The sequence below is a fragment of the Acipenser ruthenus genome, chromosome 1, assembly GCF_902713425.1.
Source record: "Acipenser ruthenus chromosome 1, fAciRut3.2 maternal haplotype, whole genome shotgun sequence".
NCBI classification, from domain to species: domain Eukaryota; kingdom Metazoa; phylum Chordata; class Actinopteri; order Acipenseriformes; family Acipenseridae; genus Acipenser; species Acipenser ruthenus.
This window is the reverse complement of record NC_081189.1, coordinates 81567389-81711567: the sequence shown is the minus strand read 5'-3', so window position 1 is coordinate 81711567 and position 144179 is coordinate 81567389. Positions and strand designations below refer to the sequence as shown.

The following is a 144179-nucleotide window of genomic DNA, read 5'->3' as shown; positions in this document are numbered from 1 at the left end:
CCAATAGGAATCAATCATGGGACTCATGCCAGCAGGCATGCACAGTTCATTATTACATAATGGACATTTTAGTATGACTGTCCTGGAGCTGCAAATTGCTGAGAATTATTTAGACGTCCCACAATTTTTTTTTTTTTTTTAAGTGACTTTATTCAGACTAATGTAATACAATTCTGAATTGTGTCTGCTGATAAATAGTGTAGTCTATTTAAAAACAGAGACAGATTTAAACATCGATTAAATTAAATTATTATCCTCTGCTGAATATGGAGACAAAGATAAAGTGGAGACTGACATATAAGGATGTAAGGATGCACTATGTGAGCTACACTGGGCAATTATGATTCAATTTAATTATTCAAAACATCATTCTAATACCATGAATACAGTTAAGTCAGTTGTGTTTTTGTTTGGAGATGCCATGGCTGAGTTCCTAAAGTCATCAAGGCTGGATATCATCGATCCAACAAACTGTTCCTAAACTTCTGTTGAAACTCTGTTGTATAAGATTCTGTTGACATCCAGAACTAAATTTGGGATGTAGCCCATTACCACAGGATATGAATTGAGTTATTGGTGTGTCTTGGTTTGAGTCAAGGAATACATACACCATTACCAGTCAGGTTCCAACAATTCTTTTAGGGTTTGCACTTCAGTCTCGTTACTTTGTGAATGTCGATTTATATGTATTACTTGTAATGCATTTGCAAGCCTTAAACAAACAATTCAACCCTTCATGGTGTAACAGGTTTACATTCTTTGCTATAACGCTGGTACTGACATAAGGATTACATTCCAATGCTGTAATTACAATTAACCCTTTAATAAGTTCACTGGCTTGTTGCCAATCCATCTGCAATCCCCTCTGCTAAACATGCTCTTAAAACTAAGTACTTAAGTCTACAAAGTAGGACTGGACCATGGAACTGAATGTATGCCATATGATTTGTTAGATTCAGCTTTTTTGTTGTTTGTTTGTTGATGTTGTATATAGCACTTTTGTGAAGGGATAGCGCTGTGGGTCCAGATGTTAGTTGGCAGGAAAGAGACTCAGAGACAAGGAAGCTACAGTTTAAGCACTAGAGTGCACATTTAATAAACAAAACAACTAGTAAACAGGAACAAATAAACTGGCACGAGGGCCAAAATAAAGGTTCAAATAAAAGACTAAACAGCTGTAGGCTGGGTCATCGCCTTCACTACATGTAGTCAAAATAATACACCAAAAAATCCAGCTCCAAAACACTCACTTAACTCCATCCACCAAACAAAGGCTTTCTCCGTCCTTATATACATGTGGCTACTCCCCAATTAGGTAATGGCCACGTCCCTGGCCATAACTCCATCCCTGCCAACCTTACATTCCCACACACACTACTTACAGCAGCAGGGCTTCTGTCCTGCCACAACTTTAAATCAACAATTATTAAGATTATATTAAAATGTGTAGGAAAAATAACAACTGTGCTGTCTGTGGTGGATCACCTGTATTGACATTTTCATCGTTCAGAAAACAGAAAGGCACATTCCTGAGCCAATGACAAAGGCAAACATTTTTTCTAAAAAATCTTTTATCCTGACTACTCCAGTAGGTGTCACTATTTGTCAGGCATATTACAAGCCGGAAAAATACTGACAGAAACTGGGGGTAGAAATAATGCACCTGAAAATACTGAAAAAAAAATGAGAGTGAAACTGAGACACTCACTACACTAAGGTTCTAGAACAGGGATTCCCAACCTTGGAAATCCCTGTTCTAGAATCCCTGTTGGGAACCCCATGTGTCTTCTGGTTTTCATTCCAACTGAGCTCTCAATTATTAACTTAATTGAACTAATAATTTTCTTAATTAGGCCTTTTTACTAGTTTTCAGCGCTTAAACAGTTGCAGATTTTAAGTTATTTATAGCATTTTATAAGTAACTTGAACTCTGCAACTTTTTAGGAGCTGAGAACAATTAAAAATGTCTAATTAAGCAAATTATTAGTTCAATTAAGGGTCTAGTTAATTAATAGATAACTCAGTTGTAATGAAAACCAGAAGACACATGGGGTCCCCAGGACCAGGGTTGGGAAGCCCTGTTCTATAACCATAAATGCAATCAGTCTGACAGGAATAATGCATCAGCAGGACTGAATCACACATTTATAGGCACAACAGCAACAAAAATGCTTGCTGTCATATCTAAGACCAGTATTGAACACCTTAGCCAAGATGTGGTTTCAGGGGTGTGTATGTAAGCATTGCTGCCAGGATCCTGATTACCTCTGATGCACTGTCAGTCATTGTGAACTCTCAGAAACTCCTGGAGAGAAATCAAGTTGCCAGTCATGAGGAACACAGATTCTGTATATGAGGACTGCTGCTAATGGCTTTGCATTCATCCACATCTCCTGCCTCTATTCACTCTTGAGAATCATGCTTTTATTAGATTCAGATTTCCACAGGATAATGTAATGCTTGTCTAAATAGCAGATAGCACCACAAACCATCTATGCGAAAGCAAAGCTCTTAATTTACTGTATAGTATGTAGTTTACAATAACACTATAACTCATTTTAATATCAGCTTATTATAATTATAAACACAGGCTTGTTAATTTAAATCAGGTGTCCACTGTGTGAGGTTTTTTTCTTTCTTCTTTCTCCAGTAATGGTACCGATCCTCTCCTGTATCACTTGATATTGCTGTTTGTTTGCTACAAAACATTTCTGGTCTTATCCTGCTGTTACGAACTAGGCCACTCTGGACTGCCATCATCAGGGCACTCATTATATGTTTATATTCAGGATGAGTTAACAACAGCATTTATAGCCACAGGCATTTATAATGTACTGTTATCAGGCTCTTTTGTTTAGCCTTTATTAGTCTTTACTTAAAATGGATCCAGTAAGTCTGGATCAGGTTTATGACTCCTTTTATAAATAATGCACAAAATTGGCAGCATTAGCATATTATAATAGCAACTAGATTATGGTGAAATAAAATTGAAATCTTTGCATTATCAACACAATTTTTGCTGTCTCCATTGACAACCTCATTTCGGTGAGAAATCTGTCCTTTCCAACTCCTACCTTTGATATGAGTGACTTACAACATCACCAGAGGACGAAACAGTTAAAAGTAGCTGAAGTAATTAAAAGAAAATGGTGATGAATCTTTGTGTTTGTATGTCTTGATATTATCTGATGGACCGTATCAGCTGGAAACACCTGTTGCCATTAATCTTACTGTTGCATTTTACACGAGATAGGATAATAAGAGCCACTCACCATTAAGAAAAGTAAAGCTTCAAATTGAGGCAGCTTTACTGCATTTCCTAGGTTACCGACTAGTGTCACTTTGCAAACAATCATATTTTCAAACCACTACACCCGAAGGACTGGAAAGGTAATACTAAATACACTCAGAGCTTCCTCGAAAGGAATACATATATTTAAATCCCTAAATACAATGTACAGTATTCCGTAGCGTATCCGATTGTGGTGGGACCAGAGTAAGGTGGATAAATGAATCCTGTTTTAAATACTATTATACACAGTTAGGGGTGTAGACCTGATGCATGTGTGAGTGATATCACAGAGCACTAAAACCTTTCTGGGGATATACAGTGCCCTGAAAAAGTATTTCCCCCCTGTCTGATTTTCTGCATTTTTGCATATTTTTGACACTGAATGTTCTCAGATCTTCAACCAAAACCTAATATTAGATAAAAGGGACCCTGAGTGAACAAATAACACAAAAATTTGATACATATGTCATTTATTTATTAAAGAAAGTTATGCAACACCCAATGCCCCCGTGTGAAAAAGTAATCGCCCCTTGGACTCAATAACTGTTTACACCACCTTTAGCAGCAATAACTGCAACCAAACGCTTCCTGTAGTTATTGATTAGTATCTCACAGCACCGTGGAGGAATTTTGGCCCAATCCTCCATACAGAACTGCTTCAACTCAGTGACATTTGTGGGTTTTCGAGCATGAACTGCTCGTTTCAGGTCCTGCCACAATATCTCAATGGGGTTTAGGTCTGGACTTTGACTAGGCCATTTCAAAACTTTAAATTTCTTGTTCTTCAACCATTCTGATGTAGACTTGCTTGCGTGTTTCGGATCATTGTCTTGCTGCAAGACCCAGCTGTGCTTCAGCTTCAGCTCACGGACGGATGGCCTGATTCTCCTGTAGAATTCTCTGACACAGAGCAAAATTCATGGTTCCTTCAATGATGGCAAGGCGTCCAGGTCCTGATGCAGCAAAGCGTCCCCAAACCATGACACTACCACCACCATGCTTGACCGTTGGTATGAGGTTCTTACTGTGGAATGCAGTGTTTGGTTTTCGCCAGACATAACGGGGCCCATGTCGGCCAAAATGTTCCACTTTTGACTCATCTGTCCATAGAACATTGTTCCAGAACTCTTGAGGATCATCCAGATGCTTTTTGGCAAACTTAGTGAGCAATGGTTTCCGCCTTGCTACTCTGACATGAATCCCATTTTTGCCCAGTGTCTTTCTGATGGTGGAGTCATGAAAACTGACCTTAGCCGAGGCGAGAGAGGCCTGCAGATCCCTGGATGTTGTTCTAGGGTTCTTTGTGACTTCCTGGATGATTTTACGCCTTGCTCTTGGAGAGATTTTGGCAGGACGGCCACTCCTGGGAAGATTCACTACTGTCCCAAACTTTCTCCATTTGGACAATATGGCTCCGACTGTGGTTCGGTGGATCCCCAGAGCCTTAGAAATGGCTTTGTAACCCTTTCCAGACTAATAGGCATCAACAACTTTTTTCCAGAGGTCTTCAGGAATTTCTTTTGTTTGTGGCATGATGTGCCTCTAGAACCTGTGTGTTGACAACTTCACTCTGATGGTAAGGGCCAAAGTTAGTCAGATTTATATTGGGCAGGGCTCGTCCAAATCAGGCCTAGTTGTTAACCAAAGTACTCAAACAGCTGACCCTAATTATCCCTTTAATTGGGTTGAGTTAACTAGGGGGGGGGCAATAACTTTTTCACACTTGATTGCATGTTTGATTACCTTGCACACCAAACAAATGAAAGAAGCACCAAACTTTGGTGTCATTTTTCCTCTCAAACTCCCTCTATATACTACTACAACCCACAAAAGAATCTGACCAAATACAATGTGAAAAATGTGCAAAAATGCAGAAAATCAGACAGGGGGCAAATACTTTTTCACGGCACTGTAGATACCTAATGTAAATACTACTATGTTTGATTCACGCACTTAGATGAAGAAAACTGCAGAACAGAGTATATAGTAAGCAAAACAACAGAATGGAAATACATGACAGATCTGTAACTGATTTATAGTGACAAGTCCACTCAATCATAAAAGCTTGTATTCTAGCAACAAGTTGAAAACAAGATAATATTATTGCATTATGTCACAGATTTATTTATTTTTTATCTCTAATTACACAGACCTATTTTAGAAGAGTAATTGGCTCCCACAGATAAGACTATGTACAATTTTATGTGTGATATAATGTGTTTAATTTAATGGTACTGTAGTTTACTAATTCAACAATTTACTATGGTAGCTGAGAAGTGCAAAGAGGTAGCACATCTACACAGACGTTGCTGTAACCAGGGGACTGAAACGGGGTGGGAACATCTAAATGAAGGCCTCATCCAAAAATAAGACAGGCGCATAGTTTAGAAAGTGTCTGCCGATAGTTACATTTTATGCCAGAAATGACATTCCGGTGAATGTCGCTATATATTTACATGTCAGCGACACTTCATTGCCAGAAAAATAGGCAGAAGGGCATTTGTTTCTGTTTTATATTGCAGCATTATTCAAACTCCTTTATTATTTAATTAAACAGATTGCTGGTTTAGTATATTCGCTGCAGAATCCATTTCCGGGATATAAATAGATAAATACTAAGATCAAACAAAAATATTGCTGTACTGATAATATTGTAAGTGTAGCTATAAAATGAAGGAAGAAAACACAGAAGAGTCTACAGAAAGTGCAAAGCAACAGAATACTAAGACCCTTTGGATCATTTTTATGTTGGCTTTAAATAAAACGTTTATCATTGTTTGTTATTATTATTATATTTATCTTGAGGTTAATATTTTTGTTGTAAACATTTTAAATGGCACACATAATTATTCTGAGATGGGAAGTAAACGGTAACATAAACATTTACAGTGCAGACTATTTTGGATTATTTATGATAACTTTGCCAAACAGAAAGCGAATATGTGTGTTTCCAAAGAGAATGTGCAGCCAAAGGCTTATAATTAAAAGTTTTAAAATTACTGTTTGGTATTCTGTTCTAAACCAGCAGTTTGTCAGTCCCAAACTGTTGTGACATAAATTATATATTAAATAAACGGGAACAAAATGTAATCTGTTAATCAGATTATTTTGCCTTTTATTGCGACTGTGGTACCATTAAGTACTGCGAAAATTGTCAAGAGGTACTTGAGGTGAAACTTCCAGACAGAAGTGGTACAGTTTTAAAAAATGGTTGAAAACCACTGTCATTGTCCACCCCATGGCTTTCAGCTTGTTTTAGTTTCTCAGTTTAGCTAGATATTTCTTTATTTAGAGAAGGAAGAACAGTATTTATACTGTTCTTGTCCAAGACTTTATTTGGTAAAGCGTATAACAAAAACTTAGGAGGTCAATTAAATAATTCAAGGTCTGGTTGGAACAAAATCCGGCAGTGGAATGGATTGGAAGAGCCAAGGTTGCCTACCTCTGATTTAAAGGGATAAATTGGTCATACTTTAGTGTTTCCATAGATTAACAAAAACACTGTTTAATACAATATAAACCACACCAAAGATCCATTTAAGCTTAAAATTTAAAATTTCTATAAGAGCACTAATTTCATGCTGTGCTACACTCAAATGTTGCCATGACAAATCACTTTCAGCTGAGCAAATGTTCTCATATAACAGTTAATTTGTACCGGCAAAGACAACATTTTACTGTCGATACAACCTGCCTAGGTTAGCAATTGCCACTAGTTTATCAAATTGAGTGCTGCAATACTTTATTAGATAGAAAAATACACCTTCTCTGTTTTTTTCTCTGTTTAGATTATGTTTGTAGTTTTTACACACCATTATTAGGCATCGACCATCTTCTAAGTGGCATCAGATTGCAGGAGGCTAGGGTAGGGATCTATTTATCATGGTTGATGTGCTATCACCCAGTACCAGACACAAATTTTCCTGACTATTTTTGTTATACTTTACAAAAATGTGTTGGCCGTAAAAAAAAAAGGTTACAATAAATAAAAAATAGCTTTTTTTCCGCTTTGAAATACAATTGAAGTACAATTAGCTTCACAGTCGTGCATGCACACTGAATGAAGTACTAGCCTTGAAAAAGACAAATTAAATTAAATTAAATTAAACATGGCTGCTGGCGCCAGAATGTAATGTTGCTGGCGCTATATGAGGTACCCTGAGGCTAGAATCTAGCGCCATAAAGCCAAATTTAACGCAGAATGAGACTTACTTCCACTGATTTAATGTATTTTTTACATAGAAAATAAATTGTTCTGAATGTTTTTTACCTATGTATTATTTGTACTCAGGAAAATGTACTTATTTGTTGCGAGTACTCATTTGTACTTGTTAATCGGTACAGCCTCTAAAATAAAAGACCATACAATTCCCCCTCTAAATAACTTTCTGTTAGTAAACTATATATATATATATATATATATATATATATATATAAAGTAAAAAAAATACAGTAAGGGTCCCTGAGTGTCTCACCTAGTAAATCAGGGGTTCTCAAGCTCGGTCCTGGGAACCCCCTGTGTCTTCTGGTTTACATTCCAACTGAACTGTCAATCACTTACCTAAACCCTAAATTGAACTAATAATTTGTTTAATTAGACCTTTTTTTATTGTTTTCAGCTCATAAACAGTAGCAGAGTTCAAGTTACTTATAAAATGTTAAAGCTAACTTGAAATCTGCAACGGTTAAGAGCTAAAAACAAGTAAAACAGTCTAATTAAGCAAATGGTCAGTTCATTAATGGTATAGTTAAATGATTGAGAGCTCGGTTGGAATGAAAACCAGCAGACACAGGGGGTCCCCATGACTGAGTTTGAAAAGCCCTGTAGTAAATGCATGGCTGTGTCTTGTGTAGGATGAGTCACTAGAAAATAATAATAAAAATAAAAAATATTCTTAACAGCTGTGTACTTACATTTGCTATATAGATCTCAAATGTACCGTTTATCATAGATGATATATAGTATTATACTGTATAAACTAAATCCCTCTACTTTTTCAAGTAGTCTTGCATTTCCTTAGTCATTTGATCTTTACAATGAAATTGGTCCCATTCTCATCACCTTCTTTTCTATCATTAACCAACCAGTTTCTTTCCCTATTTACTGACAGGCTTTGTCCCCAAATACACTAATGACATGAAATGACTGTATTAAAACATTTACAGACTATCTGAAAGTAAGCCGAGAAAACTGACCATTTATAGAACTGGAAAAACATTTTTGTTTTTTTCAGAACTGGACACGTGAGACCTATAAAGAAAATTGAACTGTATGACAGATAGAAGTTTCATAACCATTTTAAGTGAAGAAAAACCAACTGTTTATAGCATATATTAACAGATTCTTGTGAGATCTGGATAAACATAAATCCAGTCCAGGTTTGGCCACTGCAACAAAAAATAAATGTGTGCACTGGCCAAAACTGGACCAGATAAATGTTAATGTATACAGAGGTTGGCAGTCTTACAAGAACACTAACACCAGTTGACACAGCTAAAAGTAAATGTCTTTTATGAGACAATCTGTGTGTTATCTCTGCAGCAGTGCATTACTAATGCCTAGTAAAATTATAAATGCTATCAGGTAGGTGACGTGACTGAAAGTAAATTATATATTTCTCAAAAGTTGAACTCTAGGTTGTAAATGAATAAAACCTTTGAAGTATGTAACATCATATACAGTGCTGTGAAAAAGTATTTGCCCCCTGTCTGATTTTCTGCATTTTTGCATATTTTTGACACTGAATGTTATCAGATCTTCAGCCAAAACCCAATATTAGATAAAAGGGACCCTGAGTGAACAAATAACACAAAAATGTGATACATATTTCATTTATTTATTAAAGAAAGTTATGCAACACCCAATGCCCCCGTGTGAAAAAGTAATCGCCCCCTTAGACTCAATAACTGTTTACGCCACCTTTAGCAGCAATAACTACAACCAAACTCTTCCTGTAGTTATTGATTAGTCTCTCACAGCGCCGTGGAGGAATTTTGTCCCACTCCTCCATGCAGAACTGCTTCAGCTCAGTGACAGTTGTGGGTTTTCGAGCATGAACTGCTCATTTCAGGTCCTGCCACAACATCTCAATGGGGTTTAGGTCTGGACTTTGACTAGGCCATTTCAAAACTTTAAATTTCTTGTTCTTCAACCATTCTGATGTAGACTTGCTTGCGTGTTTCGGATCATTGTCTTGCTGCAAGACCCAGCTGTGCTTCAGCTTCAGCTCACAGACGGATGGCCTGATTCTCCTGTAGAATTCTCTGATACAGAGCAGAATTCATGGTTCCTTCAATGATGGCAAGGCATCCAGGTCCTGATGCTTGACCTGATGCTGTGGAATGCAGTGTTTGGTTTTCGCCAGACATAACGGGGCCCATGTCGGCCAAAAAGTTCCACTTTTGACTCATCTGTCCATAGAACATTGTTCCAGAACTCTTGAGGATCATTCAGGTGCTTTTTGGCAAACTTGAGACAAGCATTCATGTTCTTCTTAGTGAGCAATGGCTTCCGCCTTGCTACTCTGCCATGAATCCCATTTTTGCCCAGTGTCTTTCTGATGGTGGAGTAATGAACACTGACCTTAGCCGAGGCGAGAGAGGCCTGCAGATCCCTGGATGTTGTTCTAGGGTTCTTTGTGACTTCCTGGACGATTTTACGCCTTGCTCTTGGAGAGATTTTGGCAGGATGGCCACTCCTGGGAAGATTCACTACTGTCCCAAACTTTCTCCATTTGGACAATATGGCTCCGACTGTGGTTCGGTGGAGCCCCAGAGCCTCAGAAATGGCTTTGTAACCCTTTCCAGACTGATAGGCATCAACAACTTTTTTTCTGGAGGTCTTCAGGAATTTCTTTTGTTTGTGGCATTATGTGCCTCTAGAACCTGTGTGCTGACAACTTCACTCTGATGGTAAGGGCCAAAGTTAGTCAGATTTATATTGGGCAGGGCTGGCCCAAATCAAGCCTGGTTGTTAACCAAAGTACCCAAACAGCTGACCCTAATTATCCCTTTAATTGGGTTGAGTTAACTAGGGTGGACAGTAACTTTTTCACACCTGAAGATTGCATGTTTGATTACCTTGCACACCAAACAAATGAAAGAAGCAACAAACTTTGGTGTAATTTTGTTCCCTCAGACTCCCTCTATATACTACTACAACCCACAAAAAAATCTGACCAAATACAATGTGAAAAATGTGCAAAAATGCAGAAAATCAGACAGGGGGCAAATACTTTTTCAAGGCACAGTATATATATATACTTAGCTCAATCCAGACGGTTGTCATGGTGATGCGCTGGGGAGGCCGCACTTTGGTTGATCCCCGGAGCCAGCATCGCAGCCGTTGTGTGTGCTGATGCGCCAGGGAGGCAAAATAAGCTGATCCCTGGAGCCAGCATTACACTTCAGCCATTAACACCAGACAGAAGGATATCTACATCATCATATGGAAGGAAACGTAAATGGATGGAGACACATATGGATCGCATTAGTTTACTGTAAAGCTACGTCTTAGTTGGTGCTTATCTTGGCGAGAGCCGAGTTCAAATCAGCATGAAGTTTTAACATCTACTCTTGTGTAATGGAAATCATTATATATATATATATATATATATATATATATATATATATATTAGGGCTGTCAAGCAATTAACAAAATTAGTCACGATTAATCTCGCGATTAAAAAAAATTAATCTTAGCTCGTTTTCTTCTCGTTTTTAATTGCATATTAAATTGATACAATTACTACATCCATCTAATTTAAATTTATTTTATTACTGATGCTATTATTATTATTATTATTATTATTATTATTATTATTATTATAAGTGTGGGTATTTATTAAGGACTCCGATGCAGACTTGAATCAGTGAAATGGGTTTTGTTTAACCAGAAATAGGCTTTTTATTCTTGTACAATTACAGTCTCTTGCAACAGTTCAACTTTCTCTCACATCGCCATCTTAAATCTCTCCGAACAACAATACAGGAAAAAGGAAGTAACATCCTGTCAATGTAATGCTGTAAACTAAACAACTCTACTTTTAGAGTGAGTCCCCCTAGCGAAACCCATAAGGTTCATATTACAAAAATAAAAATGACTGATTCTCTTATATAAAATATATGAATAAAACAAAATAAATGCAGTTCACCTAATAACAAACACATTGCTGCTACACATTGCTCAGCATTACATTTCTGCTTTACATTATTATTATTATTATTATTATTATTATTATTATTATTATTATTATTATTATTATTATTATTATTGTAAATAAAATCGTTTAAAATGTATTTATTGATGTATTTATTTAACCAGGAAATATACCCATTGAGACCACCACCAAAATGTACTAGGGGCAATAATTTAGAAATTACAAATACAACCAACACAATAAAACATGCGGTTCAAGATTGAAAACAGAATACATACCATATCTATTTTTAATGTGATAATAAATACGTAGCTACAGTAAGCACTTCTAGGAAATGAACTGTTCATTGTGAAGAGAATATAAAAAAACTTTGTCATCATATGCAAGAAACTGCAAACTAACAAAAAAATTGGTAGGCTTTACATACTACGCACAAAACAAAACCCCAGCAACGTAGCCTCTTTAAAAAAAAAAGAGCTTAGCTTGATTCGTGGCCTTGCAGCGATCCTGAATTTCTATCGAAACTGGTGGGTTTAATTTTTTGTTTTTATTTTCTGTAGCAGAAGAGCTGCTAGTGTATTTTGAGAGATGAAGGCGTGTTCATCAGCACGCAGCAGACTAGATGTACTCGTGTGTGATACTGTCAGCATGATTTTCAAAAGGGGCAAAATAAGAACTAGGTTGCAAAATTATTTTTAAAGTCTGATTAGTGGAACCACGTCGCTTGATTTATATTGTTACAAAATGAATGTGTTAATCGCATAAGAACTGTGATTAATTGACAGCCCTAAAATATATATATATATATATATATATATATATATATATATATATATATAGATATATATATATATATATATATATAGTGAAGAAGTGTTGCTTGTAATAATCAAACTAAACCGAAATGAATGAACTGAAAACGCCATAGCGTGTATTTATTTACAACCAAAATAAGATAAACAAAACTAACTCCTAATTCCTTTATGGGGATGTAACTAAACACATTTTCCTCTCTCTAGCAACAGGGCAAGCTAAGATTGTTCCCCTGTAAAAAACAAATAACCGTAACCAAATCGCAAATCCAAACTCTTTGTCAATAACACATTGACACAGGGTCAGATTACCGGAATACCTTTGTTTTTATTGAATTGCTTTCCTAGCACATGCTTTACACACAGTTCTCCCCTCACTCTCCTTCCCCTGTTCACCCAAAATGGCCAGCTTTTAAACGCTTTCTTAATTAATCCAACTGACCCCAATCAACCAATCAATTGTGCAATTACGGCCACTTTTCCCTGATGGAGTACCTGTTCCTAACCCCTGGTCCTATAGCCTCCACATTACAGTTTGGAATGTATATCACATAACATATCCTCCCCCTCTGCATGATCCTGTGGGGTCGGGCATACAAAATTTCTACACTCTGTAGAAACCTAGAAAAAAAGTCAGCATTTATATGCTCTTTTCCCTTTCTGTGCTCACCATTAAATCAATATGGTTTTAATGCCAAGAACCACCTAGTTATTCCGGTGTTCTTGTCTTTCTGCCTATACATCCATTTTAATGGGACATGGTCCGTAATTAAAGTACATTTTCTGCCTCACAGATAATACCTGAGTGATTCTATTGCCCACTTTACCGCTAAGCACTCCTTTTCCCCTGTCACATAATTTTTCTCTCTGGGCAGTAGTTTTCTACTTAAAAACAATACGGGATGTTCTTCCCCATCAATAACCTGCGAGAGGACTGCTGCCAACTCCGGTAGTTGCTCTCCTCCCATGTTTCCTTTACCACATCCAAAATTCCTCTTGGCTGCCTCCCGTAAAGTAATTCAAAGGGAGAAAAGCCTGGGGAACCTCCCTAATAGCAAACATAAGGTAGGGCAGATATGTATCCCAGTCCTTCCCATCATTCTTCAGCATTTGTTTTAAAGTTTCTACCAGGTCAACTTTTCGGGGGTGATATACTGAAGTTAGAATTGTATTTATTTTACACAACTGACAGTTTTTTTCAGAATCGTGGAGACAATAAGTGTTCCCTGATCCGTGACCATTTCTTTTGAAGCCCATCTTGCGCAAACACTTGTACTTTTGCTTGTGCACTTTTTGATCCTTGGGATTCCTTAAAGGAATAGCCTCAGGATATCGTGTGGCATAATCAACTATGACCAATATATACTGGAAACCATTTTCAGATATAACAAATAATTTTTTACCATGAAATGTGTAACTGTTACCGTGCCCCTATTTGGCCAATAATCCTCGTCAACCTCAGTCGCCTGGTTGAACACATACTGTAAATTACCATCCTCTACTTGTTCTTTTTTTAAAAAAGATACTTTTACACATTTCCTCACCTGTGCCTTCTGTTTCTATCTGAGTTTCCAAAACATCACTAGATTGTGAACAACTAAGTTGGGAAACCATACCCTTTCCAGTACACTTTCCCCAGGGAAGCCTCTGTGGTTTAGCCTGGAATTTTCTCTTTTGGCTGCATGTTTTCCTGGTTTTCCCAGGGCCCCCATAACCTCATACTCAAAAGGAAATACCTCTAACAGCCTGTTCTTGGTCCCTAGAGTGCTCTGGTTGCTCTTCGTCAGAAATGAAAACACTTCTGATCTGTATTAAATGATCGAATTTTCCACAGTTGAGATCCACAATTAAAGAGTAGGGCAACCGGCAGCCCTTTTTGAGTCTAAAAACTTGTGAACCTATTTTCATCTGAACCAGGGTAGCCGGGTATGTTTTTATATCGCTATAGATACAATTTATTTGTATTTCTTACTTATTCTCTGAACCATATTTACCAAGCAAGTTGGCTGATATTAAGCTTTGACCGCACCTGGAGTCTAGCAAAGCTACATACCTTTTATCCTCTACCTCTACAGGAATCAAGTATTCAAACTTAGGTAACTCTGAGGTGAACAAGTTATATACTGTGGTTACTAATTTACAATCTATAAATTCTGATTATTTTGGTTTGTTATAGAACCATGCAATATGTCCCCAACCATTGCATTTAAAACACTGTACTTGACAAGGGCTGAACCCTTTAGCCCCTTGTGGTTCATAACCTGTGATATTTTCCCCACCCAAGGTCCCTTCACGGTCTCAGACTGCTCTTCAGCACCCCCTTTCCCATACAAAGTCTTACCTGTTGTGCCACCAGTCCGGTGCTTTAGGCTCAGGGTTCACCATGTACTCCTTGTCGGTGGGTGCTAAGCAGACCGGGCAGTGAGCTGTCTCTCCACTAGGCCAATGAGTTTATCTGCTGAGCTAGGGTCACCCTGGGCCACCCATTTCCAGTAAGCCCTTCAGAAAATGGTCCATGACCAACTCCAATGAGGTCAAACAACTGTCACCGGGCAGGTTTTCCGTCTTCATATCTCCAGGTATGAAAACGTTGTGCTCTCACAGCAGAAGTGACTCCAGCTCTAGCCAAGATTTGACTGTGGGAAAAAAATACTTTTAAACAGCGTGTCTAAAATTAACTGCGCATGTGAAAATAAATTGGACCTGACGCGCCTGACACGCACTTAATAAATGGACTGCAAAGGGTTAAGTGTCAATTGAAAGAAGAAAAAAAAACTTTATAAACCTGGTCTTTAGAGAGTTGAGGAGAGAGCATGTTGGAGAGAAAGCAGGTTGGAGAGAGAGCGAGGCTGTGAGAGGAAGAGAAGGGCGAGCGAGCGAGCGAGAGATGCTGAGGGTGACGGGAGACGCAAAGCAGCATGGCAGCATGTTGCGAGATGGAAGCTACTGACAGGCCGGATAGAGATGCAACTGTGGAGCTAAGATGGTGATGTGCTTTGGTGTATTGCACTGTGTGAGCTGTAGGATATAAAGCTATTGTCTACTTTATTTAGATTGTGTTGGAGAACAAATAAAGCAGATTCGTAAATGCATAATCAATTGACATTTGGGACTGCTTTGATTAGGTCATATATTTCCTTTGTTTACTGAACTGCTGCTGCTTATAAATAACATTGCAGGAAAGTGATAAACTGATGAACTGCCATGTATTGAACTTTGATAAAGGACTAATAGATGTGTTGTCCTATTGCTGCTGCTGTATTTGTGCATTTATTTGCATTGGACTGTGCTGAAAAAGACCATAGTTAAACTGTTGTAATGTGGAACTGTTTGCTGTATAGCTCGCTAGCTCGCTTTTGGTCGTGTACTTATGCCCTGTTCATTGGATATGAATTTTGAAGCTAGGCTTGTGCATGAATACTTGGTTGTCTTAGAGTTGTATATACTGTATATATATATATATATTTCTATTGATACTAGCTTATATAATCTATTGAATAATACTCTACTGTGTATTGAGTACTATATATGATTTATTAAGTGCTATCTTATAGAACATATTTCTATTGATACTAGCCTATATAATCTATTGAATAATACTATACTGTGTATTGAATACTGTATATAATATTGGGTACTATATTGAACTGTATTGAATAATACTATGTATATATATATATATATATATATATATATATATATATATATAATATTATTGAAATGAGAATCTAATACATTACAGGCATAAGAATACTATCGTATGCTATAGTGTGCTTTCTTTTTTAAAGTGTTTTTTGTTTTGAATCTAAGTAAGCCAATCAAATATTGAAAAAATATTGGTCAAATGTCTTGTCTCTTTTCTATACTTTGAGAATTATAAATACTTAATGGGTGCTGTTTAAATAATAAAGGTACGTAAGTTTAATTCCATGTTACCCTGGTTTGGAATTGCTTGTGAGAGGGGTTTGGGCCTGTCGATTGGACTGAGTCCTAGTAGCGAGTTGCATTTCATATTTTTCCTTTTATTTTTTGGTAGTCATAATTGTCATAATTTGATAGTCAAAATAACAACCGTTACAAGACTAAGCTCCAGAGGGCACACTTCAGACATGGGGGTATCATCTGCAGGCCACAATTTCGGGTAGTCTTTCACTGCAGCATTCACAGCACGCCTCTGTGCTATTGCATCTTCGAAATGTGCTTGTTTACACTGCTGCAGCTCTGCTTTTCTGTGTTAAATCAGGATATTTCAGCTGAATGTCAATCCAAAAACATGCATTGTGCACGTCAGTCTGAGTTCTGCCAATGCATAGTCTTGGATTAAAGTAGTGCACATACTCTCACCATCTATTGTATGAAAGTACACAGGCTTGTATTTTATTACGTTCATCAACATACTCTTTGTATAGCTTATTCCACGTCAATGAACCATCTTCTATGTATTCAATAGGTTTTCTGTGAGCGCAAGGAAATCCAGGTTCAGTTTTCCAATAATGTAACTGATCACAAATGGCTTGCTTATCGGCACTAGAAGCTGCATGCCATTGTGGACTCTAGGGGACTTTGCAAGCCAGGCAACCCTCAATCCTACCCCAAGAGTGCCACAACTTCAATCTGTGAGAGACCCTGAGCAAATAATGCTAAAATCATACCATCTGCCTTTTTCTTGCTAGCTTTGTCTTTCATTATATTGATTTTATTAAACTATACTTCAAGATTTCTTGCTTCATCTTTACCTAACTTCCTCTGCTCTCTCCAGTACTTTTTCTAGTGCTTGTCGACATGTCTGATGAGTAGTATTTAGTTTATGTTTTAACTGTGACTGTCTACCTGCACACATAGCCATTTTTATTTAGCAGGAACCAGAAATATTCTTATGACGTAATATGAACGAGACCAGGGTACAAAGGTACATATGTATATATATATATATATATATATATATATATATATATATATATATATATATATATATATATATATATATATTGTAATAAATTCGCAACTCACACGGTTCGTTGCCCCTTTAAAAATAGACCCAATACACAGAAATTGATTTTTTAAGTGCGGATGCACAAAATTTTTAATGAACACAAACATAAACAAAATACAAAACAAAATAAACACCTAGCTCTTTACGAGCACTAACTAAACAAACAGGAACCTAAACTATAACTCAGGACAGCTAAGCTGTTTACCTGGAACACAAAACAAAATCTTCTCCACGAAACAACCCACACAGGTTTACACTACCTTTCTTCCCCCGACTGCTCGGAAGCAGAGTACCTATCCTGCTTCCTTCTCTCTCAGCAGCCACAAGCAGAAAATCTGACTCCCTTAAATACCCTGCACCTGGTACTAATTTAACAATGGCTACCAGGTGCAGGGGATAATTAATACTACAACAATTAACAAAATTCAATTAAACAATAAAGCAAAACAATCAAACAAAACAAACCCACACATTTTACTGCGGGGATGACTCCAATCCCATCCCCACTGTGTTACATATCCTCCCCCCCAAGTGTGCAACACTGACTGGCCATTCCAAGGCCACCCCCTCCCCTAAAGCATAACCACCCACCCTCGAGTCCACAAAGTTCCACCTTCTCCCGATCCTTCGGGTGGGCTTGAGGCTGGGTGGAGTCCTCCGGCGCTTCAGGGTAGGGACCATGATCCGGCGAGGAGGGACCCAAACGGCTTGCTAGGGCCGACCGACGCGTAGGCCGGTACCCTGGACGGTGCAGCAACAGGCAGAGGTGTGAGCCACGGGACCGGCGCAACGACCTCTGAGACTCCAGGGGGAACACAGCGGGAGGAAGGGGGAACGCCAGTGACGTCACACGACCGCGTCGTGACGTCTGAGGTTTCAGGGGGAGCGGAGCAAGGGACCAGGTGAGCAACTGTGCCTGGTGGTGCCCCGACCTGGGCACTAGGTCGAGCACAGGGAGGTCCATGCATTCCGGCATGGTGTCCACGAGCACGGAGCAAGGGACCATACCCACCAGCGCCGGACTGCTTTGCTGGGTTGGAGGTCGGGGTTGTGGTGGTGCTGGGCACTTTAGCTCCTCTTCCTCATTCAGCTGCAGCTCCTGCTGCAGCTCAGGCAGCTCCTCCCCCTCTGGCTCGGGCGGCGGCAGCTCCTCCCCTCTGGGCTCTGGAAGCGGCGGCTCCTCCCCTCTGGGCTCTGGAAGCGGCGGCTCCTCCCCTCTGGGCTCTGGAAGCGGCGGCTCCACCTTCTCTGGCTCAGGAGACAGCAACAGTTCCTCCTTGTCCTGCTCAGGAGCCAGCGGTGCTTCCGGCACACCAGGTTCCCGTGCACTTTCCACCCATCTCTGGAACATGAGCTCTATCTCTGTAGGCTCCGGATCCGGGAGCCCCCTCTCTGCTCTCCACTTCCTGTTGCTCTCTTGCATAGCAGCAGTATTCCTATTGATCTGTTCGATCAATGCCTTTAAATCATTATCCATTTCTGGGTCTCTAGGGGCGCCCACACACGCTGCCACCACATGTAATAAATTCGCAACTCACACGGTTCGTTGCCCCTTTAAAAATAGACCCAATACACAGAAATGGATTTTTTAAGTGCGGATGCACAAAATTTTTAATGAACACAAACATAAACAAAATACAAAACAAAATAAACACCTAGCTCTTTACGAGCACTAACTAAACAAACAGGAACCTAAACTATAACTCAGGACAGCTAAGCTGTTTACCTGGAACACAAAACAAAATCTTCTCCACGAAACAACCCACACAGGTTTACACTACCTTTCTTCCCCCGACTGCTCGGAAGCAGAGCACCTATCCTGCTTCCTTCTCTCTCAGCAGCCACAAGCAGAAAATCTGACTCCCTTAAATACCCTGCACCTGGTACTAATTTAACAATGGCTACCAGGTGCAGGGGATAATTAATACTACAACAATTAACAAAATTCAATTAAACAATAAAGCAAAACAATCAAACAAAACAAACCCACACATTTTACTGCGGGGATGACTCCAATCCCATCCCCACTGTGTTACAATATATATATATATATATATATATATATATATATATATATATATATATATATACATACATACACACACATACACACACATACATATATACAGACGTGCTCAAATTTGTTGGTACCCTTACAGCTTATTGAAATAATGCTTCATTCCTCCTGAAAAGTGATGAAATTAAAAGCTATTTTATCATGTATACTTGCATGCCTTTGGTATGTCATAGAATAAAGCAAAGAAGCTGTGAAAAGAGATGAATTATTGCTTATTCTACAAAGATATTCTAAAATGGCCTGGACACATTTGTTGATACCCCTTAGAAAAGATAATAAATAATTGGATTATAGTGATATTTCAAACTAATTAGTTTCTTTAATTAGTATCACACATGTCTCCAATCTTGTAATCAGTCATTCAGCCTATTTAAATGGAGAAAAGTAGTCACTGTGCTGTTTGGTATCATTGTGTGCACCACACTGAACATGGACCAGAGAAAGCAAAGGAGAGAGTTGTCTGAGGAGATCAAAAAGAAAATAATAGACAAGCATGGTAAAGGTAAAGGTTACAAGACCATCTCCAAGCAGCTTGATGTTCCTGTGACAACAGTTGCAAATATTATTAAGAAGTTTAAGGTCCATGGAACTGTAGCCAACCTCCCTGGGCGCGGCCGCAAGAGGAAAATCGACCCCAGATTGAACAGAAGGATAGTGCGAATGGTAGAAAAAGAACCAAGGATAACTGCCAAAGAGATACAAGCTGAACTCCAAGGTGAAGGTTCCTGATCACACCATCCATCGCTTTTTGAGCAAAAGTGGGCTCCATGGAAGAAGACCCAGGAGGACTCCACTTTTGACATAAACATAAAACATAAAAAAGCCAGACTGGAATTTGCTAAAATGCATATTGACAAGCCACAATCCTTCTGGGAGAATGTCCTTTGGACAGATGAGTCAAAACTGGAGCTTTTTGGCAAGTCACATCAGCTCTATGTTCACAGACGAATAAATGAAGATTTCAAAGAAAAGAACACCATACCTACAGTGAAACATGGAGGAGGCTCGGTTATGTTTTGGGGCTGCTTTGCTGCGCCTGGCACAGGGTGCCTTGAATCTGTGCAGGGCACGATGAAATCTCAAGACTATCAAGGCATTCTGGAGCGAAACGTACTGCCCAGTGTCAGAAAGCTCTGTCTCAGTCGCAGGTCATGGGTCCTCCAACAGGATAATGACCCAAAACACACAGCTAAAAGCACCCAAGAATGGATAAGAACAAAACATTGGACTATTCTGAAGTGGCCTTCTATGAGTCCTGATCTGAATCCTATCGAACATCTATGGAAAGAGCTGAAACTTGCAGTCTGGAGAAGGCACCCATCAAACCTGAAACAGCTGGAGCAGAAATCATTTGAGCTCTTTAAAAAAACCTGAATCAGACACCGAGCCATTTGGTGTTTCCAGTTCTAGTGAGTTGCTTCACAATTCTGTTAAATAATTTTTCGTGTGTCTTGAATACTGCTACTGTACATGTATTCATAATTAATCAGTTGCTGCTGCATTTTTTTTTACATATAGGGGTGCTGTGTTAATTTAGTTTGACAGTCAGTTTGTTAATGTTTGAATGTTAGTTTGTCTGTTACTTTATTATTATAGTTTATTAACAAACACTAGCCTATTGCTTTTGTCTTACGTGCATCATGACAAGTGATACATATTTATTTATTCTTTTATTTATTGATTCATATTGTGTCAGTGGTCCACTCCACCTTAGAGAACACTTCAGCTAAGAGAACACTTTGTTTGCTTCCTGAGGGGTGTTCTCTTAGCCGGAGACTACATACATGTATATATATTAAAAGGTGATATTACCTGATTATATTGATTCTGTTTTTGGTTAACATAATGTATAACGATACATGGATTGTTCTTTTTACTTCTACTTCAAGATTTACATTATACACAGAAAAAATAGCCCTGTCCTAAAAACAAACTTGCTTTAATGAACTGAAACAGGACAATTTACAGGCAAACTAAACAATGAAAAAAAAAAAAAATTGAACTGAATGACAACACTGCTTGCTATTTACCTACAGAGCAACAACTAAATGATTGATAGTTCTTGCTTGAAATATTTTGTCATGGTTGTTTGGCAGTATTTGTGGACTTTATTCCAAAGAGATTATCCAACCGTATAATTACATACAAAAATATTTCCTCCTGTAAAAAAAGTGCTGAAAAAACAGCTGGACAAATATATACTTCATACTAGTGTGTGGTCCAGTGGTTAAATAAAAGGGCTTGTAACCAGGAGGTCCCCGGTTCAAATCCCACTTCAGCCACTGACTCGTTGTGTGACCCTGAGCAAGTCACTTAACCTCCTTGTGCTCTGTCTTTCGGGTGAGACGTAGTTGTAAGTGGCTCTACAGCTGATGCATAGTTCACACACCCTAGTCTCTGTAAGTCGCCTTGGATAAAGGCGTCTGCTACATAAATAAATAATAATGTTGTCTGTGCTGCTAGTTCCATGAGATGTGAAAATGTCACAGAAATAGGACCACATATACTTAAATACAAAAGGCAATTTCATGAAGGACATTCATTTTTTCCTTTGGGAATGTACAACTGTAATAAACATGTACTTCTTCCTTTATTTTTGTTTATATGAGGTCAGTAAGTGACCCTTCAATGCATAGCACTTCAGGGAATGTATTTGCACAGCTATTCCTCAGTCAAGATTTATTTTCCTGAACTCTCTTTGAGATCAGGCTTTCCTCCAACCAGATTCCCTAGTCATTAATGACAGTACAGTAAGTTTACTCTTGGCAGACACTCATAAGGATGACACTAGGGCCAATCGTTTTTCCTAATATGTCTTTGTTTTCGCTTTTGCCGCTTTTAAAAATGTAGTTAGATATGTCTTGTGAAAGCTGGTGCTAAAACACGGACTGGATTATCACCCAGTGTTGCCAGTAGTCATACAAATATGAACAATCATGTGCAATGCTATCTGTAGCTAGCACCAAGGTAAGTACGAAATTAATAATGTAATAAGAAAAAACAACAACCATATAAAGATTACTATTGTGTTTTAATTGGAATGTCCAATTAGCAGTCATATGGACATTACCATGAATTTAAGTAACATTTAATTACTGTAGTTTAGTTTTAAGAAAGTACAGTATGTCTGTGTAAATTCAGTATGAAACAACAGCTGAGCGCTTAACCATGGTTAAGCATCTACATACAAAACACTTGTTACTGAGAGTAATGCTAATCAAGACCACCTGTGGCACATGCAGTGGAAAGGTGTCATAAGGAGAGAGGAATGGTGTGTAGTAGCAATGGTGAAATGTGCTGTTGTGGTTTGGTTTAGCTTCTGTTGCCATGTATGTTGACTAATTCCAACAAAGGAAACATGATTACACAACGCTATTGTGGTCTTTTGGATAAGGATGCTTTACCAGCAAGCAACTGGTTCCATATCAATAATGTCAATCGTCTACTGTAGCCAACCTAAAGCACTAACCAAAATCTTGTGTAGCCACTGTGGGGTGGATTAAAATGATATATCAGACTCTGATCTCCAGCCCTTCAGTGCTCTTCTTGAGGAATGGAGGGGAATACCACCTACAACCTACAAAAACATTGTGTTAGGTGTGTCCAGAGAAATAAAATAAAAATGCTGACTAACCCTGTTCTAATATTGTTTTTTTTTAAATTCCTGTTTGCTGGTTACTGCAAACACATGATGTCCCTAAACAGTACTTAGTGTAGGATAATGTACGTTATTTTAACACAACGGGGACATTTTAAAAGATAATTTGTTGGCCTCCTGAAAACTTCATCTTTTGAAAAGATCAGTAAAAGTAGTTTACCGTATGGCGCAAATCTCTTGTGTAAATCATTTCCACACATTGACTGAATAGGCCTCTTGTAAAATAAGATAATTGTCTTCATCCCAATTTGTAGGCAAATTATTACCTAACACCAAAGGCTTCTGGGAAACCTAGTTACAGACCATAACATGATCACCCAGTGGAAAACGTTAGTGTTTTACCCGTACTGTTTTAAAACTGGGAACAGTGATTTCTTTAGACTTAGGCTAACATATTTTCCCTCAGTCACTTCACCACACATCCCTCCCCTCAGCTCAAACTTACAGTTTGCAGTGGACTCTGCCGAGAGGTGTGGACCCTAGACAACCCACCTGCATTGCCATTCTTTGCGCCACTGTGATGTCCAATATTAAAATGAAATGGTTGCAAAGATAAAAAACCATCTAGTGATTGGTATTTTTTTCTTTTAAAATTTTCATCCACTTTATTCTACCTAAAAGATAATTCTACCAACTGTATAAATATTACTCATTTATACAGTTGGGTTTTTACTGGAGTAAAACCTTGCTCAAGGGTACAGCAGCAGTGTCACCCACCTGGGATTGAACCAACGACCCTCCGGTCAAGAGTCTAGAGCCCTAACCACCACTCCACACTACTGCCTCAGTTCTGCTTTACCTAATTTCTCAATAAGTTTGTCTACCCGAGGCATCGGGTACGTGTCAAATATGGAAACTTAATTTAATTTTCTGAAGTCATTGCAGAAGCACCAAGTACCGTTGGGCTTTGGCACCATCACTATGGGACTAGTCCAATCACTAGTTGACTCCTCTATGACTGCTTGCTGTAACATTCAATCCACTTTACTTTTACCCCAGGGTGCCATAACTATATCATGGTATATTAACATTGTTTTCCCTGGTTGTAAAAACTATATCTTGGTATATTACCATTGTTTTCCCTAGTTGTAAAAATATCAGTATTTCAATTAATCATTTCCCTTACTGCTTTACACTGTTCTTCCCCCAGATCAGGGCCGATATACTGTCGTGACTAGCATGGCTTATATCACCTCATATGACCGCTGCCACCATGCAAACAACTTACTTTCCTGGGTGGAAACCAACAACAATATTCGGTCCTCTGGATTAAACTGCCTAACCTGTGCCTGCTGTTTATAGTTAGTCTTCTGGGTCGCCTCTACCTTCTCCATGTGTTCCCTGATTATAGAGGTGACTCTTTTAATTCTGTCCCTCATCTCCATGACATGTTCGATTATATTTTTGCTTGAATTTGCCTGGTCATCCCATATTTCTTTTGTCCAGAATGCCCTGTGACTGTCTGCCGTACAACAACTCAAACGGGGAAAACCTGGTGGACGACTGGGGAACTTCATGGACTGCAAACATGAGAAATGGGAGGATCATATTCCAGTTTTTCCTGTCCTTGTCAATGACTTTCTTTAACATATGTTTTAAAGTTCTATTAAATCTCTTGACCAAACCGTTGCTCTGGGGGTGATAAACTGAGGTTCAAATGGGTTTAATTTTTAAAAGGTCACACAGCTCTTTCATTAGTCTCAATACAAACGGGGTCCCTTGATCAGTTAAGATCTCATTGGGTATACCTAGTAGAGTAAACATTTGGATTAGTTCTTAGCTATTGATTTAGATGCCATATTCCTCAAGGGAATGGCTTCAGGATATCGGGTAGCATAATCAACAACCACAAGTATATATGCATGTCCCCGTGCAGACTGTGTTAAGGGCCTGACCAGGTCCATGTCAATTCTCTCGAATAATGGAAAGGGGAACTAGAGGAGCCGTGAACCGTGTAGGGGGACTAGTTTTCTGACAATCCAGGCAAGATGTACAACACTTCTTCACTGCCTTATATATACCAGGCCAATAAAACCTTCTCAAAATGCGTTGAGTTGTTTTTTCTACTCCTGGACCGAACGAATGGTTGTGAGCAAGTCGCAACACTGAACCTGAGGCACCAGTAGCCGATACAATAAATCATTTTTTACGATATAGTAAACAGTACCCTTAGTTTTCCCTTCATCAGGAACTTCATTTATTTCCACAACTGCACTTTTTAAATTAAAAAAGGTGTGGTCACTGGCTTGTTCGCTCCCAAACTGAGTACTCTGTACCGCCCACTGGTCCAATAGTTCCTCATCTTCCCCCTCATTTATGTTTACCTCCTGTTCACCAGTTTCAATAACAATATCTCGGGTGGTGCATTGGGTGTTTACTCCTTTCCCCCTCATTTCTCGGTGGCCCCTACTAACGTTTCACCGTTTAGATGGATAGGTCACCCCTTGTGTTTTCACCCCTTCTCTCGCTACAAGTTTTCCTGGTCTATGTTTTTTTTACAAATAAACCAGGTTCTGTAAACAGGAATGTGTCCCAAGCTCTCTTCTGGGTTAATCTCTCCATTTCAATTTTTACAATGGAGTTAGCCGATTCCCCTTGTATTTTACCCCTTTGCGGTCCTATGTTGGACGAGGTCCGACATTACAATTTTCCCTTTCCGATCTGATGTCGGACCCTGTCCGACATCATCAAAAAGACGTAAAACACAGGTCTCTAGTCGTTTTTCTCTGGATAAAGACGAGAAAACCATTCAATGGCCGAGTGAGATCGATAGGAGCCGAGAGAAACCGGAAAAAAAGGGCAGATCTGAGCAATACACATAGCCCCGGCACCACAGAGATAACACGGACATAAACAAACAAGATAACTGCTTCTGCATCCAGCGCTCAAAGAATATCACAGACATTTGCAGAGCTGAGATGTTATAGTAATAAAATAATGACTTGAATCACATAATTGAGGAGTTTGGTTATAAAACGAGTGATCAGGAGATGATTTATCAGTATGCACGACTATGAAGAGGTGAAAATAAATACTTTTAAACAGCGCGTCTAAAATAAACCTTGCGTGTGAAAATAAGTTGGACCCGACGCGCCTGAGACGCGCTGAATAAATGGACCGCAAAGGGTTAACCAAGGCTGGATAATTAAACCCTGGGTAATCTCATCCCAGTGTTACTGTGTGCAGCAGCTTCAGGACCACTCCAACCCATAACATATACATTTCCCCACGAAAATCCATTTTTACGCTTGTAGTGGGATAGAAATTCACGTGCACACAACTAATCCCAGTTTTAAGATTATGGTCTAATTCCCGAAGTTTAAAAAAAATGGGCGAAACCAATGTAATTGCACTGTCTGAATCAGTGAGAGCTTGGGCATCCTTCCCATTTACTTGAACTTTTATCAGGAACAGGTGTCCTCCTACAGCAACATTTACCATGCTTATTACACCACACAAGAATTATTTTAGTCCCCACATTGCATTGCATCAGTTCCGGTTCATTAGGACACTGAGCCAATATGACCAAATTCATTGCACCTAAAACATCTATATGTTTTTTATACCGACCCACTGACCTTTCAGAATCACTCCTCGTTTTCAACCCTTTATCCCCAAGTCCCTTCACGGTTGAAAACTGCTCTTCACTGCCCCCTTTACCCCTTTCAGTCTTATCAGAGTTTCAGGTTCTCCAGGTCTGAGGGGTCACCAGTTGCTCCATTGTTCAGTGATGGGCAGACAAGATAGTTCCTCAGTGGCCAACTGCCGCTGAACCAGGGCCACAAAGTCATCCAGGGTTTTGGGATTGCCTTATCTGAGCAAAGAGGGCATTGCTCGCAAAAAGTGATCCATGACCAGGATCTCAATGACCCCCTCAAGAGCCACACAAACAAACTTCCTCTTATACAGGTGTCAATTATCTAACAGCCTTTTAAAGACAACAAGGTTAAATCAACACATGATCAGGACCCATTAGCACCTTAACCACCGTTATCAGTTACACAAGTACCTTTCAAACATACGCAGATCTATGGAAAACAGTAGCTAGTGGGCAAAACCAAAGATTACATAAACCCTGGAAATAAAGCTCTCTTTATTCTCTGGCTCACATAATGATTTTTAATCACTTCGCCTCAGTATGTTTAGACTTTGCTCTGTGTTTTTAATTGCTTCTGAATTCCAGACTTTTTTTTCCCAAAATCCAGCCAAAAGTGAATGCAAGGTTATGTAAATGAAAAAAAAATCACCAGAATGAAAACCTTTGAAAAATGTAAGATTCCTATTCAAAACAGATTTTAGACTGAACCTTTTTTATGTTAACTAATGGTCTAGAAATACATTAATTGATAGCTTTTCTTGATTAGTGTCTGTGAGACTAAGCATTTACTCTCAGTATGTGAGTGGAGTGACCTCTCAATCAAATGGCAGTTGCTTGGCAGGACAATCTCTCCAGAAGTGTGTTTTGACGTGATTGCACCTTCCACATCCTCTTGACTGTGGGTTGCTCTTTTTGTTGTGGTGTTTGTATTCAGGCTTCTTTTGTCTATGAGCTTTTTGACCTCTCTGTGCTGGTCTGGGCTTTGAACCTAGAGCATCAATGTTATCTGTAGACAGGGCCAGCCTTAGGCTGTGCGGGGCCCTAGGCGGGATGATTAAGCGCAGGGTCCAGAACATCAAATTAATGCTACAGTAGCAACCATATCATGTAATCATATGCACCTACATATACTAACGTTAAGATATGGTAAATAATATTAATTATATTAACATGTTAGTGAATACTTGTTTGAGTTTGTTTGTTAGACTTTATCATTTTATATAATTCACAACTTCAAAGCACTCAGAATTCCAGTCTACTTCAAACATGTCAGGTATTAACTTTTTCTAAAATGACCATGCCCTAATAGGCCTATTGAAAAATACTGTAATGCCCAAATATAAGTGGGTTCTGACAGGCTGGCAGCGAGAATAACCAGGCAGAAATAAATACATAAATAAATAAATAATAATCACAAAAAAACCCTTTTTGACACTCTGTGTGCAATGCCATTTTGCCCTCCCCACTTCAATTAGTTTTTAGTGTTTTGTGTTACAGTAAATATTTATAGTTGTTATAGTTGTAATGTTTTGTAAAAATGAAATTCTGCCACATCTCTCTTATCCATGGCAAGACTCATAGCAGCCTGTAATATATATATATATTTTTTCTTAGAAGAAAAATAATTCGTAAACAAACATGTACTTAAAAAGAGGATTTTTTCTTTTAGATTTACATTTAGATTAGATTTACATTAGCCACAACAACTGTTTTGGTTTTAACATAAATCCATGATTATATGCATCTAACCAAAGCATGAGTATTCTTTAATCAAGAAAATGTGTTTATTAACTAGCAAAGCTTAACTTTTGCAGTAAAATGAAGAGGCTTGCGAACACAAAACATTGTTTTACAATGTATTGTTACCTGTTAAGTCTACTAATTCATCACATACCTTTTTGACTTGCTCAACAAAGATGTAATTGATAACTGTGTAAAAGTGCGCTGCGACATGTTTACTACCACTTTCCCACACGACACGAACCTTCTCTCCTGGGTATGTAGAGGAGTGTGGGTGGGTCATGTGAATAGTCCAGACCCAATGAGAAACCATCATCATCTATGGTTGTTAACACTAGAACTACCAGGCTTACATACATACCTAGAACTACCACAGTGGTCTTTTTTAAGTTATATTAAAATGCATATAGATCTACTACAGCGTCGCACACTACGAAACTGTTCTGTGTTAAATGTAGTCAAAACAGCGAAACTGTTTAAAACACAGATTTTTCAACTGTTCAAAAGATAGAAAGGTAAAACAGTTAAAAAATTTGCATTGTTCAAATGTGAAAAAATGGAAAGTGCAACTGTTAAAAAATGGAAACTTATAACTGTTGAAAATGTGGAATGTAAAAAAAAAAGTACTTTGTGGATTGTACTTTGTGCAATCAACACAGACATGATGTTGCTGTACAGACTGCCTTATTGCACACGACACAGCTGTCTTGCGTCTTGTTCCTGTTGCACTTTGCAACCTGTTGCTGGCGTTTTACAGGGCAATCACCAGCTTCTGCTGTAGGGTCTGCTACACACTTTGCAATTTGTACTATTCTAACATGTGCCAGCTGACGTTCCTCTGCAAGCTGCAATATGTAGTTTCTCCTACTGATCCACTTGTCTGTGGTTTCCTTGTAAAGGATCCAGGAATTGATGGCTGCTAAATCCAGGATGTTGTAGAATACATGAACAGGCCACCTGTGAGATCCAGCTTTCAGAGAGTACTGAGCTATCTGGTCTATTATATCAACTCCAAACTTTGTGGAATAAAACTGTTCAGTCTCTGGGATCTTCTTTGCATCATTCCCGGTGGCAAAGGAAGGATGAAGTGTGCTCATCAAAATCACGTTTTTTCTTGGCTTGCACTTGTAGACTGTTAGAGTGCAGCCAGCGTCTTCATCATGACAAATTTGCCTTGGCATCGGAGATATGGAACCGGTTTATTCTCTGCTACAAACCGGGAGAGAACATCAGTTGACAAGCAACTTTTCCTTTGCCTCGCACGCTGAATTGCTTTTGCTAAAATGAGTTCTGCGTCCAGCTGCAAGCACTCTGACAGCTTTGTGTCTCATGTGCCCACTACAATTCTGTCCCTTATTAACTCCTCCCAGAGTGCAAAAAATTGCAGTGTTCTGCCAGTGTGTGAACTGCGGTGATAAACACTTTAATATTTTCTCCTGGTTCTTGTTTCCTCATATTGAACCTGGCTCTTTCATAGATCACATTGTGTTTACTTACACAGTGGTGTTCAAAAGCTCTCTTGACTGCATTATAGCTTTTCTTATCCTCTTCACTGAGTGGAAGGATACACTAAATATTGTCAGCCTCATCTCCCATTGCATACAATAAATAATGTACCTGTTACTCTTCCTCTTTTCCATCAAGTCCAGATGCAATACGAAAACGCTCAATACGAAATACGAAAACGCTGTATCCACTTTGGCCATTCGCTTGCACTGCTGAAATCAAACCTCTCTGGAGAGAATAGTTTTCTACCTGCAGTCTTTTCAACGGTCCTGTCTGCAGCCACTTGAATTCCGCATATTCTGGCAACAGGCTTCTCGCTCACACTGTAGCACTGTTGCGGCCATCAGATTTTCTTTTCGGTTTCTCTGTAACTCACTGAGATTCGGATTAACTATACTGGAAGTTGGTCTTCTCCTTTTTACTTTCGCTGAAGTATTTTTTTCATTAACTTCTGACACCATGTTACTTCAAGGAATGCAATGAGACAGACAAGGCTGGTCTGAAACAGAATCATGTTTATTATAAACTCACTTAATAATCCTATTTCACAAGATGGCTGGCCTTCGCTTCCGGTTCCCCTGAGACATATGCTAAAGCCTGGAAATTAACCCTTTCCAGGACAGGTATCACAGGACCCTTGAGTACTGCGTTCAGTTCTGGTCACCACAGCACCAAAGAGACATTGTGGCCAAAAAAGCAACCAGATTAATCCTAAGGTTTAAAGGAATCAGCTGTGATGATAGGCTGAATTAACTGAATATATTTATCCTGGAACAAAGAATATTGAAGAATATGTCATGAGTGAAGTCTACAATCTTAAAAATAATTGACATAGTTAACCCTAACCAATGCTTTAGGCGCAGCACAAAAAACAGGATGCAGATGGAAATTAAGTGGAGATAGACAGGACAGAGGAAAGGAGACACTTCTTCTCACAGAGAGTGGATAACTAGTCACATTGTTGAGGCTGAATCCTGACCCAACTTGTGAGTTTTGTAGATCAATACTACTAGTAGGAACCGGATAAGCTTAGATGGGCCGAATTACCTCCTCTCTGTTACTTTATTTCATAACCAAATAGTAAAATAGTAGTAATATGACTAGTGCTTATACGGTAAGAGGTACTGCATGGACTAAAAACCTTGGTTAACCTTTAATACTCTAAAATACAAATTGCTAATATTTTATTCTAATACAGTAAAAAAAAAAAAAAAAAAAAAAAAACACTTAAAAATCACTAGTTAATAGAATCAACACATATTGTTATTAAAATGTGCATTCCCTTTGCAGTACAAATCAACCGTTTTATTTGATCAAAACGAGGGTATAGAAACAAGATCACATTGGAGGTTTTCACTGTAGCACCAATATGATGTATGAGTGCTGATTTTGAAGAGGGGTGTTTAATCACTTACAGTCTATTAAATATATAAATACTGTCCAACTGTTACGTCTAATGGAGAATGCGTGCTGTTTCCCCTAAGGTACCGGCATGTGTGAAATGTATCCTGGTTGTGGTTTGCCTGGTTTTCCTAGATCAGATCCCTTCTATTTACAAAGCTCCGTGTTTTCCTTTTCACCGCGTATGTTGAAGCTGTCACACTAGTACAGCTAGTGGTGCTGGAGCGACCTCGGGGCTGCACTGCAAGTAGACGATGTAGATTGGAGTTAACACACGTCTGGTTCTATCAGTCATTTCTATTATTAAAAAAAAGACAAACTCACAGGGGAAAAATATATATATATATCGGAAACTTACATTAAAAAAGACTTCAATAATTTCGTCTGCACCATGGACAGTTGTAACCCTTCAGAAAAAGAACGTATGGAGGCTTGGCTGGATGATCACTTGGACTTTGCTCATTCTTACTTTGTAAGGAAAGCTACAAGGTAAGGGGTTGTCAATACAAACTAACAATACAAACTCTCAAATTATTTTGTTTTTGTTTTTGTTACAGTTAACACACACTGGGCTGTTTTGTTTTTAAGTACGAGTGAGCCATAGAACAGTGAACAGGCAATACGTAGTCTACATTCTGCTACAGTAGGCTACTCGGCAGTTGAGAAAGATGGTATTATTGCATAAATACATTAATTGATTATATGATTACAGTGCAGTGTTTTATTTCGTAAAATATGTGCATTATGTGTGCAAGAAGATAGTTTTAATAACTGTTATTTATCAGTTTTCTAAACACAACATGACGTTTAAATAAAGTACAGTACCTATAAAGTTATATCATGTAGGCGTACTATATTTGCTTAGCATTTACTTTGTTGTAAATCATGGAATGCTGTCCAGTTACAAATATCACAGATCCATAACACAGAATTGGCCTAGTAATACTACATGGATATACATAATTCATTTACCTTGCAGTAACATATCAATAATCTGTCCAATAAAGTAAATGAAGAAAATAAATAAACAAACTGTTTCACAAAAATCCTAAAATCAGTATATTTGCATTTATACACATACTGTATACGTTGTAGGAATTTTTTTACGAATTCAAACCCGTTTGCATTTAATTCGAAGTTGAAATGTATTTCTGTATTTCATAATCGCAAACCTTTGAGTGTACGTACTTTTTTTTTTTTTAGTTAGCTTATAACAAAATATAAAAGCCAATATCCATATTTCTCTTCGATAGTTCTCATCGAGCAGTAATTTACTACTTACTAATAATGATGCTTATCACTGAATTAAGTACAGTAGAGGCTGCTACTTCAACATACTCAGTTCCTTATGTACTAATACAGGCTAAACTGAAAATGCAAGTGGTCGTAATGATTAAGATTACTGCCATGGCATCTCCCATTTTCTTTGAACTGAAATGTTTAAGGCGGCACATTAATATTAGATGAATGAAATGGGAACAATTACCAAACCCACCTGCATTAATTCTGATGATCGATTTATAGATATATATATATATATATATATATATATATATATATATATATATATATATATATATATTGTAACGGGCACGGCTGGACTGACTCGCCGTTGCCACCTGTCGGCGAATAAGACGCTGTGCCCGGAGCCAGTCCCCTACATTTGGTTAATGTGCAGCAGAGGATGCTGGGAGTACGAACTATGGTAGGGGAGAAACTGAATTATTGTTGTTGTGTTTAATTGTTGTCCCTGTAAAAGTTCCCGTATTATTTCATGCATTTTCCTGTAATCGTTATTACCCTTCCTGTGTTATGTGTTAAATATGTGAATGTCACCCTGAGAGGCAGAGTAGTGCTCTGGGGTGGGGAAGGGCTGTGTGTGTGTGTTCGAGGAGGGCGCTGACGTGCTGTTAGCTGCTTATTAAACTGCATTACCTAAAAGAGCTATTGTGTGCGTGTCTCTGTTAATCCCTGTGCTCGCTACATTGGTGTCAGAAGTGGGATGGATGACACGCACTTGATCTGCAGCTGGAAGATGGACGAAGAGATCCAGAGGATGGAGCAGCAGATTGCCCAGCTGACGGGACAGATGCAGAACACCCAGCGGCGAAGCGGAGAAGCAAGACTCGCGTTTCAGAAGACCCACGGCGGCGAACTCTTGCTGCAGCAAAAAGAAGCTGGCAGCCAAGACCGCCACCTCCGGAGAGACGCCGAAGACGGCAACCAGGCGGGATGCCTCGGGAGCAGCAGCCTAGACGGGGCTAGCCGAGCGGGCTACTCCAGGAGAGGCTACGAGCACGCCGGTGGCGGGAAAGAGGACGGCCGAGAACGGAACCAAAGTGGCGTGAACCCTTATCAGCCTGGGCGGCCCCAGCCCCCTGCCTCGGTGGAAACAGCGCAACCTGCCAACAAGAGTACTGTGAAGGCAGGCCGCTATGACGGGACTGCGCCCTGGGAAGCCTACCAAGCAAAGTTCCGCCTCGCAGCCTTGGCAAACAACTGGAGAATAGAAGAACAGGCGGGGCAGCTGGCGGCGGCACTGGAAGGGAAGGCGATGCAAGCATTGCTCGATTTAGACCCAGACGAGCCGTGTGACTTCCATACCCTATCCACGGCTCTCCAGCGCCGCTTTGGACAAGTGGAGTCAGCCGTCAGCCTGCGCGATCGCCTCGCCACGCGCAAGAGAGCCAGTGGCGAGAAACTCGGGATCCTGGCCGCGGACACTAAATACTTGGCACGGAGGGGGTATCCTGGTTTACCCCCGGCTGTACAAGAAGACCTGGCGACGGAGGCGTTCATCCGTGGCCTGAACCCCACCGCGCTCAGACAACAGGTTCGGCTCGTTGCCCCAACCTCCCTAGAGCAGGCTTTAACCCATGCCCTAAGGATTGAGGCCGTGCTCGAGGAGGGTGAGCGAGTCCGGATCCCCAAAGTCCGCGCGGTCAGAGAAAAGGAAGATAGCGATGGAGACGAGGATACCGCCACTGTCAGGCAGGCCACGCCTGTAAGACGCTGCTGGAACTGCGGAAGCCCGGGTCACCTGCATGCACAATGCCGCCGCCGCCGTAACCCAGTACCGGCTGAACAAGAGACGTCGTCGGCGGGAAACGAAAATGGAGCGGCGTAAACGGGGGCCCGCCGCTCCTTCACCTTCCTTCCCCCACCCATCGAGACAATGAGAACGACGCTGTGGCAATGGTGGGCCGTGTTGGCCAGGGCAACAGTCTGCATGCACCCTGACTCTTAAATGGGGTGCAGTGCAAGGCCTTGGTCGACACGGGCTCCACCATCTCCATCCTGCGGCCCGGGGTCCTCCCCAGAGAAGGTGACGGATGGCTGGGAGGCTGGACGCCCACCGAGATTTGCCTCCGCACTGTCACCGGCCAGGTCGCGTCCATGCTGGGACGACGGCGTCTGGAGATCCAGCTCGGAGACTGCACGATCCAACACGAGTTCTGGCTGGCGGAGATACAGGATCGCTGCATTCTGGGTTTGGACCTCCTGAACAAAGTAGGAGCCACCATCGACTTGGCTGAGGGAACCCTGTGCCTTGGCCGGAGCCAACTGCGCCTGATTCCGGGTCGGGAGAAGGAAGGGGAGCAACGCCGCACCAGATCCACCGTACGGCATATTCCGACCAAGGAGTTTCGTCGGACGCGGAGGGGCAGGACCCGGCCTCTCCCAGAAGCAGAGTTTGCAAGGGTTTCAACTGTCTCCGCCCCCTCCCCTGCAGAACGTTCATCGCCCCCCGCAACCACAACTGGTGGAACTCAGGACTGCAGGATAACTGATGCGGTGAAAGCGCTGTGGCAGAGGAGTAAGGAGGGTCTATCTCAGGGCCAGCAGGACCAGTTATGGGAACTATTAAGGGGGTACTTGGACATTTTTGCTGCAAACATAGAGGACTGTGGGCGGACTGGATTAGTTCAGCACAGCATTAACACGGGAGACGCTGCTCCGATCCGGGAGCGACCACGGCGGCTACCCTTGGCAAAGCGGGAGGCGGCCGAGGGCATGATTCTGGAAATGGCCGCTGCCGGGGTAATTAGCCCCTGGGCCGCGCCAGCCCTACTAGTAAAAAAAAAGACGGGTCACTGCGGTTCTGTGTGGATTATCGCAAACTGAATGCAGTGACCCACAAGGACTCGTACCCCCTTCCCAGAATCGATGAAGCTCTGGACTACATCGCAGGCTCCCGCTGGTTCAGCTCCCTCGACCTGCGCAGCGGATACTGGCAGGTCGAGCTGGCCCCTGAGGCACGACAGAAAACTGCATTCTCCATTGGCCAGGGTCTGTGGCAGTTTTCAGTGATGCCCTTTGGACTGTGCAATGCCCCAGCAACGTTCGAGCGCCTGATGGAGCGGGTGCTCACCGGAGTTCCACGGACCCATTGTGTTGTATACCTGGATGACTTACTGGTGCACGCCGCCACCTTTTCGGCGGCACTGCAGAACTTGCAGACTGTGTTCGAGCGCATCCGTGGAGCTGGCTTGAAACTTCACCCTGGGAAGTGCAACCTGCTGAGAAGAGAAACACACTTCCTCGAACATGTTGTCGGGGCAGACGGCATTGCCACAGACCCTGCTAAAGTGACTGCTGTAAAGGACTGGCCGGTCCCCAGGACTGTGACGGAGGCGCGTAGCTTTCTGGGAGACTTTGCTCAGATCGCCAGGCCCCTGCACCGCCTGACCGAGAAGGGGGGCCGGTTCAGCTGGGACGCTGACTGCGCAGCTGCCTTTGGGGAATTGCGAGAGGCTCTTGTGAAGGCCCCAGTCTTGGTGTTCCCTGACCCCCAAAAACCGTTCATCCTGGACACGGACGCGAGCGATGTAGGGATTGGAGCAGTACTAGCCCAGGAAGGCCCGGACGGGGAACAAGTGGTCGCGTACTACAGCCAGGCTCTTAGTAAAACAGAGCGGAACTATTGTGTGACTCGCCGGGAACTGTTGGCTGTAGTACGGGCCGTGCACCACTTTCGTCCCTATCTCTACGGGCGAAGATTCAAGCTGCGCACGGATCATGCCTCCCTGCGGTGGCTGCTCAACTTCCGCGAGCCCGAAGGACAGGTGGCTCGCTGGATAGAGACACTGCAAGGGTATGACTACTCCGTCCAGCACCGGGCTGGCCGCCTACACAATAATGCAGATGCCCTGTCCCGTCGCCTCTGCTTCTCTGAGGACTGTAAGCACTGCCATCGGATGGAGGAGCGAGAGGCGCAGCGATACGTGGAGGAGCGAGTAAGTGCTGCCACTGTAGCTGTGGAGACCCCCCTCGAGTTGCCAGCGGGGGAGATCCAGCGTCAGCAGGGTCTGGACGCTGAGCTGGCACCGCTGATCCGCGGGTCAGCGCCCAGCCAGACGTGCGGTGTCAGCCCTCTCCCCGGAGGTAAAAGCGCTGTTGGCGCAATGGGAATGTTTGAGCCTCCGGGAAAGTGTGCTGTACCGTGCCTGGACAGACCCTGCGACAGGGCGCAAGCAGCTACAAGTGGTGGTTCCTCAAGCTCTCCGAGAGACCGTCCTGCGAGCCGTGCATGGCGGACCAGCCACTGGACACTTCGGCGTTGCCAAGACCCTGGGTCGGCTCCGGGAGCGGTTCTACTGGGGGCGGTGCCGACGTGATGTGGAGACTTATGTGCGACGCTGTGACCAGTGCACCGCCCGGAAGGGCCCCTTGGGCCGCTCTCATGCCCCGCTCCAGCAGTACCAGGTGGGGGCACCATTAGAGCGCGTCGGTGTGGACATCTTAGGGCCGTTCCCACGGACGGAGGGGGCAACCGGTACGTCCTGGTGGCCATGGATTACTTTACTAAATGGCCCGAGGCGTACGCAGTCCCCGATCAGAGCGCAACTACCTGCGCGGAGGCACTGCTGGAAGGCATGTTCTGTCGGTTTGGGGTTCCCGAGGAGCTACACAGTGACCAGGGGCGTAACTTTGAAGCGCAGGTGTTCGGGGAGGTGTGCAGGCGGCTGGGTATTAAGAAAACCAGGACGACCCCACTCCACCCGCAGAGCGATGGATTGGTGGAGCGGTTCAACCGCACCCTTGCCACCCAGCTGACCATGTGGACCTCCCAGCACCAGCGTGACTGGGATCAATGCTTGCCCTTGGTCCTAATGGACTACCGGACTGCAGTGCAGGAATCTACCGGGTGCACGCCAGCGGCTCTTATGTTTGGGAGAGAGCTCCGCACCCCAGTGGACCTTGTGTTTGGCCGGCCACCTCAGCTCCACACTCCGGAACCTGCCGGCCCGGAATACCTCCAGCAGCTACAGAACCGATTGGACACTGCCCATGCTTATGCTCGGAAGCACCTCACCTCGGCTGGCCAGCGTCAGAAACGGGCATACGATACTCACTGCAAGGGCAGGGGATTTCAAGCTGGGGAGCAGGTCTGGGTTCATTGCCCCCGGCGAAGAAAGGGACTCTGCCCCAAGCTGGCCAGTCACTGGGAGGGCCCCTGTGTTGTTCTGGAGAGGCTCTCTGAGGTGACTTATCGAGTGCGGCTGCGGACCCGTAGCCGGGCGGTTGTGCTCCACCAAGACCGCTTGGCCCCCTACCGCCCTGGAACAAACTCGGTTGTCCCTGCGGCCAGCCCGGAGGCCAGCTCCCAGGACAGGGAAAGCGCTTTCCCCTTGCAGCAGTCGAATAGTTCACCAGCTGGTGGCCCACGAAGGGGCATTCCGGCTCCAGCTGACTCCCAGCCCGCTGCACCTGTGCTCCAGCGCGGCCAGCGTATCCGTCGACCACCCCCGGGACTCTCGGACTTTGTGAGACATTAAGTGTTGGGCCGACGGGACGTTCGGCCCTAAGAAGGGGGCTGTGTAACGGGCACGGCTGGACTGACTCGCCGTTGCCGCCTGTCGGCGAATAAGGCGCTGTGCCCGGAGCCAGTCCCCTACATTTGGTTAATGTGCAGCAGAGGATGCTGGGAGTACGAACTATGGTAGGGGAGAAACTGAATTATTGTTGTTGTGTTTAATTGTTGTCCCTGTAAAAGTTCCCGTATTATTTCATGCATTTTCCTGTAATCGTTATTACCCTTTCTGTGTTATGTGTTAAATATGTGAATGTCACCCTGAGAGGCAGAGTAGTGCTCTGGGGTGGGGAAGGGCTGTGTGTGTGTGTTCGAGGAGGGCGCTGACGTGCTGTTAGCTGCTTATTAAACTGCATTACCTAAAAGAGCTATTGTGTGCGTGTCTCTGTTAATCCCTGTGCTCGCTACAATATATATATATATATATATATATATATATATATATATATATATAAACACTAAAAGTATGTGTTAAATTGCTTGCATTTTACACATGCCTTTTATCTTTTTTTAAATATTGCATTGTATAGTTTCTAGTTTGATCACTTTATACTGTTTATCCACTATTATATAATTTATGTAGACCTTATTATTATTATTAATTATTTCCTAGCAGACGCCCTTATCCAGGGTGACTTACAATTGTTACAAGATATCACATTATTTTTTACATACAATTACCCATTTATACAGTTGGGTTTTTACTGGAGCAGTCTAGGTAAAGTACCTTGCTCAAAGGTACAGCAGGAGTGTCCCCCACCTGGGATTGAATACACGACCCTCCGGTTTAGAGCCCTAACCACTACTCCACACTGCTGCCCTACTACTCCACACTGCTGCTAAATTAACCCCTTTCGACTCGTTGCATTTTAAAAAGCAATTGAACAGTGAGCATTATAAAAATGATTAACTTACTACTGTATTTTAAAAACAAAATATGAAAAAAGTTTTATAAAGACAAAATGTAGTTGGATACCCTTGTCTTCAAAATGCCAGATGTTTCAGAGAAATTTGTTTTTTAAGGTCCAGTATCTCACACTCCTACAATTCCACACTAAAGGGGACTGAGGGGCCTGGGCACCCCTAATTCTTTTAAGCCCCCCATCACGTCTGTCTTAATCAATGTCTCAGAGGGGGATTTGATCACCTTACTTTTCCCCAGGGATGCTGGAAATCTGTTTGTTTTGTGTATCATGTTTTTAAATGGTGAAAGCTGGGCTCCCAAGTGGCGCATCCAGTAAAGGCGCTCCGCAGCGTTGCAGCGGTGACCGGGATTAATAATAACAATTGGCAATTCTAAATTGGGAAGAAAAATTGGGTAAAAATCATTGGCAATGACTTTTTTGCGTTTAACATGTTTTGGTCAGATGAGAAAAAAATGATTTGTTAGTACACCCAGTGTTTAATGTTACAAAAAAAGTAATATACAAGAGAGGCATTCTTAAATCATTTTAATAAATAAAGTACAAGTCCAGTAGTTTCCAAGTAAAGCTTCCGTTGTTGAAGTTATACACTATTACTCAGAAAAAAAATAACCACAAATACTAATTTGAGATAAAAGTTTAGCTGAATTTACGAGTGAAAATAATAGTGTTCCTCCAACTGTTACCTTTCTAATATTAAATACCAGTTTGTCTCAGCAATATTAATTTGCTTGAAATTGTGTGACTTAAGGATCTCCAAGCTCAACAGGATATTGATCAAAACAAAGCTCAGTAATACAAGCAAGACAAGTCATATATTAAATTAAGTCAATGGTAATTAATAATAAAATATTTACTGTAAGAATATAAGTCTATTATTGTTCATTTGTTATGAAAGGTAAGTTTAAAGTACACATAATGCATCCAAAATACAAGAATCATAATATTCAAACCAGCCTTCTAAACAACGTTATTATACTTTCAATCTTCAATCGCAGTTGTTTCTCTTTTTGACACTTGCGCGTCATTGATTATTTGTGTTTGCACTATGAGTGTGGCTGATTTTTATTCATGCATTTTTATCAGTTTGTTGCAATGTTTTACATGCCATATAATGACAGTTTTTCTGCAATTTAATACATCTAAATATTTTCAGTTTCCTATGTATTGACTCTCTTTATTTCCTTGAATATATATACGTAAATAATACAAACATGACAAATATGTAGATTTTCTATTAATAGCCTTCTTTGTGTCCAGGAATATTGTGATTTACATTGTGAACATGCTTGTGAAGTCTGAGTGGAAAACATTGATTGGCTGTTCTAACAGTCACTTAGCACTCACATTTTAGGGCCCCTCTACTTTTTGTCCTATAATTCGAGCACTGAAAAACATGCAGTTATACAGTGGGGGAGGTAGTCAGCAAGACTTATATTTCTTTGATTCCCCAGGATGCAAAACAAACACTGGACTTTTAGAGTAGTTTTGTTTAAATCAGTTACTAGAGGAAATTACATTTTAGACATTTTAAATAGTTCTTGTGGTTATCAAAGTGGTAAAAAAAGGGGTTATGAAGGCAAAACATATGTCTTTGAAGTCACAAAGCTTGTTTTCCCCATTAGCAATAAAGGTAGCAGTGTTCTCTAACGCAAGCTCCGATAAAAATAAATGGAGTAGCAATTGTGAGAAAACCAAAAAAAATCCAGAACCGATTGGCAATAAAGAAACGTTTAAAAAGTTGCTTTTAAAGGAATGTGAATGAAACATATGATGCATTGCTGTGGGGAGTGCCTGTGTAACTAGTCGTTTGCCTCTGCTTCACGCTGTGCAGCACCAGAAACAGGTATCTCATTTTGGCAGCTAGGTGATCATCGTATCCTGGTGCTTTTGCACTGGAAAGTGTTCAGAGCCAAGTACAGTAAGAATGTTGATATATAGAAGGGTGGTCTTGAAAGACGGAATAAAATGTAGCTTTGTATATGATTTTTAACAAGTAAAAAACAAAAGTCTTATTAAAAGCATTTTTATTGAGTTGGATCTTTCAGGAAGCCCATGTAATATATATGTAGTATTTTGTAGTTAATCATATCCTGATGTAACTATGACTGTCACTGTTATCTGCTGTATTATTGAATTGTATTTTGTCACACTTGTACTTGCTTGAACAAAAGTCATTGTATTTATCTTGCTCTTATTGTATTATTACTTGTACTGTAACACTTGAAATGTATTTGCTTACGATTGCAAGTCGCCCTGGATAAGGGCGTCTGCTAAGAAATATATATATATATATATATATATATATATATATATATATATATATATATATATTTGGATCTTTCAGGAAGCAGTATTAACATACGTAATTTCTCATGGTTTTTTCTTTGTTGGGCTCAAAAAATGCTTAGCATACAGCAATTTATTTTCTTATTCATATTATCTTTGCATTTATAAGTAGTAGTCCGTCACATATCCAACTGCGGTGGGATAAAAAAAAAAAAAAAAAGTACTACAAAAACATAAATAGTGCAGCTGGGCTGTCCCTCCTTCCTGACTTGTATCTATCATTGATTCTGTTCTGAATACTTTAAACCCGCCCCAACTACTGAGTGGCAGCACATTCCTACATTTCTATTGGACTCCGCTTGTGAGATTTAAAACAAGATTACAATTACGAATGGGGGCTTGTTCACAGGATTTAAATCTTACAGTTAAGATATGGAGGATTTAAAGTGTGCAAGTGCTGTCGAGTTACTATACATATTTTGACAAAAAAAACTATTTACATAAAACTCGAAAATAGCTTCAAATAAACCGAAAAAATGAAATGAATAAAAACTGAAAAACATAAGCCCTATCTATAATGTGCTGTACAGTATAACTAATCGTTTGTATTACTAAAATAAAAATTATACATTTCATTTAACTAATTTAACTGTCTCTGTGTTACACTCCACATGGTCAACCTGATAAATGCATTGATTTTGGACTATAAACTTTCTCTTAATGTGCTCTTTCTTGCAGGATTATGAGGAGCCTCTATATGTGCCTACACTGATATAAATATAATTTTCAGGACTTGACTGGCTGTTTCTGGAACAACATGAGAATGCCTTAGCAACCAGAAATTTGTTTTCTAGTCAAGCAGAGGTTTCTGTATTTGTTCCACACTTTGAAAATGAAATTGCTCCTTGATTGAAGTCCTGTGGCTTGCAGCCTTGGTTACTCAGGGGGTTAGCTTTCTTTGAAATCAGTGCTGGTTAACTGGCTCTCATATGATCTCTGACAATGATTGCCTCCGCATGAAAGAGTGACTTGTTGATTTGATTTAATTCACATCTGTACCTTGTAGTATACAATGCAGGTGCTGAATAGCTTTGTTTGTTCAGTTCCCAATTCAATTATAGGCACATTTACCATAGATAAACTTTACTCACAAATAGGTTATGTGTTTAAAATGTTCTGATCAGTGTAGTTTGTATCATTTCGGTTCTGTAATCAATATACAGTGCTCACCCAACGTTGTAATGGGGAGCCATAGTTACAAGACCGTGCTATTTGTGTTCCGCCTTATAACGAGTCTAAAAGTGCTACTGTAATGGCATTGTGGAGCAAATGGGAGCCACGACACTACCGTGTTATAACCGATTCCACACTATAATGAGGCGCGTTATAATGGGTGAGCACTGTGTATAGTTAGTAGATCAGACAAATAAGAGTATTATAGGCCTCAAATAAACAACATAGAACAGCAGTATAGGGATCCCCGAGTGACTCACCTGGTACGACCCTGTGATGTTTAGGGTGAGTCATACAAGCAGGGGAGAGACGGTTGCGTCCCAGATGTGCTAAGTTGTTGATCTTGGCTGGTGAGCATCGCGTTGGCCCAGGTACAAACACTGTTAGGTAAAATCTCTAGAGGCTGCTTCACCTCACTACACTGTGCTGATCTCTAGGGGACACCTGCATGCTTGTCTTGGCTTTTAATACTTTTAAAAGCAATAATCAGTGTACTGTATTAAAATTAGAAATAGGGGTATATACATTTTTCTTTTAGTTTATGATTTCTAAGTCATCAGCCCGAAGTGAAGTTATGATTTGTCATGACTGCGTTTGACCGGGCCAGCAGAATTAATACAATTGTTCACCAAAATTAAATTAATGAATTTGAACAGATGCAAGAGCACACAAATTATTGTACTATCAGCTACTGTATAATAAAGACACTTTGTATACAAGCCGAATTTTATTTAAATAATGCAGAGCTTTCAATGAAAGTTATTGGCTTGTGGATAGGTCACTTCTCCCACTATAACATTCCTGTGCTGCAGTACAGAAAATATTTGTAGAGAAAATGTCACTTTATGATACTTTGTAGGCTTGGAATTTTATGCATTTTGTCATTTTAAATAATATGCAGATGCACGATACCATGCACAGTATCATGATACTCGATACTATCGCGATACTTTGGATCTTATGTCCATTACATGTTAAATGGCTGCCAAATTCCTTTTTTTGCACGTGCAAAGTGCAGAAGAGGCTAATACACAGTTAATCATGCTACATCATGGTGGAATGCTTGCTGTTTACATTATATATATATATATATATATATATATATATATATATATATATATATATATATATATATTGTGGCGTGTCTCACAGTACCGCCAAGTGGGACTTTTTGTGTACTGCACTGAACTTGCGGGGGGACCGGGACTATTACTTGTCATGCAAATAGTGTATTTCTGTGTATTGCTGTCCAGTGTGAGTGTGTGTGGTCCTGTCTTCCCCGCTATTTGTGTGTGTCACCCTGCGTGAGTCTGTGAGTGGAAGCATAGGGTGTCACGTGCACAGTGCAGCTGTATGAGAGAGGGGTCTGTGTTGGCTACACTGTGATTTGTGTTAATTTCCGCCAGTCAGGTGTTTGTGCGGGACCGAGGGTCTGAGCGATTGGTCTGTGTGTATGTAAATGTGCCCCTTGTGTGTGTGAGCCAATAGGACTCGGGGGAGGGGGGGTGGGGGGGGGATCTCTATATAGGAGCTGTATGCGAGCAGCTCGGGTTGTGTTGTTGGTGTTGCCTAACTGAACTTCATCCTTCTTCCTGCTGTTCCAGTTCAATAAAAATTGTGTTTTTTAACCGCTTTAAACTGTTACCTTTGCGGTCTTCATTTATTACGTTGCGGACCAGATACGCCTTCGCTACAGTATATATACAGGCTAACTTCACTATAACGAACCCCCGGGACCTGGAGAAATGTTCGTTATATCTGGGTGTTCACTATAATAGAGTTTGGCATTTTTCTGTATCAGAATAATGACAAAACGGCAAATTTGAATTGAACATCAATATATAGTACTTTTATGAAGATTCCTTCACATTGATCAACATTTAAACGGTATTGTGACAAGGTACTCATGTCTCATGTGTGGGTAACCACATTGCAAGACAGAGGAGTTGGAGTTGAAACACCGGCACAGAAAGTAAAACAAAAAGTAAACAAACGGGTCATGTGACGTTACCAACGATGGTAATGCACAGAGGACACAATACAGAAGACAGACAGGCAGCAAGTCTCAATCGAGTGCCCGTCTGTAAACAATCATTTGATCAAATATAACAACTCCAAAAAGCACACAAAACAAACCTGTTTCCACATATAAATTACACCAACACTAATTCCCCCCTGTGGTATGTTTAGAAGAAAACAGTAAGGAAATGAAAAAGGAAAGAATATACACTTGCATGCTGAATACAGTAAAAAGGGTTAAATAAGAACAAAAGACTTTACTTGCGAGAGGAGACCATTCGGCTCATCATGCTCGTTTGTTTGTTAAAAATCTTGCACAGAAAGTAAATTAGACAAAAGACAACCACTCTGGCTACTATAATAAACTGTAAGTATTTTTTGTTGCTTTCATGCTGAACCTGTAGCCGTCTGCATTGGCAGACTTTTGCAGTGTGACTCAGAAGCTTTAAAGGTCCCTTGCTTTCCTCTGCAGGTGAAGCGTTACATTGATCCTGTTAGGGAAACATGCTGGCAGTGAAGTCTGTATTCATCCTGGTCTTTCCACCGCTCATGCATGCACCGCTATCACATTACACGCACATAAAATACTGATTACCACAAAATCCAAAGAATATAAACATCACTACCATTTTTGACATGTAGAGTTTTAATGACACATGTTGGCAAATTATATTTTTGCAGCTTCTAGCAAATGCACTGTAATAACAAAATAAACAAGCATCAATTAACTCTCTTTTGATCAGCTTCTAGCACATTCCTGTTTAATATGTTCTATCATTGCTGTGACTTTTTTTATAAGTAATATGCACTGAGATTGACTTACTTAAACTAAAAGAACGGAAGAAACCACAGTAAAAGTAAACATCGGCCAGGAGATCAGGGTGGCGATCTGAAAGATGTTTCAATAAATTGGTGGCATTTCCTCCTTTGTTTTTCACTTCTTTAGAACACTCAATATTTTGATTGTCCGTCTTCAATCAGATTGCTGTTGTCAGCTGGCTGAAATCCAAAATAGTTCAAGCTTCTCTCCGGCATTCGCCATGACTGGGCAGTAACTGAATTTTCCCAGAACGCACAAGTGGAAATGAGTAAGCTTAGTTGATATTGTTTTTAAAGCACACAATTACAGTGTTTTGTTTTAAAAGCTAAAAAATGGTATAAAAAAACTGCGATACTTTGATATTTTTATTTTACCCCGATATTAGTTATCATAGGATTTTGGTATCTTGATATACAGCAGAACACTAACGTGAACTACTGTAGATGACAGGGCTCTGGTCTAGGACTCTCAACTAGAAAAACTGACGGTCCCAGTGGAAAGGTTGGGGGTCCCAATAAAGTACTAAGTATTAATGTTAAGGTACTCAAATCTTTTTTTTTTCATTTATACAGTTTTTTGTCTAAAAGATCAAAGAACAAAAAGGCATAGCAATAGAGAAGGCCAAATGCTCCAGAACCTCTCAGGTTTTTAAATTCATAAATCATAAGAGTAAGAACATTTCAAAGCTAGTCATTGTCAGTAGTGATGGTCATTTGGTTGAAGCGTGAGCACAAGATTTTGAAAGGAACAAAACTGGACCCGCTACTTGTACCAACTGGTTGTAAAAAAAGGTACCTATGATATTAAACAAATAAGTTATAGATATTTTTATTAATGCATTTCCTTATTTGATTTGCCTGTGTTGTGAGGTAAGCTATTCCATGGTGCTGTATTTACATCTTAACAGGTTAACTGAGATGAAGAATTTCATGATAAAATACAGGCCGCAAGTAACAAAATTATTTGCAGAGTCTGTCTCACTGTCTGTGTGTTGCATACAGTGAAATAAGCTATGGTAACTCTTGAATATCTCTTGAATCTCATTTATTGGCAATGAATATATAATACGGTTGGGGGGCGGTATGGGCAGGCAGAGGAGTCTGCAGATCCTGGTCAGGCTGCTGGATGTCTCTGCACATAAATGCGCTAGAGCTGAGAGCAGTCCACCTCGCTCTGCAACATTTCTTCCTTGTGCTCCGCAACAAACAGTGGTGAACTGGGCGGCGGACCTCCTCTCCCGTCAGAATGGCGACTGCACCCTCAGGTGGTACAGAGCATTTGGGAACGCTTCGAGGAAGCACAGGTCTACCTCTTTTCTATGGCAGAGACAACCCATTGTCCCCTGTAGTTCTCCCTCTGCAGCTGCGGAGATCCACAAGGCTTCGACACCTTAGCGCACGAATGGCCCAAAGTGCCTTTGTACGCTTTCCCGCCTATACCGCTACTCCCTGCCTTCCGGTCAGGAGAGAGGAAGCGACAGTTCAGAATAGAATGAGAGCGCTGCGTCAGTCTGATCAGCTCTTCGTTTGTCATGGCGAATGGACCCGAGGTCAAGCCCTCTCTAAGCAGCAACTGTCCCATTGGATTGTGGACACGGTTTCGGCTGCGTATACTAATACTGGCCTACCCCCACCTGAGAGGGTGGCCGCGCACTCTACCAGAGGTGTGCCTATGTCATGGGCCCTCTTCAGAGGTGCCTCATTGACTGATATATGTACTGCAGCTAGCGGGACTACCCTGCATACGTTTGCCAGGTTCTACTGACTTAATGCCATAGATCCCTCTGTGCCTTTAATAGGCACCAGGGTCCTTGAGGTTGCACGCTCACACCACCAAGATGTCCTTCATATGCTGTCCGTTCATTCTCCCTCACGACGACTCTGGTATACTTTCCCGAAAGTATAATTGGTGTCCATCTTCGAATTGAAAGGGAATGATAGGTTACTGATGTAACCTCGGTTCCCTGAAAGAGAAAATGACAGCCAACCTTGTGAGGTCGCATCACTTGCACTCGCGGGTTCAATGCAAAAGAGACTGAAGTCTCCGCACAGTGACTATTTATTACCTCGGTGAGGCGGGACCGAGGACATTACTCTGCAGAGGGGCCTATCGGCAGCTTTGATATAAAATACTAAACGATTACCTGACAAGCAGGCATATCCCAGAAGTATCATTGGCGGTCATCTTCTCTTTCATGGAACCGGGGTTACATCCGAAACCTATCAATTTAGATTATGATTATCTGCAGTTTCATGGCACGTAGTTATAATTTTGTATTAACAGCTTTACAGGGTGGGTGTGTGTGTTACTGACAGACTTGTTCTTTATTTTGCAGGGATATGGTAAATGCGTGGTTTGCTGAGAGAGTTCATTCCATCCCAGCCCCCAAAGAAGGAACCAAACTGCTGACAGAACCCAGCCCCATCCACCAAACAGCTCGGCCAGAGAATACCACACCAGGGACCCCTATCAGGAAAATCTCAGCTTCAGAGTTTGACAGGCCCCTGAGGCCCATTGTTGTCAAGGACTCTGAGGGTGCCTTGACTTTCGTCTATGATTCAGAAAAGGTACAGAAGCCTTTGAAACCACAGAGACTTGGGGCAGGAGATGGACAGGTGAGCAATCAGTGCACCAGACTCCTGGAACTGGTGAAGGACATCTCCACCCACTTGGATGTCACAGCACTCTGCCACAAAATCTTCCTGCACATAAACGAACTCATAGATGCTGACCGCTACTCGCTCTTCTTGGTCTGTGAAGACAGCTCCAATGAGAAATTCCTCATCAGCAGGCTGTTTGATGTGGCAGAGGGCTCCACGCTAGAGGAAGCTTCAAACAACTGCATACGGCTGGAGTGGAACAAGGGCATTGTGGGCCATGTGGCAGCTACTGGACGGCCATTAAATATAAGAAGCGCCTATGAGGTACACCCGACACTATTTTAACTGGTTGGTAATAAAGAAGGACACTTTGTAATTATACTGTGAACAAAAAAAAAATCACTGTAGAACAATAAAACTAACCCGGTAGCTCAAGCATTTCTTTTTTTCTAGCATAAACAATAGACGAAAGGATGATAGATGGCATCCAACAAATTGATTAGGTTTTCTTCCACACACAGCATCAGTGGTCCTCAGTAACATAATGTTTGTTCATACTCCTGCATTGTAATACTGTTTGCAAGGTTCATTTTAGCTGCAGTGATGAAATTAAGAGATCCTAATGCCACGTTATGAAATGCGGCAAAGCAATATGAGTACAGTAGCGGTACCTTGCAGCCTGTAAGAATAGGGATTTTTCATTTGTGCCTCCAGGGGTGTCATTATTTCGGCTGCAAAGATGTTCCCATCTTATCTACTTTTACTCAGAGTGGAATGAATCTTTGACTGAAATCTTGTGAGGTGTACTCTTCATGGGTTGTATTTATAAAGCATATTTATCTCCTTGAGCATTTATAATGTTTTAGCTGCACTTAAAAGCTGTAGTTATGTTATGTCCCACATTCATAAAGCATGTTTATCTTTACATGCAACTAAGTAGGGCTTGTTTAACTTTTGTTCAGCACTTCCACACGTATGCACTTTAAATTAACATTGCTAGTCTTCAACATGTGGCCATTTCTCAATGAAAGGGTATTTAAGTACTACTATTTTCTACTAGCAAGTCACTTAACTCAGATGTGTACGTTTCCAGCTCTTAGCCAGTTAAACACCCAGTGTTGACAAGTGGATCTTAGGTTCTAACATGAAGTCCAAGTAGTTAGTTTTAAAAGAATCAGTTGCTTTCCTATCTTTATTGAATACTGTTACCTTATTCCTGTTCTGTTTTGCTAATGCATGAACTGGGAATATAACTGTAGAGTGTCGCTATAGCAACTTCAGTAGGGCAGTAAAAAAAAAAACACATACACATTTTAGTAGTTTTCATACCATTGGTGTTTTTTTTTATGAGCATCTCTCGTTATGCTGGTGCCATTTATAAAAGACATCAGATCTGCTGTCAATTAACAGTAGACTATATGCTGTTTTTGACAGAGATTAACATGTGCTGGTACATACCTGCTCCTCTGTGGATTCTGCAGAGGTCACTTTCTTTGAGCCTATTAAGGATGGCTTGATTTTGTATAGCCTTTTTTATCTGGCAGAGATGGGACTCATACTTTCAAACTAATTTAACTGTCACATAGTAACGGTTTTCAAAGATGGCTCGGGGCCCAAATTTGAAATGAAGTCCCGGGGTCACAAGTAAAAAAGACTAGAGTTTTATTTTTTTCCTTTTCAGGTGTTTCAGCCATAGAAAATTCATTTCATTTATTTCAAGCTAGAGTTTAAAGTAGATAAAGTGAAGTCTTGGAGCCATAGAAAAAAAGTAGCTGAAAACAACACTACACTAAAGTTATAATTGCTATCTGTACCTAGGTGTAGTGGCTTGGTAGTGGTTTATGAGAGAATGTCAAGTTATGCCTTTACCTCGGTAATTTTGCATTGAAACTTAATCTTGAGAAAATAGAAACCAATATTTGTGTGGTCCCCCGATAAAAAGCACTAGTTCATTAAGTCAATTTGTATATGCCTGTAGGCACAACAGTTGAATGTTGTCCTGGATTTTTTTTTTTTTTCAGCTGTTGACCTTTTTAAACTGAAATTTAAAATTGTTAAAGATTCCTAAAAATAGAACAGTGATAAATGTTGTGTCTTTTGATACGAGTTTGTATACATAGGAAATAGGATTTAAAATGTTTTTGTAGTGTATTTGTAATGCCATTCATCTTCCAGGACCCTAGATTCAATGCTGGAGTTGACCAAATTACAGGTTACAAGACCCAAAGTATTCTGTGCATGCCGATAAAGAACCACAGGGAAGAGGTAAATCAATTCATTTCCTTATAATGGACCCTTTTCACAAACATTGTTATGACGGATTAAATAGTTTTATATGCATGACATTTATAGACTGTTGTTACAGAAGCCAGTATCAGTCAAGAACAGTTTTATGAATATCAAACTGCATTGAATTTATCAAAAAAAAAAAATCTTTAAGTAGTTTATGAGGTTTTGTTTTTCAAAAAAGTAATACTATTATAATATATGTTTTTACACATTTCATTTAAATAACCACCTATAGTGGAATCCCAAAACTAAATAGTTATTTTAGATGCAGCTAAAATTTGTGTACAGATAGTATGGTAATATTGCCTTGCTCTTAATTTTAGTACAATACTGTATTAAAATCCAATGCAATTTCTCAATGCAATTTTAGTTTGGTATGAAATGTTTTAAATAAGTAGTTAAGCTCTTTTATATAAACTATTTTCTTGATTTCAGCCTATGCTTTTAGATTTTCTATTCATCTTTCTCTTTTTTCTTATCTTCATCAGGTCGTGGGTGTTGCTCAGGCTATAAACAAGAAATGTGGAAAGAATGGCACATTTACAGAACAAGATGAAAAGGTGAGTTATTTGTTCACTCAAGGTTTCAAGTAGAATGAATAGGGATTCCTTGTTTGCCAGAAAAAAAAAATTCCACAGTGAGAATTGCTGTGCATATAACATGTAGCATAATTCTAAAGTAAAAAAAAAACACCACCACTCTTTTATGTACAATAGTAGTTTATCTTCGTAGTACAATATTTGTTTTTGCGAGGGCTAATAAGTTACTAGGTTGTATGTAGGGCATAGGCGCCTAACTTTGTTGAAAAGTGGGTGGGCAAACTGAAGTTGTTTTAGTCCTTTGAGAAATTGTGCCTTTGCCTTTCTTCTTGCTTATAAAGAGGACCCATTGAGTTAGTTTGCCTATAATAAAATAACTTTACTTAAAATAGTCATTTCTTGCTAGCTTTAAAATTTTTATATTGTTTTCTTTAAATATTGGGGCAAGTTTTGCACTTGCTTTGGATGTGGTACATTATTGGGGAAAACTACATAATTTTTTTTTTTATTATTTGAAAGACACAAAACGTTGTAACCATTACCGCATGGTTATTTAACTCCTAAAGATCCGGAAACCTGAATAAATTATACCAAAGCTGCTTGACCGAGCCTGTGACGCAGTCATGGCCCGTCCCCGAGGACAGGAGAAGACTGCGCCCACAGATCTTTGTGTCATTCTTCCTTCAAGCCAGCCGTAATCAGCGACCTTGAAGGTTAATGGTTACATTTCTGTTTCAGGGAACCTGGGTTATGATAATAACCTAACATTCCCTTTCGAGTACGAAATGTAACCATTATTGCATGAAGTCATACCAAAGCTGTCATAAGGGCAATATTGCAGAACGACTGGAATGCTACAAGGCTAAGCGGAACCCCAGTAACAAGTAGCTAGGGTTAAAAAATTGAGGGAGAACTCACCTGTATGCCTGTGTTGTAAGGGTCGACTGAGAAGCCACCCCTAATAATCTAGTTCCAATGCCAGGGTTTTGAGGATCCAGTAAACTGCCTGTAGTGCCAAAACATTGATGTGGAGACCCTGCTAAGGGGTTTTCCACACACCTTGCGTCCCCCTGCCATTCCACACAGCGCCCCAGCCTAGGTTGGAAGCGTCCGTGGTGACAACATCTCTTCTGGTGACTCTGCCCAGCGCTAACCAGTTCTGTTGAACCAGGCCTGCAGAAGGCACATGCGCAGGAGGTCTGGGAAGCTGCTGCCATCAAGTCCAGAAGTCTCTGGAACGTCACTACCGTGAACGCTCTGTTGAGCTGAAAGACCATTTCTAAACAGGTGACTATTCTCTGTACTCTGCCATCCGACAGAGTGGATAGCATGGACTTGTAGTCCAAGCACACTCCTAGATAGGAGGCAGTCTGAGTAGGCATGAGCTGGCTCTTCACGTGAAGACCCAACCGTTGAAGGTGGCTGGTGACCAGCTCCGTGTGGGTCTCTGCCTGTGCTGGAGACTGGGCACAAATGAGTCTGCCGTCCAGATAATTGAGCACCCTGGTGCCTTTGAGTCTCAGTGGGGCCAGGATAACTTCCATGCACTTTGAGAAGGCACAGGAAGCTAGAGAGAGGCCAAATGGCAAGACACAGAACTCGTATGCTGTTCACTGGTTTTATGAGGGTGTGGATATAACCAGTCATCTGGCCTGATTGACTGCAACAGGTGTTGAATCGTCAACATTTTGAGCCTCAGATACAGGTTGACCTGTCTAAGGTCGGTGATCAGACTGAGGCCACCATCCCGCTTGGGCACTAGGAAGTACTAGGAAGTAGGACTCATCGTCCAACTGTAGGGGTCTGTCATGCGAATAGCCCGTTTTTGCAGCAGAGCTGCTACCTCCTGAGACACCACCACGGCATCTTGCGGGTCCGTGACTGATATTGGAGTCACAACCCAAAAGGGAGGGGGACTGTGCTTGAGCTGCAGAGAGTAGCTGGTTCGAACAGTAGTAAGCAAACAGATGTCCATAGTGCACTGTTGCCAATACTCCAGATGGCTTCCTGAGAAGGGTCCCTGGGTCTTTGGCAGCAAACTCCTAGGGCTGCTGCTCGGTTTGTGGCTTGGGCTGAGGCTTTTGTCATGTGCCTCGGCCATAACAGAAAAGACCTGCAGTTTGCCCGTGCATGGTGGAGAGCTTTTGTTTTGTAAAACTGTATATTTTTGTTTTGTGTAATAAAATCTGAGCGCCGTAGCGTCTCAGTTTCACCTGCCAGTACTGCCTCTGGTTTGACTCCTGGAGGCGCTATATCCCACATATGTGAAAGAGATGGCTGCAAGGGCGACGTGAGACCAAGAAATGAATCCAAAACAAGGCAGGTACTGGCAGGTGAAACTGAGATGCTACGGCGCTCAGCTTTTATTAAACAAAACAAAAATAAACAGTTTTACAAAACAAAAGCACTGATACAAACAAAAGGGCACGTTGGCCAAACAAATAACAACTATAACAAGTATCGTGCTGGGTTTTAGAGTCAGCACATCTAGAAAATGTTATTATTTTTCCTCCTTTCTCTCTCGTTTACGTACCTCCTTCCAAATACTCTCCACCATGCACTGGCAAACTGCAGGTCTTTTATATTATGGCCAAGGGGTTAACTAGCAATTATCTTATTACCCCTCGGCCATAGCCTGCACGAGTTTAATAAGGATGTGTGACTGTCAGCTAATTAAATACTCAGTAGCTGACAGTCACGCATTCTCACAAGGAATTTAAAACAATAAATAAAACAAAACAATACCATGGCGGACGGCATGTTGCTCGTCCGGCCAAACAATAATAAAATACAAATAACACAGCTTTTCGCCGTCATAGATATTTACATAAATCATAATACAAATAAATCATAAAAATAGCGCACAAATATACATAGGGGCGGGACACTGCGCCACACAGCATAAATAAATTATCATATAAATTGTGTTATGACACGCTGGCTCGTGTGTGATGTCACACCAGGAAGAGGATGGGCCCAGAATGGTTAGTGAATGCGCTGCTGTGCCGGTTTATTATAAATGAACAAAGAAAAAGGTTGAACAAAAACACAAACACTAATACAAAGCAAAAGACACAATGGCCAAAACAAACAAACAGAACACAGAACAAACAAACATGTATCGTGCTGGTTTACAGCAATTGTTTAGCAATTGTTTAGCGTAGCAATTGTTTATATCCAAGTTCTTACTCCTCACCACTTTCGTTCCGTGCAGTATTATGAACATAGACCAGGTTGCTTGTTGTGTTTGCTTTTAAATCATGCTTGGTGTAATGAAATATTAGGAATGTTAGATAAAATGGATGGTATTGTATCTTGAAAAGAAGAGAACGATCAGTAACCTGCAGCAGACAGTGTGCAGGGATTTAGATGAAAGCTGCTTTAGTGATTAATGTCTCCTCATCTTGAAACTTAAAAGAATTCCTTTCTAGTGATTTTTCTTTTGTTTTTTTGTTAAGAGTTGACACATTTTTGATAAAGCACATCAATCAGGACACTATATTGGTAACAGCCAAGGTGGATACATCAGCTAGGTGGGATATTCTGTGATTTACAACTGCAAACTGCATTTTAAATTCCTCACTGGATAGAAAGCAGATTTTTATATAAAAAAACAATACTGGAATATATCATTAGAAGCTAATACTTGTGGTATCTGAAAATGAAAAGTGGCATACTTTTTTTTTGTATTTATTTACATTTTGTTACTGCTGGTCCTTTAACAAAGTGGAAGGTACTGTATGTAACTCGTCTCCTTTGTATGCATATGTTGGTCAGTTATTCATTTGAAGACTAGCAACCCAGGTTTTTCTAATCAGTATATTTTAACCTAGGAAGATTGAATGATCTTCATTTGATAAACCTACAATAACGGTACATACTGTTATATGGGCAGATCACATCATTACCAGCAATGACAACGCAGTGAATTTGGAAAAGGGGTCCTGATGCACTTGTACTACCCATATAAATGTTTATCATGGAAAATGTTCACAATCATTTTTGCATTTTCCCCATTCTTTTCCCATGTTTATACTAAGTTGTGGGAGGGTGTAGGGATTCACTGAACACACTGGAGTCAGAAAGTTTATTTGCAACGCCACACAGGCGCCCAAGATTTATTCAAAGCACAAGGGGGCACCCAGTGCCGTGGAGAAGAATACCAACAATGGTAACTTAGTGGGGCTTGGACAGTTCATGTTACACACCCACTGGTGCTGCAAAATAATAGCCTATAAACAAAAGGCGAAAGCAAAAGAGAAAATAAACACTGATAATAAAACTACCAAAAAAAGGTGCTGCTACACACAGCGTACTGCGGCCTCCACTATTTGGAGAGGCCCGGGTTTCAGTGACACTCTCCTATTCCCTCGCTGTCACTCATGGGGTTGCCCAGCTTCCCTGAGCTAAACTATAATAACGCCCCAGTAGGGGTACGTGATAAGGAATTAATATTGTTGTGGCTGTCTTGCTCAGCCGGGCTTGCTTGCCCCTTTCTCACACTCCAGACACTCCAGCTGTGTTTTCTCTCCGAAGGAATAGCAGAGCGTAATTTTTATTGGCCCCCCCTAGACCCGCCTCCCGACCATTCAGAGAGAGAGCCACGTGACACACCCTCACCCTACCTCTCTGTCATCGCCATGATTGGCAGGCGGATCCTACAGGGCTTCTGACCCCCCCTGCAGGATCACACATGCGCCCGATAGCCAGCACAGGTCTCCCCTGTTAAATAAGTATTTAGCATAGTTTACCATGGTTATCCATGCTGTACCATGCTCTCACTGTGGTTTATTACACTTTGTAATAGATTACTGTGATGTGTTGGTTCATACAATTGGCAAAACTAATAATATTAACACTGTAGTACTATTCTATCAACTAAGTGAATATTATAGCACCTATAAGTAATAACAACATATTGAAACACCATTCTGTCAAATCTAATTTCTTTGTTATCTACTTTTTCCAGGACTTTTCAGCCTATCTGGCATTTTGTGGAATTGTTCTTCACAATGCCCAGCTGTATGAGACTTCACGGCTTGAAAACAAACGCAATCAGGTATTATCTATGGGGTAAAAGGGAAGCTGCAATTATTTTAATTTGGAAGAAAGGCTGTACGGTAAGCCATTAGGAAATTAAATCTATTACAGTTCCATGTAGCGCGTGCATCTGCATGTGACTCATAATTCAAAGTCATCACCTGTGATGAACTATCTATTGGGAGAAAAACAATTGAGATTAAAGAGTCAGTAGCGTGGTTCTGAAAAATATTGTATTACGCATCCCCAGGTATTGCTACAACTGTTTAAATAACATATCTGTCATTTTTCTTTTCATTGTTAACATCCTAGCAACTTTTTACACTTATAACTTTAAAGTTTGTTTCAAAGCTGTTTTCAAAATGGCTGCTCTAGTGCACTGATAGTGTAAGGATTATTGCCCACGTTGTCAAACAGATAACACAGCAATTATGATCCATGATGTGGTACGGAACAGAAAAGCCAGAACACTTGTTGTTACATTTGTTGGTTTTTTAAATTGCTCTTACTGCAGTGTTTTAGAGGACAGATCTCAAACCCCAGTGCACTAGAGCAGCCATTTTGAAAAGAGGTTTGAAACAGACTTTAATACCCCTTCTCCACTGGTACATCTGACCCATGAGGGCTCGGTATGGTACAGGTACGGGTGGTTCTCCACTGGCTATTTGTCGAGCCGAGCGAGAACCAAACCGTGAAACTCCGGCTTCACAAGACATCTGAATCCGGCTGCGAGCCGAGCCAGGGTGCTGGGTTAAGGATTTTCGTCATTACGTTACATCAGTTAGTGCACTCCAGAAAGAAAAACAACAAACATGGAAGGCGAGTGTGATGAGATAAAAGGGAATTCACACACTCAAAAACACAAAATTCTACCAAATTTCTCAACATTGACCTTTATTATATTAATATAAAGAAAAACCAGATGCAAAAATAAAACAATTCTTAAACTTATTTACAAAAATATAGTCAAACAAAATACAGCTGTACCATCCATACAACTACGGCTCTCGGTGCGCTCTCGCAGCTTCTTTTTCTTAAGCACCCAAACAAAAAACAACTAGAAAAAACAACAACTATCCTTAAACGGGATATCTTTGGCAAATCATATTTTTAAAACCTTCTTTTTTCCCTTTCAACAGAACTAACTGAACTATAGTAAGTCGATATAATCAGTAAAATTTGTGGATTATAAAGACATTCCTAAATATATTTACAAAATATAGCGATGCAAGATAAAGCTGTACTGTTGGTATATTAACTTTTGAACACCATTTGTTTGCGCATCTTTTGGCAAACTGAGTTAATTAATAACAATTGTCTTTTGTTGCGTGTGACGTCAGTAGCACGGCTTGGCTATGCAGTGGAAAAACAACCCAGGCTCCCCTTAACTGTGAGGGCCCTGTACGTCCCTGGCGTGGCTCGGTTGTACAGTGGAAAAGTGGCATAAGTTATAAGTGTAAAAAGTTGTCAGGATGCTAACAATGAAAAGAGAAGTTACGGATACATTATTTAAACAGTTGTAACAACATGTGGGGACGTATAATGCTATATTTTTTTCTGAACCCCGCTACTTACTCTTTAAAGCTAACGGTAGGGTTTGTCACATAAAATCGAAATGATGCATCAAAAACTTGTCAAACCTGTAAATTCCTATGCTGTGAGCGATCTGATGTGTAATAACACCATGGCAGAAAAAATGGCAGAGTTTAAGCATGGAAAAAGCATAGTAACTTAAAAATAACTGTAAATTCAAGGTTAACATTAGGGAAAAAATAAAAGGAAAATGAAAAAAAAAAATAGGTTGCAAATAAAAACAAAGCATCAGAGAGGTTTATGAAGCAGAAGACCAGACTCAAGAAATGTTAAGTGAAAAAGAAAATGACTTTGGAAACAGGAAGGGACAAATATAGGGAGAGAAATGTAGAAGGAACTAAAAGCCTGTTAGGAAGAAAAACTAATGCTCAGCTACTACTGTTAAGTAAAGTTAAGTACTAACAATGTGTATTACAGTATATATGAAGTACTAAGAGTGTGGTTGAACGGTTTGTCTGTCAGTGCTTTTACATTCTTTCCTTTTCTCTGTCATCCCTGCGCTAGGTGTTGCTTGACTTAGCCAGCCTCATTTTTGAAGAGCAGCAGTACCTTGAAGTGATACTGAAAAAGATTGCAGCTACAATACTGTCCTTCATGCAAGCTCAGAGGTGTACCATTTTCATAGCAAACGGAGACATTTCAGTAAGTCTTACATTCTAAAAGCTGAAGAATAGACAACTCCATCTATTATCTTTACACGTTCTCGAAAAATATAATCTTTGCAATAGCAGTAATGTTGCTTCTAATTCAGTACACATTAAAATGTATCTTGCTGTTCCTAGTGCTGTAAAAGTATCTGTAGATCTATTACAGGTCTGTCTAATGGTAAACGGACACAAAAGAGAGGTAGCACAAAATGTGCAGGTTGAATACACTGGGTAATAGGTATTAAGGGAGGGTAATAACAAGAGTGGTGTTCAACTTATTTTTCAATAACTTCCTTTCTCCTCTATTTATTCTTATTGAAGTGTAAATTATCAGACTAAATTGCATTTCAGAACTCATTTTCCAGCATCTTTCATATGGAATATGAGGAACTTGGTGAATCTGGAGAAGTTCTAAAAAGGTAAAATAATGCAAAATAAAATCGTAATTATTTTTCAATTGTTGCACACATTTACATCATTGAAGATGTCCTTTTCAGTTGCTCTATGAAAGTCCCTGAAAGGCCAGGTAGCAAGTGTTCTTACAAGACCCAGCACTCAGGGAGTGAAGTCACTGGATTCACACCCACTTACTGAAACTTGCTACAGGGGCACCTAGATTAACTTGTTTACAGTAAAAGGTCGCTTGTTTTAGATAGAATATAAAACAGGGTGTGAAAAGAATTTCATTAGTAAAACGTACAGTTTATTGGGAATACAACCAATAGTCTAATGTAGTGGTACAGCATCAATTAGATTTCTATTTGAAAGGAGTTCGAAACTACATTTCCATAAAAGATGTCACCTTTCCTACTAATCAAGAAACACAGTTCAGGCTGTAAATCTACATTTAATAGATTCAAGTTTAAACCTTCCTGTGGCAAAGTTGTTAATAGTGTGCAGGTGCAGGTGCAGGTGCAGGTGATTAAAGAACAGACAGACAATTGTAATCCAGATGCAAAGGTTTGTTTTATTTGTTTTTGTCCAGTGCCTGATGGCGAAACAAACAGTAAACAATAATGAAGGTAAGTAATACAGCAGCGTGTATTACTTAATTTATAATCCCCGGGTTTGCCCTGCAAATAATAGTCCTGTTTTTATTATATACCCACACAAAACACAAAACACATACACAAATCTGTTAGTGTGTGAATTAGTGCTAGTGGTGCAAATACAGTTATAGTGATACGAGTGCAGTGCTGTTCCGGGTTTTTGCTGGCCTCTGGCGACAGCTCCGGAACATGTTAGCTGTCTAGTGAATACAAACAAACAAAGATACAGAACAAAATAAACACTCACAATTATTTCATCAAACACAGGTCCTTCCGGGTCACTTATTAAATAATCCAAACGAAAGATAACATTGCTTCGACCCCTATTTATACCGTCACTCATGACCTCTTGGTAAACGATTGCAGCTGTTTTTTATGACCTGCAGCTGCCACATCATTTCCCCTCTGGGTCAATGAGTTAGAGTACCGAAGCTCCTGCCGGTGCTGAGACGATTTGAGGTTGTCCTGGGCCAATCGACCGACCAAATCCAGGTGATCTCTCAGTAGGAGCATATGCTTCACTACGTTTTTGGACGAGTCTTTGTGCTCCTCCCACCCCTCTCTCAACAGATTGAGGATGCCGCAAGGCTGTCGGCCGTACAAGAGCTCAAAGGGGAGAACCCTGTTGAGCTCTGCGGCACCTCTCTAACTGCAAAAAGGAAGTAGGGAAGAAGCGATGCCCAATGTTTTTGCTCTTGCGTTACAAAACGTCTCAGCATCTGCTTCAAGGTCTGATTAAATCGTTCCACCAAACTGTCCGTCTGTGGATGATAAACAGATGTCCTGATGGGACATATTTTTAATATTTTATATACGTGCTGTAACGTGTTAGACAAGAAGTTGGTCCCATGATCAGTCAAAATCTCCTTGGGGATCCCTACTCCAGCCATAATCTGCACTAACTTTGTGGCTATTGCAGCGGCACTAGTGGACCTCAATGGAACTGCATTGTATAATCTACCACTATTAATATATGCGTATACCCAGAGTCAGAAGGTAGCAAAGGGCCCACTATGTCCATTGCAATGCTTTCAAAACGATTGGAAATAATCGGCAGTGGAACCAAAGGGGCGGGGCGCACTCGACCCGGCGCTACTCGCTGGCAGTCTGGGCATGTGGCTACATATTTCGACACATCAGTATGAAGACCTACCCAATAGAATTGAGCCAATATTGGCTCCCTTGTCTTGTCAGCTCCAAGGTGCCCAGCAAAAGGGATATCATGCGCCAGCCTCATGACCTCGGTCCGACAAGACAAGGGAACCAAAAATTGTATTACAGGCTGCACTGTGCCCGCGGCTAGATTTACCCTATACAGTAATTGCCCCTTGATACTGAAGTGTGGATATACTAGCACCCCAGCGCCATCAACATCCTTACCTTCAATAGACCGGACTTGCCCCCAAGCGTGCACTAGTGACGGGTCATTATATTGGCCCCACACTATGTCTGCGCTTGAGTACCACATGTCCGGTATATTGAGAGGGGCTGGAGTAGCATCTGCCCTGGATTGCCCAGTAGCCTCGCCCTCTCGGTCACACTGCGTTCCAACTCCCTTTGACTGGCGTTTGTTACCATCCGAGCACTCTCCCACCAGACCCCAGCCTTTTCTTAGTGATGCTCCCTCCCATTTTGCAGTCCTTCTCTCTTTATTTGTTTTTCTAGGATGGAAAATAGGGGAAAACATTTCAGCTTGAAAAGGAAACAGTTCACCAATTCGTTCTTTTTTCTTTTTTTCTGCCACATTTACGTGTGCGGCCGAGACTGCCATTAATTTAACCAATTCTCTATCATTTGGCCAGTCTCGACCCAGAATTATTGGGTGTGGTAGCCTTGCCGCCACCCCAACTACCAGATGGCGTTTTATCAGACCTACCGATAAATATACTTTTAGGGTGGGGTATTTCGCCGTATCTCCATGGAAGCAGGAGATCGCTACCTGGCCTCGTGGCTGCCATGACACACCGCCCAATAGAGCTACTTTAATGAAGGTCTGCTCACGCCCGATGTCCACTAATGCGTGGGTTGTCACCTTGCCTAAAACTGCATTAACAATACAAGGCCCCTCCCGACCACTTTCCCCGCGCTTACCCGCTCCAGATGCCCAATTGCACGCTGACACGTCACACTCCATTGCTGATGGGCATGACCTGGCCTGGTGTCCCAGTTGGTTGCATCTAAAACAGATAGGGGAGAAGGAGGGAACATTGGTTATAAATTTGTCTCGATGCTGGTATGGCAACAGGGCCGGGGTAGCAGCTTTACCCCCGCTGGGGGCCAACCTTGACCTCCATGAAGAGGAGGCAAGGTTGCCCATTGGGGCCGGAGATCTAGGAGGTCTCGGTCCCGGTGTTGTAGGTGGAGCAGGGAGAGGAGGTGGTGTGCAGCTGCTCCGGTGGACGGGAGCTGTGGTCAGGTTGGTGTGGGCTGAGACCAGGGAGTCCTCAAAATCCTCCGCCAGTTTTATTGCTGCTTCCAGGGTGGCGGAGTTGTGGCACCGTACCCATCCCTGGGTTTCAGCGCCAACCACATGGCAGAATTGCTCCACTGCTATGGCTTCGCCCATTTGCAGACCCGTTTTCTGAGTGGGGCTTAGCCAGTGCACCATGTGGTCACACAACTGCTGCGCAACCAGCCTGGGGCGTGTATCTGGGGATCTTCGGTTCTTCCGGAATCGTAACCTGTGTATTTCCCCCGTGATGTTGATCCGGTGTAGGATGGCTCGCTTTACCACGTCGTAGTCGGTGGCATCGGTGTTCGTCATGGCCTGATACGCTGCCTGAGCCTCCCCGATCAGACAGGATCCCAGCTGGCTCGCCCAGTACATTCTGGGCCATGATGCGGTTGTAGCCAGCCGCTCGAAAGCGACCAGATAAGCCTCGGGGTCACCCTCCTCCATCATTTTCATTGCCCGTGCCCTTGGGGCCATCATCAAGGGTGCCGTAGGTACCGCGATCTGGACTGCCAGACCGACCTTCTCCACCAACGCTGTGTATCACTCCTCTCTCCGTCCCTTTACAGCCTCCTGTCTGCTGTCCAGCGTCAGCAGCAGCTCTGTAAGTGCTGCGTGATCCTTAATTATTATTTGTTTATTCATTTATTTATTTAGCAGACGCCTTTATCCAAGGCGACTTACAGTGACTAGGGTGTGTGAACTATGCATCAGCTGCAGAGTCACTTACAACTACGTCTCACCCGAAAGACGGAGCACAAGGAGGTTAAGTGACTTGCTGAGGGTCACACAATGAGTCAGTGGCTGAGGTGGGATTTGAACAGGGGACATCCTGGTTACAAGCCCTTTTCTTTAACCACTGGACCACACAGCCTCCTATGCTAACTCTACTGCTAACACCACGTGTGGCAAAGTGGTTAATAGTGTGCAGGTGCAGGTGATTAAAGAACAGACAGACAGTTGTAATCCAGGTGCAAATGTTTGTTTTATTTGTTTTTGTCCAGTGCCTGACGGCAAAACAAACAGTAAACAATAATGAAGGTAAGTAATACAGCAGCGTGTATTACTTAATTTATAATCCTCGGGTTTGTCCCGCAAATAATAGTCCTGTTTTTATTATACACCCACACAAAACACAAAACACATACACAAATCTGTTAGTGCGTGAATTAGTGCTAGTGGTGCAAATACAGTTATAGTGATATGAGTGCAGTGCTGTTCCGGGTTTTTGCTGGCCTCTGGCGACAGCTCCGGAATGTGTTAGCTGTCTAGTGAATACAACCAAACAAATAGACAGAACAAAACAAACATGATTATTTCACCAAACACAGGTCCTTCCTTCACTTTTTAAATAACTAAAACAAAGGAACAGATAACATTGCTTCGACTCCTATTTATACCGTCACTCATGACCCCTTGGTAAACGATTGCAGCCGCTCCTCCAATCCGCGGCTGCCACATCATTTACCCTCTGGGTCAATGAGTTAGTGCACCGAAGCTCTGTCTCTTTTCTACATGACCGACTTCCTTTTAACCCTCGGAACGAAGTGTCAGGCCAAGTAGTCCAGAGTGCTCTGTTCCTGTTACTTAGCACCCTCACAGGTCGAGAGAGATTTACCACCAAGAATCACTGTCTTTCTGTCACACTTCCTTATAACTGTTGTTATACAGGGATAGCACAACTAAACCACCTTGCTTGTTTGGTTTCGAAATGGGCTTGCTACAAAATGTGTTTTCATGACATTTCAGTCCACATAGTTTTGCTAAAAAGGGAGTGCAATGTATTATCGCAAAAAAAAATTCTAAAAAAATCAGTCCATATATGAGAAAGAACAGATTGTGTTGAAGAGGAGTAGACTAGAGAACTTAGTATTGTTTTGCTGCCAGGAAAATAAATGATTATTTATTAGAATTTTATTAAAAAAAAAAAAGTGAGAGGCCATAAAGCATATCTTTCCAGGGCTTGTAATGTATATCCTTTCTGCTCAGCTTTGAAGCAAAGCCAGCCTCAGAACTGACATAGTCAGAATATATGTAAGCTGTTTTTTTTGGCTGTTGCTTTGATTGAGTCAGCCATAATCGGTTGTTCACAGAGACTATAACACTTTTCTTGTATCTTAGTGGCCACCTCCAGTTGTATTTGTTTTACACATCAGATGTTAACATGTAGTTTTTTTTTTCTAATGAGAAATGTATAATGTTTTATTTATTTTAATGTCAAAATCTCATCCAGTTTTCTTTTCTCTATGGCTTAATGTAATGTGCAGCTGAAACAGTCAAGTGCACTGTAAATATGTGTAATAGTTCCTCTCCAATCTGTGCTAGTAGCTCTTATACTCTGCTCAGTGGGAATGAAATGTCAGTGTGCCCTAAATCCGAGCCTAAAATACACCTAGACAAAAATAACCACTTTTTTTTTAAAGGAATAACAAATAATTAAATTCTCAGACCCTGTCCACTATTATTCTTTTTTAGTTAGATACATTTAAACATTCTGTTTTGGTGAATCTCTATGATTTGTCTTTTTAAATTCAAACTTGGTGGTTTTCCTCACATCCCTATGTAAATAAATAATGGTGAATAATTACAAAATGAACTTCAGCTGTTTTTATGTTACTAAACCAGGAACTGTGACGTAAGCAAAATCAACTACATGTACGCACAATATGTGAAAAATACCATGGGTCCTCTTAATATTGGAGACATCAGTAAAGACAAGAGGTTTCCCTGGACGGTAAGTAAACACTGAAGAATCAGTTGCCCTGTATTTTTGTTGGTTTTTGAAGTTCCTAAAGAGTAAGTAGCGGGGTTCCTTAAAATATAGCGTTACACGTCCTCACATGTTGCTACAACTGTCTAAATTATGTACCTGTCATTTTTCTTTTCACTGTCAACATCCTGACAACTTTTTACACTTACAACTTTAAAGTCTGTTTCAAAGCTCTTTTCAAAATGGCCGCTCTAGTGCACTGGGGGTTGAGGTCTGTCCTCTAAATCACTGCAGGAAAAGCAATAAAAAAAAACATAACAGCAAGTGTTCTGGCTTTTCTGGTCCATACCACATCATGGATCATTATTGCTGTGTTACCAGTCTGACAATGCAGACAATAATCCTTACACTATCAGTGCACAGGAGCGGCCATTTTGAAAAGAGCTTTGAAGCAAACTTTAAAGTTATATATGTAAAAAGTTGTCAGGATGTTGACAGTGAAAAGAAAAATGACAGGTACATAATTTAAACAGTTGTAGCAACACGCAGGGACGTGTAACGCTATTTTTTCAGAATCCTGCTACTTACTCTTTAAGGCTCTTACATTCCTGCACGTTTAACCCTCTTGTTATTTATTTGATAGAATGAAAACGCAGAAAATTCAAACAAGCAAATAAAAAGTTTGCTCTGCACCCCAATTAAAAATGGGAAGAAGGATAAAGTTATAGGTATTTGAACCTTTTATTTTTCCAGTATTTTGATGTTGAACTGCATGCGAATGTTCTTTTATGTGCTTGTTACACTTTACCTTTCTTTGTGACTCTTTGTTTGTGATCTGTTTCTCACTGGCAAGTGAACTGGCTGACCTAAGCACTACCACCTGGGGCGTGTGGTGAGACATGCAGGTGTAGTTCGAAGCTTTTGGGTCACCAATCTTGGCTGGGGATCTACAGGGAGAGCTGTGTTGCACTCCCATGGGGTTAGGGAGGAAAATCAGTTGGGGATAGTTCACCTCATTGCACTCCTGCGACCCTTATTAGTTAGCCGACTGATAAGTCCAGGCAGAGACTTCCTAGATTGGGCCTCGTCTCCAGATTTCAGTTTCTTGGTAATGTAATGAACCCATATACGGTATGCTGTATTGCAATGTACATGTCTTTTCCGCCCCTTTACTGTTCAGTACTGTTTCAGTCAGAGAGAGAGAGAGAGAGAGAGAGGGGGCTGGTAGGAGGATGACGGAGATTGGATGCTCGCTTTTGTTTTATTATGTCTTCAGACGCTGTATTACATTTTGTAAGTTTATTACAGTTAAGACTCAAGCTGACAATGTGTGATCTTGGACTTCTGCTTAATGAATAAATCCAGCTTGACTGCCACAAGTGTTTTTGTGTTTTCACTGCTACCTCCTCACATTATGGAACCCAGAACTCCATAGTAACATCTGTTGCTTCGATGAAAAAAGGCAACACATTTAACAGCAGGGATGGAGGTAACCTGTTGCTCTTCAGTCCTCCTGGGGCCTGATTCTCAAAAGGTTATCAAGCACTCATTCTCAAGAAAACCTCTCATGAAGGAGAGTGCTAGAATCTGTCTGCAAATTTAGTGATGAGAGAGAGCACTAGAAGAGATTGTATACTCCAGAATGGACACATGGATGATTCTGAAATAATAGGGAAGTACAGACTTAGAGAATGCATTCTTGAACTGTGTGAATTCTTGAACGATGATCTTAATAAGCCCCTTTCTGTCTCTACCCAGATATTGGCTGCATCATTCATTCAAAATAACTGAACGTGCATGCCCATATTTGCTCAGATTTGCAAATGCAAACTTTCATCAAACAAGCCCCTGATCGCTAAGTTTGTTGCTGCAGTGGTACGAATTGAGATTTTTTAATTGAGTTAAAAAAAAAACAGGTACAATATAAAAAAAATGCAGTGCATGAAAGAGAGCTATATCTTCTGTTGTCTGTTTGTTTACTTATATATATATATATATATATATATATATATATATATATATATATATATATATATATATATATACATATATATATATATATATTGCCTGCTTGATATGTCTGCCTTCTTAATTTTGGTGTTTTTTCTTTTTCTGTGTAAATCTAAAGATGCTTCTTAGTCTTGCAGTAGCTACATCTATTAGGTGTCAGATGTAAAAAGCTTTTTCTTAGCTTTTCTCATATTTTATTGTTAAAAGTTGGATATTTTTCAAAAGTTGATTGAATATTCCTAATTTAAATGCAGATGTTTTATACAATCTTTCGTAATTGAAATTTAATATTATATGTAAATAAATATGTACATTTCCTAAGAGGTAGTAATATCCATGAACATTAGAGCATCTTGCTTGGAAAAAAATAGAAGAATGTCAATTTTAATTTCAGCTTCCCACCCACACATATATATATTGAATATTTTTTTATCTGATGCCTACAAAAATAGTTTTATGACTTTAATTGCACACTTAGGTTTGATGACCTATTCATCCTTTTTTATGTTAAATATTTTAAGGGTGTTTTCTATCTTTACTACTGAATATTTATGAAATTGACTAAACGCTCAAAGCTAATCATGTTTTGATATTTATACAAGTATCACTTGTGTGTGTGTTTGATGGTTACAATAAATGGGTTATTCGAAAAAGTAGAAAAAGGTTTTGTTTCAAACAGAATGTAATTTATTTGAATTGTTTTACCCTTACATTTAATATATGTAGGACCTATAACCTGTTAAAGAACGGTTTCAAATTATAATTCATCGATCTTATCAAACTTCTTCAATTGGAACTAATCAAATGCAACTTTGCATACAATTATAGTTAACTTAATGTTCCTACATATATCAATTGACAAATAGGAAATCTACAAAGGATAAAATGTGTTCTTTAATAAATACGTAATAATAACTTATGTGGTAACATGAGCCAACTTTTGTTTTTACAAATGTCTGAGATATAGTGACCCAATTAACATATTCATAGGCACTTAAGTCGTTGTTACCTACTGCAATAAGTATGTTCATAGATAATCACTTGCCATTTGTGGAAGCTTTAAACACAGTATTGTTTGATTCTTGTATTTAATCAACCAATACCAATACAGTTAAAGTATTAATGGTAGAATCTCCATGTATTCTTGCTTGCATCTATTGTAACAGGTAAAGGTTGAGAAATACTGCATTGCTTTGCTTTTTCAACAGCTCTATAAAATGCCCTTTGTGTTGTGGTGCTTTCCCCAATTTCACAGAAAAGGCTGATTCTTTCTGCAGGTGTTTGTCAGCTTGTGAACAAAATGGATGATGTCACTGGAAAAATCAAAGCGTTTAACAGAAATGATGAACAGTTCTTAGAGGCCTTTGCTATATTCTGTGGGCTGGGAATCCAGAACACCCAGATGTATGAAACGTTGGACAGAGCGATGGCCAAGCAAGTTGTGACACTTGAGGTGAGTGGGTCTGTTTACTTCCTGACAAGAATATCAATGGAGGTCATAAAATAACCCTTCAAAAAACCTTGAAGCCATTAATATATTTGGCAGGCTTACACAATTATGAGCAGCTCATTATCCTGTTGAATGTGATGAAACTCATGTATGGATACTCACTATAACAATTTCTCGAAAGTATAAAAATCAAGGACATGGTGACCTATAGTACTCATTCCTGAGTTGTGGCTTGTGATTGATTGGACAAATAAGAGTGTAAATTCAATGCATTTGTGTAAGACAAAGTTAGTCAACATAGTGTGAATGTAGTTCACATATCCTTACATTTGTATATTATACATCAAGCTATAGCTTGATAACCTCTCATTGTGTGGTGATGAAACGTGGTACAGACATCCTTTATCATTAGTCCTTGAGGTTCTCAGAATGTAACAGTAGTTCTTTCTACTTTCTGACCGTTGAAACGGATTTCATTGAAAGGTGTTGACTTGTCTCTTTCGTGGTAATGCAGCATAGGTCCATTTTTTCGAGAGGAATAAAATATTTTTACCTCTTAAAGACACGAAACCTGAATAAGACATATGAAAGCTGCTCGCAGAGCCTGTGACGCAGTCATGGCCCGCCTCCGAGGGCATAAAAGCACTGTGCTCACAGATCTCTGTGCCATGTTTCCTTTCAAGACTGCCCAGACAAGAGAGCCTGGTTTAGATAAGTACTGGTTGTGTTTACACAAATATTAAGCAATATTATTACACTGTGTTAGCATTACTAATTTAATGTACATTGTGCACTACAGCCTGTTGCTTGTTACGCCCCACTGCACCTTGTTCCCCGCATGAAGCCAGCAGCTTGAGTAGCTCCTTCCCAGGGATCCAGCAACATAAATCAGATGACTTTGTGCTCTCCCCCCAGGCTGCATAGCTCCAGCTGTAGTTAATTTTTTTCTCATTTAAATTATGAGACATTTATATTATTAACTGTAATTGTTTAATTACTGTTTTTTGTGGAGAAAATGTTCTCTTTGTCTATATAGTTCTGTGTTTTTTACAGATACTAAGTGCACAGCTGCTGGGCAGGACCAAGATATGCGCTTTGGTTTTGATTGCTTGCAATCTCATCCACAGTATCTTGCTGCCGTTTTGGTGACTGCTTTTGCATCACCATTGCGAAGGCTGTTAGTACCTCTAACAAGCAGGCTTCCCTTAGTCTCGTGTGTGGCACTGACTGAGTGGTTTTGCCAGTGGCCTGTACAGGTACGCATCCCTGTACCGTGCCACCCACGGTCACTGCGAACCGGTGAACCCGTACCGTACTGGTATCGAGGTCACCGACCCACTCTTTTTCCGACCCGATACTGAACTGGGACCAAGGTTACTGCATCGGTAATATCCCGGTGTCATTCTTGTGCCGACCCGGTGCTAAAGTCACTGCTATACCGGCCTGGTGCTAAAGCCACTGAACCGGTACTGAACCCGTCTAGTTTGGGTCTTGACCTGCCCGGTTGCTATCTATAAGCAGATTGAGGCAGCACCTGTGCATCTGTATAGTCTACACTGTATTGCTTGCTTCTTCTTCATGCCTAGGTTTTATCCTTGCGAGACATGCAAGGCGTTTGTCCCCACTGCCTGTCTCGTGGCAGTTATACTGCAGTTTTTGCAGGACCTTTTTGACAAAAATCCCCCTCCACGTTAAAGGTCTATCTGGCAGCCATTTCAGCTTGCCATGTCAAAACTGACTCGGTCTCCCCAGGAGCTCAGTTCCTGGTGAGGCAATTTTTGAAAGGGGAATCGGCGGCTTCGGCCACCTATGAAGGACATTGTTCCTCGCTGCAGGTTAAACATGGTGCTTAATGCACTCATGAAGCCTCCATTTGAGACCATGCATTCAGCAGAGCTGAAACATTTGTCGCAGCTTTCTTGCTTGCTATCACCTTCGTAAAGCAGGTGAGTGAGATGCAGTCATTCTCCATTGAAGGTTACGCTCTGTACCAATCCTGCGAAGATGATCTCAGCATTTCATGTCAACCAGTCTGGAATTACAGGCTTTCCATACACCTCCTTTCCAGTTGAAGAGGGAGTGACAGCTCCAAATGCTCTGCCCAGTGCAGGCCCTGGCGTACTACGTTGACAGGACAGAAAGTTGAACTTTTTTTTTTTGTCTGCTATGGGGCTAAATCCCATGGTCAAGCCCTGTCTAAGCAGTCAAATGGATTGCCATTATAACCAGGGTTAGAAACGTTTTCCCTTTTCAGCCTTTCAGCCTATCAAGCGATGTTTCCTTTCATCTTATAAAAAGCAGCAATGGATGCAATTTAACTATTCCACTTTGCACACTCCTGCCCATGTACTGGTAGCATAGGGAAAACTTGGGCCCAGTTCTGATGAAATGTGTTAAAACACAAATGTGTACACAGGATTATTGCCATAGCACTATTTATTAATGTACTGCAGAGCCGTGTCTATATTAGCCTATACAGAATGAGTCCCATCATTCATTTACACTCATTTGGAGGAATATTTATAACATGGTTGTTGTCATACCATGCTGGCATTTAAGTCATGTCATACAATAGTTTATCAAATGCACGATAGTTTTTACAAACACCAGTAACATTTGCCATCTGTACTTCATACACTACCGTCTGTATGAAAACTGAGGGGGGCAATGAATGCGAAACTTTGTGTAAGGCATACAGTGCATAGTTATAAATGTAGTTACTTGCTAATCCTATACATCATTTGAAATACAACACAATACATTATTTGTATACAACACCATTACAAAAGATCATTAATGTCTAACAGTGAATAACCCTCAGTTTTCCGAATTTGCGGATATGACTTCACAAGGAAAAGCTGTAGTGCAGTTATAGTCCTGTTTTAATGTTTTGTTTTGTTTTTGTATCATTTTTGTGTTCTTGTGACCAACGGTTGTTAATTCTAAAGATAAACTGGTTGGTACAGAGACCCTGAGAAGTTTAGATTTTAGGCTCAGATATGTTATCTCGGGCTTTCCCTATATCCTTACTGTCATCCATAGCTTATTCATTGTCTTTAATCAGATGTTCTAATGGCGGTGGTGGGCGGATTGAGTATTTTATTGATGTAGGTGGTGGGTTAATATTTCTGAAAGATCACTCTAGCCAACACTTGTTTTTGCTGTTTCTGGTTTAAACACGAGAACTGCAGTAATATTGTTATATAAATTGAAAACCCTGATCTCCCGCTGTCCCCTGTACTCTGTTCGGCCTCAAGCTGTCACGGTCAGAGTGCTGGATGACGGCAGCCCTCCGTGGCAGCTGACAAGCACTGGTGCTCACGCAGACTGAGGGTCAACGCCTGTTGTTTACAGAGCAGTCTGAACTTTGAAGAAAAAACGAAGTTACAAGAAGAGAACTTTCCTTCTGAGACAGTGTCGCACTCTGGGCTCAGCAATGTTTTGCCTCTTGAATATGAAAGTTATTTTACTGTTAGTGGTGGTGGTTTTATTGTCCATTATTAGCAGTACCTCCAGACACATGTTAAAATATAGCCAAGCAAAACATGTGTCTCCTGTGTATGTGTTGGAGGATTTTGGCTTTATCTTAAAAATAACTAATAAAGTTAGAGCCCACTGTTACCAAATGTTCTGGAAGTCTTTCTTCCTCATGGGAACGCAGTCTTGAAATGTGTCAATCATGGACAATCAAATTGAGAATTACTGTGATTTTGATAACATCTCCCTCTAAATCCTGCCCAACACGCTCCTGTCTCATTTTTGTCCCATTACACCCTCTTGAATGTCTTACTTCTCCCAATTTCAACTTCTCCGCCTGGCTCACTGCTCACACTACACCTCCCTAGATTCACTTGTTCCCTGTCAGCACAAGGTTACCTCACCTGCCTCTTCTCCAGGCCAGATGCAAACTACCATTTTGGTTCCAAAGTCAACAAAAATGTCAGGGCACCCACCACTCTGCACTTTAAGACATTTCAAGCCTCCTATTTGCCCTTTGCTAGCCAGCTCCTTTTGTGGATAATCCTCTGTTCATTTTTATATAGAGGTTCCCTGGACCCCCTTTCGGCGGGGTTGGTAGTCCACCATCTATCATCCTGTCATCTCAGAGAACAGCTCCTGCCCCAACTAGAATGTATCTTCCTGTCACAATGTCCCCCAATCAAAAGAAGATGAGCTATGAACCAACAATTAATCTGGAATTATCCTGGGGTGCAGGAAACAGAGTTTGGACCACCAGAGGTTTTTCTGCGAGGTTTCTTAGAAAGTAGAAGTAGAATATGAAATGGAGATGGTATAATACTACCCAGGATCTATTATAATTATTATTATTATTATTTGTTTATTTAGCAGACGCTTTTATCAAAGGCGACTTACAGAGACTAGGGTGTGTGAACTATGCATCAGCTGCAGAGTCACTTACAATTACATCTCACCCGAAAGACGGAGCACAAGGAGGTTAAGTGACTTGCTCAGGGTCACACAATGAGTCAGTGGCTGAGGTGGGATTTGAACCGGGGACCTTCTTGTTACAAGCCCGTTTCTTTAACCACTGGACCACACAGCCTACACAGATCTACTTCTAGGGGTGGTCAATAAAGAACTGACTGGATGATCCTAGGGCAAACTGTCTCATCATGCGATGCTACTTTAATCTATTACATATACCAAAGCTCTGCCTCATTCTTTGAAGATGGAGCAAAGAGAGTCCAGTCAGACCCACCAGTGTATGATAAGTTGATTGAAATAAAATAGTTATGTGTGAGTAACGGGCAGTATTGTGTAATACATTGTCGTTACAGATTCTGTCCCTGCAAAGGGGATATAGTGGAGGAGGCTGTACGTATGTACTTTGTTACACTTCTTAGTGTTGCCTATATCTGGGGATCCACTTATCCAATAAGTCGTGAAACTTGGTATTCACATTATTTAGCATAAGTTACTAAGAATATTCGATTCTGGGGATATAGGCAGGTGTCTATCTGTCCATTCATCTCTCCGCCTGTATGTCACACTTACATTTCATATATTCTGATTAAACATTTACATTTATTATTATTATTATTATTATTATTATTATTATTATCACATTACAGATAAGAGCAGTTATAAAGTACTGTAAAATCAGTAGCAAATAAGATCAAATTCAAATAAGAGCAAAATAAAGAATACTGTAAATAATTACATTTGAGAGTGAGTTCGACTAAGAGCAGTTAACTTATAGTAACAATATTTGCTTATACAAGTAAAGTCCAGTATGAGCACATAGTAAGTACAATAAACGGATGAGAATGATTTCAAATAAGAGCATTACAAAAAACGTGAATACGGATACCTATAAGAGTAACATCAAGTACAAGATACAGGAAGTAGTTATAATTAAGAGCAGTAGTAGAATACGGCAAGGTATGGAGCAGTTCAGTGCAAGTACAAGCTGATGCAAGTACTAGTACGATTGAATGACATATAATCCAGTGTAGTCGAGAGTTGTGAGGTTTACAGATGCTGTCTGAGCAGGTGTGTCTTGAAGATGCACCGGAAGGTGGTCAGGGACTGAGCAGTCCTGATATCCGTGGGTAGGTTGTTCCACCACTGAGGGGCAAGGATGGAGAAGGAGTGGGCTCTGGAAGTGGGGGAGCGGAGGGGGGTACAGCTAATCTGCCGGTGGTGGAGGAATGGAGGGAGCGAGCAGGGGTGTAGGGAGAAATAATAGTATGGAGATAGGAGGGAGCAGAAAGGTCAAGACAGCGACAGGCAAGTACAAGAGTTTTGAATTGGATGTGAGCAGCACAGTACAGAGAGCGGAGCAGCAGTGTAGCATGGGAGAAACAAGGAAGGGAAAAGACAAGGCAAGCAACAGAGTTTTGGATGAGCTGGAGCAGATGGATACATGCTAATTCTCTTTCTATACTATTCTGTACATATTGTTGATATATGTCATGGTCGTCAGCTTTTTCATTAAATACTTGTTTCAATACAGAAAAACCCCAAATAGTGATTAGTGATTTCAAAAATGGGGTTTTCCCATGCTAGAAGAGGTAAGTAAATGCACAGTTGAAAGCCCTCCTCACAGCAGACGTGTGGCGAGTGAAGTCAGAATATATTTCCAAATTCACTCACTGACTTTGTGTCGTAGCTGATGTTACTGTTCCTATGGATATCAATCTGTTCTGTATTCTTTTTTGCTCACTTTCATTGCTCGATGTGTGGGGGGTTAAGCGGTAAGCTGCAAAATTACCCTGGCAATACAGCAGTATAATGCCGCTTAAGTTTGTCTGTTTTTTTGTAGAACACTTCTGTATCTACAGTTTATTGCCTTTTTGTCTGTTATATTGCAGGTTCTCTCATATCATGCATCAGCTTCCGAGGAGGATACCAGGGAGCTGCAGGTAACAGCGGTAAAATCTGCCTTATTATCTTTTCTAGTATAGATAATGTCATAAATCATATCTGCCTACATGTTACAGATACTTTGCTCATTTTATTCCGCCTGTATGTTTTGATGCATTGTGTAGAGTGTAGCAGTGATGGCTTAGCTATGGTTGCATCACCATTAAACAGTTGTTTTGTTGCATTCCACGTAAATATTTTTACTAATCTAGGATTTCGGGATTTATTCTTTCTGGCTTTTCCCTTTAGTTGAATGGTAATCACATTATGAGTGATAACGTGGGGGTGTAATAATGAAACCCTTTGTCCCTTCTGTAACATAACTTCTCTCACAGCTTGGACTTGTTGTAACTAAGCAGTGAAAGGGCATATGACAAGAAGGACTGTGCATGCAATTTGCCCTGCTACCAAAACACAGCATGTCCTTCTAGTTTTAAGATACAGTGTTAAATTATAGCTTTCAAAATTGTTGAAATGTTGCGTGCTTTGGAAGTCTGTTAAGAGTTCGTACTGTCCTGTCCCATAAATCCACTTGAAGGCTGTTCTGACTGATTGCATATGTATGCAGTATGTGCAGCATCTAGAGAGTGTATCTCAAAGCCTGGAGGACACAAGTTCTATGGATGTCATAGATATGTGATTCTTGCATTGCCTTATTATGCCAATCTTTTGTCAACGGAAATTAGCTTAGGCTATCTGGTGCCAAAAAACACTGATTTTGATTAAACTTTGTAGGGATATTTTTTTTGGACGTAGGTTATGGTGACCCACATTTAGTCAAGCTATTGAAGCGTTATATGAACCTTGATACATAATTTCTTCAGATATTACATTTCACATAACACCATGGAACCAACTTTTTTTATGGTACTGAAGCTTGTATATTTATATCTGTGGTGAGGGATATGTAATGATTTCATACTGATAACACAATGTGTAGGTGTGAACTAAAACTACTTAGCAGGGTTGACTGTAGCAACCCTGAACTAGTATACACAACATTTCAGCAGTCCGGTTAATTCTCTTATGTTCTAGAAATGACCATGAATGGCCATAAAATGACAGACCCTGTAAATTCCCTTAGGTTCCAGCAGTGCATTTGGAAGCAGATGGCAGACCCACTCCTCCTTCTTTGGTTACGCCACCATTAGAATTCTCCTTGGAGACTTAAAAAAAAGAACACAATTAGTACATGCGTCTTCTCTATGTGGTTATAGATGGTAGAGAATAGTGTGATCGTACATTACTCTATCACTTACTTATATGTACTAAAATATAATTTATATATATATATATATATATACATATGACAAATCAGCACTCTTTGGAGTGCGTTTGTCACTTTTCCGGACTTGCACTGTCTTGTGGTGTAAAATTAAATGCAGGATCACAGCAGGTGTATTTGAACAGGTTGGTGCCTGTATATTTATTGTTTATGGTGTCGTTGTTTTAAACAAAACACCAAAATAAGGAATTGTACCGAACAAACAAAAGATACAAAAGAAATAAAACACTAAAACCCTGCACATTTTTGGATATTGTCATATGAGTTGCAAGAATGGGTGAACAAAACTATTTAGTTAAGGGGCAGATTTCACATGTTTTTCTTGACACGTGAGAGATTGGGTGCAGATGAGATAAACTGAGATTCGGTTCCAAACAAGACACACTTGCATTTTGCACACTCCTGCATTTACAACAAGTATTAAATCTGTCTGCCCCTGCACAGTATGTCACTCCGTCAGCCAGAAGGCATGTTTCTGTTTCTGCTTGCAAAAGCAGATGGCAGCTTCATTCTCTGGTATAGCAAAATAGAAGGTGGACCCCTTATAACAAATTTAATTAAATATATTTTTTTTATTTGAAAGCTGTTGAAACTACTTTTAAAATGACTTTGTCATAAGTCATCCCCCACTTAAAGGTAACCACCTTCAGACAGCTCTTCTTTTTTATTTACACAGTACTTAACCTGTAACCCTTTTTTCTATAGGGTTTTTTTCAGTAACTAATTTTCTTTGGTCCTACCTCTGCCTGTGTCATAAGCTATTGTATAAACACATACACTGTTGTTACAATCAGCTTACCTGCTGCAGTTGAATGCAATTTATACAGATTAAGACAGCATTACACCAATTTTAGACTTGCAGATTGGCATTGCCCTATATCCCACATAGCTGAAAACTGTACTGAGACTGACCACATAATATAAGGCACAATTTTCAGATACAAAGCTGTTGCATAGACTGAAGCACAAGGATAAGCTATTATCTGAATACTGTATGTATAAATAGATTTAAACTGAATCCCCCAGCTCACAGTGATCATTTTCATTGAGCAGGCTAAACTATCCCCAAGCTAACTGCACAAAAATATTGTTAACTGAATGATTTTGAAGCTGTTTGTTGCTGCTATAGATTCCTCCTTCAAACTCCTTGTTTTCTTTTCAAAGGCTGCCAAGGTGCCCTCAGCACAGTCCCTCAAACTGATTGACTTCAGCTTCAGCGACTTTGAGCTATCAGACATGGAAACAACCCTGGCCACAATCCGGATGTTTATGGACCTCAACCTTGTGCAGAACTTCCAGATGAAGTATGAGGTACGAGCAACTCCAGCTTAAATTAAAGAACATATTAACCCTGCCAAAGTAAACCCCTAAGAAAGATGCTATATGGTTTTTGAGGGTGATGTCTAATTAAAAACTATTGTGGTGTTTAAAAGGATAATTCATTGAAGGTACAGCCAAGCACCCCTTTCAAATAAGGATAGGCTTTTATTAGAGAAATTCTCCACTCAAAAGGTTTGGTGTTATGATGAAACTGAATCATTCGGCGGTCTCATCTGAACTGCTGCTGAGCCTTTGAAGGTGTATTAAAAATGTAATGACAACCACAAAGGAGACAGTATTTAGTTACTAAATAATTCTGCTTTGAGAATACGAGTTACCGGAACTCTGAGCAACTTAAACTGTGAGAGAAACTGGTCATTCAGATCCATTAATTAAGAAACGTGCGTGATCCCTACTGAATTATTTATTGTTCCTGGTAATGTGTTCTTATATAATAATACTATTTTATACTTGCTTAAACCTAATATGAAGTGACTTGAAGGGGTAGTGTAATTGTTTACCAAAGATCACAACTGCTGCTAAGTCTCATCAACACACATTTTTTCATCATCCTCACATGCTATTGTAAATGTGTCATACACTGCTCAGTACATTCTAACAATCTGCTGTGGATGTCGTTCATGGTGACCTGCTTGTTATGCTACTGACACCTTTAATATGTAATTTATATGTTTGGCAGGGGATATTTATATTACTGGCATGCCTTGCTTTTTCTTGTCTGTGTGCAGGTATCGCAAAGTTATAAACCTATAAATTGAAACCGTTTATAAAAATGACAGCATGTTCTGTATTGTTTGAGTCACTGTGACATGCTTCAGGTGCCATTTGTGTATTGTGGTGTACCATGGGAATATTTAGTACAAAGAGGAAGTTTCCAAAGAAAATGACAATTTCAAAATCTTAGTAATCTATAAAAGTTGAAAATAAAGTGATAGGCATTAAAGAAACAGTAATGGCAGAGCATGCATCATAAAGATACTGATGCCAGGCTTTTGTTAGCATTGCAATATCTAAGTGTGTGAGATGACTGGACTATTGAACTTTACCCAAGACATTGATTGTATGACTGCTAGATAATAGATGCATGTATTCCTAGCCCCAATTAATGTTCTCATCTTTCCTGGCAGGATCTTTGTCAGTGGGTTCTTAGTGTGAAAAAGAATTATCGGAAGCATATTGCTTATCACAATTGGAGACATGCATTCAACACATCACAGTGTATGTTTGCTGTTCTTAAATCTGGAAGGATTCAGGTACGTTGTGAGTGGGTTTCAAAGCATGATGCACCATCGTTTCTCTAAAAAGAATAAGAAATGTTAATGTGTTCCTAAGTTGTCTGGATTTCATAGCACAACTGTGAAGGTGACACTGTCAGAACCATAACAGAACATAGTTAACAGTGGAAACAATTATCTTTCTCTTTGTTATTACTTCTTGCATATATTTGATTTTTTTACAAAGGTTTTTACAGTATCTAGACCAAACTGTCATGTGTGAAGGCACATGAAAAATAGATGTTAAATCTCACTTCCCTTACTTGCGTGACAGTTCAGTTCACATTTTATTGAATTACAGTGGATCTGCCTTGCCACTGCAGTGCTGTAGGGCACAACATTAAACAATATACAGGACTGAAACAAAAACAAGCAGAAGGAGGTGCATTAAACAGGCTAGGACCAGTAGGCATTCTCATCACTGGTGATTTATATCCTTTCTGACAGCTGCCAATGTTTTATTATGCAGAAGTGAAAATTTGGAAAAACAATTGTTGTGTGATCATGTTGTATATTTATGCTAGTAATTAGAAGCAGCATCTTTTCTTCCTGTTTTCATTTTTAGAATAAGCTAAATGATCTGGAGATGTTAGCCTTGATGATAGCAACATTATGCCATGACCTGGATCACAGAGGAGTAAATAACTCCTACATACAAAGGTAATATAGAATCACCCTCATGGAATTTGCCACAAGTGGGTTTTTCTAGCCACTCTGATCTCAACTGGTGAACACCAGCTTGTATTCATCACGATGCTGCATTGTGTAATTCAAATTTATTGTGGGGTAAGAGAAAAATGCCATTGGAATGCATATTGTAATGTAATTTCCATATGATAAAAATTGTACTATACAAAGAAATTACTGATGGTTGAACCACATTGACATCAGTGACCACTATGTATTATAACATGAAATTAAATGCTAATATTTTGCATTTTTTATACAGTACCAATGACCTGTTTACTTTTGTGCAAATCATAATACAGTGAAATTGAGTTGTTAAGGACAAATCCTTTATCTAATACTAAAGACACATTTCATGTTTCTTTTCTAAAATATGTCTCCAATTAATTTTCTTACAATGAGTTCCTGGAGGCATGTTAGAAATGAGGACAGCTGTGGAAGATAGCGTTACAATTCAATTAAATTGAATTCCAGATGCCTTTCATTAATTCATTATGTGCAATTATTATCACCTCATAATAAAGAAATAGTGGTTGCACTTTCAATAATACATTGCCTGGCCATTTTATTAGGACTTGGGCCACCATTTGTCCTGATTTCATAATTGACCATGTGGCATAGACTCTACAAAGTGCTGGGAGGTATCTCAAGGGATGTTAATCCATTCAGTTATAATATTTAACAAAATTGGTGCTGAGAGGTAGGCTGAGGATTGTGATGAAGAATGCATCATTCAAGTTCATCCCAAACATGCTCCTTTGTATTGAGATCGGTGGTGGCCATGGCATATGCCGGAAGTCTCTCTTATGCTTCTCAAACTATTTCTGTACAATTCTTGCTTGGTGGATGGTTGCATTATTGTCTTGAAAGCAGCCATCAAATACCGCATTGTTGAAGGGACTTGATCATTGTTCAGCCTTCTAGAGTATTTAAGGGGTCCAATGTATACCAGGAGAACATGATTCACATAGACAGGTCCTAATAAAGTGTACAGGCAGTGAATATTGCAATATTTAAGATGTCGTTTTTTATTGTTATTATTAAGGAAGCACCCCCATAACTCAGCTGTTCTCAAATTAAAAGTGAATTTGATTTCAGACATCAGAAACTCCCACATATAATAAGGTATTCTGGAATTAATTATTGTCTCTAAATTAGATTTATCTTTCCTATCTCAGCTGAACAGCAATATAAAAGAAGTCTGATAATTAAGATGTTCCAGACAAGAACGAACAGTAAATTAAATTAATAAAAGTCTTACAAGAGAAATACATACTTATATGAGATGAGCTCCCTTATAAATTATAATTGAAAAGTTTCATATTTCTATTATCATTCACAGTGATTTGATCAAACCAAGTAATGAGATGTATTTTGAGTGGTACATTTGTTTTCTCACATATTTTTTCAAGTGTAAACCTAATACAAAAAGTACAAGACTGCTCTTAAGTAAGTCAACAGTCTAGAATAGTTTAATGAATATCAAACTGTATTTTATTTATTTTAGGGGGAAAGAAAAAACATTCAAAAGAATTATGCATTATTAACAGTGCCCAAAGTAACAGCAATGTTAATACAGTACAAAATAAATGTTAAAAAATGAGACCCATTCACAACTTTAAGGACTGTTTTGTATTTTACTTGGAGTATACTAAACCCTTTTTAAACTGTTTTTGAGAGGGGGTTCATTCTCATTTTTCAAAGAGAATGGTTTCAAAAAGACCTTGAAGTTATTCTTTAAATAACATGTGAACAAAAGCTTTGTAAGTATGCCCTATCCTTCAGCTTTTCAACAGATGTTTTTTAAAAACATATCACTAAGCAATGACATTTTGTTTTATACTTTTCTATTAATTTACTTTAAAAGTAAAATATGTTATTTTTTAAGAACAACAGCAGAAGATGTAGAGAAATACCCCTATTGTAATGTATTTATGTATTCAATGTATTCAAACAGGAGTGAGCACCCTCTTGCTCAGCTCTACTGTCACTCCACAATGGAGCATCACCACTTTGACCAGTGCCTGATGATACTCAACAGCCCTGTAAGTCTCAATCAGTCCATATCTTTGACCAATATCTTGAATTCAAGAAAGATAAGTAGCTGTGGAGGGTTTTATTTTCAGGATACAACATTATTTTTGCCTGCATCTTGTATTAGTGTGAAACTAATAAAGGGGGAATCCATCATACTGTAGTAACAATTAGGTTAGCCAAGTTGTGAATTCACAGTGCCAAAAAACACCATGGCGCTGGTTATAGTCAATCTCTACGGTCATCACTTTCTCACTGGTAATACATACTTATTTAGAAACAGGTAGAAACAATCCCAAGTAATGTGTGTCACATGTGCAAATGACATCCCATTAAGTTAAACATCAATATGGCTTAAAATAATAGGGCTTAATCAGTGCTCATCATTGAGGTTGGCAGTTCTGTGGTTAAATGTATTTTGGTTTGGGAGCACGGGCCTTCTGCCTGACCAGATTGTAAATGGAGGATCAGGTGCTTCAAAAGTAGAACAGCTGGTGATACTCAAGACAAGCTGAAGTTATTGACGAGGACTGCATTTGAGTGGTAGGAGGTTTTCTGACCCCATTATTATCAGGCTCAGGTTACTATAAACATAATGCATTTTAACATTTATTTTAAGATTATCACATATTAAATGTTATGCAGTGTGATGGGGTTACATATACAGTTTTTGCAGAATCCTGTATGGCAGAAAGTGTCATTACTGTTAAAACTTGTTTTTAAATTCCACCAACCCTCCCCATAAGCACTTGCCCCTTAGATTTATCAGTGGGTCATCTTGAAACGTTATATAATAACCTTTATAAAAAAAACAGGTCCTCTAGAAAGCAAGATATTTATAGAAATATACAGAAAATTAAAAGTAGGGAAATGGCAAAAATCAAGTAGATTTCTAAAGCAATCTATTTTTTAAAATAGAAATAAGTATGATATAGTGGTTTTGACACTACTATAGAATACTATGGTATGTTTATGAGTAGCTTAAAAATAGGCACAGAACTGATTTAAGGAATAAAATGTATAAACAGCCTGATTTATGAAGATCTTTGTACCAAAATTAAATTTACACTTCAAAATAACCTTCAGAACAATTTGCTACTTGTTTTAAGAGATTAACAGTTGTAGTTCCCTTTCAGGTACGAAATGTAACCATTACCGAATGGGTATTAACCTCCTAAAGACCCGAATCCTGAATAATACATAACAAAGCTGCTCAGCCGAGCCTGTGACACAGTTATGCCTTCCCCGAGGGTATAAGTGACTGTGCGCACAGATCTCAGCGTCATTTTTCCTTTCAAGAACTGACCTGACAGGAAAGCCTATTCAGATCAGTACTTGTTACTTTTTCTGCTATAGATTTTCACATTTATTGTGTTTATTCACAAATTATATGTGATATTAAAAGTAATCGCTGTATTAGTTTTACTAATTACGCGTATTTGTGCACTACAACCTGTTGTTTGTTATGTCCCACTGCGGCCTTGTGCACCGCGTGAAGCCAACGGCTTGAGTCGCTCCTTCCCAGGGATCAAGCAAAGTCGGCTGATTTTGTGCTCTCCCCCAAGACTGAAATACCTCTGGCTGGTTATTTTATTCTTGTTTTGGCTTCGGCCAAAATTACGTATAATTAAAGTAATTGTTATTACTGTATTGTTATTACTGGCTTTTCTCATTCTGTTTTTCTGTTTGTAGCCATTAACCTTCAAGGTTGCTGCATCCATGATTGCAGCAGGCTTGAAGGAAAAATGACCCCTGAGATCTGTGCGCGCAGTCCTTTATACCCTCGGGCGGGCTGCGACTGCGTCACAGGCTCAGCTGAGTAGCTTTGTTATATCTTATTTAGGTTTCAGGTTTTTAGGAGGTAAATACCCATTTGGTAATGGTTACATTTCTATTTCAGGGAATCAGGGTTATGATAATAACCTAATGTTTTCTTTCTAAAAAAAAAAAAAAAAAAATTAAAAGGTTATTTTGTTTTGAAGACCTTAATAGATCTGTTCCAGTATACAGTATCTGTTTACTTCTGTTACAATCGCAGCAGGTGACCAAATGACTTTAATTTCCATAGCTTGGACAATACAGAATTTGTGTTAACTTGTCTGTTATTGTCTCTAAAACAATTCCCCCCACCATCCCCTGTTGCTTTAGGGAAACCAGATTTTGAGTGGCCTTTCCTTAGAGGAGTACAGAACCACACTGAAGATGATTGAGAGAGCTATTCTTGCCACAGATCTAGCCCTTTATATGAAGTAAGTAACAAGTGACAGGTGCAGGTGGTTTGAACAGTAGGTTGCTAGGAATGTTCCTGAAATAATAAGGGATGCAATTTTATCTATTTGGCTGCTGGTAACATTTTGCATCCAGTTTTTTGCAACTACCGCACATAAAACCTGAACCCACGTCATTCTGTAGTATAGTAACTAATAGGTAGCACAAAAAAATAAACAGGTTCTGTACAATATTGAGAACTAAATCCATGAAGACTAAACATGGCAAACATGAGTTTCTGGATTAGTTACAAACAAGTAAACAAGATTTCCATAACTTTGTTTAGATTTGTTATTTATACTGTAGGCATTATATTTACCTTTTTGACTGCAGAAGCTATTCTATACCATACGCAACCCTCCATACAACAAGTAATTAGATAGATTAATATAGTTTGTGCAAAACAACTGGGGAGGGGCATTTGTTACATTAAAAGTAAAATAAAAATGTTTTGTCATTTATTTATATTTTTAACATCTAAAAGAAACAAGTAAACAAAATACAGCTAATTCTGTCCCGTTGCCTCTCTCAATGGTACCACGGCAACACTAAGAATTAATTATGTAGCATCTTACAAACCTCAATTAGAATGACAATATCACTGTTTTACAGGAAAAGAGGGGAGTTTTTTGAACTTACAAAGAACAGTCAGTTTATCTGGGAAGATGAACACCACAGAGACTTGCTAAGGTATGTAAATAACAAAACAAAAACAATGAAGGCATATAATGGAGGCGCTCATATGCACACACTTTGTGAATTTATTCAACTGTGATGAAATTTAGTTATGACATTTGCCACAAGTTGGCATTTTCAAGCAGTCGTTATTCCTATTTCATTATTAAATAATTGTGATAATGTGATTTACAAAATTATGCTGATTTATGAAATAATGTTAATATCTTAACGAGCAGTGCTTCTTGTGACTGTTTCTTTTGTTTGCATGGGAATTTAAAAGGAAATCCATGGTAATTGTCAGAATTTATCAGGAGTTAATTTGCACATGGAAAAGGAGGGTTTTAATTAATGAAAGAGTATATAACTCACCATGAAACAGAAATGTAACAGGATGTAGCTGTGATGCCAATGATGCAGAGAGAGTGTACAGGACCAGAGTTGATTTCTTACAGACTACCAAGATAATTCAATATTTGTAGTTATGAACATATTTAAGCCTTTTCTATACTTCTGGTTATGAACGATATTTATTCATATTTATTCACTTGTTTTGATAATTTGTAACCTTACAGAACGTTTGTTGCATTGCTAAAATGATATACCGTTATTTGCACCTAGTTATTGTTACAGAAATTATCAATGCATCTGAACCTGTATACGTAGATTATATGACAACTGACCTGTACTGTAGATTTTATTTGAATTATACAAATACAAACCTAAGAGTAAATAATGAAATCTTGGTATAGAAAACGGCAAACTAGCTATTACAATAATGTTTCCTTTACAAGCAACAGATCTTTGATGTGGATTTTGCCTAAATGTATTTGTAATGTTGTCAGACCTTCACAGATGTGTATGCATTTAAAATGTTCTTATAATACTGTAAGTGTTCAGTGGCTATTCCTAATCAATTGGAGGCGAGCAAACCGTACCAGAGAAAATGCATGATTAGAGGAATTCACCGAACAATTAATTATAAACAAATTGTGTATTGGGTTAGGGAGTTCTATCGTAATTATAAAAGCTTAATAAATATACAAGGGATATTTACATACATGGTATACATGTATAATAACTAACAAATACAAACACCAATGCCACTTCAAACTTATTTATTTATAGCCTACAATCGTACATACTAAAATACATGCAAAAGTAGATGTCAACATAAGAAAATAAATTCCAACCAATATACATAGATGGCATACAGTCTTTCTTTTTAACCAAAAAAGATTGCAAAATGCACATTAAAAGAGTTCTATATAGAAAGCTGTGGCAAAATATCCCCCCGAATGAGAGTACATGACTAGTGGGGTTTACATTTTATTTGTTTGTTTGTTTGTAATCCGTGCCGTCTGATTTTCACTCACACGTCAGATAATCGTAAATCAGCATTTTATATGTGAAGTGTTCTAAATAAATGTACATTCTGCTGACAAAATGCACAATTTGAAATGAAGTTTACAAATTATACACAAAATAGATATTCCCATTACTTTTTATTTCCATTTGGCTGCTGCTCGCTGGTGGGAGACCCACTACCCTGTATGCTAGTAGTTTCCATAACAGCGAACTATGCTTCCATCCATTTTTCTTGATCTCGTTAACATGCATTTTGATGAACCCTTAGTTCCCCTTATCTAGTCTTTGAGACAGGAAATGATGTACGTTTCCTGTGACAATTAAGCTTTTTAACGAGAAATGTGTTCATCAACTCAATTTCAAAACATTAACAGATTGATTCTATTAAGAAATTTCATTTGAAAATCAGTTGCTACTAAAGATGTTGTTACTGTACCGCAAGTTCAATACAATAACACTGGTTTTTGAAAATCCCCCCCCCCTCCCATGTCATAATTCAATTATTACATGTACAGTACATTCATGGTGATCTACTCTTCCATGATACTTATATATGTTACTAACATACTGTATTTTGTATTTCCTTTAGGTCAATGTTGATGACAGCCTGTGACATTTCTGCAATAACAAAGCCTTGGCCAGTTCAACGACGGGTAAGGATTAGCACCTCATTGTACAGACAGACATTTTAGGCATAACCTAACAATTTCATAAAGACAATAATTTGACTGTTTATACTCATTAATACATATATTCTGTATTGATAATATCTATTATTTACACATAGCAGGTTTATTAGGCCCTGAGGAGAAACAGAGGAGAAACTAGACCAACTGGAAGTTCCTTAGTAGAAGTTCTGTAGGGTATAACATTATGTGATTATGATTATGAAGGATAATGAAGAAATGTTACATGGCTAATTATTAGATTGAGTTACTCCACACTGTAAATATTTGTCATGTTGACCTGCTTATTTCATTGGTTCACCTATTGAAGGCTTAAACTGTGCACGACCATTGCTCATGGTATGCTGTTCAGTACTTACTGTGGATGTAGGTCGTGGTCATCTCATGATACATTTTTGCATTCACAGCATTCACATACCTAGTTGGGTATGCACGTTACTGCCAAACTTTTTCATATTTGCCCTTTATTAGGACTATACAATGCAGTCTGAACAAACCTGTGCTTGCTTAACTATGTCAAGTAATTGCAGCTAACAAAATAATTCCATAACTCTGAACCACTGTTGCACTTGCATTAGCTACCCAGGTCTCAAATGCAATCATAGCGAACATTTACAGTATAACCTGTCATTTCCGATCCTGTAAGACACCATACCCTCTATTATTTAGAAAGGCAGATAAATTAATCTGGTTTTAAATACCATTATACACATCTGTAACAATTACTGTACTAAATATTTATATTGTTTTGAGATTTAGCTTTTATTAGGGAGCTCCCCTAAATCTGTCATTTACACATGATGCGACCAACTGAACAGTACTGATGGAAACTGATCAATGCGTAGGACAGAATGGTTTCAGTTGCAGATAAAAGAAAAAAGAAAAGACAGTGCGTTTGGAAATTCGGTTTCACTTTTTACATGCTGTCACTTCATGTAACTGACCAGTTTAACCATGTTAAAGAAAACAAGAAAGCAAGGGATTTATATAATTACTGTACCGTTATAAAGCTGAAACATTTTTTTCTGCTGACCTCCAAAGCCAGTTTGTGATTGTGTGTGCACTTTCTTGTCGGATTACTTTGGCATAGACTGGCATAAGAACTGTTTTTGGAATGCTATTCTGTAAATTACCAAATACTGCATTACAGTGCTTTGTTTTGCAATCATTTCCAGAGATTTGTATAGTATACGTGTAGCACTTTACTTTGGTGTTTTAGACACAATGATGTACCTGACATTGTTAATTTATAATGCCACAACATTTTATAAAGCAACTGCAATGTAGTATAACTCCTCCCTCTGAGATGCGTTATTTTTACACATTCGAATGACCTCTGGAACCAATTAAATCAGTTATGACAGATTCTACAGTATTTTCATTGCATATCTTTTATTACTTCAGGTAAAAGAAAGTTTACAGGAAATATGTTATATATGCACTTACTGGGTCTTTTCATTTTGCTAGCTCTCTAAATATATAGCAGAATTGCAGGTAAAGCAAGAGACAGTTCTATGCAAGTTAGTTATATTACAAGGATTATGTGGCTGTAATTGGTTTACATCCTATGGGAAGTATTAACAAGTAAATACATTTACAATACCCAATCAAGAGTAACTAGCTGATATGTGTAATGGTTTTAATTAATTAGCACTATTAATTGTTAATTACTTCCAATCAAGCTCAAGATCTGGAAAGTGAAACACAGTTGAACAATAACAATAATGACACAACACGGTTATATAGTCTGTACATTTTATCAAAGTGAATTCAGTAATACAGCATAAAAGGAAGAAAGTTAATTAGATGTCAATTATAAGTAAAAGCAAAAAAAAATAAAAAATTTAGAGACCGATATATCGGGGTTTAACTGGCTAGTAATTATTCTATTACCCCTCGGCCACAATCTGCACGAGTTTATTAATTATTTCTGGCATAGGACGAGCACCAATCTCACCTCTGCCAGAATATCAAAGCCTGCAGCTTTCCTTGTTCGGTGAAGGGGGTTCAGAGTGTAGAACGAGTCTGGAGAGGAGGTAATAGAGTAAACACAGAGAAATAACAATTGCTAGACGTGCTGGTTAATAAACCAGCACAATACTTGTTATTGTTTATTGTTTGTTTGTTTGGCCAACGTGCCCTTTTGTTTTGTGTTATTTAAATCTTTGTTTTATTATTTAATAAAAGCTGAGCTCTGTAGCGTCTCAGTTTCACCTGCCAGTACTGTCTGTGTGTGTAACTTTCTGGTCTGATGTCACCACTGCAGCCATCCTGTTCACATAGACAACTGAAATATGCTGAAAAGTATTTACTTGCATAGCCTACTGTATGTACATTACTTTTTTCCTTTACACATCTAAAGTATACATAGACTCAAACAAAAGTTTTCTGCGATATTCTTAAATTAACACACTTTTGGGATATTCATTTGTTAAGTGTGTTTATAGAAGTATGTTTTCGCTAAGGCGTTGTAACGAATTCATTTGTACTGTGGGCTAGGTTTTGAGATGCACATGTTTTTTTTTTTATATAAACGTTTTGTACTTCATAACATTAATATAAAAATCCAATTGATGCCTATGATTAATACGTTTGTGACTAATTTGAAAATATGAATATGTTTCAATATTAACTAAATCAAGTTTTTAATAAAATTGATTAATCTTGCTACATAATTGACTTATTAATGTTTGGCTATACTGTTATTTGATTGATTACTGTCTTGTTAAAATATGTTTTGTTGAAGAAAAAAAAAGTTTTTGACCGATTCAGATTTATGCTGCTGATGTATTTATTTTCAAAAGCGCTGCAGCATTGCGCCGCTGTTTTTTTCTTTTGTTGGGGGAGGGGTGTTACTTCAAAGCCTTGCCCCAGGGCCCAGTAAATCCTAATGCCGACACTGGTGCCAGTGAATTTATTTTGTTAGTTATTTACTTCCATGTATCATGTTTTTTTGGCCCTGCGAAGTGTTACCTAATATTTCCTAATTTTTTCCATTTCACTAACAGGTCAATTTCGTCTTTTCAAAAAATTTCAAAAAATATTTTTTTATTTTCACAACATTTAAGTTAAATCTGGGAAAAAATACTTTTTTTACACATGGCACCCCATAGTCAAGCGCCCCCCTCGAAACGTATAAATCTGTGCAGATAACAAAATTATGTAATACCTATAATGGTAGCCTAACTGTCATCTCAGAAGCATCAAGATGAAGTTTTTAAAATTTGCTTTTGGGTTTTCAACAGAATAAATAAATAAATAAATAAATAAATAAATAAATAATAATACTACAACTACCAGACTGTCCGTTTATTTATTTATTTTTTTCACGGCACTGGATAGAATTTCATTTAAAAAAAAATATATATATATATATATATCTTTTTTAAATCTTTGTTTTTATGCAGTTACTATACAGCCTTGTGCACAACAGGGCTCTGGGCAGCACCGTGCCAGTCTGGTATGAGGATGCTGGCATTGTATGGTGCTGACACAAGCCAGGGAACGGTATGGATTTTTACAAAAATCATGAAAACAATGTGGCACGCTTTCATAACAGTGACAGAACAATGCAGTACGATGCTGCAGACGTTGTGGAAACGAGGTAATTGCCAAGTGTGTGTGTGTGTGTGTGTGTTTTCTTTCAAACTCACGTACGTATTTTTCAATATTTTACACAATACAAATAAAAGCAGATTATTATTATTATATTATTATTATTATTATTAAATGTGCTATTATTATTATTATTATTACTAGTAGTCGCAGTTGTAATAGCATTTACTGATATTCAAACGAAACAGTAGTACAACACAGATTTTTATTTTTTTTTCCCATCCCTGGCTGTCTTTGCCTGCCTTTTCACATTTAACAATTAATGACAACTGTCTTTCGTTGTCTGTGACGTCAGTAGCATGGCTCGGCTCTGCAGTGTCAAAATAACCCAGGCTCCCCTTAACTGCACTGCGAGGTACGGCCCTGGCACGGCTCGGTTGTACAGTGGAAAAGAGGCATTATTGAAATCTAGTAACAGGCTATAATAAATCAGCACACTGAATCATAGTTTTGCTCATGTTTTTGGGGGGCTGGCAAGTCTGATCTGTCATCATTAATAACCCTGTCATTTTTTAAACAGCTCATATTTGGTAGTCTAGTATGACATAATAATGTGTTTTATGTGGCGGAGCCAATAGTTGATGATGAATAAAAATGTTCAACTGCTTTGATTTGGTACTGTACAATATCCCTTGTAAGCCTACACAGTTCTAACTTGGTCCTAAAATGGAATGGGTTAAGCATTGTCTTCTGCTTCCCAAGTGAACCTTGGCCCCTAGGCAGTAGGAAGTGGCCAATATGAGCTGTTTACAAAAGACACAAATAGCCCAGCACAAGTAATTATATTGTACTCAATATAACACGGACACAAAAGGCTTAGGGCCATATTCACAAGGCATTTATCCCAGTTCTAAGATTTCTTTCTAAAAAGAAAAAGTACATTAATGTTCCAAAGCTTCAAATATATAACAAACAAACCTTTTTTTTACACCAAATTGTTACAATAAAACAACTCCAGACTGCTTACTAGCACCTTCATTTAATGTCTGAGTTGTACATTTCTGGTTTGGTCACTTTATTGGGTTGAGAATCTAGCCCAATGTAACTTAGCAATGGGATACATCATTTTGTGCTTTTTGCTTCGATGTATATACGTTATTAATCAGTATACCCAGCCTGTGGTTATTATGAATCCATGTAATTGGTTTCTGTATATATGTAATTGTACTGCTTCTGTAAACAGGGTTTCTGATTAGATTTTGCTCGGTGTTTGATTTATTAAAATCCAAGGCTGATGCCTGGTTGCCAGCTTTGAATTAAATATTATTTAATTAAGCCGTAAAAGGGAATAAAGTGGATATTATAAGTAACCTCTTCACTTGCACCACCAATCACATTAAATGCATACCAGCCTTGGCAGTCACCATTCTAGAAACTCATTTTTAAAAGTCAAATCCAGAATAAATATCCCAGTCATTCTGCATTGGTAGTGGTTACTAACATTTGTGGTACCACTCAAGAACAGATGTTAGTCGTATTGTGTTAGATTAATAATTTTTAATACAATATACATCAATGTTGAACACATGAGGGGAAATTCATTGTCATTAGCGTGAGTTAAAGTTCCAAAACATGAATGAACAATCTAAGAATAATTAAGAGCCTTTGAATTTAAATTGTGTAATGTATGTTTTTTGGCGTTAAGAAAGAAAACATACTAATGACACGCTGGAGTAGAGGCTTTGAATTTCCCCCATGTAGTCTTATACAAGTAAATGCAATAGCAATTCAAGTTACTTATTTTATTACTACATAATGCAACTAAGTTTTCGTATTGTGGGATTTCTTGGAATCTGATTTGGTACAAATGGGGTATAATATACTTGAAATACACCATTCAGTTTGTTTTTAATCCAGTGGAATTTGTGTCTGTTTTGATCTACTGCGGAAACCAAGACAGATCAATGTAAGGGATGCTCCAACAGGGAGAAGTCATGTCTTGTTTACTGCTGACTGTCTGTGAACGTCTGTGACGTCAGGCCAGGAAATGAAACCAAAACACACAGCAACTGCGGGCGAAACTGAGACGCTGCGGCGCTCAGTGTTTTATTAATACAAATAAAAGGTTTGAACAAAACAAAACATACACAAAACAAACATCACTTTGGCCAAAATAAACAGAAAGACAAAACAGTCAGTGGACGAACACTAAACAAACAACAAGTATCGTGCTGATCTAGGTCAGCACGAATAGCAATTATTATTCTTTATCTGATTTTAATCTCCTCTGTCTCTCCTGGTCTCCACTCACCGAACACCCAACCCTGAGTCAGTGACTCGTACATCTATACATATACAGTTGTGTCGGGATTCAATTACTAATTAATAATTCACTTGAATCCCAGCACATGAACTAATTTGTGCAATCCTCGTGCTCACATACTGTTACATACTTTATCTGCACGTGAAGTGAATGTGCAGTCCCTGTGCCTAAATACAACTATATATTTTAAATCACTCGTGCTACACAGACCTATTTATATCCCATGCCCCACTATATCCACATATAACAGACAACATGAAACACAAAGATTGGGACACACTGCCACAACATCAAAAAGCTGTTTACATACAATAGTTAAAAGAATCAAACCCGTTTTATTTTGCAGGTAGCTGAGCTTGTTGCTACAGAATTTTTCGAGCAAGGAGACAAAGAGAGAAAAGAGCTCAACATAGAACCTATTGTAAGTATCACACACTTTCATTCAAATAAACAGCAATATCGACCCAGCTGGTTCAAGAATTAGACAAGAAAATGTAGCCTTGAAATTCACTGCCTGAAAGAGAATTTACCCAGCTTTTTTGGCACGCTGTTTTTTATCACACATGTGCAAAATATTGTCAGAATATTATCAGAGTTAATTTACTAGCCTTTCACCTCGGCCTGGGTTTGAATCTGCCATAATGCCATAGAGCACGAGGCAACTTTCAGGCAACTTTTTTTTGGCAACTGCTGATGCAACTAGTTGATAGTGAAACTTGTCACCATGTTTGTCAAATCAAAATTGATGTGGCTTTTTTTTTTCACATTGGGGGGTGAAATTGCTAAAAATGGCCCCTACAAACAGTTGCTTTAAAGTTGTCTGGTGTTTCATGTACTATAGATTACACCTTAAATGGGTTTGGTGATCTCACCCTAGAGCCCATGTTGCTACACTCTGTGTTGAAAATATTTTATATTCATTTTATCAAACCATAGTTCACTAGTTTACAAAGCAGTTTACAGTTACATACAACCAACCAATTAAAGTTGTATGTTTCTAGTTCAAAAATTACAAAAAACAGCTTTTTGTGCCTCTCTCTTGATCTTTCCCCTTTTCCAGGATCTAATGAATAGAGATAAGAGGGATAAAATTCCCAGCATGCAGGTGGGCTTCATTGATGCGATCTGCATACAGTTATATGAGGTAAGTTATTAGGTGTTATGTTTTTCTTCTCATTTGTGTTGCTCTTTAAGGTTTACAGACTGTCCTGTGATGTAGAAATACAAGGAAAAACAATAATTCTGTCATGTTCCCGGAATTATACATAAAACACTCTATTACCACTTTGACACACACATGCCGCTACTGAGCCATCTCAGAGATGTTTAAAAAATTCTTTAAAATACCCATTCACACAGCACGAAATTGCATATAATACCGTCATAACCCTTTCACACAGCCAAAGGAATAATGTGAGTACAACTTTCAAACCTGTCATCGTTTTCATGGCAACGGCAATGGAAACAAAACCAAACAAACAAATAAATAAGCAGAATAATATGGGTAAGCTACTTTAAAAAAAAAAAAAAAAAGAAAAGAAAAAATGTTATATATATGTTATATATATCAATTTCTTATCTTGTAAGGATTGACGCTGGAGAACTGTAGTGTACTGTGAACTTCCCTGTGCTTGCTTTATCCTCTATTAATAATATATATGTGGAAAATATATTATTAATAGAGAGGACACATTATTAATATTATTTTCATGCAGCCGTCTGATACCAACTGCAGTGTATTAAGTTGTAGGCTTGTCAATCATCTGCATATAATATATATATAAATATAAATATATATATATATATATATATATATATATATATATATATATATATATATATATACACACACACAGTCACCTCCAAAATTAAAAATTATTGGCACCCTTGATAAAGATGAGCAAAAAAGGCTGTAAAGTATAATACTATAAATCTGCATTAATATTCTACTTCTTTAAGTTCATCTCAGTCTTAAGGAACTGTATTGGGGCCTTCCATGGCTTCCTGTTTCAATGGGGTATAAAAATGAGTTAACACGCATATGAAATCCATTTATCATCCATCACCATGGGGAAAGGCAAATAACTCACAAATGAAGAGAGACAAATGGTTGTTGACCTTCATAAATCAGGTAATGGGTACAAAACAATAGCTAAAAAAACTAAATATACCACTTACCACTATTAGGGCAATAATTAAGAAGTTCAAAACCACTGGAACAGTGGTAAACTTGCCTGATAAGAGGACGCAAGTGTATTTTGCCCCCACGCACAGTGAGGCAGATTGTTCGGGAGGCAAAGGGAAATCCAAGGGCCACAGTTGGAGAATTACAGAACTTGGTTGCATCTTGGGGTCACCAGGTCTCCAAATCTACAATTAGACGCCACCTCCATGCCAATAGGCTATTTGGAAGGGTTGTCAGAAAAAAGCCTTTATTGAGAGCAACGAACAAACGTAAGCGACTGGAGTTTGCTAAACGGCATTGGCACTTCGATTGGGACCGGGTGCTATGGTCAGATGAGACGAAAATAGAGCTCTTTGGCCACACTCACCAGCGGTGGGTTTGGTGTCGAAAGAAGGAAGCGTGTGCAGAAAAGAACCTCATACCTACTGTAAAATATGGTGGTGGATCTTTGATGTTAGGGGCTGTTTTGCTTCCACTGGTCCTGGGGCCCTTGTTAAGGTCAACGGCATCATGAACTCTACCCAGTACCAGGACATTTTAGCCAAAAACCTGGTTGCCTCTGCCAGGAGGCTGAAACTTGGCCGCAAGTGGATCTTCCAGCAAGACAATGACCCCAAGCACACATCAAAATCCACAAAGAAATGGTTAATTGACCACAAAATCAACATTTTGCAATGGCCATCTCAGACTCCGGACTTTCAATTGAAGAGGGCAGTCCATAAGCACAGACCAAAGGATATCAAGGATCTGGAAAGATTCTGTATGGAGGAATGGTCTAAGATCCCTCCCAATGTGTTCTCCAATCTCATTAAACATTATAGAAAAAGACTCAGTGCCGTTATCCTTGCAAGGGGAGGGTGCACAACGCACTGAAAACAAGGGTGCCAATAATTGTGACACTTCATTTTTTTGGAAATAAATTTATAATTTGAGAAATGTGTAATTTTGGTTGATCCCATTGAATCATTAATAAAGTCATATATGTTCTACATGTTGGAAAATTAAAATATAGCTCAGTACTGGTATTATTTATTTTATACAGCCTTTTTTGCTCATCTTTATCAAGGGTGCCAATAATTTTGGAGGTGACTATATATATATATACGCAATTACTTACACGTGTTAGAATTACTGTGTACTGTTCCTGTGTAAATGACAACATTGCAAACGTTTCTATATAGCTCAGTACAGTATTATTTATTTTATTTTTTGCTCATCTTTAACAAGGGTGCCAATAATTTTGGAGGTGACTGTATATGACAGCCTATTGTGTCTGTTGCTCACTTTGAGTTTCCTCTGCATTCTCGAGAAGTCCCCCGATCACATTAACTGGATTTGTGCAGTCTGTGCCCCCAAATTCTACTGCACAGTTGAAAGTGCTGCATCTGTTTAGTAGCTGCCACTCGTAAAGTTAACAATTCCTTAATTTCTTCCGGTCTCCAATTACTACCTCGTTCTTGATCAGACATTGTATTTGAAAAATACATCAGTGCCGGTTCTGCGCCATCATAACTCGGCTGTATGAAAGGGTTATATGTCTTTATGGTCTTCAGGTTAACAAATAGACAACCAGATCAAATCTACCAAAGTATTGAATTTTTAGTATAAAAGTATAGACTTTTCCTAAGCAAATATATTCCTGTGTGAAGCTGGTTAGATACAGAATGTTTTTGGAGGGCAAAATGAGTATGTATACTGTGATTTATTGCAGAGGGTGCATTGCTATACTGTACATGTTTTATAAATGTGCGTTGTGAACTGGAGAAAAAAAAGGTGTAAATCTTGACCTCAGGTCTCTGATTCTACAGCCCCATGTGCGTGCAGAGATTGTTATTATTCCTGGTTATTTTTCATTTTTCGAAGAGGGTTTGATATTCCACCGCCGTCCATTTCAATATTTGCATTGTATAAACTTACACCATGTTTATTTGGTGAACTGTTTCAAAATACCCAGTTTAGGTCACTGGGGACACTTATGCGGGATACTATTACTTTAAGAATGCCAGTTCAGGTACAGGCTGCATTCCATGAGCTGGGAAAGTCTTTCTTGGGTATATTCCACTTTTTGTGTGAATTGAAATCTCTCTGTTGCAGACTCTGGCAGGGCTGTCGGAGGCGTGCTCACCATTACTAGAAGGCTGCAGAAAGAACCGGCAGAATTGGAAACTTCTGGCAGAGCAAGACGAGAAAAAGTTGGTCAATGGAGCAACATAACAGCTCAAAGGAAAGAAATCGCCACGTTTGCATATGTGATTCTTGTGATTTCATCCTGTTATATCTGTTTTCCTCTAGCCATTGGCATCATTTTATACTTTTACTTCTTTAAAACCATATATTATTGTCATTTTTTGCTCTGTCAAAATCATTTTTTAAAGCCTGTAGTAAATGTGATAAATATACCAAAGAAGGAAGGGCCTGAGTAAGAATCAAATCATCAAAAGGGACCAGTGCAAGCTTATTTTGTTTTTGAACAGTGTAAAAAATGTTTTTCGGTCACTGCAATAAAAATGCTGTATTCATTTATATTAACATAAATGCCAAAAGCAAACTTATCTGGTCACTATATTTATAGTTATAAAATAAAATAAACAAACTTATCTGGTCACTATATTTATAGTTATAAAATAAAATAAATACACTTGTCTAAGATTTCGTATTTTAGAAAAAAAAAAAATATATATATATATATATATATATATATATAAACTGAAAAGTTGGCAGATCCTCTTGCTTTGTAAAAAGAATATTTTAAACATTTCTATAGGTTTTCACTTTTTCACTTTCTGTCCTTGTTTACCCTTTAAATTGTATCAACATTTTTTACCAAGAAGTGCATTTGTTATAAACTTTGAGTTACTTGTGTTATAAAATGTTACATGATTTATATGAATGACTTGGTTGATGGAACAGTTTTGTAAATGGTTGTTTTTATTTAAACATACAGCTGTAAATATACTTGAGTTTTACCAAAAGTAAGTTACACACTAACCATGTTTCATATAACAGTACAAATATATTAAGTTATTAATATAAGTTAACCTTATCTGCTGCCAGTACATTCACTAGCACTTTTTGTAGACTGACGCAAGTCAGACACTCATTTGTTACTGTATTTGCATTTTCTAAAAATATTGCTCAGCTTGCATTTAAAACTGTTGTAGTTTTGCAGTATCTTTGTTTTAGATGTACCTTGATTGAATAGTTTATGTCTCTGTATTTTTTATTAATGAAGACCTATAAATGTAGAAAGCCAGACTGAATGTTGTGTGCTTGTGGCAAAGTGGCTAGTAGTGCACAGGTGTAGAGGTGATGCAGTGCTTAGAAACAACAGTCCAACAACAGTTCACTGGTAAATAACAAAGCTTTATTAAGGCTTTAAAATAATAACACTGACTATACACAACAATGTATATAGTCAGTAAAACCACGGGGGTTCAGTCCCGACATGATAATAACAATAAACACACACTTTAAAACACCTATACGATCACCAGTCCAACAGTGAGTGCTTCGGGTGTTGTGAATATGTGAAACAGTGCTAACAGTAGTGCAGTGCAGTCCGGGTTTGATGCTGGCTGAATAGCGACAGCTCCCGGATATTTAGCCATCTACAATGACAAGTAACAACAGTTATTGAGACAGACAATGCAACACTTAAAATCACAGTTTTGTTTCACTCCTCACGGTCATTCCATAACCACAACAGAGGAACAGATCGCTCGGCCACACACCCTGCTATACGTTCAGTCACTCCCCCTTTGGTAGCGAGTGCAATCACGTCTCCTCCAATCCATGACTGACACATCGTCTACTGCAGTAAGGTGCTGATTTCTAGTATTGTGGCTTCGCCCCTTTTTGGATGGCCAACTTCCAACTGACCCTGGAATGAACTGTCAAACCATCCAGTCCGGGGCACATTGTTCCTGTTATACAGTGCCCTCCCAGGTCGGGAGGGAGATTGTTGACTAGGATTCATTTGCTCTCTGTCACAGTGCTGTAGAAAACTGTCATACCTCTGTGTATTTTATGTTGTTAACATTTGCTAAAAACATGTTGATACTGATAAACACTGTGGTACAGTTCAATGGTTAATGCCATTAAAATAATGTGCTTTTTTACAGTATAATGTGTCTTGTGTTATTTGAACAGGTTGATGTGTCCCTTCCCAAGTGTGGCATAAATGAGGAAATGAAAGCAAGTCTCTTTCATACAGTGTTATAGAGCAGTGGTTCCCAACCTTTTTTCCTTTGAGCCCCCCCTACTTGTATCTAAGAAAAGCTGAGCCCCCCCCACACACACACACACCAAAAGAATAAAGTGATTAATTCCAAATCTTTATTGGCAAAAATTTACATCAATTATAGTTTTTCTTTCCTTTTCTCTTTGGTTCGCCCTGGTTATCTTTGTGTATAATTAACTGTAGGCCTATACACACACATTGTTACCAAAAGAATAATAATGATTCATTATCAGCGTAATAAGTGATTAACAGCACCTATATAGCTCTGTCCTAGATCTCCCTATGACCAATTAACTGAAACAGGGCAGTTTGTTGCACACACATGCACATCATGTGAACACTGGTTTTGACACAGCTATAATGTATGTGTTATAAAAATAACAATAAGTAACAATAACAAACAGTAAGTTACAATCAATAACTTTTTCCTTCCTTAAAAAACTAATGGCCACCTTGGGCCTGCATACCTCTGACCAGGGATGGGATGTCAGGTGTGATGCTAGTGACAGCCAGCCTAAAGTCCTGGTGGACATCAAGCCTGTTACAGGCTTTTGTTTTTATTGTTACAAGCGTGCTGAAGGCCGTCTCAGACAGGTACGTAGTGCTGAATGGTAGAATAACCCTTGTAGCTGTGTGTTTGGCCAGTCTGGGTGCAACAGCGTGTCCTTTGACAATCCAAAACTTTTTGTATCCGTTCTCGTGGAAATATTTCTTTGACACAGAATCGGCTTGAAGGTCAGCAAGCTCATCTTCACAGCCGAGGTATTCCACGTCCTCGAGACTGCAAATGTAAGGGTCCATCACCCCACGATTCCTTTGATAAGTATTCGTCAACATCGGCAAAACTGGATTTAATTTCCTCCCGAAGCATGTTCATGTGCCGGGTAAATTCAGTGCGTAAAGACGCAGGCACAGTGCCACCAGACTGTTTCATCAGCAGTGGAAATTGTTGTAGCTCCCCTTTTGACATTTTTCCAACTCTGTACTCCAGTTTCCGCACAAAAGCGTCGAGAGCGTCTTTGCACTGCATGACGTTTGATTCAGGACCCTGCATCCGCTTGTTTGTCTCATTGTAGAGAGTGAATGTATCCGCTAGGTATGCCGTTTTGATCCAAAACGCATCAGTCAGCTGTTCGCACAGTGGTCGATTGTGATCTTGCAAGAATTCCTTTATTTTTTCCTGCAGTTCCATAAAACGCACAAGCACTTGTCCACGCGACAACCAGCGTACCTCTGTGTAACAGCAGTGTTTGATGCGCTTCATCCTCACACAGCTGGGCAAACAGTCTCTTGTTAGTAGGGCGAGCCTTAATGAAGTTTACAACTTTAACAACAGTTGCCAGGGTGTTACTAAGGTCTTCTGAAAGTTTTTTACTGGCCAATGCTTGGCGATGTAGCATGCAGTGGAAAATTGCGCACCCCGGGGCTTTTTCCTTCAATCGGCTGTTGAATCCCTTGTTTTTGCCCATCAACGCTGCAGCCCCATCAGTGCAGCATGCAACAATATTCTCGTACGGCAGACTGTTGGACGAGAGATAAGAGTCCATAGCTATAAAAATATCTTGGCCTGTTGTTGTTGTGGCTAGATTGGTAGACATAAGAATGTCTTGTTTCAAGTCATCACCGTCAATATATTGCACATAAACGATGAGCACGGATTCGTCTGACACTGTTGTTGTTTCATCTAACTGAATGGCAAAGGGAACATTCCTAAGCTTCTCGTGCAGCTGGTTTTGACAATCTCCAGCCATTTTATCAATTCTGTCTTTGACAGTGTTGTCAGAGAGTGGGACGGTTCTCACTTTATCCACCACCTGTGGGCCACACAGCCTCTCTACAATTTTCAGGCAGGCGGGTTTGATTAGCTGCTCTCCAATATTGTGCGGCTTTTTAGCCTTGGCAATTAATAGCGAACACTCAAATGACGCCTCCGTGGCTCTGTGTAAATCACTGACTGCTCTTTCAAATGCTTTTCTGATGTCTGTGGATCTTTTTGATAGTGCCAACTGCTTCTTCCTCTCAAAAAAATCCTGACCTTCACCAATAGTCTCCTGGTGTTTTGTTTCCTGGTGTCGTTGCATTTTGCTTGGCTTCATGCTGTCATTAGCTAGCTTCTCGCCACAAATGACACATTCTGGCCGAGTTCTGTCCTGTCCTTCAATAAAACCGAAGTTAAGATAACTCTCGAGATATAGCCTTACTTTCTTTTTTGATGATGAGTCATCAGCACTTTTACTTTTCTTAGACATGTTGTTTTATTCATAAAATAGTGATTCTCTGACTGCAGGAAAAACGAGCTGCTAGCTGAAACTGATTGAGCGCGGGTCATTTTTTTTCGAGGGAATTACCGCTTTTACGTTTCTCTGCCATTATTATTATTTTTTAGATTGGCCTTGGCATTGCAAGCATATGATTTTTAATAACATTTTAAAATGTATTAATTTTACAATTAAATTATAGTGGAACATTTTATGCATGTTTGACCTCAAAGCAAATTAGATCACGTGCCCCCCCTGTGAACTCTGGCGCCCCCCTAAGGGGGGCGCGGACCCCAGGTTGGGAACCACTGTTATAGAGCACACGTTAGTGGTGCAACAATTAATTGCTGTCCTTAAATTTCCAGAGTTTCGATTACATATTGGTGAATCGATGCATCAAATTAGAACCCAGTTTGAAGTCTCCTGTTGCCGGTTTGCATTAAAACCTTGAGTGTGTGAGAATGCGCTTCTTTTAGTGCTAGTATGGTAGATAAACAACGTCAACGCGTTGCTAGGATACACACTTTAGGCCTCAACATTCACGCTGGACAAGCCACATCAGAAGTAGGCCTATTATATTCACATTTTCTTGATTTAAATATTAAGGCAATACGTATTTTTCTTTTTTAATCTATTAAATCTACCTATTGCCTTTTGTTTGGATTATATGGCAATATTACATAAAAAGAACTGGAATTTAGAACAGTAGTTAAATTAGTCAGAATTTGTGAGATTAATTAAAATATTTTGCTTTGCTTTGTACATAAAATGTTAACAGTAATGAACAACCATAGTTCAGATAGAAATGACTTCTGTTAAAATATAGCAGTTTTTATTATTATTACAATGTAAAGAGACATCTGATGTGGGCGCACACATATTCTTTTCAGTTGTTAAAAACTAAAGTTCTTTTTTTTATAATCGGAAGTGTTCTAATTTGAATGTAAGTTGTGCCTTTTTGTTTAACTATTATGCAGAACAGTGTTTTTATTTATTAGATCTTCTGTTAAGAAAATGGCGATGCTTCGATTACTCTTGATAAATGCCTATACAATAATCAAATAAAAAATTAGGTTGCTGATTGCACCAGTGAAATATATATATATATATATATATATATATATATATATATATATATATAGAGGAGGCTATGTGGTCCAGTGGTTAAAGAAAAGGGCTTGTAACCAGGAGGTCCCCGGTTCAAATCCCACCTCAGCCACTGACTCATTGTGTGACCCTGAGCAAGTCACTTAACCTCCTTGTGCTCCGTCTTTCGGGTGAGATGTAGTTGTAAGTGACTTTGCAGCCGATGCATAGTTCACACACTCTAGTCTATGTAAGTCTCCTTGGATATAGGCGTCTGCTAAATAAATAATAATAATACACACTGTATGTGTATATGTATGTAATAAGGCCCTTCAGGGTGTCCATATATGCCAATGTCTGGACGCCTTGGGGATTTGTGCACATTAGGTGAAGCCAACCCCTGAGAAGTTTGTATATATTGGATGTATACGGAGAAGCCCTGTCGTTGTCTCCAGCGTGAGAGGGAGAAGCCCCGTCGCTGTCTCCAGCGCGAGAGGGAGAAGCCCCGTCGCTGTCTCCAGCGCGAGAGGGAGAAGCCCCGTCGCTGTCTCTACCGTGAGAGGGAGAAGCCCCGTCGCTGTCTCCAGCGCGAGAGGGAGAAGCCCCGTCGCTGTCTCCAGCGCGAGAGGGAGAAGCCTCGTTTCTGTCTCTACCGTGAGAGGGAGAAGCCCCGTCGCTGTCTCCAGCGCGAGAGGGAGAAGCCCCGTCACTGTCTCCAGCGCGAGAGGGAGAAGCCCCGTCGCTGTCTCTACCGTGAGAGGGAGAAGCCCCGTCGCTGTCTCCAGCGCGAGAGGGAGAAGCCCCGTCGCTGTCTCCAGCGCGAGAGGGAGAAGCCTCGTCGCTGTCTCTACCGTGAGAGGGAGAAGCCCCGTCGCTGTCTCCAGCGCGAGAGGGAGAAGCCCCGTCGCTGTCTCCAGCGCGAGAGGGAGAAGCCCCGTCGCTGTCTCCAGCGCGAGAGGGAGAAGCCCCGTCGCTGTCTCTACCGTGAGAGGGAGAAGCCCCGTCGCTGTCTCCAGCGCGAGAGGGAGAAGCCCCGTCGCTGTCTCCAGCGCGAGAGGGAGAAGCCTCGTCGCTGTCTCTACCGTGAGAGGTAGAAGCCCCGTCGCTGTCTCCAGCGCGAGAGGGAGAAGCCCCGTCGCTGTCTCCAGCGCGAGAGGGAGAAGCCCCGTCGCTGTCTCCAGCGCGAGAGGGAGAAGCCCCGTCGCTGTCTCCACCGCGAGAGGGAGAAGCCCCGTCGCTGTCTCCAGCGCGAGAGGGAGAAGCCCCGTCGCTGTCTCCACCGCGAGAGGGAGAAGCCCCACTGTCTCCAGCAACTGAAGTTGGGAAGTTGAATTAATTCTTGAATTAATTTTTTTATATGAAACATAATTTTCTCAATTACAACGAGAAACGAGTATCGAAAACACTAATGCAAAGTAGACACTTTTTGTTATCAGCCATAATTAATATTAGTATATTAACCATGTATGCTAATAATGTTATGGTTGTTGTAATCGTTTGACTATGAAATCAATTAACTGTATACTCTTCATGAATATCTCTAACCAACCTTTCTGTAATATTAGATTAGTTGTGCACCCTTTTTATTCTTAAATAAAATACGGTTTTATATTTCAAACACGTTGTGTGAATGTCGATTATTGTCAAGGAAATCCGAGTTCTACATGATCCTGAACTTAAATAAGGTATCTCATTTCTCACATTTTGACGTCCCTGAGTGAGCGACTAGAGGCTAATTTATATTTAAATAAAATGTATACCTAATTCACTACACTAGTTTGGGGATTTCTTTTTGGTTGTTCAGTATCTTCAGAGACATCCATATTATCAGGTACAGTAGTTGGTCACTCAGTTTTATAGTTGCTGTAACTTTGTAACTGTAAGCAAGATGGTTGACGTGAGTCAGTGCAGTGATTTCTAATATGTGATAAAGCTCGAACTACCTGTATCCATCCAATATACGGACAGCTGGGACCTTTTTCGACCAGTCGCATTGCTTATTTCATGTTCCATTGCCAGACCTGGATTTTTATATATATGGGGGGGCACTATTATCTACCCACCCCCCGTTTCTCCATACAATCAACAGAACTGCACTTTATTGCGCTACAGTAGTTAGTTACTGTATTTGAAATGGCTACGTGTTCAGATTCAGACAATCGGGTATTGAGGTATTATTGTAAAGCAATAGTATATACAACAAGGCACTAGACTTACAGCTATTTATCTTAAATATAAATACCTATTTTCATAACCAGTTTCATACACTAATACAGACATGATTAAAACACTGTCATTAAACTGCATTTGAATACATAAAAAATAATCAAGATAAATTATATTATAAAATGGGTTTTTTAAATATTCCATCCTGTTTGGTCAAAACAGGTCACATGGGGGTGTGGCTATTACAGCATATCACCATGGGTTGGCACTTCTTTTAAAAAAGTGGCCATATGACATTAGAATTTTGAGGAAAAAAAAAAAAGCAGCCATATTTAAATTCGCAATAAATGACTGACGAGATGTATGTAAATGTTTACCTTTTGGGAAACCAAACTTTGGATGAGATTTTGTATGAGTCTGAATCGGACACTAATACAAGAGGTGAAAAACAAAGTAAGTACGACTTCTAGTACTAGACATCTTGAACTTACTGAAGCACAGGAAGAAAAAAAGGACCACTGCCTGGGCATCAGGTGTGCTATTTGACTGGCTAAAACAAAAATCATTAAATATTGATTTCAAAGTGATTCTCTCTGCCTGATCTAAATCATTTGCTATGGGAGTTTTATGCCACTGTCTGTATCTCAGAAGGACAGGAGTATTCAGTGTCAAGCTATGTGACCCTACGAGCCGGTCTTAACTATTTTTTAAACAGTCCAGCAATAAACCACAAAGTGAATTTGATAAGTGACCGAGTATTTCAAAATGCAAACAACATTGTTGTCGCCACTGTGAAGCGGTACCGCAAATCTGGCATGGATACCTCCTGTCACTACCCCCGGATCACAAAGGATGATTTAAAAAATTTAAAAACCTCCCCAGCACTGTCACCTGACACTGCCGCCGGTGTTGTGAGAAAGGTTTGGTTTGATGTGCAAATAAATATGGCTAGACATGGCAGAGAATGTCTGCAGTGTGGGATTCAAGGGAGCCTATGGGAATAAATTATCTGTCCACCATGATGCCAAAACTAAGCAAACTAGCCAGACTGAGTCGCTGATACACAAACCACAGCATTTGGTCCACAGCGGTGTACTGCCTTAGCAAAGCAGGGCTTGAAACACGGCAAATAATGTTTGTCACTGGTCACAGGTGTGAGGGAAGCCTTAAAAATTACTGGGCACCATCTTCATGTGATCGCAAACAGTGGAGCCACACTCTGTCCTGCACTTCTTTACACAACGACAACAACAGCAATGATCAAACACAATGTTGCTCAAAATCTTACTGCAGCTCCACCTACTGTTCAAAAGGAAAAAGGGCCTGTAAATCTTCAAAACTGCAATTTCAATGGCAATGTTCAATTTAACATTCATAAATAGTGCTTCTTGTTTTTAATCAGTTCAGTGTTTATTAAAAATATTTTTTTAATTAATGCATTTTTTTATGTTTTAAGGGACTATTTTTTCTAAGGTCAAGCAGAGGTGGAACGATATTTAATAAAAATGACTTTGTCAATTAAAACATGTTTTTACTGGGTTTTTTTGTAATGTTGGTTGATCCATTTATATAAGCACAATAAGGCACTTCAGGGTGTGGGATATACTCTAATATCCACACGCCCCGGCTGGTTAAAGCCACTAGTCTTCGCCTTGTGACTTATAACGCACCCGGGGCGTGTGGATATATATTGGAGTATATCCCACACCCTGTCGTGCCTTATTACTTACTTAACTCACCAAAAGTATCTATCAGTCACTTAATTCCACAGGTGCTTCCACAGTGGGTCTCTTGGGATCGGATCGCAACCAAGTAGTGACGTAAAGTTGGGATCCCGTTGTGAGAGTGGTGGTCCGTGGAGTTTCAGAAACATGAGGGCTGATACTCGAAGCATTAGTTTTGTGTGCAATAGTGAAATGATTAAATTCATCTGGCTATATCCTCGTTCGCATTCAGCTGAGCTGCATGGAATTAATTTGGCACAGTTAAGCAATGGCTGGAGCTCCCTTGGGGTATTACGTCCTTGTGCATCAATATAATCCCTGTAGACATTTACAGTTGTTGTTGTTGGCACTTTAAACCTCCGGCACAGAGACATCACTTGCGGTTCCCCATACCCTGCATAAAGTTCATCAGGCCAGTGATTACAGCTGTCCTTACAAAGGTACCACCAAATGTTCCTTTCAGGACACTGCACTCTGATTGGTTGTCATATTATTGTTAATAAAACAATGAATAATCCTCTCCCGACACCAAAACCCTAAACTAAGGTCAGTATCCTATACTGCAGTCATTACACATCTAAAGTAGTTAATGTTTGGCAGTGAATAAGCGTTTTTGTTACTTTAAAAAAAAGTGACCGGGGGTACTGACTTCCTCAGTTGTCCTGACAGGAACATTTTGTGGTACCTTTGTAGGCACTCCGTGATCACACTTCAGAATGCTCAATTCTTCGATCAGTGACTGGTAATTTTTTTCACCATCAGATACTGTTCCACACTGCGCTGACTGTCAAAAAAGCAAGCAACCCTAGTACTAAGAACACGGCCAATTTTTGTTATTTGTTGATCCACTTGTGCAGCACTCTCAGCCAGTTCTCATTGATTTTGGGAGATCGACTGTATGCACAATATAGTTTGTCCATAAATAATAACTGAAAATGATTAATGCCCTTAGTTTCAGAGATAGATCCCATACTGCCAATTCCAGTCTGTGATTCAAGCAATGCTAAACAATGATATCAGGGTATTTTTCAGTGATTCTCTAAGCTACGCTGGATTTTCTGACAAGCATGACACTTACCCCATCACTTGTAAACGCCACCAGGTGTTGTTCAAATAGTTATCACAGAATCCATATTTATCTAAACACCTCAATAGTTGCTCCAACACAGTGTCAGCTTTTTGATCTGCTAATTCACTTAGATCGAGGAACATGAAATGAGGCTCCTCGTTTTTTTTCACTTTCGCTTTAGATAAACAATAAGTGCTGACTTGCTACTCAGACTTGTTGATTCATCAATGATCACAGACATTTTGCAATTCTTATGGACAAGATGCTGTCAGATTTTCTTTCTCATTTTAAAAGCTTTGTGGTCTGTTATTTTCGTAGCACTGTATCTAGAATGCAAGCCAATTCCAATATCAATCTTCTGAAGTTCTAATAAGTTCAAGTGGTCAGAGAAGGGCATCTCAGTTTTTGCAAGGTAATACGCATATCGAAAAATAGCAAAATTGCTATTAAACTCCCATGCATTCCATTTATCGTACATGTTCTCAACAGTTTGCTCCTGTGACTTTTCCTGTCATTTATTTGCAGTAATATGTGCCTTCTGGTGGTGGTGCAAAATGTTCGCAGTGCTTTCAATTGGTCTGTTCCATTGAACGAAACTTTAAACAAGCACCATTCACCTGAAATGTTGACACCCTGTACATTCTTAAAAGCACCGAGACTCCTAATGTTTAAGCAGATATTACAGCCAAGTTTACCATCACTGAAGTCAATCAAAGGATAAACTTTCTGTTTCTCCTGCCACATTTCTGCAGTCCAAATGGCAGGCCACAGACACAGGGATTCCCCAATTATTTGGCTTCTGTTCTCTTCAGAAAAACCAGATGCATCGCTGTTTATCACCAAGGCCATAAGAGTAGTCTCTTGATCCATAGACTCTTTCTTCTTGAAAAAATAATCTATATTTTTTGCTTTCCTGCCATACTGCTAGGCTTCAACTTTAACTTGCAACAGTGAATGCAAATAGGTTCAGTTTATGTCTATAACATCAGCTATAAAGAAACGTACAGTAGGCTAACATCGCGCTGTTTGACTGGGGGACAGCAAAACTAAATAAAATCACTTATAAAATTATACACGACTTTCATACTTCATAACAAAATAATGATGAATTTAGGAATGACTACTATGTGAATAAAATAATATTGAAATTATTATTGTTAATTATTATTAATAATCATATGCGTAACACTCCCCCACCTTCTCTCCTATATCGAATGGTTTGGTCCAGAGCGGTTTTGAAACAAAGCACAACAGTTTTAGGACAGAAAACGTTTTTGGAGATTCAAATTCAGACCCAAATTTTTTTTTTGGACCCGCACCCGAACCGCAAACCACGAAAAAGTTCACATTCCGACCCAAACCTGAGCCGCTTTTGCGGGTCACCCGCTTTTTCCAGACCAGATGCAGGACTCTAGCACGCTATATTCAAAATGTTCAATTATTTATCTCTGAATAAGGGTTTCTTACGGTTGTTGTATTCTTTGTTTATCTGTATGGGTTATACACATATAGTCCTATATCTATCTCCATATATTAACAACAGGAGCAAAACAGTTAAATATTCTACATGTGAAGTAAGGAAGTGACGCTTCAGATAAAATGTGTTTTTTTATTGGCAGTTAACAACAGCAGTTAGCACCATCCACACAGTCATTGGCAGCCCCAGCCGCCTACCCATCCTGGAGCCATACACCATCTTCCTGAGTGACACACACTCAAACAAGGGCAAACCAGAATGAATTCAGCTATCTCAGAATTACACAACACAACAATCATGGCAATAAATGCAATTATGAACGACAATTAAAACAGTGAAATAACAACAACAATGAACATTTTCTCCAAAACAGTGCCCAGCGTTCCTGTTTTGCATGCCAGGCCCTTTCCAGAAGAGTCTGACTCCGTGCACGCTACAATACGTTGCAAAAAATATTTTTCAAAATAAAGTTAAGACACTTAATTTATTAAACATAAATAAATGAGAAACAAAATAACTATAGACCGTTCTGTACCGAGTGGTGGGTGGTGACTATGGGCCGGCAAAGTTAGCGCTTAGCGAACGAGGACGCGAAAGCATTCGCGGAATAACACAAGAAAAAATTCCAAGACAAATCTTGCGGAACCAAAACAAGCGCTTTTCGCCCTTCAAAAAGCAGCTATCGCTTGTTGACTACAAGTGGGTTGAGAAGTGGGAGTGGTTTGCTATCGTCCGACCAAATCTCAATTCTAGCTGTATATCACATCGAAAGACTTTCGCAGGACCGGATTTTATAGTCAACTTCAAAGTTGTCGAAAGGTATCGCATATTAAGCACAATAGTAAAACAAAATAACACTAAACATCCTGATTTGTACAAAAAAACCAGTACATGCCTCAAGACTCTCCGCTGACCTCATACATTGAACACTTGCACACAACACTGAATAATTTAAAATTAATAATTTACAGTATCAAATATTATTGTATGTATTATGCCTATTATTATCATAATGTTTGTTACACCCTTAACCGAATCACGCGCAAGACCGTTTTCTTCTAACTACTTTTTTTTTTTTTTGCACCAGTTTGAGTTAAATGTTTAATAGTATTATTTATTTAATACATACAAACAACAAACTATTTTCTACTCACGGATAGCTTTGCATGGAGCAATGTCTCTTTCGGTGATGGTAAAGCGTTTCAGTATTTTCTTTTATTTCTTGTCTTTGTGGTGTCAACGACAAACTTTTTATTTTTAAGTCCACGGCATGTAGGCTACTGCTCACTCCCTCGTAAACTCCGACGTCACCTACTTTCGTTCCAATTTTTCATTACTTAAGTTAAAGGCACAGTGCTCCGTTACAATGGACCTCATCAAACTCAATCCAACCATCCGTAACCGATATCCAAGGGTTGCGGTGAGCCGTAGCCTAACCCAGCAGGCATAGGGCACAAGGACTACACCCAGGACGGGACGCCAGTCGATCGCAGGATGTCTTTTGGACTTGAGTAAAGCAAATGTAAACAAACTGGAATACTAATAAAGAATGACTCTTTTAATCACAAAAAGGCATTCAAGCCGTGGTTCAGCTCACTCTGTTTCTGTTGCAGATTGAAAGATGTATTAACACATTTACACATAAACACACACAGGCATACTGGTAATTAATTAATGTAACGGTTACACACCTACACCAATTCAATTGTGATTAACAGCAGAATTATATAAAGGCTACACACCAACCTTCTTCCCTAACAATGGCTGACATTGAGGCAATTGTCATACTTTTGGACCCCATCAACTTCCTGTTCATCTCCTCGTTGATCGTTTTCGGTTCGATCATAACACTATAGAATACTTGTGTGATGTGCCTCGACCTCCTCTAATGTCTCGGTATGCACTAAGTCCCCTCAAAGCATTTGGCAGAGAGGGACGCCTCGGCACAGGTCACCTCATTGGTAAGTGCATGTGTGTTTAATACTTTATGTTATATCAGTACAGTACTGCTATGTAATACGTGTGGTAACTGTGTTAAGCTGATTATATATATTTTCTCTGTTCCTCCTTCAGGAGACAGTGGCTATCCTCTCCACCCTTGCCTTTTAACACAGTATGTCTGTGTGTGTTTACATGTAAAATCAACCGACCGAGGCGGAGAGGCGCTACAATGAGGCTCTGTGCCAAAGCCGCAGTGTTGTAGAGGAAATTCAGGCTCCTTAAAATGCATTTCCATTGCCTGTATAGCTCATGTGGAGCCCTACAATACAAGCCCTCAAAGTGTGCTCACATTAATATTGCATGTTGTGTACTGCATGTTGTAATGCTGCTACAAGAGGCCAACATTCCCCAGCAACCAGAACAGCCAGTTGCTGGGGAACGGCATGATCCCGGTGATGAGGGAACAGGAGGTGATGGGTCAGAAGGCTGAGGAGGTTATGGGTCCGAGGCTGAGGAGGTTGTAGAAGCCTATTTCCAGGGCCAAAGAAAACACCAGTAAATCATCCAGCAACATTTTATGTAGGTAGGTATACATATATATGTTATGCACAAACTCTGCCAGAATAATTATTACATGATACTGTATATTCCTATATTCCAACATGTTCTAAGCCTTACATTGCACTTTGAAATAGGCTATCAAAAATATCAGGTCTGTTTAAATATGATAATGCATTAAAAAAACAAAAAAAAACAAATGTTAACCAAAAGAACGTTTATTAAACTGCAACAAAAGTTTTTGTTTTTTTTTTGAGGGATTTTCCAGTTCAGCAGAGGTCTTCCAGATGTTTAGGGGCCACCTCCTCTTCATCAGTCTCTGGCCTCTGCCCCTGGCCCTGCCCCTTCCCCTTCTGGAGGGCATGGCCTCAGGTGGAGGTAGAGGCTCCTGGGCAGATGTTTGGGGCAGTGGAGCAGTGTGTTCCTGGCAGTCCTGGACAAATCTGACAGGATCAGGTGACAGGACAGGCAATATGTGACGGTGTGTGTGTGCATACATCTAGGGGCGTGTGGTGATAAGTGGCATACTGGGGGTGGGCAGGGCCTATAAGCTGGGGGGGGGTTGTTGGGGTGGGAACTGGTAAGCGCTGGCGTGGGGTTGCTGGAAATGTGACAAAGGGGTCTGGGGAGTGGTTAGGGGTGGGGTGCAGTGAAGAGGAGATGGTGTGCGTTGGGAGGCAACTGAAATATTGCTAGTCATTAATGGAGCTGGGACGTGCATGATTACAGATGTTGAGATGACACAATCCACATACCTATACACGTCCGCAGCTAACAATCGCAATATTCCAATTGCCTCCCTCTGAATTGTAAGTGTTTGCTCCTGTCTGTCCAGGCTGCTTGCCAGGATGGGGGCCAGGTCATCTTCTGGAGATGGACTCCTGCATCTGGAAGTGGAGGCGGCTGTGGATGGCACTGTGGACCCTCGTTGCTGATGGGGTCCGAGTCCACAGTGTCATGCTCCTCAGTCTGTGACCATACTTCATCGCAAACTGTTCCAGTTCATTCAAATTCGGAGGACTTCTCTTGTGCACAGCCTTCTTCAAGTCATACCAAAGATTCTCAATCAGATTTAGAATGGGACTTTTACTAGGCCATTCCAGAACCTTGATTTTATTCTTTAACCATTCTGAAGTAGATTTGGTGTGTGCTTTGTTTTGTTTACCAAGGCGTACAGTTACAGCTGGCATATTGATTTTGTGTATTGTGATGAGGCTGCTTCGGAGAAAGAAGTTCTGCACTGTTGTGTTATCACCAGATATCTAATGGCTAGGGAGAAGGTCTCAGCCAATCAGTCTAGTATTTTCACCAATTGTTTCTACCCATTTAATAAAATTGCATTATACAAAGGCAAGAACAATTCCTAAGCTCTGATTGGTCAGAATTGAACTAGACCTGTGATGTTATCACCTAGACAGACATATCAATCCGCCACAGCTGTCAATAACACAGAATAAATTACACAATTCCTGAAGTGAATTTTACCTGAAACAACTTGACAACTGTGTAAACCTCGTTTGACAAAGAGCCTTCAAACACAGAGCAGCCAGGAGACCAGACAGCACCTCTCAATGAGAGAAAAAAATAAAACATTTAAAAAAAAGACACCTGGAGTTCGACTGAGGGACTAGACAAGATAGACAAGAAGCATCCATGAAACGACAAACCAACTGGGCAGTCAAAGTTTTTTATAACTGGGTGAGTGAAAGTAACACAAATATAGACCTGAAAACTGTCATGATAGAACACCTTAATACAGTTCTACGACAATTATATGCCTGTGTCAGAAATAGCTGTAGAGAGCCATATGGCATAAGCAGTTACGTGGGGCTCAGAGAGGGCTTAAACAGACACTTAAATGAACCACCCCTGAGCCGTAACATTAATATAAGGTCAAATGCAGAGTTCAGCTCTGCCAACAATGTGTTCACAGCATACATAAAAAAACTTGAGAAGTCCTGTTGTTATTTACTCACTTTAAACAGAAATAACACTTTAAGTATATCTATTAGAATGTCATTGTTATACTTTACTACAGTTGTAAATAGAAAACAGGAACTATTTTATGAGGCAGAATGTTATTTCCACATTTGTCTAATTAAAATCACTTTTAAACATGAAATGAGAATTATTTGCTATTTTTCACATTGTCAGCCATGTATAATAAGAATAATGCACTCCAGTGTGTGTGTGTTGTGCTGGGATAACATCACGCCTCAGGTGGTTGGGCACAAGGCACATGTCGTGCATTATTCCTTTAGTATGTTTTTCAAGTTTTAACAATAAACACACTGTAGAAGACAATGGGCTGCAGATTATATCACTGTTTCATTGAATGCCTAACCAAGGTTAACCCTTGTATAATCTATTTTTGGAATTCCTTGTTAATGTTGGATGAAATTTACAGTGGTCAGAAAGATAGTTCTTAAATACAGAGCTTTACCAAGCATATCAAAATTTGATCTTAACACAACTACCCTTTAACCCCTTTACCGTCACTTAGAGATTATAAAACAAGGGAAGGTAATATTACAGTTCAGTAACAAAAAGAAAAATGAACCGTTTTAAATAGTAATAAACTCTGTACAGCAGATGGCGCCAAAGGAGCAACGAAACCTTAATCAGTGTCAAAAAGGCCTACAAAAATAAATAATGTCAGACATTTTCAGTTTTTGTTTTAAATATATCATATATCAATTCCATCTTTTTGGGTAACACTTAAAACGGAGGTCTTGTCAATGTAAACATAACAGAACTTCACTCTTTTAGTCCTTAGTGCAGTGGAATCTCCACAGATCCATTCTGTGTAATTTTATTGACTAAAAACCAGGGTTTCAATGAAAAAGCACACTGTTTATAGAATGGATTAGGATTAAGATTCAAAGAGAACCCAAACTCAACAATCAACCCCCTCAAAGACACAAGTAAGCATAGGGTACTGCAGTATTGTACATAGTACTGTACTAATTATTTGTGTTTAAAGTGTATATATATATATATATATATATATATATATATATATATATATATTGTTTTTACAGGATTATAAATGTTCACTAGCCTGACCTTCCAGAACATTAACTTTAGTACATTTTGAAAATAGAAATTACTACATTTAAATATGAATAACTTTTTAAAGGTTTAAATTTGATTTGTTGAATTTCACCAAAATTAGGCATTACACCCCATTGTGCACCACCTTTAATGAGAATTTAATTTGTACAGGATGTGTAACAGCTTTTGTTTTTATTTTTGTTTAGCAGATGTAACATGCCAGACGCAACATAAATTATATAATATATATATATATATATATAATTTGGAATCTGCAAATATTTTTCATATTTTCTCCCCAATTTGGTAGGCCCAATTATTGTTTATTTCACCCCGATTCACCGCTGCTACCCCCTCCTCCGAAACGTGTGCCATCAGCCGTCCGCTTCTTTTCACTGTGCAGGCCCGCCATGGAGTCACCTCAGGTACAGCGTAGGAGGACCACACAGCTCCGGGCAACTTACAGGCAGGCCCGCAGGTGCCCGGCCAGTCTACAGGGGTCGCTGGTGCGCGGTGAGCTGAGGACACATGGCCGACCCAAGCACCCCCCAAAGGCAGCGCTTGGCCAATTATGCGCCCCCTATAAACCCTTCCACAGTCGGTAGTGGAATAGCCTAGACTCGAACCGACGACCTCCAAGCTATAGGGCACATCCTGCACTCCACGCGGCATGCCTTTACCGGATGCGCCACTCGGGAGCCCCCTACCAACCATATATTTTAAGGACACCTAATATCCTAAGATTAATATTATACATAATGTTACTTAATATAACTAAGAAATGTGTGATTTTTACATGACCATTATACACGCGATATAATATTTGCTCTGATGTTTGCATCGTGAACAAAATGAAAAACACCTGATCAATTCCCAGACATCATGGATGAAAATAAATTACATTTGTGATTCTTGCTAAGGCACTACAGGCATTACATTTTTAAAGTCAATTAAAAAAAAATGAAATGCTGTTGTCAAAAATGTATTTTGTTGTTTGCCATACTGATGATGAATACATAATACAAATCTAAAAGTCTAAACTGTTTTCTTTTTGTCTTCAATCTTTTTAGAGCTGGGTAATGCGAACAAATAATGCATTTGTAATCCCATAAACCGGAACTTCCAGAAATGTTATAACATACTTACAGTATATTGCAGTACAAGAGTCCCTTAGTGAAGATATGTAGGAAAGGCAAGACAACAGACTAAATCAATCCTGAATTCTAATGAGGTGTAGATTGCATTGCAATTCCCTGTTAAATTCTCTAGCTGTAGGAATACATATTTCACATAAAACAGTGTATGCATGTTTCATATGCAGTCTTTGTAATCAAAGTACAAATAACACCAGTAAACCCATTGCATTTAATTATGTTTTAGTTTAGTAAAATATAACCTATTTATATTAATTTATTTGTATCCACTTAAATTCTACATGGAAATTTGGTAGACAAGCTAGTTTAAAACAAAACATACACATACATATATATATATATATATATATATACATATATATATTATACACACACACACATACAGTGCCTATAGTAAGTATTCACCCCCCTTGGACATTTTCATAGTTTGTTGTGTTACAACCTGAAATCTTGATGCATTTAAATTTGATTTTTTTTCCCTTTGATTTACACAACCTACTCAACACTTTCAATGTGTGAAAAAACAAATCAATTAAAAATAAAAACCTGAAAAGTCTTCATTAGATAAGTATTCACCCCCTTTGCTATGACACTCCTAAATAAGCTCAGGTGCAAGCAATTGCATTCACAAAATAAGTTAAATGGAGTCCATCTGTGTGCACTAAAAGTGGTTCTCATGATTTCAGGTTAAATATACCTGTCTCAAAAGAGACTGTGGTCCGATTAAACAAAAATTGTACTGTTTGGCCTAAATGTAAAGCGTTAGGTCTGGCACAAACCCAACACAGCACATCACCCAGGTAACACCATCCCTACTGTGAAGCATGGTGGAGGCAGCATCATGCTATGGGAGTGCTTTTCATTGGCAGGGACTGGGAAGCTTTAGGGCAAAATGGATGGAGCTGAATACAGGCAAGTCCTTGAGGAAAACCTGCTTCAGTGTGCAAAAGACTGAAGACTGGGACAGAGATCCACCTTTCAGCAGGACAATGACCCCAAGCACACAGCCAGAGCAACACTGGAGTGGCTTAAAAACAAGAAAGTGAATGTCCTGGAGTGGCCCAGCCAAAGCACGGACTTGAATCCGATTGAGAATCTGTGGCAAGACTTGAAGATTGCTGTCCACCAGCGATCCCCATCCAGCTTGAATACTTATCTAACCAAGACACTTCAGTGTTTTTATTTTTCATGAACTTATTTCACAATAAAAATTATCTTGCCTCTTCAAAGTGATGAGTAGGTTGCGTAAATCAAAGGAAAAAAAATCCAATTTAAATGCATCAAGATTTCAGGTTGTAACACAAACTGAAAACATCCAAGAGGGGGTGAATACTTACTACAGGCACTGTATATATTAAGCAAACCATAATATCCAACAGAACAAACTAGCAGCTTTTAATGGGGTTGATTTGACATCAAGAATTCAAGTTTCCAATCCATATTAATTACTGTACATGTCAAGGGTATCATTGCTTGTGTCACATGTGAAGCAATTCTTAAAAACACACAACATTAAAAAAAGTCACTACAGTAGGTAACCACTAAGTTTATTTCTTCTAAAAAAAAAACTTGACAGACACTAAAATATAATGAAATGAAATAACTTGACAAAACAAACATGTTTAACACTGTTGGTCTCTAAATGGAAGAAAATCCAAGATCTCAATTAAGCGATGGCATTAGTGGGGCATGTTAATGGGCAATATTGGAAGTCATGAGTCAATAAAGGCATTATATATAAATTGGGACAGTTCAGGCTTTTCAACTCACAACCCAATGCATTCTGGTAAGCATAGTCCTGCTTCTCAAAGGAAAGAATGGTACCGGATACAGGTAAAAATCATATGGCCACCTTAATTACATGAAAAGGGATTTCCATTATTACCAAATAACACATCACTCCTCACTACAGACTACTATTTTATAAAGCTATGTATTTACCTTTGTCTAAAATAAATCATTTTATTACAGCAGTGGCATTATACAATTTGTTGATGTACAATTACCCAGTAAAACTACATCAGTTATGTGCTTTTAAACTGCCAGGCAGAAACTGGAATGAGGCACTAAACTTGTTTGCAATTTAGTTAATGTATTGATAAAACAAAAATGTCAAGATAACACAGAAATGTCTACATTCTAAAATGAAGTGTAAAAGATGGAAATCTGACTATGGTACAAACAAAAAGGTACACTCCCAGCAGTATAGACAAAAAAAGAAAGGAATTAAATGGGAAAAGTTTAACATTGTTGAGAAAAAGTGGTAGAAAAAAAAGCAATATATACAGAACACAGAAGACATCTGCAAGTCACTAGACAGAATCCATTCTTTTGTAGGCAACCATGCTGTTGACTTTATGGATTGTTGTGGTAAAGGAGCGGAGGCGCACTTCCTCAGAGTTTGAAATCATCTGAGGACCCGATTCCTCCCATTTCTCTGGTACCTCCAAGTCTTTGTCTGTATAGATGAGTAGATCAAAAGCACCTGCAAAAGCATTTGTACTCAATTAAAATATATAGGCCATTCTGGCACAATTTATAACAATTCAATGTGCCAGAATGACATTTGCCCAACAAACAAAATGTAAATGACTCAAATTTCAAGTCACAAGTTATGGAAAAAAGTAAGCCTCTTAATTATTTTGCTAAACTTCAAACTTTTCAAAATAAACAATGTCATCATGTCAACTCTCTTAATTTAAGAATACCTAAAGCATGAAAACAAAACACACAACACTACTTAAACCATGGTTGAGATAACTTCGAGCTTGCGTTGGGTAAAAAAAAAATATAAGCCCCATTTCATTTAATACAACACATCTGACATCAAGATTTTCTGAAATAGAATAAAATTGCTCAATTACTGAAGTTATCATTCTCTGATAAATAATATTTTTGTTCTGATTTTATTTAGTGGTAATAGTAAGCCAGGTCAGGTTAATGAATTTCTTTATTGACGCACACTACCAGAAGATATTTTTATATATATTATATAAAAAAAAATATATATATAAAAAAAAAATATATAAATATATATAAAAAAAATAAATATATTATATATATATATATATAAACCCACCCAACATGTATTGGTCATGACAAAATAAAAAGTATAGACACTGACCTGCACAATGCTTACTGTATACATTTGAATGCGAATGCCTCACTTTAGGTCTAAACATTTAGGGGAAGGCAGTCATCTAAAACTAAACAGAAATTGGTACACATGTAATGCAAACATTGTTAGTTACTATACTTACAAGGAGTTTCCAACAGAGGCAGAAATGTTACAGAGGCCGTTATTTGTCTGATAACCCCTCGGATTTCCTCCTGGATGGCTTTTATTGATTTGTCTGTTGGACAGCTGTAAAAAGATAACTAGTAACTATTTTTCCAGTGTTTAGACAAACATTTGTCAACTACGTACAAAGATGCTTAATATTTACCAAGGAAACAAAACCAACCCCCCAGCATTCTCAACAATATTGCCAAACACAAAATAACCCTTAAATAATTTTAGGAAACTGATATGAATTGTATTAATATTTGCTTTCCTTCTAAGTTTCCCAGTCCTCCTTTAAACACTGGAAAAGGGTTGTTTAAGTTAGCTTGTTACATTACATTAGTCTATTCCATTACATACTTGGCACTGTCTTTGGCGCTCTTGTCGCACTCAATATCAAACTGCCACCGTTCCAGAACCTCATTGGTTTCAATGCAGGTGATCACCACCACCAGCTTTTGTACTGTGCAATTGAATAACCACTCTAAAAAACAAAACAAAAAAAACTTTAGTATCTAATAACAAAAAAAGCATGGGATGTGGCAATAGTTGGTTTCTCCAAACTTGATTGGTCCAATTACTGGACTAAATATGGTAACATTAGGTAGTCAACTGGTACTGATTGCAGTTTATGTACTTGTTCTCTCTCTTGCTTTCAATGCTCTTTAAGCCCGATATCTGTTATTAGCTGTTGTCTAAATTGCTAAGTCAGGTTTTTCACTATCTATTTGTATGATTTTGCATGACACACACATTCACACCCTAGCCTTGTATTTAATGTACTATGCCCTGTATTTAATGTATTGTGCATTGTTCCTCACTATCTTGTAAAGCGCTTTGTGATGGTGGTCGACTATGAAAGACACTATATAAAAAAAGACTGATATTCAAATTGCACATGAACTTTAACAATGACTTAAGGCATTATACTGAAAATAAAACTTGCACAAGTTTTGGTTTTTTTTTTGTCTGTTGACAAATCCTTATGCTCTGCTGTAGGGGTGTGCCTGTTTTATGGAAGTATACTTGAGTATGAAAGTGGGTCATCAATGTCTGAAGTACAGTATATGGAAAATAAATGAACGCTATTTTAGTGTCAAACTGAACTGTTTGTGAGGCACTATGGCAGTTAAATTAAAAAAAATTAAAATAAAACACCACGACAGTGTTTCATGCTTCCCTTTTACTTCAACAGCAATTTGTGACATTCAGATTTGTAGGCCGTTTAAAGTGTACTACTGCTCTTCAAATTGGAAAGATGTGTAAAGTAACAATCAATATACACTGCAACATTACCTTTCAGCTGCACCACCACATTGTTCAAGTAGCTTTTCAGTTTGGAGTCTGTTGTCACCAATATACTCAAGTTGTACTGTGTAACTCTTGTGAAGGTTTCTGGTGGGTAAATACCTCTTTGGTACAGGATGCTGTTGATACCAAAGGCTGTAACAAAAAAAAAAAAATTATATATATATATATATATATATATATATATATATATATATATATATATATATATATATATATATAAAGCTTGAACAAGGAAGTTTCACTTAAAGTTAATGACTAGAACGGAAATTTAAGACAAAAACAAGTATAAAATAATTGTAAGAGCATTATTTGAAATAAATAAATGGCTTTATAACTTGGAAACTCATTAACCGCCCCAGGATGTAGAATTCTGCTTTTTGATCAGTAGTGTGTAGCATGGCACAGTTTGGGGAAGGTTTTGAACAGAATTCAATGTCTCACTGCCTGTGTTACCTGCCTAAATGTTTTACAGTACGTTAATCTGGTATTGGGGAAATCCCAAAATCTGACACCGATTCTGTGCCTTCAAAAAATGTGTATACTATTATTTCCTGTTTGCACGGATATTATTTACTGAGAGTTAACAAACCACCCCCTCTAACGTTTGTTATGCAAGTAGACAGCGATTATTTTATGAATTCGTAACTCCCTTCAGAAAAAAACGTTTTATTACGTTTTATCATGCATAATTGTAAATGTACACAAACATTAACAGCAGCTATACACGAGATTGGGGACATGCAAAATGGCGTCATGAAATGTTACTAGCCTAGTTCAAATGTGGAATACATAATTTATGATTATAAGATACAGCTTAAATATGTATGCAACCGCTGCATTTATTTTAAAAGATTACATACCGAAGGTTTAATTGTACAATTCAAATCTCTAATCAATTACGTACTGCAAATTTGACATAATAATATTAAAGAACCTGGGGGGGTGGACCTCAATACCATGTTTGTTGGAGATAATAAACAACCTCTGCCTTTCCACGCAGAACATTTTTATTCACACGTGTCGACACCGCTGACAAAACTTTTCAGGCCAGGATATATATGTAACGTTACTCTCTCCCCCTCCTCACTCTCTAATCCCAGATTCTCTTTTGAACCCCAAATAAATGTAAATGTTTCACTTACAAAAAAACTCAGCTACAAGTTCGGCGCTTCCTTTCAAAGTAATCCCTGCGAGTGTCCCCTGTTTCGCCATCACGATTCCTGTCTTCTTGGTTTGCTTGCTAAATTATTTCTGCACCAACTCTACCCGCCAATGAGTTTAAATTATCACATTCTTACGCATGCGCCTGCCTTGATTACACCTGCGCACAAAGATTTCTGGACGTGATAAGGCGCATGCGCACTGTGTATAGCAAGACTGCAGGCTGAAGATATTTGCACATTGTTTTGCTGCAGTAGGCGGACCAGTAGACAGAGTTTGTTGATTTGGTGTGTTTTTGTACTTTGAATTATTGCCAGTTTACGGTTCACTGATGTCTAAAGTAGTCTGCATATGTTGTTTTGGTAGTTTCACGTATAAAACACCACACTAACATCAGATACAAATAATGTTTTAATAAGTATGATATTAGTAGGTGTATTGTGAGTATCGGTGTACGTTGCAAACCTTACATCTGAGATGATTTTTATCTAGGAGTTGCCTAATATTATGAAACCTGCTGAGGACATACCGATAGAAAAAGTGTATCAGAATCAGGGGTAAAGCGGATATTAAAGTTTTGTTTTAGGCGTCTACTTGTTTAAAGTATACCCCTCTGTGATACCACAGTTCGGTTTTATTGGAGAATGTTTCTGCAGTTAGAAATCACCCAGAATTTTATCAAACGCTTAAATTTAGGGATTATCTCCGGTTAAGAACAGAAACGTGGTTGGTGCAATCCAGACTGATTTCTGAGGGTTGTAAAATAAAACCCAGCTATGCCCTCTCCCGCAGGCTTTATTAAAGTTTTCATCAACATACGATCAAAATAGTTCATGTTATCTGGAAAGGTAATAGTCTATCATCTGTAGGTACTTTTACTTCATTCTAAAGGCAAACATACTATGTTTGTAAAATAAGGTATACAGAACAAGGATTTTGTAAATACAAACCTTTATAAGAACTAGTGATTTTAAACATTCTATTTATTTTACAGTTTGTCTAGTTTAGGGAGAACAAAATGTGTCTTTAACTAAACTGGTGTTGTAAAGGAGAGTTTGTAAAATAACATTTGATCTTTCCTGTCCCAGAAGATGGGTAGCAAATTAACCACAGCTCTGCTGGCAACTGTTCATGACAATATGCTCAAAGAACATATTCTTCTGTGATCATTCATCTGCCATGTGATCACCGTGGCCGTGACATAGGTTGCAATAACTAGACTAAGAGGCAGATGGCAGTACTACAAAAGAAAACACTTTATAGTGTAGTAACCTTACTAAAAAATAAACTATTATTTTTTTAAGTGATGGGATATTTTATCACTACAGACGTTTTCAATAATAGCCAGAGTTTCTAGAAACATCTGTTCTTGACAATTCTTTTTTCACTGACATATCAGTAATTTCCTTTGTTCTCTAACAGTCTTCATATTGCATGATTGGGAACATGTGGATTGCAGTTTACAGATAGGTGAATTTATATATAACCTTATACATAATAATTATATGCTGCTGCTTAGACCTAGTCTCTTGGAAAATTTATTTACATACAGTGTATGTGCTACTTTAGTTGCTAGCAAGAAAATAACTGGACTTGTGAAGGGTTTGGCATTGTCAAGGAATCACACAGAAACAAGAGATGATTGTTAGCCAACACAAAATAAACAAAACAAGCATGGCCTGCAGGCCCTTCTGAGGTTTGTTTTTACTGCAGTTCTACAGTTAGACATTTTCCAGACAACAGAGTTGTCTTCATAAGGTGAAGGTGTATTAGGGCTATGTGGAAAAGTGGGTTATAGTGCTCCAAACAACGACAAACACAGTTCTGGTGAAGTGATGGTTTTTTAATTATAATCCAAATGATTGAAACTGGCCAACAGAAACTATAATTAAATACAGGCAGTACACAACAATGATTACTGCTCTGTATAAATAATGCACGGGGCAGTCCCAAATGATACATGGTAATTCACAAAAGACACACACAACATACACGGTCACCAGTCCTCAGTGAGTGCAGTAGTACTCGTGGTGAATACACAATTATCATGATTTAGTGCAGTGATGTTCCGGGTAGGTTCTGGCCTCTGGAGACAGCTCCAGAACGCGTTTAGCCATCTAACAAATAACAAGCAACAGTTAGACAACACTCACGATACAACAATACGGGTCCTTCTGGTTTCAATACTTTTAACCAAAACGAAGGAACAGATTACATCGCTTCGACCCCTACTTATACCGTCACTCATGACCCCTTGGTAAACGAGTGCAACCACTTGTCCAATCCGCGGCTGCCACATCATTTCCCTTCCGGGTTGATGAGTTAATGTACCGAAGCTCCACCCCTTTTCTAAATGACGGACTTCCTTTTAACCCTAGGAACGAAGTGTCAGGCCAAGCAGTCCAGGGTTCTCTGTTTCCATTACTTAGCGCCCTCACAAGTCGGGAGGGAGATTTACCACCAATATCCCACCGCTCAGTGGATGCAAATGAACACTTGGCTGAATCTACCTTTCCCATTATTCCCCCCTCCCGGGAAAAAGAATCCACATTTTGGTGGTCTTTCCCCGCACGGTGTACCATGTGGTACATGAAGGGCTGCAATGCCAGATACCACCGGGTTATCTGGGCATTGCTGTCCTTCATTGTGCTTAATCTCTTGAGTGGGGCATGGTCAGTGACAAGATCAAATGAAGGTAATATCATTAATGGCCCATTTAATGGCCAAACACTCATTTTCGACCACGGAGTAGTTGTGCTCCCGAGGGAGCATCTTTTTACTGATATACAATAGCAGGCGTTCTACTCCGTCTACCTTTTGGGACAAGACCGCATCCAAAGCCACATCAGATGCGTCGGTGTGGAGGATGAATCTCTTGGTGAAATCTGGTGTGATAAGAGTGGAGGCCTGGCAGAGTCTCGCTTAATAGTATCAAACGCCCCCTGACACTCAGCTGACCACTTAATTACATTTTTTTGGTGCGGTCTTCTAAAGGGTAGGTCTTGATCCGGGTTCTGGTGTGGGTGCTGGTGGTGGTGGTGGTGGGAGAGAGAGAGGTGAGGCTGCTCCAGGGAACGGGAGCTGTGAGTAGACCAGTCTGGGCGGAGATCAAGGAGTCCTCATAATCCTCTGTGAGTTTCACGGCATCCTCCAGGGTGTCGGGGTTGTGGCTCCATATCCACGCTTATGTGTTGCTCCACAACTATTTCCTCACCCATTTGGAGGTTGGTCTTCCTGGTGGGGGTCAGCCAGTGTACCATGTGGTCACACAACTTCTGCACGACAACCCTGGAGCATGTATCCGGGGATCTTTAGTACTCCCTGAAACAGACACAGTGTTTCTCTAATGTGATGTTCAGACGACGGAGAATTGCCAGCTTTACCAGGTCTATCAGAATACTACAACTGAAAACATGTTTTCTGCAGTCACAGAAACAGAAATCACGAAAGACATAACACACCCAGAGCCAGAAAACCTAATTTGTAGAACTTTTATGGAATGCACACGGTAAGGACATTGTTGGAAGATTTAACTAGGGATGGATTTATTCATATAAAATTGGTGTTATGAATAAAGATACTGTAACACTTGTTAACATGAATTAGCAACTTTCAAGAAAGCCCTAATACTGATATGACTATGATACCATTTTATGAGGTAGCTTTTTATACATTTACCCGTTTTTCTGCCATTTCTTTTTTTTTAAATGCCCAATTTCTTTTACTGCAGCAACACGCCTAAAAGGACAAAAGAACCACAGGAGACCTTTGTTTCCCAATGTCAAACCAATCTACCAAAAGCTAAGGATGTTACCAAGCTATTGAACCCCGGAGGTAAGAGAAAGCCTGAGAAGTGTCCCCATGACCAATAGGGGTCGCTGAAGCAAGATGAGGTCAACTATGATGATTTTGCATCTCTAATGCAGAACTCCCTGTGAACCCCTGGAATCCCTACCATCTATAATATTGAAATCCACACCTAGTGGTCTTGTAAATAATACCTCTAACTCATCTCAGATCTCTTTAACCAAAGCAGACAGTATTATTGACCAACTATTTGATACTGCTGGAGTAGAACTGCGTATAAAAAACTGCTCCTGAAAAGGACAGAGAGCGAATGAATCAACAATCTCCCTCCTGATCTGTGAGGGTGCTGTTTAACAGGAACAGACTCATACTGCTTGGTCTGGCAGTTCATTCCAGGGTCAGTCGGAAGCCAGCCATCCAGGAAGGGGGTGAAGTCACAATGCCCTATGTTATTATTATTATTTATTTCTTAGCAGACGCCCTTATCCAGGGCGACTTACAATTGTTACAAGATATCACATTATTTTTTACATACAATTACATTATTTTTTACACATTCTTTTTTTCATACAATTACCCATTTATGCAGTTGGGTTTTTACTGGAGTAATCTAGGTAAAGTACCTTGCAGGGTACAGCAGCAGTGTCCCCCACCTGTGATTGAACCCACGACCTTCTGCTCAAGAGTCCAGAGCCCTAACCACTACTCCACACAGCTGCCCTTTGACACACTTCATTCTTCCTTCGACTGCCATTTTCGGTACGCGAGTTGTCAGTCATGGATTGGACGAGACGTGACTGGACTAGCTATCGTAGGGGGCATGAATAAGGGTTTAATTGAGGATGTGACGATGTAATCTGTTCCTTTGATGTGGTTCGAGATGTTTCTTTATTGCACCGCACTGCCATCTGCCAATTGATTTCAGGTGTCAGGAAAGGACTATGGTTAAAGAATAAATGACTGCTGTAAAAATTATTTTATTAATGTCTTTTGTTTTGTTTTATGTGCTTTTTCTCTCAGCCTGTGTTGAAACAACTGCTTAACAGATCATATTTTATGAGGATTTCTTTTGGTTTTATCCAGTTAAGATGTTGTTGATTAAGTTAATTCCTGCTCACAACTTAGAATGGGACCTGTCTAATATTGAAAAGCTAAATAGTCTGTTGATTAAAGCTTTCTCTTTTGTCTTAAATGAAAGAAATAGCCTATATTCTGACCATATCAGGCAGTGTAATTTGACCACTGGGGTGCATAAGCATATTGTTCTTTTTAAAGAAAAGAATAAAGTACCCAAAATTAACTCATAATATTGCTATGTGATACAAAGCACTGAACATTTTTATATGACAGCAGAAAGCAAACACTGTTTTGTATGAATATTGTTACAAGACAAATTAGCTTCACTACATTACAAATATAACTACACACATTTCCTAGATGGTGTGGCCACTTTGTTAGAAACTATTAGGGAATACAGAAAGCATATCCTGAGCCAAATTGTGATTGTATTGACGAACTGGTATTGAAAAGACTGCAGAGGTTTGTTTGTAGTCAGTGACATCTAAAAGGAGCCTCGAGTCGAGGAAAAGTTCTATAGAGTAACCTAGGCAACTGTTTTTAACAACCTAAGCAGTGGCAGATCAAAAATGTGGTATCTCTGTATAACTCTAAATTATAATTAATCCAGTTATTGTTTACCATCAGGGGTGATTTATTAACCCCCTTTTTAAATACAATAAAAATACGGTGAAATATGTTCCGATACAGCAGTTGCAGTTTTAGGGGATATTGTTATTAGACCAAACAATCTGTATATAAAAAATAAATAAATAAAATACCTTGGCAGGGCAGGATTTTGGTATCATGGGCCCCTGGACAGGGAACCAGAACAGTTTCCCCCCCTACAATTAATACTGTTATAACAATGTAAAAGACAATGTTGAAGGAAAATATGACTGACACCAGATTCAAAAAACGACTCCATTGTTTTAACGTGAATGCCAAACGTGCAATACATTCATGAAACAATTAGCTATAAAAGACTTGGCATTACACAGCACCATCTAGTGACTTAAATATACAAATTTTAATAACTGGATTAATATACCGAGCATCAAAAGAAACTTATCACTATTATAACACATTTATTTTCGAAAAAAAATAAGGTATATAAATGATGGACATTGACAAAATGTTTTTGGTTTCTTTTTAATCACTCGATCATTTATCCTTGACCATGACACGCTTGAGTGACTATGACTGAAGCAGATGCACTTAATCACCTAATTAGTGAGATAGCTGATTGGACACTGGATATGGAGTGATTTCAGCTGTTGAATTGTAAGCTTGAATAAAAGCAATAAAAAAAAATCACAGAAAAAAACAATATGCCACGTCTGTCAAGAGAGCAGCGCCTTCGTGCAGTCGGCATGTTGGAGGCTGGATTAGGGCAGCGTACTGTGGCTCGCCGTCTTGGGTGCTCACAGCCAGCAATTTCAAACATGCGAGACAGTAAAACCAGACACACTCTGTCAATGACAGGCCACGAACTGGGAGACCAAAAATCACAACACCTGCCCAACATCGACAGATCATTTTGCAGCAATTCTACTTTCCCCAAGATTATATTTACCAAGTTTGGAGTCAATCAGCTAAATGGTTTTCAAACAGAAGCAGTTTAAAGTTTGTGAGCTTGACAAATTTTGCAGCGGCCACGTTAATAAAAAAATGTATCGCAGCACCATCTTTTTGAAAGCTGTGAAGCTGCTGGAAGTAAGGTAAACAAGCCTTTTACTCATGCCGAGCCTGTATGCCAAGTTATGCGATATGCCATCTGTTTTCACAAATTATTCCTGGGGTTCACAGGTAAAACAATGGTTGTGAAATAATTCACAATTAGTCTTCTTTAATGTACAGTTGTTATGAAAGCTCTATAGCGGCTGTAAAAAGGTAAAACAGGCTTTTTCCGCATGCCGGGTCTGTATGCGCTATGCAGTGTGCAAACTAATGTCGAATATCGAACGTCAAGCTAGTAACTTTACCGCGGTTCTTCAGCACTGCAGTTTCCATTGTACAGTTTTCAAAATCATCAAAAAGATCACAAATCTCATTCAGAAATGTTTTCAGAGATTCAAGTAATTCAAATACCACTGACAGTTCGATGTTTTCTGCTTGAATGGATTTACTAGTTTTGTCGAATCTCTCCAGAATGTTATTCCACACATCTGTGGGAAAAGGCAGATTGAAGTTACCTTGATCGTTAATAATTGGCGATGTGGGCAGACTGGGTCTGACTCCTTGTTCTGTACTTTCTAATTCTTCAGGCCCGCTATTTGAAATAGTAGCGCCGCCAAAACTCTTGTTGATCAGTTGTTCAGGTTCATTTGTTGTGTTACTTCATTTTTATAGGATTTAAAACCGAAATTTATAGTATCTGATGTTTTTCCAGCAGGCATTTTTCACCAGCTTGCTATTATTTTAGTTTTTTCATTTCGCTGCACCGCTAAGTTTTTTCATTTTTCTGTTAGTGTCTCTCTCTCTCTCTCTCTTGCCATCCTCCAGCGTGCACGTGACCAGTAAGAGACGCAAGTGTTTAGCTAGCGCGATCACGGGGCAAACCGATTGGATTTTCAACTGTAAAATAGTGATTTTTATATATGTATTTATTTTAACCTGGGACGTGGGCCCCCTCGGCAGCTCAGGGCCCTGAACAAATGTTCTGGTTACTTTCCACCAGTTTGCTAACATTAATTCGTTTCAACCCCATTCGTACAATCTTTTAACAACTCAGAAAAAAAACTTTTTAAAATATGAAACACAGCATTTTTAAAACAGCATTTGACACAGCTTGCTAGATTAAAAGAGTTTTTATCTTTCCCTATTTCCCAATCTTTGCATTCCAATCCTAGTCTACAGACAGCATCACACACTGGCTCCACAGCTTGACATTCTGACTCACAAACTCCCTCGATATGTGGCTTAAAAAATTGTTCTTCCATGACATGGTAGTTCTGCAGCATCTGGACATTAGTCTGAATGAATGATGACTCAATTTCAACCACGATGACTTAGGCTGTATTAAAATACATGTGTGCCTTGAATCAGTGTTTATTGAGGAATACAAAGCAAGAAGTGTAAAGTTAACTGATGGCCATATTTACTGGTTTAGTTCAGGTTACAATAATAATGCAGTTTGTGTTTAATTATTGGCCAAGCATGTCTTCAATGCGTCTTTTCTTAACCTTTTCTTGTGGATTTTGGTCCTTGATATTTCCTTAAGAACTGATGTGATTATTGCATCATACAGTGTTTATAAGATTCATTTACCTTTGCTGTATCGCATGTTGTCCGTATCGCAGTAATTCAAAGATCGAAGCTCAGAATTGTAAGATGTAAAGTGTAGTGTGGGATGATTGACTGTTTGGCTCAGGAACTCGTCTTCTGGACCGATAGGAGCCGCCCTCGTTTGAGGTGCGAACTCCCACGTCAGTCAGAGGTCACCAAGGGCAGGTGATGGAAGACCACCAACCCCCAAAACTGGATCCTGGGCAGAACGCTTCCGCCTCTTGGAAAATATGCCTCCAGTGCAATTATAATAGCTAAGAAAATAACAAAATAAGTAGAGAATATATGGTTAAACTGTTTGTCCCAGGATTTCACCTTATGGTCCAGATGGAGCTGCCTACAAATAGAGGTGCAACTTTTGACCCTCCGAATATTTTTTTTATGTTGCGCATCTTGAAATCTAAAGCAACTTAACTATAAATCTCGGGATCTCACATTCTGGTCCAGAAGGAGCTGCCCTCAAAGAGGTGCTACCTCTGACATCAGTCAGTGGTCAACCAAGGCTGGAGGACCTTGATTAAGTTTGAATTCTGTCAGCAAAACTGAAGACATGGCACAGAAAGACATATAGGCTGTCCACCCTGATTTATAGGCGGCTTTGGTAAATGGAGCTATAAAATTAGCTATTTAAGATCTTGCTGAGTTAAGAAGCTGGTAATTCAATCCAGAATAAGGTCCTGAAATTGGGGAACAAGGAGGGTGTGAGGATCGGCTGATGGGTCCAGTTGATGGAATTTCTGAAACTGAAAACGAGAGAGCATCAGCTACGGGACTGGCAAGACCCGGCACATGAGCTGTTTTAAAGAGAAAGTTGCTGTTAATAAATAACCAGAGGCGGCGGAGCAAGCTATTTATGAGTGGTGTTTTGGATCGTCCTTTATTGATAATGGCTACAGTAGATTGGTTGTCACATTGGAAGATTATGGATTTTCTTGACCATTGGTGGACCCAGATGGAAGCAGGTGAGACTATAGGATAGAGCTCATGTAGAGCAGAGGAACATTGTTGAGGACGGAGATCCCGGATTGGAGCTGGCCAGGCTGCTGAAAGTCATTTTTACATCCTTTGGAATCATGCAAGGTGGGTGGAGAGAAAAACAGAAGGAGATGAAGCTTGCCCCGTTTTCTGGGGTGCAGGGTCTAGGTGACTGAATATACTTGCAATTGATTGTCTAAAGGAGGATGCTGCTAAAGGTGGCAGAATGGCAGACAGCACAAGAGTTGGCCCGAAAAGACTCAATTAAATAGGTCAAGCTGAATTTGAGCCCAGTTAACAACAATGTTGTCTTCACATAGGTTAGCTGCTGCTTTGGAAGAAAAAGCCTTGTGATATTCAAAAAAGAATGTGCCACTGCTTTGAACATGGAGATCAACAATGTTGGATAAGTACCAGTCCAACTCTTGACGCTGATTAGGATAAACATCACAGAGAATATCACGGAAGGATGAGAAGGCTGAGAAGGCTCATACAAACTCACTGATTGTTAGTTATTTGAATAGGCAGGGATCTCTTGATTTCAATGTGATAGATACCTCTCTGCAATCTATTGTGCTATGGTCTATACTAGCATCAATGGAGGAAGTGAGGAGAGAAATTAAGATTAGGTGGAAGGGAGTGTATCCTTGTGGGAGTAAAACCAAAAGAGGAATTACTTTTAGCAGTAGCTAGAGTGAAGTCTTGAGTGTTAATGACTGACTTACCTTGATGATGGGAGGAAGGGACAAGGGCATGAGAGGGTGATCTGCACCTTTTGTGGCTGCTGGATTCCCTCCTGGAAGATCTGGAGTGTAGAAAGATACTAATATAACTGGAGTGGAAAAAATGCTGACACAAATTGTGGTAAGCTAATGTCTCTAAATATTCTTGGGAAAGATTTGACCCTGACTCAGAAACGCAGACATAGCATGTTATAGATAAAAATGGCCTTGCACACAAATATTAAGCTCGTGAAATAAGCAACTCCATATATGGAATGAGTTGTACAGTTCTGTTGCAGGAAAAATGTGGGAGGAGGTGTGTGTTGAATACAAACTGAAAGAACATAAAAAGGGATGTAACCAGCAAGACTGTGTATTTTTGCTTGTGCCTAGCTTATGCCCGGTGTTTGTGTAACACTGTAGTTCTATTATTAAAACAAACTCTGAGAAATTGGAACAAGTTGTTTGAGTGTTTTTGTTATTATTATTATTATTATTATTATTATTATTTATTTCTTAGCAGACGCCCTTATCCAGGGCGACTTACAATCGCAAGCAAATACAAATACATTCAAGTGTTACAATACAAGTCATACAATAAGAGCAAGAAATACATTTTTTTTTTTTTTTCAAGTGTGACAAACCACAATTCAATAATACAGCAGATAATAGTGAAAGTTACATCAGGATATGATTAAATAGTGATAGTTACATCAGGATATGATTAAGTACAAAATACTACAGGTTAAACACTTGGCAGATTACAATATTCTGAAGTACAGGATTAAATGTAGTAAAATAGGGGGCAGATAAGAGCAAAATAAAGCATATTTAAATGAAGGGTGATAGTCTCCCAGGATACAACAGAGGAGTTCTACAGGTGCTGTTTGAAGAGGTGAGTCTTAAGGAGGCGCCGGAATGTGGTCAGGGACTGGGCAGTCCTGACATCTGTAGGAAGGTCGTTCCACCACTGCGGAGCAAGGGTGGAGAAGGAGCGGGCTCGGGAGGCAGGGGAGTGTAGCGGAGGTAGAGCCAGTCTTCTAGTGCAGGCGGAGCGGAGAGGTCGAGTGGGGGTGTAGGGAGAGATGAGGGTCTGGAGGTAGCTGGGTGCAGTCTGGTCAAGGCATCTGTAGGCTAGTACAAGAGTCTTGAACTGGATGCGAGCGGTGATCGGGAGCCAGTGGAGTGAGCGGAGTAGTGGAGCAGCATGGGCGAAGCGAGGCAGAGAGAACACCAGGCGGGCAGCAGAGTTCTGGATGAGTTGGAGCGGACGGGTGGCAGACGCAGGGAGGCCAGCCAGGAGGGAGTTGCAGTAGTCTAGGCGGGAGAGTACCAGGGCCTGGACCAGGAGCTGGGTAGCATAGTTGGTGAGGAAGGGTCGGATTCTTCGGATGTTGCTCAGGAAGAATCGGCAAGTGTGTGCCAGAGTGGAGATGTGCTGGGAATAAGAGAGGCAGGGGTCCAGGGTGACTCCAAGGTTCTTAGCGGAGGAAGAGGGAGAGAGTGTGGTAGATTCCAGAGGAACAGAGATAGAGAGATCAGAGGAGGGGGAGGAGGAGGGAAAGAAAAGGAGGTCAGATTTAGAGAGGTTGAGTGAGGTGATGCGAGTGCATCCAGGAGGAAATAGCAGACAGACAGGTAGAGATACGGGAGGAGATGGTGGAGTCAGAGGTGGGGAAGGAGAGGAAAATCTGAGCATCATCAGCATAGAAATGGTATGAGAAACCATAGGATGTGATGAGGGGGCCCAGGGAGCGGGTGTAGAGAGAGAACAGGAGAGGACCCAAGACTGACCCTTGGGGGACTCCAGTTAAGAGAGGGTGAGGTGTGGAGGTTGCTCCACGCCAGGTTACCTGGTAAGTGCGGTTGGAGAGGTAGGAGGAGAACCAGGCCAGAGCAGTGCCAGAGATCCCCAGGTCAGCAAGAGATGATAGTAGAATAGAGTGATCAACAATGTCAAAGGCAGCAGAGAGGTCGAGGAGAATTAGGACAGAGGAGAGAGAGGCAGCTCGGGCACACTTAAGTGAGTTGGTGACAGACAGGAGGGCGGTTTCAGTGGAGTGAGCAGAGCGGAAGCCAGATTGGAGAGGGTCAAGCAGAGAGTGGTTGGACAGGAAAGCAGAGAGCTGGCGGTGTACAGTCCGCTCGAGGGTTTTGGAGAGGAAGGGTAGGAGGGAGACAGGACGGTAGCTCTGGAGGGAGGCGGGGTCGAGGGTAGGTTTTTTGAGGAGGGGAGTGATAGAGGCTTTTTTGAAGGCAGAGGGAAAGATGCCAGAAAGTAGAGAGGTGTTGAGGAGTGAGGAGATGAAGGGGAGTAGAGCAGGAGCAGCAGCTTGAAAGAGGTGAGTGGGGAGGGGGTCCAAGGCACACGTGGTGGGTTTGTGACCCTGGAGCAGGGAGGAGAGGTCAGAGTCTGAGAGGGGCAAGAAGGTGGAGAGGGAGGGCGAGTTAGTAGGGGATGTAGTGGGTGTAGGGGTTGGAGCAGGAGGGGGTGCGGGGGAGGGAGAGGTGTTAAAGAGTTTGCGGATATCTGAGATTTTAGAAGAGAAGAAGGAGGCAAAGTCGTCAGGGGAGATAGAGGAGGGAGAAGGAGGGGGGAGGGTTTAGGAGGGAGGAGAAGGTAGAGAATAGTTTACGTGGGTTGTTAGTGGAGGCTTGGATTACAGATTGGAAATAAGCACATTTAGCAGAGGAGAGAGTAGAGGAGAAGGAGGAGAGGAGAGTGCGGTAAAGGTCTAGGGCAGCAGGGAGTTTGGTTCTCTTCCATTTCTTTTCAGCAGATCGCAGTGTGATTCTTGCCGAGCGGAGCACAGAGGAGAGCCAGGGATGGGGAGGGGAGGGGCGAGCAGGTCGGGAGGTGAGGGGACAGAGGGAGTCGAGGGAGGAGGTGAGTGAGGAGAAGAGGGTGGAGGTAGCAGAGTCTACGGAGAGTTGTGAAAAGGAGTCGATAGGAGGGAGGTGAGAGAGAGCAGTGGAGGCAAGGACAGAGGGGGAGAGAGAGCGGAGGTTACAGCGAGAGGTGACATTGGGGGTAGGAGGAGCAGGGAGAGGGGGGAGAGACAGAGAAAAAGAGATGAAATAGTGATCAGAGAGGTCCAGGGGGGTGAGGTCCTGGAGAAGGTGAGGTCCAGTTGACGGCCAGCTTTGTGGGTAGGAGGGGACGGAGAGAGACAGAAGTCGAAGGAGTGAAGGAGAGGGAGGAATCCAGCAGAGTGGCTGGGGTTGGAGAGATGGATGTTGAAGTCACCCAACAGGACAGTCGGGGTAGACAGAGAGGGGAGGGAGGAGAGTAGATAGTCGAGTTCATCCAGAAAGTGAGTGAGAGGCCCAGGGGGCGGTACAGAACAATGAGCAGGAGTTGACAGGGAGAGGTTAGTTGGACTGCATGAATAAGAAAGACCTGCTTATTCTGCTTAAATTTAAAGCTGGCAGCCAGGAGTGAAGAACATCAACTGAACAGGAGCAGGCGCTTGGTGGGTGTGTATCCACTGCACATAGATTCTCTCTGCTCGATTAGGGGAGAATCAGGGACAGTGGTAGTTCAGGGTATGACTTCACTCAAACAAACCTAGAACAATAGAAATATGCAATAAAGTGTATGCGCTGCAGTGACCACGGTAGAATTGCTGACAGTTGCTTCTATAGAACAGTAATGGAGATTGTTTATAAGCTCCAGTGCAAAGGTAGTGAGTTGATACTTGAGAAGTGGCAATAAGAATTATCAGTTAGTGTGTTGCGACAAATAAGGGTCGCTCAGTGCTGCGGACTGAGACCAAGTGCTGATAGTTAAGGAGGGACTGGTAGAGTGTAAGACCCTGTGAAACGATCGGGGCACCAGGCAGGTCTCCAGGAAGACCAAAGATCCCTTAGAACAGCTATCAAGGACAGTAGGGACCAAGGAAGGGTGAACTACTGAGGATAGGGACTACTTGTAAATTGACAGTAGGGTTTTTAAATATAAACAAGACTGTAGGGCCTTGGAGTAATTGACTATAAACTCCAGGATAGGATTAGACACAAAACAAAAAGGGTTTAAATAATAAAAAGAGAGAGAAGGACAATTGGATACAAGTCCATAAAGGAGAAGAAATCAAGGCAATTGGATATAAACATCCAGGCACAATAAGGGATGATCAGAGTAATTGAATATCAGCAGTAGAATATCGGGAGAACAAATCTGCCAAACAGGTTAAAAATGAAGGAGGGGCAATTGGATATAAGCTCCAAGATACATAGTGGAAAAAAAAAAACAGACCTTCTCTTAAAACAAACGCACAAGGTAATTGAACAGCATAAGAACAAAAGTGGGATGTTTGTTGCAGGAACAGGCTGAGTTAACCGATCAAGGAAATTAAATTATCATTAAGCACATGCAAGCACAAATGGCATTAAACAAAGATGTTATGGAAGGACTATTTACACAACAATTTTGCTTGGCTGCTGCAGGGCATATGAAAATGCTGGTACAGGATTTTGTAACTGATTTAATAGCTAACAGGTTCCCTAGACATTTTATTGAAGAAGAAGACATGAAAGATATTTGGAAAAACTGCATAAAAGGAACCCGGGAAATATTAGGGAGGGAATATGTGAATGGTCTCAGGTAAATTGGTACAATTCCGTTTTAGCACAGAAAATATTAGATAAGACACTGAGGAGCAAATGCAGTATATTTACGAGGCAAAATAAATGTTTTGGTGTGTAATTGGAGATAGCTGTGTTCAGTGCCCACCAGAAACAACACACATTGGAGTGCCAAAATAATATATACTGATGATAGTCATGTTGTGACATGTCCAGACAGTAATTTAATTTACAGTAAAAAATGTCTATTTGTTTTGTTTACAAATATAAATAATAAATCCGCCCCTTTACAGCAATGGTATTGGGGCTACCACGGTGGGTTTAGTCCCAAACAGAAAGTACACTCCTTAACCACAATCCTCCATGCAAGAAACTGTGCTCTTCACAAGTGGGGAAAGTGGTGCGTGTCCACATGGTGGCATTGCAGGCTAGGCAGCCCTAGGGATGGCAGGCTTGGCAGCCCTAGGGGTGGCAGGCTCAGCAGCCCTAGGCATTGCAGGCTTGGCAGCCCTAGGCGTTGCAGGCTCGGCAGCCCTAGGCGTTGCAGGCTCGGCAGCCCTAGGTGTTGCAGGCTGGGCAGCCCTAGGCGTGGCAGGCTAGACAGCCCTAGGGGTGGCAGGCTTGGCAGTCCTAGGCATTGCAGGCTCAGCAGCCTTAGGCGTTGCAGGTGTGGCAGCCTCAGACGGTCAGGCAGGAGCTGTAGGTAGTCTCCCTCTAGTGGTGCAGGCAGCAGCAATACTGACCTCAGTGCGGGGTACTCCAGTCGCTGTTCACAAGTGGGAAAAGTTGTGCGTAGTCGTGAAGGTGCTGTGCAGGGAGGTAGTGCTACTGGGTTTGTGCTGGCTCCATGGCGGCTCCGAATCCTCCTCTGTAAAACACAAAAACAAAACAAACACAGTGCTCTGCTTAATTTCAGTTCCAGCGTAAGGGTCTGTAGTCACATAGCTCCGTCCCCTTTGTACTACCAAACTCCTCCCTGTGATCAGCCCAGCCCCACGGTCTATCCAATCACTGCATTATTATTATTGGTTTATTCAGCAGACACCTTTATCCAAGGTGACTTACAGAGACTAGGGTGTGTGAACTATGCATCAGCTGCAGAGTCACTTACAACAACATCTCACCTGAAAGGCGAAGCAGGTTAAGTGACTTGCTCAGGGTCACACAGTGAGTCAGTATATATATAATCAAAATACACAGTGTAAAACTACTATTACTGTATAGCATAGGGTACAATTGCATCTTGTTTAGTTGGTTGACTCTTAATAGAATTTGTAAGAGAATGTACGTACCCTCAAGTTCTCCTTTTTTTTTAATTCTGACCTTACATCTGGCAGAAATCCTTTTGTTTTGGAGGATGATGTCAACACAGATGAGAGACTCGGTTGTTTATCACTGTCTTTGGCGTCTGACACATTTCCTGCCGTATGAGCTAAAATATCCAACGGAGTGCAGTCAGTAGGTGGTCTGCTTGACAAACTCATACGGCTTCATTTGCTTTCTCACATCGCGTAGCTTACACATTTCTGAGGTCATTTGTTTTTGTTTGTTTCTTGGCTCTTCTTGTTGGTACAGCATCCTCTCTCAATCTGGGAGTGAAACCAAAGGATCTAGCCGTCTCTGACGTGTTGAAGCGGTGGTTCTCAAAGTGTGCCGAACACAAATGTGTCCATTTGCTCGGCTTCGTCCAGACTTGTGTAAGTTGAACAAATTTTGTCGAAGCCCTAACAACTTTTGGATTCTTTGATCACTTATGCAGGTTAAAACTATCTTGGTTTGTATTGCTGCATCCACCTCAAACACATTGGCGTGGCATTATGGCAAAAAACGAACTACAAGGTAAAAGTAAATCACGGATTGTATCGTTGTCTTCAATGTGAATAGTAGTAGAATGTTGGATTTGTTCGCGTCGTGACGTCATGGAAGTAAAAGAAGGTTAAAGAAAATCCAGATTTAATCGCTAAATTACCCATTTTTTAAATTGGAAATTGAAAAAGACACATCATATTGTATTTCTATGATATCAAAGGATAGTTTAGTGTGAACATAGGTATGGGTGTTTGGGTTCCCCTTTAAATTTGAACACATAGTTAAGAATGCTATAACCATAATATAATAATATCATCGTACCAGTAAGGAATTAGCATTTGTTATGGTTAAACCTGTGTATGAACAGAGTGATGTATATGTAAATACTACTAACATGATTAACATGGGGATATTGCATAATGATACGATAATTAAAGTTCACAGAGGACACAGCATGATAATCCATAATGGGGCTTGGAGAGATGTAATATGGGGCTAACTGTAAGTGTGTGTCCAGATGATAAATTAAAATCATATATGGGATGTGGGTGGAAGGATGATACTAACCAAACTAACTTTGAGTGCCTTTATTCAATCAAGCCAGTAAAACACGGATATAATGATATAAGCTTTAGTGGAAATCATACTTACTGTATTAATTCTATGTATACTCATTTAACTGCAGAAGATGTGCAATGCCAGCGACCTAGTCATGCGTTCTGTATACAGGTCAGCTACAAAAATAATACTGGAGATAGGAAATTATATTGACACAAAAGAGAAGATTGATTTCCTTAAATGTATTTTTTATTATTATATTACTATTGTATATGTTTGTTATGTGCGTCATAACAGTGGTCACAAGGTTATTGTATTAACCATAAACATTATTCTCTTTGTTCTTTATATTTAAGACAAATATCAAAGGAATCTAGTCAATTGTTGTTGTCTTATAACATTGTAAACAGTCAATCTATATTAAATGTGAGAAGCAAATGTTATAGATTCATACTGAATTTGGAAGTTGCATGTTACTTTTGCAGGTCTATCATTCTCCACGGCAGCCTAGCTGCAAGTCTGGACAGGTGTATCCTATTTGGTTTGAACAGTACATCTCTGTGGGAACCACAGTTAACAGATTGGTCACACAGCACCAGCTAGATGGGAGACATGCTACCGACACAAGCCTGTGCCACACTGCTTATATAGCATGCTGCTAAACTGCACAGAAACAGAAGGGGATTCTCAAGATGTTTAATCAGATATCTCTTTCTTGCATTGTACTTTTTCTAATCTTATTTTTGAAGATTCACAGATGATGCACTCTTATGGTTGTTCAAAATATTATGCCAAGTAACACAAACGTTAATGTGCACTGATTGCCTTGTTTACTTATAGGGTTGTGATCAACCTATACCCTGCTGTGATAAGTCACAGCTGGATTTTTTTTAAAAATATTTGCAGTATCAGTCAGCTCTACCTGGATTGCCTCAACTATTTATTTGTAGGGATAACCACAGCATTTGATACAATCCAGGGTAATTACCCAGTGTTGTAAAATCAACCTGTACCCCTTGGTTTATCCCAGCAGGGTTTAGGTTGATCAAATCCACTCATTAGCATCATATGTTTTACCTTTAACTACTGACACCTATTCCAAGTGTGTTTATTCTTTACCTTTTACTGGTTTGCCTGTTAACAAAAAAATCAAGGATTTGTTACAAAAAATATTGCAATCCTGTTTGTAGTTAAGGAGATGCTTGAGGTCAATTATCTAAACATCAAGGAATCTTAATTCTACCCTACCCTGTATTTTGATTGTATTTACTGATGGGCAATCTTTTAAAATCATTTAAAATAATAATAGACACTATTATATAGGACCTACAGCTTCAGAAATTACAAGCATATTAAATTAAAACATCATGTCTGTATGTGATTTTTTATATTATAATACTGGTTTTGTATTTAACTTGTTTTTATTATGTCATTCACCCTGTAATGAATTAAAGATATTTTCCAATCCGACATGTCTCCAAATCTCAGTTTGTTCTGTTTGTGTTTTTGCGATTTTTGTTAACAAGCCAGGGGATGGTTGCACAAGCTGAAACAATGTCTGTGAACACAATGTTCTCCACATTTTCTGAGGTTTGAATAAAATGTGAACATACTAAGCAAGCCTGAAACTAAAATGAAATGATCGGGAGGAATAAAAAAGAAACCATGAGTTTTTAGCATTGTCTTGTATGTGTATTTAACTGTTGTTATTTGTCATTATCCGTGAGCTATCGCTGTTAAGTCAGCATCAAACCCGGACTGCACTGCACCGCTGTTATCACTGTTTCATGTATTCACAACACCACTTGCACCCGGAGCACTCACTGTTGGACTGGTGATCATGTAGGTGTTAAAGAGTGTGTTATCATTATTATTTCAGGACTGAACCCTGTGGTTTTGACTGGCTTTACACATCGCTGTGTATAGCCAGTATTATTATTTAAGCAAATAATAAAGCTTTGTTTTTCATCAGTGAACTACTGTTGGAGTGTGATTACTGAGCACTACATCACCTCTACACTTGTGCACTGCAAACCACTTTGCCACAAATTTCTATTTATACTTTCCCTCACTTGCCTCCTATATTTATTGTATAATTCATTTATAACTTCTGTTCTGCTTACACGTTTTTTCCTTGAAGTTAGAAGTTTAAAACCTGTCTACAGTCCTTTAATTTGTGTGTTTGTTAGATAACTTCCTCCCTCAGGACATCTTATTTTTATTTGAGTGGTTTTAGAGGAACATCTAATATTGATGTCCACCTGTAACTTAACTAAGAGTTCATAAAAATTTTAAATTCCTGTTATAAATTATGTGAAAAAAATGAAATAAAAAAAAAAAAACTTCAGATCCCATCAGACTTATTGTATACCCTGGAGCCCAAGTGCGTTTGACTTCTCTTCTGACTTCTCTACTGTTAGTAGACACAGCATCAAATTAAACATCCATTAACAATCCTGTGTTGAAACCTTGAATCTTTATTTTGGGTAGCTCCTGTTGATTTTAGCGTACAGCTCTCATTTTTTGGGTCGGTTTCCCCTTTCCTTTAGGTTTATATGGTTACCAGCTGGAACTTTACACAGAAAATGTAGCGTAATGCCACAGAGTTCAGAGGATGTTTAGTGTTTTCTACAGCTGTGTAAACGTGTGTGTTGTGCTGGGGGAAAATGGGAAGAATTCAGATCAGAATGGTGTGATGCAAATGTGTTTTGCTTCTATAAACAAAATGAGGGCTTGCTACAGTTAAACTTGCATGAGCTCCTTAAATTGTAATTGACCTGATTATTATAAACACCAGCTAGCCTATTAAAACATAAATATTTACAACAGAAAGAATAAACAGGTCTTGGTTGATCTATATAGAAATACAAGCTTTACAGATAATACAAGTGCAGAATGTTTCCTGCTTTTGAACAGATGTTCTAAATAAGAATATTATTGAAAATATATTATAATGGCGTATGATTTAAGACCATGTTTAAAATGTGAATGACAGTTGAAAGAGTACATAACCATGCACTGAATAAACAATACAGTAATGTGTATGACACAATTTTCTTATAATAAGATACTTGAAATACGGTTTTAAAAGTCTGTACAATTTTTCAATTTTTTTTGTCCAAAAACTGCCAAAAGAAAAACGATGTGAGTATAAGGCCACCATCGTCCGCCAACACAAAATGATTAGCAGTGACTATGAGTTGTTTAATTGATCTGTGTGACCGCTCCTCAGGTCTGCTGTAGTACCTGTAAATCCTTTAGAGCAGTTGCAGATAGAAAAGTGTAAAAGGGTATTTTTCTTTTTGCCATTTCCATTTTTATCACATTTAATTATATATCTTTTCTTGCCCCACAAGAAACATCTTGTCATTTTGACCAAAATAATACACTTTTCAATCTGTGAGCCAAGTCTGTGAGTCAAAAAATTAAGAAAAAAAAGTTATGCAAAATTGAAGAATTATTATTATTATTTGTTTATTTAGCAGACGCCTTTATCCAAGGCAACTTACAGAGACTAGGGTGTGTGAACTATACATCAGCTGCAGAGTCACTTTCAACTACATCTCACCCGAAAGACGGAGCACAAGAAGGTTAAGTGATTTGCTCAGGGTCACACAAGGAGTCAGTGGCTGAGGTGGGATTTGAACCAGGGCCCTCTTGGTTACAAGCCCATTTCTTTAACCACTGGACCACACAGCCTCAATTATGTGAAAGCATAAATAACTGGAGCTTAGAAAATGCATCAAAGGCATTAGTTGCATGTTATTTGATGGGCTTATGTAAAGAGATCTGAAATGTCTTTGGCACAGACTTTCTAAGTGAGGTGAAGAGATACTGTTTCCTCATTTTGATTATTTCAATGTTTGGTTCACATTATGAAAGAACTTTCAGATCTGGTTATTTTTGATGAAAAAAAAAACTACTGCAGCCCACTATATTTTTAAGTCAACAGTGGTTTGTCCTGACACTGTGCCAGATACACACAGAAGTGTAAATTGCTAAAGGATGGTAATAACTTCAGACACAAACCAGTCTGTAGACTTATTTATGAGTCTTTCTGGTGTGTCGCTTACTGGGCTGGAAACAGTCCATGGTCTTGCTGGATTTAAACTTGTTCTGCTTTTGTTTTTTTTGTTTTTACCCTCAGATTTTATAGTGGTTTCTTTCAAATGTTCAGTTGTGAAAGAAAGCAAACATGTAGCAAACATTTGAAAACATGATATCTGATATTACACTAGGTTACAATACACACACTGTTTACAAGCCATATCTTTAGGTCGTCTTACCCTTTCACCCATAAGACACAGCTGAAATGAAATGACCCAGGATGTTAAAGTGCAAACAGATAACACAAGAAAAAGGCATAAAAACGGAGAGCTTCCTTTAACATAAAGTAGTACCAGATATCATGGATGCTATAACATGTGATTCTTTCAAAAGAGGTATTTATGTCTGCCACTGTTTAAAATAAATCTTATTCACGTGGTCTATTCAGCAGTGCATCAAAATACCACTGTCATTTGAGTCAATAAAATATTTACCTGCTTCATTTTCATATTCTGCACGCACTGTTGGATGTTCTGATATGTGGTGGTATTAAGATTGTTTAGATCTGTTAATGACACCACCCCATGTCTCCTATGTACTGCTGCATTGGAATAACAATGTTGTTACATTAATGTATTTAATACAAATCAACAATCTAAAGTTTATAAATTCAATAAAGTTTGTATAAAACAATATTTGGCACAAGTGGTAGATTTGTGTTTAAATTTCACAGGCATTAAAAAAGTGCTATTTTGTTCTCTTGTTGCCTTTTACAAATTGAGAATCATGAAGCCAAGGTAAAATTACAGTGGAAGCTTAAAATAGAAAAAATTGCAATTTCAGTGAAGGCCAAAACTACAGACTTGAAATCTCATTTCATTATGCAAATCGGACAACAGTAGCAGCATTCACTTGAACTCCTCTATACAGAAGCTGTAAATGAGCCAGCATTTGCATGTATGTATTATTATTATTATTATTTATTTATTTCTTAGCAGACGCCCTTTTCCAGGGCGACTTACAATTGTTACAAGATATCACATTATACATTATTTTTACATACAATTACCCATTTATACAGTTGGGTTTTTACTGGAGCAATCTAGGTAAAGTACCTTGCTCAAGGGTACAACAGCAGTGTCCCCCACTGGGGATTGAACCCACAACCCTCCAGTCAAGAGTCCAGAGCCCTAACCACTACTCCACACTGCTGCCCCTATTAGGTGTATTAGGTGAACATAGATACGAGGGATCAGCTTTGCCACAACAATGACATTTATTGGTTCCACTTATTTTTTATGTGTGTATTGGCCTGTTTTTTAAAATATCCCTCCATGACTATGCATCATTTGTTAAATTATTTTCTTTGTTTCACATACAGGGTCATAGCCACGGCCCACAAAGTTAACACACAGGCCCACCCAAATCTGCGCCTATGTGAATGCCAAATTTAAGTAAATGTATTATTTATTTATTTATTTATTTATTTATTTATTTATTTTTGTTTTCAAACTGTGCACCCCAAAGGTGAGAGCTCAAGTTTAGGACAAATAGGCTATAGAGAAAATGTCGCAGGCTTTAGCCAATCAAAGCAAAGTAGTCATTGTGATGCAATGTTTGGGTGGGATCTTCGTCTTACACAATGAATCATGTGCAAGCTGTATTTGATTGACTGCCTGTGAGGCAGTTCATACTTTACAGTTTAAACTAACTGCGATCGATTGATTTGAAAAGGACGAGAAGCTTTCAGAAATATTAATAGACTCCAGTGGTTTCAAACACAAGATGTTGATTACAATAATTAAAATTCTGAATTTGAAGTCTTTAATTGCTTTTGCAAAGAAAGTCTGACTCATACCAACAGAAAACAAAAGAAGCATGTTGGCTATGTGTTTTACTTTCAGCCACGTGTACACTGTAAAATGTTCTATGTCAATTTAAAAATGATTTATTTCAGTATAGTGTGTGCAGTATATGCAAGGTATTGTATATAGAGCCACTCAGAATTGAGAGACTGCTGCAAAACAAAGGTGTTCTGTTTGGGACTGTGTGTGTGTGCGACTGACCAATCTTAAGTGTTCTGTTTGGGACTGTGTGTGTGTGTGTGACTGACCAATCATAAGTGTTCTGTTTGGGATTGTGTGTGTGTCTGTGTGTGTTCTGTTTCAAACCTTCTTTTGCACGAATGTTATAAAATGTTGCAATCTGAATTTAGGGGTATTGTTTCAAGGGGATGTTACTATTGGTTTAGGACTGGGGACCCCAGAGCAATAAAGAGTACTTTGAGCTGCCCTGCCCAGCGCTGTATGCTTCGGTCATTTTGTTCCCGTTATTGCACTTGTATTATTTTAGCATGTTCAATAAAGCTCAGATTGGATTTTAGCACTTGTCACTGTCGGCTAAAATAGTATCATAACGTTTTGATGCGGCAGCATGATCTATTTTGTGTTATCAGTAGCCTATAGGCTAAAGTAAAAATAAAGAGTGTTAGGTATTCATTTGACATTACTGTATGTATTTAGATTTTTACATAATGTAATGTGTAATAAATTGGGCACTATAAATATATGCGTATGAGATTTTTTAAAAACCGGACACCTCTATTTCAGACAATCTGTCTCTCCTGACATGTCCGGTTTAGCGAGGGACTACAGTACATAATTCTAAAAGTATGTCATATACAGTACTATATACTTTATTTTGTTGTCATTATATTATTCTAAAGTAATTACTAATTTGAAAAAAAAGAAAACAGGGAGAGTTATATCAAAATAGGTATATAGACTTGTATTTCCAGGTTACTGTTACTGTTACAAAAAATGGAACAGCAGCACCTGGATTTTACACAATTATAAAGCCTGTGCCTTGAACCCATTAAATATGCATCAAAGGTGTGCCAGTTCCATACTTCTTTTCCACTGTACAACCGAGCCGCGCCAGGGCTGTACCGAATCCTCGCGGTGCGGTTAAGGGGAGCCTGGGTTATTTTTCCACTGCAGAGCCGAGCCGTGCTACTGATGTCACACGCAACGAAAGACAGTTGTTATTAATTATTGTTATTAATTAACTC

General features: G+C 39.5%; 2 protein-coding genes across 3 annotated transcripts; one reads left to right on the top strand and one right to left on the bottom strand.

Moving 5' to 3' along the window:
* Positions 1-31416: 31416 nt before the first annotated feature.
* On the top strand, positions 31417-97926 carry LOC117421450 (cGMP-specific 3',5'-cyclic phosphodiesterase-like). Of its 2 annotated transcripts, none has more exons than XM_034035910.3 (21): positions 31417-31725; positions 47670-48258; positions 50110-50199; positions 50712-50783; positions 55732-55821; positions 57900-58037; positions 58394-58461; positions 64169-64277; positions 64897-64981; positions 67541-67716; positions 74049-74099; positions 76550-76696; positions 77854-77979; positions 78566-78660; positions 80645-80732; positions 82870-82970; positions 83602-83679; positions 85622-85685; positions 91943-92017; positions 92657-92740; positions 95876-97926. In XM_034035910.3, exons 1-21 carry the CDS (start codon positions 31628-31630, stop codon positions 95993-95995), a joined length of 2544 nt encoding a protein of 847 aa, XP_033891801.3. In that variant the 5' UTR covers positions 31417-31627; the 3' UTR covers positions 95996-97926. The 2 variants fall into 2 exon arrangements, with proteins under 2 accessions (XP_033891801.3, XP_033891800.3); XM_034035909.3 differs by having other exon boundaries at positions 74049-74108.
* Positions 97927-115879: 17953 nt separating this feature from the next.
* mad2l1 (MAD2 mitotic arrest deficient-like 1 (yeast)) lies at positions 115880-120418 on the bottom strand. The gene is made up of 5 exons (XM_034036074.3): positions 120245-120418; positions 119088-119234; positions 118152-118275; positions 117769-117872; positions 115880-116993 (listed from the first exon to the last, which is right to left on the bottom strand). Exons 1-5 carry the CDS (start codon positions 120312-120314, stop codon positions 116821-116823), a joined length of 618 nt encoding a protein of 205 aa, XP_033891965.1. The 5' UTR covers positions 120315-120418; the 3' UTR covers positions 115880-116820.
* Positions 120419-144179: the final 23761 nt, after the last annotated feature.

Coding starts and splice junctions, on each gene's coding strand:
- LOC117421450 (XM_034035909.3), top strand. CDS start 31,628: ATGGACAGTTGTAACCCTTCAGAAAAAGAACGTATGGAGGCTTGGCTG. Junction 58,462..64,168: donor TCTGGAGAAGTTCTAAAAAG/GTAAAATAATGC, acceptor TTACTAAACCAG/GAACTGTGACGTAAGCAAAA. Junction 64,982..67,540: donor GAAGAAGGATAAAGTTATAG/GTATTTGAACCT, acceptor TTCTTTCTGCAG/GTGTTTGTCAGCTTGTGAAC.
- mad2l1 (XM_034036074.3), bottom strand. CDS start 120,314: ATGGCGAAACAGGGGACACTCGCAGGGATTACTTTGAAAGGAAGCGCC. Junction 117,873..118,151: donor AGCGCCAAAGACAGTGCCAA/GTATGTAATGGA, acceptor ATCTTTTTACAG/CTGTCCAACAGACAAATCAA. Junction 116,994..117,768: donor GCCTCTGTTGGAAACTCCTT/GTAAGTATAGTA, acceptor ATGCTTTTGCAG/GTGCTTTTGATCTACTCATC.